At 44.0% G+C, this 127500-nt stretch overlaps 6 protein-coding genes across 15 annotated transcripts in view; 4 read left to right on the top strand and 2 right to left on the bottom strand.

Annotated features, from left to right (window-relative positions):
• dchs1b (dachsous cadherin-related 1b) overlaps positions 1 to 18850 on the top strand; it is a 96097-nt gene extending 77247 nt beyond the window's left edge. The window contains exons 5-21 of the mRNA XM_076273983.1: positions 1 to 46; positions 618 to 1679; positions 2211 to 2398; positions 2497 to 2593; positions 2909 to 3066; positions 4911 to 5760; positions 7171 to 7410; positions 8287 to 8412; positions 8531 to 8740; positions 10223 to 11089; positions 11446 to 11559; positions 11887 to 12098; positions 12286 to 12437; positions 12975 to 13105; positions 13357 to 13643; positions 14174 to 14315; positions 14537 to 18850. The exon at positions 1 to 46 is cut by the window's left edge and continues 191 nt beyond it. Of these exons, the coding sequence (XP_076130098.1) occupies positions 1 to 46; positions 618 to 1679; positions 2211 to 2398; positions 2497 to 2593; positions 2909 to 3066; positions 4911 to 5760; positions 7171 to 7410; positions 8287 to 8412; positions 8531 to 8740; positions 10223 to 11089; positions 11446 to 11559; positions 11887 to 12098; positions 12286 to 12437; positions 12975 to 13105; positions 13357 to 13643; positions 14174 to 14315; positions 14537 to 17124 (7470 nt within the window). The 3' untranslated portion in view covers positions 17125 to 18850. The remainder of the gene's footprint in view (positions 47 to 617; positions 1680 to 2210; positions 2399 to 2496; positions 2594 to 2908; positions 3067 to 4910; positions 5761 to 7170; positions 7411 to 8286; positions 8413 to 8530; positions 8741 to 10222; positions 11090 to 11445; positions 11560 to 11886; positions 12099 to 12285; positions 12438 to 12974; positions 13106 to 13356; positions 13644 to 14173; positions 14316 to 14536) is intronic.
• A 33307-nt stretch (positions 18851 to 52157) lies between these two features.
• arfip2b (ADP-ribosylation factor interacting protein 2b) lies at positions 52158 to 68370 on the top strand. 5 transcript variants are annotated; one of them, XM_076274827.1, is made up of 10 exons: positions 52158 to 52334; positions 54324 to 54446; positions 56980 to 57024; positions 58431 to 58539; positions 60392 to 60451; positions 62312 to 62427; positions 62928 to 63149; positions 64000 to 64157; positions 64395 to 64569; positions 65321 to 68370. In XM_076274827.1, exons 2-10 carry the CDS (start codon positions 54336 to 54338, stop codon positions 65474 to 65476), a joined length of 1152 nt encoding a protein of 383 aa, XP_076130942.1. In that variant the 5' UTR covers positions 52158 to 52334; positions 54324 to 54335; the 3' UTR covers positions 65477 to 68370. The 5 variants fall into 5 exon arrangements, with proteins under 5 accessions (XP_076130942.1, XP_076130940.1, XP_076130941.1 ...); XM_076274825.1 differs by lacking the exon at positions 52158 to 52334 and adding an exon at positions 54011 to 54097; XM_076274826.1 differs by lacking the exon at positions 52158 to 52334 and adding an exon at positions 54011 to 54097 and having other exon boundaries at positions 54324 to 54434.
• Positions 68371 to 69106: 736 nt separating this feature from the next.
• Positions 69107 to 74952, top strand: fhdc3 (FH2 domain containing 3). The gene is made up of 11 exons (XM_076274824.1): positions 69107 to 69639; positions 69895 to 69956; positions 70077 to 70179; positions 70344 to 70429; positions 70806 to 70906; positions 71049 to 71119; positions 71239 to 71346; positions 71442 to 71512; positions 71762 to 71879; positions 72744 to 72908; positions 73153 to 74952. Exons 1-11 carry the CDS (start codon positions 69343 to 69345, stop codon positions 73462 to 73464), a joined length of 1494 nt encoding a protein of 497 aa, XP_076130939.1. The 5' UTR covers positions 69107 to 69342; the 3' UTR covers positions 73465 to 74952.
• Positions 74953 to 75033: 81 nt separating this feature from the next.
• Positions 75034 to 106835, top strand: trim3b (tripartite motif containing 3b). Of its 4 annotated transcripts, XM_076274821.1 has the most exons (14): positions 75034 to 75238; positions 76126 to 76174; positions 95151 to 95335; positions 96323 to 96563; positions 96923 to 97074; positions 97349 to 97529; positions 97900 to 98647; positions 98991 to 99094; positions 99537 to 99704; positions 100359 to 100527; positions 101972 to 102031; positions 102493 to 102563; positions 103054 to 103194; positions 104514 to 106835. In XM_076274821.1, exons 3-14 carry the CDS (start codon positions 95199 to 95201, stop codon positions 104664 to 104666), a joined length of 2325 nt encoding a protein of 774 aa, XP_076130936.1. In that variant the 5' UTR covers positions 75034 to 75238; positions 76126 to 76174; positions 95151 to 95198; the 3' UTR covers positions 104667 to 106835. The 4 variants fall into 4 exon arrangements, with proteins under 4 accessions (XP_076130936.1, XP_076130935.1, XP_076130938.1 ...); XM_076274820.1 differs by lacking the exons at positions 75034 to 75238; positions 76126 to 76174 and adding an exon at positions 89417 to 89656; XM_076274822.1 differs by lacking the exons at positions 75034 to 75238; positions 76126 to 76174 and adding an exon at positions 90510 to 90617.
• Positions 106836 to 107056: 221 nt separating this feature from the next.
• On the bottom strand, positions 107057 to 113352 carry trim47 (tripartite motif containing 47). 2 transcript variants are annotated; one of them, XM_076274652.1, is made up of 8 exons: positions 113159 to 113352; positions 112504 to 112721; positions 112270 to 112315; positions 111444 to 111539; positions 111012 to 111236; positions 110483 to 110505; positions 110249 to 110364; positions 107057 to 109439 (listed from the first exon to the last, which is right to left on the bottom strand). In XM_076274652.1, the coding sequence occupies exons 1-8, from the start codon at positions 113345 to 113347 to the stop codon at positions 108910 to 108912; spliced, it is 1443 nt and encodes a 480-aa protein (XP_076130767.1). In that variant the 5' UTR covers positions 113348 to 113352; the 3' UTR covers positions 107057 to 108909. The 2 variants fall into 2 exon arrangements, with proteins under 2 accessions (XP_076130767.1, XP_076130766.1); XM_076274651.1 differs by having other exon boundaries at positions 110471 to 110505.
• A 4393-nt stretch (positions 113353 to 117745) lies between these two features.
• The window catches only part of frem2a (FRAS1 related extracellular matrix 2a), a 45957-nt gene continuing 36202 nt past the window's right edge, over positions 117746 to 127500 (bottom strand). The window contains exons 13-24 of one of the 2 annotated variants that reach the window (XM_076274000.1): positions 126894 to 127067; positions 125466 to 125769; positions 124943 to 125074; positions 124224 to 124555; positions 121520 to 121712; positions 121072 to 121176; positions 120419 to 120543; positions 119846 to 119980; positions 119316 to 119442; positions 118898 to 119085; positions 118584 to 118730; positions 117746 to 118255 (exon numbers count right to left, since the gene is read on the bottom strand). In XM_076274000.1, coding sequence (XP_076130115.1) covers positions 117746 to 118255; positions 118584 to 118730; positions 118898 to 119085; positions 119316 to 119442; positions 119846 to 119980; positions 120419 to 120543; positions 121072 to 121176; positions 121520 to 121712; positions 124224 to 124555; positions 124943 to 125074; positions 125466 to 125769; positions 126894 to 127067 — 2472 coding nt within the window. Of the gene's footprint in view, positions 118256 to 118583; positions 118731 to 118897; positions 119086 to 119315; positions 119443 to 119845; positions 119981 to 120418; positions 120544 to 121071; positions 121185 to 121518; positions 121713 to 124223; positions 124556 to 124942; positions 125075 to 125465; positions 125770 to 126893; positions 127068 to 127500 lie in introns of both variants that reach the window. The other variant, XM_076273999.1, reaches the window with a different exon arrangement.

Genomic DNA, 127500 nt, shown 5'->3' on the forward strand with positions numbered 1-127500 from the left:
CTCCGTGGAACTGAAGTCGGCGTGGTTCGAGCCAGCAGCAGGACCGGTGAGCCTCGGCCAAATTACACACATGCTCTCTCTCTTTTATTGTGTTTAGCCTTGTCTTCTAGGACGCACTGCACTGTATAGATTACTTCCATAGCTACTTTAGGCATAGTCACAAAATACCACCTAATCGTGGGATTAAAGTGTATACGTTGCTGTCCATCAGAGGTTCTGATATACAATGCTGAGTGTCCTTATGCAGTGTGTTCCCACCAGCCATGGGCCAGATGAACAAACAGGAACCCAGCTGTGGTTTATATCAGCACAGTTCACGTCCATGTAAAATTCCTTTCCATGACTGTTGATGTAGTCATTTTTTTAGATGTTAATAGCACTTATTCGCTGACAAGTGAATGGCTAAAAATTATTTAGGAATTACCTTGCAGGGCTTGTGAACTGATGTGCCCTTCCTTCCCTTCCTTTCTCTCCTCTTCTCTTCTCTTCTCTTCTCTTCTCTTCTCTTCTCTTCTCTTCTCTTCCCTCCTCTCCTCTCCTCTTCTCTTCTCTTCTCTTCTCTTCTCTTCTCTTCTCTTCTCTTCTCTTCTCCTCTTCTCTTCTCTTCTCTTCAACAGGTGTGTCTAAAGATATCTTCTACACCATCTCTGCCGGTGACCCCGACGGGTACTTTACGGTGGACTCGGAGACAGGCGCCCTCAGGACCAGCCTCCCTCTGGACCATGAGGCCTGCTCCTCGCTCATCCTGGAGGTGCAGGCGCGCACCGGCTCCCCTCCGGCCTTCGGCCACGCCCGCGTGCGCGTCACCATCGCCGACATCAACGACAACGCGCCCGCCTTCCTGCCCTCCTCGTCCGAGTCGCTCCTCCTCCCCGAGGCCACCAAGATGGGCGCCGTGGTGTACCGCGTCCAGGCCGAGGACCGCGACTCGGGCCCCAACGGCCAGTTGAGCTTCGACCTGGTGTCGGCCGGCGGCGGCAACGGCGGCCAGCGCGCGTTCGGCGTGGAGCGGAGCAGCGGCGAGGTGCGGCTCATCGGCGCGCTGTCGTACGAGAGCGCTCCGCGCTACGACCTGCTGGTGGTGGCCAAGGACAGCGGCGCCCCGCAGCTCAGCGCCACCTTCACGCTGGTGGTGCACGTCCAGGCGGAGAATGACCAGGGCCCCGTGTTCGACACGCTCACCTACCGCGTGGAGCTCAAGGAGGGCACGGCGCTCAACACCCGCTTCCTCCAGGTGCGCGCCCGACACAGGGAAGGCGGCAGCAACGGAGCCGCGGCCTCGGGAGGGTCAGTGGCATCGCCCCCGCTGTCCTATCACCTGCGGCCAGATGGCGACGCGGCCGGCTTTGGCATCCTGCCCGACAGCGGTTGGCTGTTCGTGAAGAGTGCGCTGGACCGGGAGGCGAAGGACATCTACCTGCTCACCGTGCTGGCCACGTCCGGCAGCGGGCACCTGAAGAAGACGGGCAGCGCCACCGTCCGGGTGTCTGTCACCGACGAGAACGACAACTCCCCCAGGCTCTCCCAGGAGCGCGTCTTCCTGGCCGTGCGAGAGAATCTTCCGGAAGGGACGGGCTTCGGGAGAGTCGCTGCCACAGACCGAGACGCTGGCCTCAACAGCCGCCTGACCTACCGCCTCCTCCACAGCGACAGACATTTCCAGATCAACTCCCAGACAGGTGAGACTACTGAGACTGACAGTGAAACGATTAGTGTTTTTTTTAATTTGCACGAAAAGAAACAGGTGGTCGATTCCTAATTAAAAAAGCTTTAATCTTTTATTTGGAAAGTCGCACAGTGCGCTCAGCAGGCCTGTTGTGATTACGAGGAGAGTATGCAGGAAAGGCCATGCTTCGCTGTGATGAAGCTCTGGCTCAAACTTCAGGCACTGGCAGGGACGCCACGTTCCTGCTGCACCCGCTGGACCGAACGAACGTGTGCGCGTGATTAAAGGACCCAATTTGTAGCAGAAATTCCCCGAAACGTGTCCGCTGTATTACTGTTACAAATATCACCCTGTCTGTTGCTTTCTCTTTCTTTCATTTTCCCACCACCCCTTTTTACCCCCCCTTCTCTCCATCATTTATTCTCTCATTCTTTTCTACTCTGACTCGGTCTAATCTTTCCTTCTCCTTGTTCCTCTCTCTCTCTCTCTCTCTCTCTCTCCATCTCTCCATCTTTCTTAATCTCAATGTGTCTCTGCCTCACAGGAGAGATCAGTACTCGCACAGAACTGGACCGAGAGCATCAGTCCAGTTACCAGGTGGTGGTGGTCGTGCAGGACGGTGGCACTCCACCACGCAGCGCTACGGGCACAGCACATATCACAGTTCTGGACGACAACGATAACGCCCCGGCATTTACCCATACACAGCCTGGTAAAGAGACACTCATTCAGGTGAGATGAGCAATGTGTCACACCTCCTGTGAGCTCATGTGTTCTGTCATTCTCTGTAGCACTGACTGTGGCTACGTTTCCATGATTCTCCACTATAGGTTCTGGAAGGTCTGCCACCTGGAACTCTACTTGGAACCATTCAAGCCAAGGACCCGGATGAGGGGGAGAACGGCACCATATTCTATTCCCTCTCAGGTTTGCCAGCATGTCTATGCCCTTAGATCCATACCACATTCATTTATTTGTTTCATATTGTGTAGCTAAACTTGTTCCTGTGTATGTCTGTCTATGTGTGTGTGTGTGTATGTGTGTGTGTGTGTTTATGTATGTATGTGTGTGTGTGTGTGTGTGTGTGTGTGTGTGTGTGTGTGTTTATGTATGTGTTTATGTATGTATGTGTGTGTATGTTTGTTTATGTGTGTGTGTGTGTGTGTGTGTGTGTGTGTGTGTGTGTGTGTGTGTGTGTGTGTGTGTGTGTGTGTGTGTGCGTGTGTTTATGTGTGTGTGTAGGTGCGAGAGCTGAGCGTTTCTCTCTGAACCCAAACACGGGGGAGCTGCGTTCGGCCTCCCCTCTGAGGCGACAAGAAAAAGCAGAGTACACACTCACCGTGTCGGCCTCTGACCGCGGATCTCCCCCGCAGAGCTCCAGCAGCACGCTACGCATACAGGTGAGTACAGCTGCACATTTACACACACACACACACACACACACACACACACACACACACACACACACACACACACACACGCATATACAGGCATACATCTGTCAGCTAAATAGCATAACCATAACCATAACCACATACAGTACACACACACTTGCACACATACACCTGTTGAACATTCCCATACATTCCCGAGATATTCTGTCACATACATGACTCTCTCATACACAGCTACCATCATGGTCATACTTACTGAAAACATATATTTGACATTTCTGAACCTTGTTCACTAAATCACTCCAGAGTTTGCGCCTCAGCACACAGGTTATTCAACCACAGCATATGGTGTGTGAGAGATGTCCCTGAATGTGATATTGAGCTCATCAAACGGCATAGTTCTAGAAACTGCCGCAGCCACATCAGAGGGGTGATATACAACACCCTCAGCTGACCTGTCAGAAAGTGAGATTTGTTCCTTTTTTGTTTGAGGAAAAAAAAGCGAGAGAGGAAAAAAATGACCGTAACTCTAGACTCTGATGTGCTTTCGGTATTATAATACACCCTCAACCTCTGTCTCGTTTTTTTTTCCGCCTCTGCTGAGGTGCAGCGTTCAAAGAGGAACAGGATGCTAATTGTAGAGCGAACAGATGCCTGCGATTTGCCTGTGCTGTGCTTGTGTGACTCTCAGATTAGTGGAGGGGGAAAAGCACCTTGGGATCAAACGCTCCCAGATGGCCTGTGATGAGGCCCAGCTGCGGCTCCCTCTGATCACGGACACGACACACACACACACACACATGCACACACACACACACATGCACACACACACACACACACACACACACACACACACACACATAGCACACCATCGCCGTTCCCTGACACAGTAGCGAGCCCAGGGGAGACTCTTCGACAACGCTAACATTTTATCATAATAACAGCGAGATTGTGTTTCATGTCGTATTTTTTGGGTGAAGCAAGGTGCCTCGTGGATGACGACGTTAAGAGATCTCTACAAGTGAAAATTGTGAATGGAAAGATGTGAATAGATGTCCATAGTTGAATATTTCACTGCGCCTTGCAACAACACCAGAGATGCTCTAGTGTGCTAATTTATGGGTCAATTAATGTAGATTAGAGAGAGTGCAGCACTCCACTTGTCCGTCTCAGAGGGTTTTATGGGGGCAGTCATGGGAAGAGGCGTGCAGGAAATGACCTCACACCGCTTTCATGTATCTGACAGTTTAATTACAGTTAAATTGGTTTAGGTTAAACAGCCCATGTATGTTGTGCTTGGGTCGTATTTGAGTTATTTGAACACATACCCCATAGCTCTGGCAGAGAAAGATGGAGAGAGAGAGAAAGAGAGAATGAGAGAGAGAGAGAAAGAAAGAAAGAGAGAGAGAGAGATACAAATCATAGTGAAACTATTCAGCTATATGTATCTAACAGATTGTTTCATAGAACTTTGGTTGACTTGTCATTTTATGGGATACTTTTTTTTATTGGTAAGTCGCTCAGTGGAAATCTGATCAACGTTATCAAGTTTCTAGTCCCAGGGTCTATCAAAAGAGATGACATGTTAGTAAATCTTTTTGTTCCCTGCCAACGGAACTTTGAACTGTTTGGTTTGTTGTCATATTTATCAGTGTGGAGTGTGTTCCTATGCTATTGTTTTCCATCTGCCTCTTGATATTGAGGCCTGTTGTTGACATGCTTCTGATGGTGTGGATAGCATCAGAGTGCATAATGGGAATTTTTTATCATCCGTATTATTTATCATCCGTTCATGTTTTATTATTATTTGTCACATCTAATCCCAACCATTGTTGTTTTTCTCTCAACAGGTTCAGAGTTCTGTCAGAGCTTCTCCCAAGCCCAACACTTTGTCTATGACAATAAACTCTGTTGAGGGTGCCAAACCTGGCTCTGTGATTGGCTCAGTGAGATCACATGACCATCGGGACGTTCCGCTTGAGGGGCAGGTGACCTACCTGGTGGTGGGGGGCACTGACGAGGACGGCACGTTCATGGTGGACCGGCTCACGGGGGACGTGTACCTGGCGCGCGAGCTGGACTACGAGAAGGGCGCCCACTACACACTCGAGATAGAGGTGGACGACTTCTCCAAGGCCTACCCCAGCACCCACATGGTGCATCTGGACATCAACGTGCAGGACAGCAACGACCACGCGCCCCACTTCCCCGAAGACCCGGTCACCATCGTCATCCCTGAGAACACGCCGGCCGGCTCGTCCATCTACACCTTCCAGGCCACCGACGCCGATGGCAGTGGCCCCAACAGCGAGGTGCGCTACTCTGTCCACCAGCGCTGGCCTGACAACCCTGACCTCCTGACCCTTGACCCCACCACCGGGGTGCTCACCCTGGGCCAGGAGCTGGACCACGAGGCCACCTCGTCTCTCTTCCTGGTGGTCCGGGCCACCGACTCCTGCCAGGACCCGAGCCAGAGGCGCTGGGGGTCAGTGACGGCGCGCATTTACGTGACGGACGAGAACGACAACGCGCCCGTCTTCAGCTCGCCCGCCGCCGTCAGCGTCATGGAGGACCAGCCGGTGGGCTTCGTGGTGCTCTACGTCATGGCCCGCGACGCTGACCAGGGCGAGAACGGACGCGTGTCCTACCGCATCCAGACGGGCAACACCGCCGGCAGATTCAGCCTCAACCCAAACACCGGTAAGAGATGGACTGACAGCAGCCACCGCCCTCAGCTCCTGCTCCTGCTAACGTCTTCATTTCCACATCTGTTTGGAGTGCTTTATTGCTTTTTTCACCTCTCCAGGCCGATTTGCTTTGCATGAAAGAGTCATTTTCATGAAAGCTTTATAGTCATGGGAGTGTGAGTTTTATTTGAGTTGGGAAGGCCCATACGTGGCGCCCCTTTGATTTGATGAATAACGTCCATTAGCGTAAAATTTCCCCATCATCAAAGAGTGCTAATATAGACCTACTTTAATGCACACCCCTGGATTGGATTGAAACGACAACGATGTTTAATCCATTTGCCAGCTGGGGAAACCTTTTTATTCCATTAATGTCAAATGGTTCATAAATGAATGCCTTTAAGCATACACGTTTTCTGTCCAGCCCACGATTGTGCGTTGAGTTTTAGGCGCTGTGACCAGTGTGGGTTATAATGGACTGATACTGACCAGAGACTGGGGTATTTTCAAGTGTTTGTCAGTGGTGGTGGTCTGGCCGGGGGCTGGTTCGGCCATTAAGCGCATAAGCAGAGCCCTCAGAGCAGGGGAGGGGGGGGGGACGGAAGCAAACCCAAACAGCGGCTGAAGTGTTTAAGGCAAAAGTGTGTCGAGTGAATTATAAATAAAAGCGAGGCCCATACGCAGATGTCTCCCATAAGCAAACAGCTCTGCATCATCACGTTGGTGCTTCTGTTTAAACTCTCAGAAACTCTCACCTCAGTTCAACCACTAACCCTCAAGAAGAGCTACAAAAAGGGTGTATTTCATGATACATTTTTTTTTGTGTTTATATCAGGTCTATTATGTAGATATCTCTTGGTAGGCTAGAAATGAGTGTGTTTACTGCCACTCTCTCAGTATGGAAAAATAGAAGTTGCAGCCAAAACACTTTTACAGCTCCCTAAAGTATGCAACTCCAAACGCTCTCACTGGTAGTGTGAACACCTTGGTTTATGTTTTGTGTGTGTGTGTGTGTGTGTGTGTGTGCGTGCGTGCATGTGCGTGTGTGTGTGTGTGTGTGTGTGTGCGCGCGCGCGTGTGTGTGTGTGTGTGTGTGTGTGTGTGTGTGTGTGTGTGTGTGTGTGTGTGTGTGTGTGCTTGTATGTGTGTGTCTGTGTACTCATTGATACACTTGTGTATTGTGTTATTGTGTGTATTGAAAATGTATTCTTGCAATGCAACTTACAGCTTCAGCTTACACCTTTTTGCAGATGTGGGAGCTGGTTTAAGTTCTTTCCTTGCATGTTTTAACCTTTTGCTTGGCTTCTGCAGATATACCACACAAAAAAAAAAAAAAAAACTTTTTATGACCACACTTTTTCTTCTCACTCCCTTCTCTCTTCCCTTGTTTTTTTTTACTTCCTTTTCTTCCCCCCCCCCCCAGGTTCTCTCTCTATCCTCAAAGCCCTGGACCGGGAAGAGCAGGAAACCTTCAACCTGACCATCGTCGCCGAGGACCACGGAACGCCCCAGCACTCCACCACGCAGGTGCTGTCCGTCCAGGTGATCGATGTGAACGACGAGGCTCCGCTGTTCGAGAAGAGCCAGTTCGAGGCCCAGATCCAGGAGAACCAGGAACCCGGAAGCACTGTCCTCATTGTCTCGGCCACGGATCGTGACCAAGGTGACCGCGGTGTTCCTAAGCAACCTATGCGATGACATTGGCCTGCACTCCCCCTGTAGCGGAGGAAACATTTCTCCTGCATTCAGTCATGTCTTGTTTAGCTGCAGACACTATCCAGATTAGACTGGAGTAAACACTATTCCCTGATTCAGTGCTGGCTTGTTTTGAGGGGGAATAATGTAACGCTGTGTTGCCACATTGTAAGACAGCAGTGTTTGTTTTTAATCAAACACTGGAAAGGGGGTGTGGGCCGCATTCTGACAGTCTGAGTCAGGAGAATATGAAACAGGACGATTATAAACTCCCTGTCCAGGACCTATTAGTGAAGTAAGGAGGTGTTGTTTGCCAAAGCCCTCTCACTTTGCACGCAATCGGGCAAACGGGTGCCAAGGACCGAGGAGAGAAAAGGGAGAGAGAATGACAGAGACAAAGAGAAAGTGCAAACGTGTGTCAAATGCTTTCTCAGCATACTGAGCTGTTAGTGAAACATATGGAGTATATTTATTTTTCTGTCTTTTCAGAAAAAACAATTCCGAGCAACACATGTTTTAGTAGTCCGTATTTAAGATTTTGGTTGACCAATGGAAAGTCTATAAAAATATATATTATCTATCTTAATGAAACACATAGTGTATTTGCAGGCGTAAGGAAAAGCTTTTCATTTAGTTAATATGAGTTTTACTTGTTTACATTCTTAATTTTTAGTTGACTTCACAAAGTCAACTTACAAATAGTTTTTCTTGAGTGATAGCATTGAACCTCAACCCTCATCTTGCAATATTATCTAAAAATAGATAATGGGTACATAAAAACAGTATCTGATATACTGGAGGTCAGCTGGAGGTCAGCACTGATAATCCATTGTGTTTTTCTCAGGAACAAATGGACATGTCACTTATGGGGGAGTGTCTGAAGAAGGGTTCACCATCAACCCAGAGACGGGCGTCATCACGGTCACCGAAGCCCTGGACAGGGAGCAACAGGACCACTACACTCTAACAGGTACAGTCACAGTAACCGTACGGCTTTGCAACTGCTGCCGACATTTTCCAATCACCGACCCACCACACTTACCTTTCCCACCCCTGCTTTGTTCTAACTGATCGTGTTGTCGCTGCAGTCTATGCTAAGGACGGCGGCATGCCGCCAAACTTCGCCAAAGCCACGGTGCACATCTCGGTGCTGGACGAGAATGACAACGCGCCGGTGTTCGGCCGGCCCCAGCACAGCCTGGAGGTGCCCGAGAACCAGGCGCCCGTGGAGCTGTGCGTCCTCCGAGCCACGGACCTGGACACAGGAGAGGGCGGAGTGCTGGAGTACCGGATCATAGGTATGGCGGTCATCTCGCTTTGATCTCCAGTGTGCACATACCATCCTTCTTACTCATATTTGAGTACATTTGGACAATGGAGTGCAGGATCATATAGGTCCAGTAGTCCCTGGCCTGAAAGCACTGGTTGTTTATAGCTGTGAGCTAATATTATTGTGAGCTAATATAGTAAAATACTATTCCATCGTTATGGGTTTATCATCTGTGTGCTCTGTCCAGTATGCTTACTCTTTGCTCACACTTTATCCCGTAGTATTTTTGGGGCAGTGGAGTACAGGATCATAGACATAGAATAGCTGTTACTGTATGAGTGCTGCTTTCCCATAGCCTTGCACTCCTACTCTACTAGAACAACTCGTGATGTACTTTCATTAGTATTCCCCAAAAGAATTTTGCTACTGTAAACCTCTAGGGTGATTTAACAATAGATGTTTTCTCCCCGCATCCTCGGTGAGAATGGCCTGGTTTCTGAAGTGGATCACAGGTATACCTCATTAGTGCACATAATCTGACATCTTGTATATGCATCAGGTGTGATTCCCTCGCAGGTGGAACTCACATGGGAACACAGGGGTCTGGCTCATGAGTTTCAGCAGAGAATGAGATACCTAAAGCTCAGTGGATTTACCTGGGAAAGACTAAAATCTTACTGTCACCAGATCTGACTCAGTGTGTATATTTGTGTGTGTGTGTGTGTAAGAGAGTGAGTGTGTGTGAAGGGTTGTGGTGAGTATGTGTGTTCATGCAGGTGTGTATGTGAGCGTGTGATCATCACAGTAACAGCAGGAGTCTGTATGCGTGTAGAATATAGACTTGCTAGCATTCATCATTCGGGAGTTTGACCTGTTTGCGGTGACATCTTCAAAGAAACACCAAAGTGTTCACCAAGGGCTTTAGATCTGACATAAGCTTACTTATTTATCTCACAAGATTCACCTGGGATAGCCTCAAAGTTCTTGTTTTTGAAGTGAAGATAAAGCTCAGTGTGTGTCTGTGGTGTTGAGTTTGAGCATGTGGTTAAGCTTGGAGTGCTCTTTGGAATAATATGCACCCTGGGTTCTATTGTGTTTTAGACCATGATAGGTCATTTTAAAAAAACAGTCACGTTTGAGTTGTGGGACTGGATGACTCGGTGCTCAGCAGCTGTATGTGAAAGGCTTTATCTGTTTATTAAGTAGTCAAAATCATTTTCAAATGACTTTATTATTATCATAACACATTCTAAACATTGACTTATATTTGCACTCAAAATGCAGCATATGACAAAGTGGCATATGATATGGTTTATCTGTAGTGCTGATGGCATTGGCTCATGTTTGCATTGAAAGCATTTTAATAAGAGTACTTTTATAGTTGTGAATGAGTTGTGAAGATATATGCACACACGTGTTCTGCTTTTATAACACTCTGAAGGGTTGTTCCAGGCCACTGAACGTCCAGTGGATGTTCACGTCGTGTCCTCTCTCTATCCCTTTTCTGCAGCTGGCGATCCTGATGGAGACTTCCAGCTGGACAGGGTGTCCGGAGCGCTGTCCACGTCCCGAGGCTTAGATCGCGAGAGCCGGGCCAGCTACACTCTGGAGGTGGCGGCCCAGGACCGCGGCACACCCCCCCTCAGCAGCGTGACCCAGGTGCAGATCTCCGTGCTGGACGTCAACGACAACAGCCCGGTGTTCCCGAGCGCTAGCCACGCGGTCGACATCTCCGAGGACGCGGCCGAGGGCTCCCTGGTGCTGGAGGTGTCCGCCTCGGATGCGGACGACGGGGAAAACGGGAAGATCATGTACTTCCTGAGTCAGGAGGCCGGCGGGGCATTTGCCATTGACCCGGACACGGGCCGCGTTACCACGGTGGCGCCGCTGGACCGCGAGCGGCGGAGCTCCTACAGCTTCCAGGTGGTCGCCGTCGACTGCTCCCCGGCCTCGCCGCGCAACGCCACCACCCAGGTGACCGTCACCGTGCTGGACGTCAACGACAACGCACCGTTCTTCATCCAGGACCCCCTCGTCCTTAACGTGTCCAGCAGGACCGTGGCAGTGCATCAGGTGGTGGCCACCATGCGCGCCGAGGACAAGGACTTCGGCGCCAACGGCTCCGTTTTCTACCGCTTCGCGAGCCCAGTGAGGGGCTTCACCATCAACTCACTGACCGGGGAGATCCGGACCACGGAGGCTCTCAGCGGTCTCACGCAGGCCCATCGCACCCTCATCGTGGAGGCCATGGACCAGGGCAGCCCGTCCCAGTCCTCCCTGGGGGTGGTCATCATCTATGTGAAGGAGCAGGACTATAGCGGTGTCCGTTTCTCCCGCACGGCCAGAGATGTGAGCCTGCTAGAGAATGCAGCCAAAGGTCAGTTACACGGTTCACTTCTCCTGTCTCCTGACAAGTCTCTTAATAGATTAGAAATCCCAATAAAACAATGACAATTACATGAAATAGTTATTGAAAGATTAATAGTGTGGATATGATGCAATAATATGATTCTTGGCAAAGTATGTCTAAATTGTGTGGGAAAATGTTTTTGCTCACCTTTCTGGAATAAGAAAAGGAAGAACCATGAACAACCAAGAACAACCATATTTTTCCTAGAAAAGTAGAAAAAAGCAGAAAAAAAGGATAAAAAATAAAAAAACAGAATTCCCCTCAGTCTGTGGGCTGCCCTAGTGCTGGAGTGAAGAGTTAACTGTGTCCCTCTCGTCCTGCAGGAACACAAGTGGCACAGGCCCAGGCCCAGTTCCCGGACGGCTCCCGCAAAGGCATCAGCTACAGCATCTTCAGCGGAAACAGACTGCAGTCTTTCAGCATCAGCGCAAACACTGGTGAGTGACGCCGCACACAGCGAGACATAGAGAGAGAGAGAGAGAGAGAGAGAGAGAGACATAGAGAGAGAGAGAGAGAGAGAGAGAGAGAGAGAGAGACATAGAGAGAGAGAGAGAGAGAGAGAGCCTCTAGGAGATTTCCTGGAAGAGGGTTTAGCATGGCACTGACAAGCAGTTTTAAATTCACAGGAGAAGCATAGTCCAAGGTGCAGATAAAGTCCACCACATCCTGTTTTTTATGTGTTCCTCTGAATTCATTGCATTATTTATTATAGATGCCTAGAGACATATCTCAGAACTGGCCATATACCTGCTTTCCCCCCGTAGGTGAGATCTGGGTTCAGAGCTCCATTGGTTTGGACTTTGAGGACACCCCAAGACTCCGCCTAGTGGTGAAGGCTGAGACTGCATCCTCCAGCTCTTTCATGGCCCTCAACCTCATTCTGCAGGACATCAATGACAACCTCCCGCGCTTCCAGCTGCAGAACTACGTGGCCTACATGCGCGAGGCACAGGGCTACGATGCCCCCATCATCCAGGTCAGGCCTCCCACAGTCAACATGGCGTCTTTCCAAATGAGTTAATGTAATGATGTGCAAACACAGTTTCCAGAGTATTTAAAAGATCTGGTTAAGATGTTTAATATCATCACATGGCTTCCCACTGTCCAATGAAAGTCCACACCTTGTAATCATGGGAGTTTGAGTTAACCGTTTTGCCTCACAGGTCTTGGCAGAGGATGTGGACCAGGGGCAGAACGGTCAGGTGACCTACTCTATCCAGTCTTCCAGCATGAGCGGCCTCTTCAAGATCGACCCTGTGACGGGCAGCATAACCACAGCGGCCATCATGGATCGCGAGATCTGGACCCAGACCAAGTGAGTGTGTGTGTGTGTGTGTGTGTGTGTGTGTGCGTGAGTGTGTGTGTGTGTGTTCCTTGTCTGGCAGTGCAGCAAAGTGAAGTCATAGCTCTTTGGGGGCTTCGTTCCCCTGCTTTGTGGAATGTACCAGTCCTCCCTCCTGCGCTGTATTTCTCTCTCTCTCTCTCTCTCTCTCTCTCTCTCTCTCTCTGTCTCTCTCTCCCCCTCTCTCTCAGTGGCGTTATCACCCTGTGTGTGATGGGCTTCGGCCCTCTCGGCTTTCCCCATGTGTTTTGATTCAGAAGTGCTCCCCTCTGCTCTCCGACTCGCGCTGGGAGTTTCATTTCCCACATATTTTGACCCGCTGGTGGTTCAAGTTTATTTTATCAGTGTGTTCTTTTTGTCCTTCCCCTGAAAATAAATTCATTCTTTCTTTTTACGCTTTTTTTTAGGGGTAGAATAAAAGGACAAAAAATTACAGCTGTAGGAGATTTAAAAAAAAACACAGTCAAGTTGATCTCAATGCTCTAACCTTGGAAGCGTTCCTTTGGACAGGCTTGTTGTTACAGCGACGGACCGGGGCAGCCCAAGGTTGACCAGTACTGCTGTCCTGACTGTGATCATCGTTGACCTCAATGACAACAGCCCCACCATCCCCCTGCCTTTGGAAGTGCGCGTGCCAGAGAGTGAGTGCCCCATACATATACTACTTCACTTATGTCCAGGACTTATTTTAGCTCAGCACAGACTTAAAACAACCGTTCACTTCTCCTGACCATAACCATTTCCATATCTCAGTGCCTTTTCAAGAGCACTCTGGTTCACACATGATAGTTATCAAGAGGTATTAAGTGTTCCCACTCCCCTGCCCCTGCTTCTCCTCACTCGTCACCCTGTCTGAGAGAGCTATCTCTGTCTGCCTCCGCCCACCCCTCAGACTCCCTGATCGGCACGGAGATAACCATGGTGACGGGGAACGACGTTGACTCGAGCCCCGCCCTGTCCTACTCCCTCCAGCTGGACGCGCCGTCACAAGGGAAGTTCGGAATCCACCGCTTCAACGGCAGAGTGTCCCTAACCGCTCCGCTCGACTTCGAGGAGAAGACGTGGTACACTCTGACCATCCAGGCCTCGGACTCTAAGCACAAGAGTGAAGCCAACCTCACCATCCTGGTGGAGGATGTGAATGATAATGTCCCCACGTTCAGCCAGGATCTCTACCAGGTGAATAACAGTTATTGGGTGGCCCGTTGAACCCACTGAATGTTAGCACATTACCTCAGCTTTAAGCCTCCCTTATTTGAAACACTTCAATGAGTCTATATATGTGTCAGACTTTTTAAAAGTAATCATATGGGATCTGTTTTTTGTTGTGTGTCACTTTACATTTATTTGCATCAGTTTGCGTTTCATTTGAATCTTTCAATTGAAAGTGTCTACTAAGGTTTATTTATTGCTCCAGAGGTTGTAGGTTTTCCAGATATTCACACCTTATTAAATTTGATGGAATTGAATTAACCTAACTGGGTAATTTGTTCTTGTATACACAAACTCACTGTAATAAATACTTTTTTATAGTCAGTCTCAACATGAATATGACTGTTGAGGTTTACCAGTGTGAGTGGAAATGACTTCACTTTTAACGAGGAGGGACTTTGGGGAGGGAGTGGAGATGAATTAGGATGAAGGCTTTTATAGGTCCTTTCCTCCTTGCTGTAAACTGTACATGACATAGACTTGTTTTCATTTCCCAGGTAACCCTGCCAGAGCATTCTCCACCTGGGAGTCCCATCGTCACCGTGACGGCCACTGACCGAGACTCAGGCGAGAATGGAAAGGTCACCTACCGAGTGATGTCATCTACAAGAGATGGCTTTTATATCAACCCTAATAATGGTGAGATGCTCAGTGCATTTTTTCTCTTTAATTCTGTGTTTAAACAAGGGTGGCATGGCAGTTCAATGCCAGGAAAAAGTTTGATAAAATACTATAAATAAATGATTTAAAGCCTGCCTGCTACCTTTATGTAACAGTAAATTGTTTATTGATATTGTCCTAATCAGTTGTGAAGTTGAAATGCGCTGATGTTTATGTCTTATGTTTATTTTTTTTCACAGGCACCCTCTTCATCAATGAAAAAGCAGAGTTTGACCCCGAGCGCCCCTCTGTGAATGTCGTCATTGAGGCTCGAGATGGAGGGACCCCATCCCTGTCCTCCATCACCACCGTGCAGGTCCAGCTGACCGACGTCAACGACAACGCCCCCATGTTCCACCAGTCGGAGTACCGGGCCACTGTGTCCGAGGACCAGCTCCCTGGAGCCACCATCTTAACGCTGGAGGCTGTGGATGGAGACCTGTCACAGGAGAATTCCGGCTTCGACTTTGCCATCGCCAGCGGCAACTCTGGGAACGCCTTTCAGATCGAGAGCAGCGTACGCTTCATCGAGGGGCACGGCTTCCAGACGGTGGGCACGCTGATACTCGCCGAGCCACTCGACTTTGAGACCACGTCGCGCTACAACCTGACCATCGTCGTGTCGGACCGCGGAGTGCCCCAGCGCAGCTCCAGCGTCCCCGCCGTCATCACCGTCAGCGACGTCAACGACAACCCGCCCGTGTTCAGCCGTGCCGAGTACGCGGTGGCGCTGAGTGAGGGCGCAGGGTCAGGCACGGAGGTTCTCCGTCTGACCGCCACCGACCCAGACTCGGCCCCGAACGCCGAGATCCAGTACAGCATCAGTTCGGGCGACGAGATGGAGCTGTTCTTCATCGACCAGTGGACGGGAGCGCTGCGTCTGCAGCGGTCACTGGACCGCGAGAGCCGGTCCTCACACGTGGTTATTGTCCAGGCGTCAGACGGCCACGGCCATTTTGCCCTAGCACCAGTCACCCTGGAAGTGAAGGACGTCAACGACAACCGGCCGTATTTTCCTATCGAGACCATGACCGCAAACATCCGGGAGAACCAGCCACCGAACTCCCCCGTCACTGTGCTCCATGCCATCGACTACGACACCGGAATCTATGGGCAGCTGAAGTACTTCATGGTGGATCGTTCCGGCTTGGGAAGGGACTCCTTCCTGATTGACCAGACCACTGGTGAAGTGAGCACTCGCACAACCTTTGACTTTGAGAAGATCAACTCCTTCAGTTTCGTAGCAGTGGCAGTAGATGCCGGCAATAACTCGGCCACGGTCACTGTACAGGTGTACGTCACAGGCGTGGACGAGTACGATCCGATGTTCACGACCACCGACTTCTCCTTTGTCATCCCAGAGGGAGCCAAGAAGGGCCAGAGCATTGGTCAAGTCCAGGCCATGGATGAAGACGGAGGGGTGGACGGCATAGTGCTCTACTCCTTCCCTAATCCCTCGCCGTACTTCGATGTAAATAAGACCTCAGGGGTGGTCTTCCTCAAGATGGACAGTTCGAGTGGGTCTGGCCGCTCAAAGAGGGAGACTCGTTTGATGACAGTAGATATAACAGCGCATGGCCCCCTGGATACTTCTCGAGTGACCACAGCTCAGCTGTCCATCGATGTGACAAACACCAACTTTGGCCTGGCGCCAGATCTCAACATCCTTCTGATATGCATTATCGCTGCCTCCCTTGGTGTTGTGGTCATTCTGGTCATCATTGCCATTGCCCTGTACGTTGTGAAGTCCAAGCGCAGGAAGAAAGGCCAGGACACCGGCAACACCACCTCAGGCACGGCCATGCAAAAGCTGGATGACTCCAAGTCTGCAGGAGGGGAGAGGATCTATCACCAAACCCTTCCCGGTTATGGAGGTGACCAGGGTGGGGCAGGTGGAGCCACCTACCCCCGCGGGGGTTCCCTGGACCCCTCCCACTCCAGTGGAAGAGGCTCAGCGGAGGCCGCCGAGGACGACGAGATCCGGATGATCAACGAGTACCCGCGCGTGGCCAGCATCACGTCCTCCATGCAGGAGCACATCTCCGCCCGAGGGCCCGACTCGGGCATCCAGCAGGACGCGGACCAGCTGTCCGACATCTCCTGTGAGCCGGGAGCCCTGGACGCCAGCCAGTGGTTCAAAGGGAAGAAACTGGGCAGTCTCAGTGGGACCCTACTCTCGGGTCAGCTGCCCGTCTACAGGGATGAGGGTGGTGGATACCTGGGTGTGGGCAGGGGGTTGAATGTCTCCCATCCGAAGGACTACACCTTCCCCGAGGATGGGAAGCCGCCAGTGGACGGCTCTCTGACCGCCATCGTGGCCAGTGACGAGGAGTTACGGGGCAGCTACAACTGGGACTATTTGCTCAACTGGTGCCCGCAGTTCCAGCCGCTGGCTAACGTCTTCACAGAGATCGCCCGGCTCAAGGACGAGAGCATACCGCCCAATAACCCTCGCAGACCCTTCCAGCCCAAGGCCAAGACTGACCCCAAGCCCCGGATAGACCCACCGCCTCTCATCACGTCCATCGCTCACCCCGGCGCCAAGTCGGTGCCGCCCAAGCCGGTGGCCATCGGCCGGACGTTCCCGCACCTGACGTCGCTACGCCGCTCGCCTATCAGCCACGAGGGCTCCATCTCCTCGGCCGCCATGTCGCCCAGCTTCTCGCCGTCGCTGTCGCCACTGGCTGCCCGCTCGCCGGCCGTGTCCCCGTTCGGGGTCACTCAGGGCCCCTCGGCCTCCATGATCAGCACCACGGACCACAGCGACGACTCCGAGATGAGGATCTGACAAACTCGCTCGGCTTCCGCCGCCGTTGCCACCACCGCTGCTGCTGCCAAAGACTTTCCCTGTAAAGAACGGCACATAAGAGCAAACCTTTCGCTCCCTAACGAGTCATTGGGAGCACTCCACAGTCACCACAGGAAGTGTCTGACGTGGACCATAGAGATTGGATGAAGAGATTACAGAGAGGGGACAATAGGGGGGCCATCTCATCCCCCTTTGTCGGCCCACATTGTGACGTAGGTCTCTGATAACTCGAGGGTTATAAAGAGTTGATACTGTTGCTGCTGTTCAATGACGATACCCTTTTATCAGACCAGCCTTAGTTTTGATGTCGGAAGATGTATGTGCCCTTTTTGAATCGCCTCGCTGGCTGGCCAGGGAGATAAGCGTGTAGTGCTCTTTTGTCAGACTGTTATTAGATTTGGGACTGAAATCCAAGGTCAGCCAAACCCTTTCTTCATGAACACTTTGTAGACTTGTACTGTTTATGTACATTTTGAAAGGGGAACGGACTTTTTTCGTATTTTGATGCTCATGAACATGTCTAATACTTTCAGTCTATCTCATTTATTTTTTTATGTTGTATGGTGTTAATTTACGGTGCCATAGCCTCCAATGAAGAGGTGTTTTTCATTACAATCTATTTACGTATATGTATATTTGTATGTATGCTAGCAGCCATAGTATGTATGATGTATTATTGTATAGTTTCTAGGATACCCGTATGGTGTGTTTGTGAATCTTTGACATCTGTGATGTGAATGAGTGAAAACTGTGCTTTGATAATTATTTATACTGAAGAGAGGGAATGTTGGGACATTTAGGCAACCAGAGTTCTGTATTATATCCAAAAAATGTCTTTTTAACTGTTTTTTTTTTTTTTTAAATATACATCTTAGCAAGCATTTTTGTAGAAAAGCTTGGACATGTAGCCTTCTAGTAAAACTCACCGAATTTTGTGTGACATTAACTTGTTGCCAATGATTACCCCCCGCCTCACTGTAATGTGACTGATTGTTGTTGTTCTTTCAGACCAGAACAAATTGATTGGTATTGCAAATGTATTTTCTCTTTTCGTATCGTAGCAGGGGCCTAGCTCTCCAATCACTCTTGTGTCTTTCAGTGAAATGCTTTCTGAACAAAAGGCCAGTGACATACTGCAATGTGATGCCAAGGCATTGTTAAGTGGTATGGCATACATGTGCTTGTGTCCTGTTTGATATGAGGCGAACCATCATTGATGTCTTGGTGGTTTTTTAATGGTTGTCCAAGCGCAATCATACATGCATGTTTGTTAGGGGTTTCTCTCCAGACATCTGCAAGTGACACGAGTGTTGAAAGTCGCAGTGTTCTGATGTTGTTTCGCTGCATTTGCTTGCACTGTTCTGAGCCAGCGGATGGAGACGACTACACCAATCAAATGTCCTGGAGTTCCCAGAGGATTGTTTGGCTACCTCTGGTGCATGCACAACACACAACACCACCACTGCCTCAAGGCAAACTGGTTCCCATTGGGTAAAAAACGTTGATGCAATGACAGACATTTGGACAGCAAATTAGCAACAACAAAAAAGAATAATTTTGACTTGAAGGATAGGACTGCATTGGACTCCATTTTGAGGCTTAATCAAGACCGCTCTCCAGATACTTGGCAGCAGAATGATGGTAGAAATAATCTGTACATATATTTAAAGGAAATAATAAATTTCTACTGATTTCTTTTGTCAAACTAGACTCTTGTGTTCTTCTCCCAAATTAAAAGCCATGGCCTTGGAATGGGAATTAAAATCCAATTAAAAGTTAAACAAAGAACAACTTCTCTGGTTCTCACTAGAGTAGTTTGGAAGGTCAGTTAAATTTGTACTTCATCACAAAGCTCTTTGCCAGAACATGTTTTTTTTTTCTAGTGTGAGCTGGAATTGGCTCTCAAGGATAATCACAGCACAGAAAACAAGGTTACAGCGGACGATCTACTGTTGGAGTGAATCCTGTTTATGAATAGGGTAGTGAAATATTTAACACATACACAAAAAATCCAGCATACTGTGTATAGGAAGTGTTTATGAGTATAAGAGCTTTTCCTAAGATGTGTCTCATAACGGATTCAAGTGGTGAAACATGCCAAGAATGCATATGATGTTGATCTAATGGATAATTATAAAATTGCGTACTCACATGGAAGGCAGGCATGTTTGCATAGCTGGCAGAGGATTTCTGCACCATTTCTTCAGTAAGAAATGGAGGAAATTTGCTTCTGTGTCCCTCTTATTCAAGTGTTTGTTAAGATCATTTTGAGCTTTTCAACTGTGTTTTAAGCCAGAAGGAAAGGCAGAAAACTTGAGACCTATATTGTCTATGCACACTGTCTAGCTAGGGTGTGTTGACCTATTTACATCAGTGGCCGTTCAAAACTCCATAATACTTCTAATGGGTGTTGTGTCCCCTCAGCATGAAAGATTTCACAGAACTGCACAATATGTACTGTATGAAGGGATCACAGGATGTCTTGTTCCACTAAATAAAGGCAGTAAACTAGTGAATGGAGAGCTGCTTCAGAGTTGACTCCTGCGTAGTGATTTCAAGCTGTATGCAGCCTATTACATTACAGTATGGCAATAATAAATGCATATTATTCACAGTAACACAAATGTGATCTTACTGCTAATGTCACAATCAGGATAAGCTGTTTTTTCATTAGGCCTGAAAAATGAAAATCTACTTGAAACCTACAATCCTACAATGTAGGACCTACATAATCACATATTTTAAAGTACACAGTCATGTACAGTATGCGGAAAATGTCAAACGCTTACCCTGATTGTGAATGATACTCATTCTGAAGTATATTTATGCATAGGCTAGATCAGGAGACTGCTAAAAGCAGCCACAGTGGATGTGTTGACTATGCACCTTATAAATTGTGCAGAAGAAAGCATGACATGACATCTTACTTTATCCCTGGTTCTCCTCCTGATCCACTGGACTGGACCCCCTGCTGCAGGGCTGATGTTGGCTTGTGCCCAGCTCCCACTGGATCAGCGCTGTGCATGTCTCACAGATTTACACCCCAGCACAGAGGTGATGAGAAGAGATTCTGGCTGTGTGTGTACTGTGGAACAAAATGTCTACCAGCGCATATCCAACCCCAACAAGGTGTTTGGATGTCACTTTGTCTGTGTTGTTCATTTTTCACTCATGCCTCATTGAATTTCAACAACATAACAAGTGTGCAACATGGTTGTTTTTTCAAACGTCTCATAACGTTTTAATAACTCATTATATTAATATTTGTATTCATAAGATAAAATATAAGGCTATTGGGTGACATTAGAAAAATTATGTTCTTTGCTTTTTGTAGTTTTTGGAAATAGGACTTTCCAATTTCTTTCACATGACACCAAATACACTCTTTCATAGAGTTTTGGAACAAAGATGTTAAGAGCTTACAAAGTTAAGAGCTTAAAGATTAACATTTATAATTAGCCAACAGAAAAAAAGGTTTGCAGGAAAAGCAATCATATTTTGTATTAGTCTCTATCTCTCCTCAAAACGTCAAAAGCTTGTGAAAGCGTATGAATTCATACACCCTGGAGCACGCCAAACCATAATTCCAATGGGCGCCTGCCATAACTGGTGCCCTATTACAACAATGACAGGAAAATTATTTTACAATTTGATACGTGTGTGTATGTGTACACAAATGCTCTCTGTCTGCTATGCAGCAGAGTTGGAAATGCAATTTGTGTTAGCGGCACGCAGCTACAGTAGCTCCCACCTCCCTATGGAGATCAATGTCTGTTGTGGGGGGTAAATGATCTGTGGTGAAGCAGCTTAAAAAATCACCAGAAATGAATCCCTGAAGTGCGAGCATGTCTGAACACACACACACACACACACACACACACACACACACACACATCACATCTTAACATTTCAGGCCCACCTATCGTCTGTCCATCTGCACAGGGTGTAGGACTGGACGCAGCAGATAGCTTACAAGGTGGTGGCTGAGCAATCCAGCAGCTGCTGAGATATGAATGGCCTACCCAAGGCAGCTGTAGGATCGGGGTTGAACTTGGTGGAATGATGCATGCCAGCAATTCTTGACCCGAACCGCCACACCCAACTCCCCCCACCCCCCCACCCCCCGCCCCTGTGTAATGTACCTTTAGTGATGGAGAGAAATGGAGAGAGATCTCCATTCATAGAAGAAAGTGTTGCATTAATCAAGCATGATAAATCATCAACATATCTGGAATAACATGCAATCAGAATTCAATGACTGCCATTGAAACAGCCTTATAGCACTGCACTTTATAGGCTATTGAAGCAGCTTCAATAAGTGGATTCATTTTCAGACCCCTCGGAAAGAGAAATATGTATCCAGCTATAGGAAAAAATGCCTCTAATTACAATGCACATCGTTAATCAAATGGTTATTCTAAATACCGGAAAGCAGGAGAACACGTCTTGGCATGTTGTTCCAGCGGTTAACTGCCAGATTGTGGAGTGGACCAAGTGGACCGTAGGGCTGCATCTGTGTTTCCACGGCAGCAGCAGGAGGAGAAGAAGGTGAGCTACTGCAGCAGCAGCTCTGGTGTTAGGCCTGAGGGGCTTCAGATGTTCTCTGCTGTCAGGGCTCGTTGTGGAGCTCTCTGACCGCTGGGCCTCATGTCAGGCACACTGCCCTCTCGCTGTCTGTGATTAGTACACCTGCTTCCCCTCAGCTTCAGCCAGTCAGGAGGGTCAGGCTTTCTGCAAGAGTATCAGCCAGGGGGAAGAAAATCCAAAAAGGAATCATCAACATCCACAATATCCTGTCTGCCCGTTTTAATCATTTATTAATAAAGAAATGTATAACTCCAAAAGGAAAGAAAAGAACCGGTGTGTGCCTACAATTTGTGGCCCAAGACAGAAGCACTAATACTTGATATGTATGGCTTGATACCTTGGGACTTGTAATTGTTTCGGCAGGTTGGACCCGTTTACTATGGAGTTAGCGCTGACCATGTGAGTAACCTTACAAGGGAAAGGTCTTTCTGCTGTGTTCGGCCATTTGTAAGTCCCCTGTGGTAGCCTAAAGTATCACAAAAAGAGTTTGTTTGCAAAAGTCAGGTGACAGCTATCCCGGTGAGGTGATCTTTACAGGTGTGCCAAAGCTGAGGTTATAACTAAAAGAACGTTCTTTGATCTGAAAACATGGGCAGAGAACATTTTTATGGGCTTATGATTTATTGCTTTGACATGTCCACACGTAGGTTTATTGCGGCTTGATTCAGAGCAACATCTACAGTAGGCTTTCAGCATGATCCAAATAGTAGGTCTGATTCCCTTCTCTCAGCAGCAAACAGATTACTTAAACCAAAATGGCCAGGTCAATTAAAACTGTTTGCAAAGGAGTGACATGTTGTCAATACAGAGGTAAAGCCTACTGTCAGCGATGCGTGTGTGATTTGAGATGCAACTCAAAACTTGCAGATGCAACTCAAAACAAAAAATGACTGATACCCTCCTGTAAATCAGTCCCTCAACTTTATTTCCCCTACTTTTCATGAATGGAATTTATTGTGAGACTCCTGACTAACTGACCCAAATACCTTTGTGTGTGTGTGTGTGTGTGTGTGTGTGTGTGTGTGTGTGTGTGTGTGTGTGTGTGTGTGTGTTCCATTACTGTGTATGTTTGGACTTGCATCCATAAAAACAAAAAATACATCTGAGAGTGACACAGTGACTGAATCAATCATTCTGTCATCCCCAACCCCCTCCCATTTTCCAGCCAGAGTCCTGACAGGCAAGTTGCGTGACTCGCAAGGGATGTGGAGAGAAAACAGTCTTCAGAAACCTGTTGGCTCACAATCGCCTACTAACTATTTTCGGTCCACTTGCACTTTTTTTTTCCTTTTTAGTTTTTTTTTCAGTTAGGGTTGAAAAATGACAGTAGAGGGGAGCCAGAGAGGTCCATTTGGGTCTGTTTCTCATTTAGAATGTCCAGCCTAACAGTGCAGCCTTACAAAGGGGCGAGGGGGGGGGGGGCTGTTAGACTGAAAGTGTTATTGTGTTAAGGTAGAAGAGACGCTCCAAAGGCTAACACCTCAAGTGTCTTTCAGTTATAGCTAAAAGCCTGCTCCATATTAGCTGACCATATTAGTTGTTTGTGTTCCTAGCATTAACAATTTATCCTTACTTTCTTTTTCTTTTTCACCATTTTGTTCCACGTTCGCGTCATAACTGGAAAGATAACGTTCTGTGTTTCTTTTCACAATTTGGGAACCTCTATTGTTTTGACCAGCCGGTCAGGAAGGGTGGTCTGGCTATTTATTTCTCCCTCTCACACCCACAGTTGGGCTACTGTAGCACTGAAACAGCCTACGTGGGCCTCAGGCTTCAGATATGGATCATTTTGACAAATGATACTGCTGCTGCTATTTTTGAGCGTATGCTATTCGCACAACTATTTGAGCAAGTCATGGGGCCACTTTTGGCAACATTTTGTGTAATTTTTATAAAATGACACAAATTTTGTAATTTAATATGGGTCTGTAATTTAAAATTTTAAGAACAGTAAAATACAATATAAAAACAGAAAATCAGAATTAATTTCTCGTGCTATTGACGTTTTTTTTTTATCCTTCTTTTTAACTTCTTAATTCTAAATCCTTTAGAATCACCAACACATCTAAATGCACCCTGTGACGGTATAAGATAGAGCAAAAAAAAGGAATTTTGTAAAATAGGCCTATTACTACTTCTAAACCTGAGAAGGTTGAACAGAGCCTTTTTTGATCCTGTAATACCACTAATGTGGCCAAAAGTAAGAATATATTTCACATGTATATTATATTACATTTAATAGCTCTATGAAGTCATTTCACCGGCACAGTTTATAGTCGACAGAATACACATGGTCACGGTTGCATGGACTGCATTTCAGTGCAGCCACACAGCCACTCCCTGCACCCACGAAGAGGATCACAATAGGCCCTCACAGAGAAGTGGTATTTGTAACTGTTGGCCGTGAGGTGGCTTTGGTCTACTGGCACGCTCCAATGGTGTCTGTGAACTCATGTGCTTTGTCAGCCCGTGTCACCTCACACCTGGAGCTGTTCGGAGAAATAAGCTGGAGTGCAACCGGCTCCATTTTGGCCCTCGGTCGTCAGAACAGGTTCCCCAAACGTTTTTTAATTTCTCTGGAAACGCTCAGGGCTCTCGGGTTCTGATTTATGTTCCGCTGCACGCTGCTGGCGAAGGGTGTGGGATGGGCGACTCCATTTTGTGCGGAGGTTCAGCACAGCACAACAAAGCACTGCCAAGACATTAAGGAGTCTGGGGTGGAAGTTAGTGAAGGGTTTTATTGGAGGCGTCAGTTTGCCACTAGAGCCGGCGAGAAGGTGCTTGGATGATACCCAGATGGACCAGGCAGAGGAAAGCTGAGTTCACATGGAGACTGGTTCCTCCAGTCTGCTTCATTCACTCTTTCCCGTCAGGAGTTGTGTATTAATTGACTCATAGTCTAACTTTTGGTGGTGAGCTACTGGAGTTGTTTAACAGATCTGTTGTCGGTTGAAACTGTCGGTTTGTAAGTGGCTGTTTTCAACAACCTGACAGTATAATGACTGATACTTCCGTTTTTTTTATTTTTTTCCCTTTATTTTTAATTGTTTTTGGGAGAACAGTTTGAAATAAATCAATATTCATCCCTTGTCGTAGTAGCATTGTCAGAGCATGATATGTCAGTGATAAAAACTGTCTGAAAAATGCTTTGTTCCACACTCAGCAAGATAAGAACACAGTGATACAGAAACGTTTCCCATCTTTTTCATCCAATTACATACCTTCAGGCATGCAAACTTATAAAAAACAAATCTAATCTCAAACTGGCTCAAATAAGAATCTGAGGGGAAAGATTTTGAATCAAGTAGAGCATTGAATGTGATAGCTACTGCTATCTGGTATCACACACACACACACACACACACACACAAACACACACACACACACACACACGCACACACACACGCACACACACACACACATACACATTCCCCAAAGCATCATTTTTCGATCTAGTGTGGCTGCCTGCTGCACACTTCTCAAGTGTACCAGCATGACAATGCCCCATGCAAAGGTCAGTGCCCTTGGCTGTCAAGCGAATGTCAAACTTTATTCACGGTAAGACTTCTCAGATAAAAATAAACAAGACTCTCTCCAGATCATGTGAGTTGTACGTGCATTCCATTCTGATTAGACGGATGCTTTTTTATTGGTTACATAGCTGGCAATCCATCAGAGTACAGCTGAGGTCATCTTGATAACAGACAGATTTGGTACCCTCAGTACAAATTGGCCTTACATAGTAGAACAACACTATCTGTTCACGGCCTGGCTGATCATGAGGCCTATGTGTGAAGCCAGTAAAAACACCAAGCCCTTTTGGTCAACACAAAAATGTTCTTTTGCAGCAAACATGTTGCTGTACACACATTCTATCTTAAAATTAAATCAGAAAATAACATCACATTTTAAAATATGAAAAAGAGAATGTTCAGTGGCAGATATACAGTATACAGCAATTTGTTTGTTGCATGCTCTTAACCGCTGAACCCATGTGCTATGTTTTAGGTCATGTCCTGACCCCTGATTATAGCGTAAGCCATCCTTACTGAGACAGTTTGCGGCAAATGTAGTCTCTGATCCGCATTTAAAATGGAAAAGAGAGCGTAGCGAATCTGGCCCATCAAGTCTACATAGAAGTTAAGTGGAACTGAGTAAGGAATTCTGTCTAGAATATTCATCATTCCATTATAAGTGATCTCTGGTTCTCATGGGGATTGTAAAAGGCTTTTTGCATCTTTCTTGTTCAGTCTGCACTGTGGATTTGGTCAAATCCAGGAAGCAATTATAGATAAATTGGAGCCATTTCAGATGCTTGAATCATATAGTGTTTGTGTTAAAGAGTAACAGGGAACACAAATCGGAACTATGCAGTCATCAGTACAATGCCTAATTATTATCATTTCAAAAGGCAATAAATTATTCCTGATAACGGCAGAGAAAAATGATGTTGTAATACAATATGCATCTCAGAAGGAAAGCATTGGGCCTGACAGGAGGAGCTTTCTGCACTTCCATAACAAGAAACTTCTCCTGCTTCATTTTTATGAAGTCTGACTTTAGCAATGCCCGGCCCTACTCTTCTCACTGAAGTCTATGGACTCCACTGAGAACCTGCCTTACATCAAATTGCCCCGGGTTTCAATATTTTTAATCATGGGTTGCGCTCCATTTCACTTTTAAAAAGTGAGCTGGGATTCAAAAACAGACCTCTCTGTGTGTCATTCATACGTCTGCCCCTGCTTGAGGGAGGCACCCCTGCGTTTGGTTTGTTGCTACAGGAGGCTGTTTCCGTTTTGCTTATTTTAGCCGCAGCGACTGTTTCAGTATGATCTATCATTCATTTGTTGCACATTTTTGGGTGAGGACGTTCCTTTGACGCTAAAATGTAAAAATACCTGCCTTATCACACACAAAAACATGGGTATTTACAGAATCCACCAAACTCCTAAAGTCTTACTTGTCTATAGTTTTAAAAAATAATACCATTACTGTATACCAAACCCTACTGATTATAACTAAAGGGTCAACCTTACATTTTTGGCAGTACTGCAGAAAAAGCAGATTACATTATCCTTAAATGAAGAGTAGACTAGCCTATAGTCTGGCTGTCATGTTGTTTTTGTACTCCTGCCTGGTTCTTTCTTTCTGCCAGACACTAGGAGAGACAAGGAGCAGCCAGAAGTGTTTGATATCAGAGAATTTCTCTTCTCAGTGAGAGGAGCAATTCTCTTTCCTGTTTCTTTTTCCTTCCCCTATTTTTTTCCCATGAGTTCAGATAGAGGCAAAGGGAAGGATTAGGGAGATGGCAAAGTGGAGATGCTGAGAATAATCCTTAAAGTGAGCAGCCCTGGATAACATGAGTGGAAAAGGGAAAAAAGAAAGGCTGGCTGGCTGGACTACTTTTTTCACCTTCAGTTCACAGTGTGGAGCAAGTGAGCGCCGTGGGCCAGCCAGGATCCGTGCAGAATTTAAGACACTCTCTCACAGTAGCCTCCCGTGATTTAATATATGTTGTCCTTTTTTTTGAGGAAGTGGCGAAAAAAGAAAGAAAAATATTCTGTAGCCTGGGGAACAATGCCTTTTAAGGAGAGACGTATATTTTCCCGCACATCAGCGCCAATGAGAAATGGTGTTGGCTGAGTGATGCTGGCAGTGGGTGCCCTCTCTCAGGGCCCAGTGATGGGGACTCGGAGCTTGGCGCGGCACTGAGGTAGGCATTTGGCAACACTAGACGGGGGCCAGACAGCACTCATCACCACCGCAGGATTTATGAAGACCCGCATCTGAGAGTGGTATAGAGGGAAGGGCCACAATGTCCATGCGGAGGGGCTGAGGCATGGAGGTATATCTGCAGGGGTAATTAAATCAAGGTGGGCAGCTGCTCCCTGCCGTCTTAGTGATGGGGGCGCTGGTGGGAGGGGGGCAAGAGTGGCATGTCCTGACTCATTAGCGTCCAGGCAGAGTACATTCACACTTTTCTGGTTTGGTTGATGAGAGCGCCCTGCTTACACTGAATGGAGAGCCTATTTCAGATCTCTGCTAAAATGGTTCCATCTGTTTTAAGGGATTTGGGATTACTTTTCCCCTCACTGAATAGCAACTATGGTGTGTTATAACACTTTTGTGTTATAATTTTGTTTCATGTATCCAATCTATAGTTGACGCCCATAACAATATTACAAATTATGGTTGAGAAAGGGTGTGTCGTTTACTATTTTTAAGAAACTTGATTAATGAAGGGTGACAAAATACTTTGCAAATTTTCAACAGCATTTAAAACACAGTGTCCTGTCACGGAATACCCTTGAGGTTAAAAACCACTTCCTCCTGGGGTCCTTTCCATGACCGATCAACTATTCCTAGCAGGATAAATCACACGTTGTAGGCTAAACCGTTGCTTACAGCCTCCGCTGGTGGAACCGGCAGAATGGTGCCATCCAGTCAACCACACGAGCACCCAGTCACATCCTCAAGTTCCACTGTGGAGGAGACGCTGCCCTGTTCAATAATTAGGCCTCAAAGCCGTGCGGAGTTGGACAGGAGTCAGAAGGAAAAAATCAGCGTCTGGCAGGCGCTGTTAGTTACTCCTTCAAACGCTGAGTCACGGCAGCTGCCGGCGCGAGGGCTGAGTCAGAGATAGAGGTAATTACTGCATCGTGCCTCGGGGGCCTTGCACATGTCACAGGGGTTCTGAGCCGCGCGCTCAAGACGAGCTGGACAAAAATAAGGCTGCTGTGGTTTGGTGCGAGACGGCGAGGCAAAGCTCAAGGCAAGGAAACCACTGTCTTTCTTACTTAACATAATTCTCTTGATCAAAGAATGCAAATCATGCTGTTGCACAAATTATTAGAAGGCCTGAATCAAATAATTTCGGCAGATGTTACTGGTCAGGGCAACTGTGACTTTGACTAATGGTGATGCTTCTTTGAAGCGATTTCCTTTATGATTGCTAAGCTAACCCATATGAAAAAATACTATAGTTTACTAATTAAATTTGCTGCCAGGGCTAGTCTAGCAACTCTCCGTTGGCTTGTGAGCTCGAAAAATTAAACTTCTATCAGGCCAATCAAATCGTGTATAGAGTCGTTAGGCGGGCTTAACATAATGATTCATGGCGGAGTTGCAACGGTTTGGCTTGAATCCCCTGCTACTTGAAAACGAAGAAGATGGATGTTGCTGTTGGCGAACAGTGTGACACGAGTTAAGCTTTTTTTAAGTTGGCAAAAGTTTGAACTAGCCAACTAGCTCCGCTGGTGGGAAAACGCATAGGACTCGTAGCGCTGTCCTATTGCGTGCAGAAGGAATTTGAAAGACAACCGATCCCGCCCCTCGGACTGAGCGCTGCGAACGGTGAGTGCCCATGCTCGTCAGGCTAACCCTTATATTTTACTATATTAAATACTGTATTATTTTTGAGCCGTAGCCTATAGTTTTACTGAAGTATACTACTGTACACTATTTTAGGCTTTTAGGTTATAGTGTAGGCTAGTATTTACTACTGCTATTTACAATAACCTAGTAGTAGCCTGGGTACGTCAGGCTACAGTAGGCTATACTGTAGTACTTTTTTTTTTTATATGGGATGGGTATGGTGCATATTCTGTTTTTACTTTAATGGAAAGTGTTCATGTGAAACCTTTTAATAGAACATGTTTTTAATGAGTGTTATGCTAGTCTGTATAGGTCTCATGTGAGACCTATTTTTCACAACTTACTTTATAGCTTAAGTGAGCAATTCACCTTTGGTCTGTGGTTATGCTATGAATAATGGAGCATTTACAAAAAAAGTCGCTATAGCCTCAACACTACAGTCAAAATACATATAAAGTTATATGATTATAAATGTGCCAGCAGAGTGGCATCATTTCTGCAGGAGCTGTGATTCATGTATTTCCCAGAAGTTAAGTTACAAACTAAGATCAGACTACATTGCCCTGACAAAGTGCATTACAACCATCCCAACCCCCTTTGCCACAAAAAAGCAAAAAAACTGCACAAATGGAGCACCGACTGTCAAAAAGGAGAACACCGCTGTATAATTCAATGTTCGGCATCTTGGAAATATGTCTAAAATATTAGCTCAAAGCTGTATTTTTCAAACTATATATTCACCGGTTTATGGCCGCACTCATCTCCTCTTTCTCTCTCTCTCTCTCTCTCTCTCTCGAAACATTTCTAAGCCGAGACATTGGCAGAAATCAGGCTTGTTGTATTATTGGCCATTGGAGAGTGGAGTTATAAATCCCATGCAACATTAACCATAGTCTGCAGCCCTGCTCCAGTGAGCCCATGGATGTAGTCTACAATAAATGGATTTCCAATCTTAAATACAGCCTCAGCTAGGAAGCTGCTGTATTCCTCCACTTATTCCATTCCATTCCATTATATTATATTGTGATGATATGTAATAAATAATTGTAATATGTAGAGGGAATTGCTTGGCGATAGTGATTCTTCACACAAGGAAAGTTCCAGCAGAATGTTAAAAATCAAACAAAACGAGCACTATAGCTCGACAAAGACTAGGTAGCACAACAGGATGGAACATAAATTCTAGGGGAAAATGCTCTGGTTGGGGCAAATAACCCTCTTGTATAAATCAAGCTATTCTATATGCTATTCTATGTAATACTGTATGTGAGACTTAGTTGATGTTGTTCAAATAAAGACATGGAGAACTATTGAGATTGACAGGATGAGTGAAGGTCTATAGGGAAGCTTCTGTCATCTTTGAGCTTGTTGCAGGGTAAGTGGCCCAGCCGAATGTGAAATAGGTTTTCACTCAAAACAAACACGTTAATCGTTCAGCTCCAGTCACGGATGACAACACTGTCACCACTAATAAGCAGGGACCTGGTAATTAAGGGATCAAGTGTAATGAGCTGTGAGAGATCTAGACAGATGTGTTTGTGTGTGTGTGTGTCCCTAGGCCTCTGCTATGTCAGAGAGCATCAGACAAGAACAGGTTCAACCCCTCAGCTCACCCCCATCCCAGTGCTGCAAGCGGAGGTTTATGTTTAGTTACAGGAAAGCACACACATTTATAATAATGGCAGAGTTTCTCCCACTCTCAATGTCTCCCAGTCCCCTTTTTTCCTCCCCTTGTCATTGCAATATTTTACTTAGGGTGAATAAATCCCACAGGAGACAGCTCTCCTCTCCTCACTCGTCTTGGACGTTTTCTTTTTTTAACATTTACTTTCCAAAAAACGCACACCAAACCGGCTCTTGGGCTCTCTGTGTGAGGGTAATAGGTTCATGGCAAAAGGGCTGTTGAATGAGAAGTGACATCAGCGACCACAGAAAAAGTGAGCAACTATGAATCGTGGAGATGTTGAGACTGGGCAGAATCAGACCAATCACACACATGACAGAGGATGTTTGTCAGTGCCCCTATGACACTTACAATGGGTGAAATGGAAGACGCTTTTATTTGAGCGTGAATAAAGTATTATCGAGTTGTATGCAATGATGATTTTAGTGTGCATACAGTAAATGGCAACATAATTGTACAAGCACATAGGCCTACTAATGTTCTTTTTTTTTAATTGTTAAGACTTTTCAGAACTTTTTAATTGTTAAGACTAAAGTTAAATGATGTTAATAAACTGTATTGCTACTGATATACAACAAAGGTAATGGAATGTAGGATGGAGATCTGCAGGCACACGGGCTGACAAATATAAAAGTAGTGCTGTAGGCCTACAGCCAAGTGGGATAATCACATGGATGGGAAGGAAACTGACAATAATTTTGCCATTAACAACATCAAGGGTTTTACTTTGTTTATATGAATGAAAAAGATTGGTTTTAAATTCCTAATAGAGAAATACAGAGCTAATACTCAGTAAAGGCTATAAAATAGTAGTCTGGCATGACAGGACCTGGCTTTCAAAGATTTGGACTATGGTGGGGGTCATATGAGATTCAAATCATCTCAGCATTTACTGATGTGGTCGTTTTGTTTAACACAATGCAATAAAACACACAAAACCCCAACCATAATAGGTTTTCAGTGCATGTTCAGAATTCTACGATATGATATACACTTTTTCTGTCACATTAGCAGTTTCGTGGCAGGCAGTAGTGTCATTTGTCACATCCTCTTCATTTTTCATTGATTGGGTAAAGCAGTTCATCTTTTTTTGTAGTTTAAAGAGGTGTTACTGTAGATAGCTCACAATGACAATTTTCTCAAATGCATTAAAAAACATCTAGTGCTAGCATTAGAATGAGATTGCCAGCTTCTAGCAGTATCTACGTTGCCAATATATGTGTTTGCAATGAAAGTCTGAAAGTTTGCAATAATACGACCTCACCCACACTTCAGTACTGCATGACAGACAGAGAATGCTGGCATTCATATCAGAAAGGTCCGCAGTTCTTTAAAAGCTGAATATCAGTTGAAATGAAACAACTGTCAGTGTGTGACTAGCTCTTGGCTGAGGATGGGTGTTTTCACACTTGAGTCTCAGTCCAGGCCCACCCCTAATCTCCCTCCTCCCCTAGGTGAGTTCCAGTTTGAGGGAAAATAATATGGTTCGTGGTTGAGTAAAAAAAAACCCAGGCAACCAAAATACCATGACATGTGGCATGGCACTCATTTGAATACAAAATACTTTTACATAACCCAGCAGGAAGAGGAGAGGAGGGAAAACTTAGACTCCAGAGTGTAAGTGTGAGAAATGAATGAGGAGAAATGTTTGCTCAGTCGTGTAGCAAGAGATTTTTGACTTTGCTTATGCTCATTGACATTTTTCTTGGACTTGGCATGGTAACCTAACCTTAAAACGTGCACTTCACATAGTTATGCATTATGTTTAATATACAAACTGAAGGGGTAGGATTATGAGACTGAAATCATCAGTTGTCACAGGAACATTTCTTAAGGCACGGAGTAATGTTTATTCATGGCTCTCTACACCTGGCAAGACAATGCCCCTACATCATGTTCCAATCGATCGATTTTCTTTACATAAAAAGGTAGCTTAGGGCCTCATGAGCACCTTAATCTGCCCCTGATCAAGGCCCAGGCTATTAGTCATCAGGCCATGATGCTGTTCTTTTCACTAGGCTATCTGAAAACAATCTTTTCTGTTTAAACAATCCACGGTTGCTCGCATGTCTATGAGAAACGCAGTCCCGTATCATTTCTTCAGCCAAGTCCAATGAACCGACTGTTGTTCTGGAGAAAGAGTGCATTAAAGCTCTGATTAATCATCTATCTGGATTGCAAAGGAATTATGATGTTTAGCCCCACTACCAGGAAATGGGTGGCAAACTGCCAGCCCCACACTGCTGTTTCTTGCATTCATTTTCACAGTTCTCCTAAATTTAGAGAGCAAAATGTATACAAACTTGTGCTGTATGGATTTCAGTGATGCTATTATTGTTTGGGGTTCAGGACTAGGGCAAACAGGCTCCATATTCTCTATGGCAGCGAAGTAAACTGTTGGGAAGCCACGACCTTTATCTTTGTATGTGCTCTGAGAAGAACTGGTCTTTAAGTGGATTCCCCGCCACACATTCACACACACTTTTACAACTGTTATTGTTCTGTTCTGTGTCTTTGTCTGTTGACAGGGAGAATTGTGGGATTCATAAAACAATAGAAACTTTTTCATCATTTGTCTTAGTCATATGAGCTGAATCAAAAAAATATTGTACTCCTGACAGGGATTACACATTATTTATATTGAAAGCCATTAGCTCCTACCAGAGTCTATTATAGCCCAAACATGAGTTATGTTTTCGTATAATTCTAAAGAGGGAGGTTATTATTAACATTGTTACCATTCCATGTCATCGTCATAGTTTCAGTGATACACATGAAACAGCCACTGCACAATAGAGCAGTATGCTACACCATTCAGATTTCATCTTTTCGTGGTGTTTATTAAATGACGAAATGATAATAAAACATAGAATAGTAAATCACTGAGGGTTGAGGCCCTTTGTTGTTATGAATAATCAATATTGACATTAAAGTGATTTTGCAGAAAAGGTAAACAATTCCGCCTTCCATGACCCTTGACCTGCTGATGTCAGAGAGCACAGTGATGATGGCGGGTGAAGAAGAAGCCCCCTAGTGCCCGGCGGGAGGGAGGATGAGGCAATTAGTCTCTGTCTCTGTGTCACTGAGCCAGACCCCCAAGCAATCTGTCAGAGGCGGCTCTGTTTGCATACGCAGACAGCCAGTGCTGATTGCATCTTTGTTTACCATCCGTTATAAGTACAACTGCGTATTTCCTTACTGTCCACGGGCAACGAGTGGTTTCTCCGCATGCCTCTGCATTACTTCTGATTGACTCCCCGGGGAGCCATTTTTTTCTCCCCTCCGCACATCTCTGCCAGGAGATGAACAATTGAGCGACATCCTATCTGCTCAAACACTGGCCACAGTGAATTAATTTCATGTCAATCCTACACGGCCCACCGCTGTTCTGCACGCCGCCTTTTCAGCTGAGAATAAACGTTCCCTCTCCCATGTGCTTGTATATACAGCAACACTGAAGCGTTTCCAGGAGAGGGCAGATAAGGCGAAACTTGAGCCAGTCCTGTGAGTAAAGTTTTTTTTTTTGTTGGTTGTTAGCGCAAATCTACTGCAAGGCACTGCTGGAATGCTAATGACAGATGACCTCGGCCACATCCATCCAATATATGGAAATCTGTTCTTTCTCTATCACCATCCTTTCTATATTTAACCCTGAACTCCATTGTTGAAATCCGTCATACCTGGCCAGGGCCCTGTGTGTGTGTAAATACTAACTGCATTACATCTGCATTACTCCGTGTCATGTTTAGCCCTGGCGAGGAGGAGGCAATGGGGCTCCGTGCTGCTCTGACCTTAGTGCTCTTACAACGGCCCGAGAGCAAGGTACCGCGAAAATCGTGTTTTCGCTCCAAAAAACTGGGCCGTGGAGATCTGGACCGGACCCAAAGAACCGAGAGCAGCGCAAACAAGAGCAAAACGCTTCAAGTGGAAACTATTCCAGGCTGAGGCCCCATCTGCTTTCGCTTTGGAGGCTGATTCCACACCTAAATAAGGATCCCTCCTGAACAGTTTTATAGCCCTGCTTCCCTTGTTCTGCGCATATAATATTTGGGGAGGTTTTATTTTGCTGTGTGGCTGTGTGAGGAAACTCAGATGTGGGTGTGTGTGGTGTGTTGTACTACTTCTACACGTCACATTACTCAGACTGACCCAGCACTGAGAAATACCAGAGCATCTGACCACTCAGGTAGAACGGTCATACTTGTAAGTTTTATTGTTGCACAGATTTGTTTAAATGACTCTCTCTCTCTCTTCCCTCTCTCTTTGTCCCTCTCACTCACCCATTCATTTCCTGGTTTACTGCAGATAATGAATAACCATTTAAGAATATTCTGCTCTTCTAGTGGGGCAGGATATTGGATGCCATGCATCTCCTTGATGTTAAAAACCCATAATGTGTGCTTAATAATAGTGAATCTTCGGGAAGATCCTTTGGTTATACTTCGATCATTTTACTCCAGAAAACCATACCCATTTTTATGAAAAATCCCTCAAATCTAATAATATGTCAATCTGGAATTGATTTGTCTGTTAGGTCACTTGGTCTTTTTTAGTGTTTACATTTCCCAGTGCCTGCGAGTGTATTTTGGCATGCAGTGTGCCTCCGCTGTCCTTTATGTTCCGAGACTGTACTCCCACTGCTGAAAAGTCCAACTGGTGGGACAACAGTGGCTATCCATGGCCCTGCCGAAGCAAAGATGAGAAAAGGAGACACAGGCAGCAGATGGCAAAGGAGGTGGCCAAAATCAGCAAAACATGTCTTTTTCCTCCACACACTGTGTGGAAATGTGCTTCCTAGTATTCTTGGTGTATTCTTCTGTGAGCACGCCAGTGGTAATCCATCCCCTTCGCTCTGTAGATTTAATTAACTTGCATTCCATTTGTATTTCACACTGTGACTTATTACGGAGGTGACCGCTGCAGTCTTGATCACCATGTGGTGCGTTCGCTGTACAGTTGTTATGAGTGCCTCCGACTGGGTAATGTCCTGTGTGACACAGGTTTACATGCTCTGCAGTGTTGTGTACTTGATCCCACCAGGCTGCAGCTGAAGCACGCACTTGTGCTATGTGTGTTTATTATTTCCACATAAAACACAAAGCAAGCCGCATCAATGTGATGAGATCGAGGTCCAGGGGGGTTTGTTGGTGAAATATGTGATTCTATTTAGTGTCACTTGTTATCAGGGATTGGAGGAAAAAATCATAACACAAGCACACATGTGCAACAAAAAGCTGTATTCTCACAGTATTCTCTATGTGGCTATATTGCAGATGGTGACGTTACTGACGTGTAGCTGAGCATGTGCAAAACATGACTGATGTGTCATTGATAATAGATATTGAGTGAATGAGAATGATTTATTACTACTGATAAAATGTCTAATGGGTTTTGACAGGTCTCATATGGGGGTGGGGGGGGGTGGCGATGTGTGAGGCCCCCCTTACTCTCCTAAGTCCCAATATACTATCCTGAAAATGAAGAGTAAATCCATTGCAAATCTTTCACAGTCCCTCAGGGATAACACAATAAGAGACAAAGTACCTCGGCCATGAATAAGGGATCAGGCTCGGACCACTCCTCCTCTCTTTCTTTTGAAAATTATGTTGCTCCCCCACAGACCCCTGGCTAGCCCCCACCTCTTGCACCCCCACCTCTTGGTTCCAGAGGGTCTCTCCACAAAGCAGAGGATGATTTATTTGGCCATCGACTTATTTATTTGTCTGTGTGGCACCTCTGGAGAGATGGATTCCCCTCTCAAGAGAGTCGATCAGTGACGGATCGGATGGCTCCAGACGGCAGTGGTCTGTGTGTGTGTGTGTGTGTGGTGTTTGTGCATCCATGTGTGTGTGTGTGTGTGTGAGAGAGAGGAAGACTGCTGTGGTGGTGGTAGCTTGAGGTTCAGAGGTCAGGGGAGATGATTTAGGAAGAGAGAACAGAAAGGTTGCATGCAGGGGGACAATTCACCAACTCACACAATTCCTAATAGGGTTCTAAAACATGAAAGGTTTATTATGGAGTGGTTGACTTAATAGAATTGGGAAATGGTTAGACTGCTGTTTTCTGAAGTTTGAATGGCTTACCAATATGCAAAACAGGTTGAGTTTTTAGTTCCATACTACATTTGATTGCCCATTTTCTTAGACCTTGAGAGTTAAATATGTTATTGCAATACAAAAATGTTCATAAACAGTGTTTAGAAAAATAGTGCTATTATTATACGTGTGATACCAGAATATTACAAATTATCCCTGAATAGCCAATGTAGCCCAAAGTCACGATGTCTGAGAATACACATTAGTGAAAGGGGCTTTGGGCTGAGCCTTGGGTTTGTTTTAAGTCAGGCATAATTTCAAATCATAATTTTTGAATTAGGAAACCAAACATGTCCTTTTGGTTCTCACAGGAGTATAACGAACAGCCTGAACTTTTGGACATCCCCTCAAATCTCCCTCCTGAGTCATTTCATGCTTTCTCTCCTTCAGCTTGAACTCGTATACAGTTGCAGAACCTTCCTTTCTTTTTTTGCTATAGCTTATGCATCACATCTTTTGATGCCCCATAAACCAGATTGGTAGTAAAATGGGGGAGAGCTAAGAAAGAATAAATAGATATGGTCAGAAAAGTAGGGAAGGAGAAATGACAGGGCCTTGTTCAGCTTGCCATAGGTGGCAGTAAATCTGTTAGAAAACTTCCAAGTAGATCTGATACGGGCCCTCAAGTGCATTGCAGTGATGGGTTAAACACCTGCAAAGACTCGCTGGCTGTACCTCAGTGAATAGACGATGCTAGCAAAAACACTTCAGCAGGGCTGAAAGAAAACATCCTCTTCCCTCATATCTGAAAGAAAACTTGGAAGTGGGGGATATCTCACTTACTGGAAGGCCCTCGTCTAGCTGATGACCAGAAGAAATGAGTAATACATTGTTCATGATATACAGGACACTTTGCTGGCATCTTCTGATGAACAGACCGTGTGTTTACTATTAAAACGGTGGCAGTGTAAGGAGAAGCTCAATCCCACGTTAGCCAATCAGAATCCCGAAATTAGCAACAACAGAAACAAATCACTTCCTATTTCTCTTTTGAATGATATTTGCCAATGCAAACAGGCCTAAAGCGTTTGCACAAACGTAAAAATGTGTACCACCTTAATAGCATCCATAATCAGTAGCCAAACAAACTGTAAACATAGGGCACTCACATGACGTTAAGCATTTTCTGGCGCGTAATGTGACGTTTGAGAACCTAAAACCCCGTTTCTCCCAGTTGACACGACAACACATAACCGGCGTTATCATAAATCTCCACTTTGGCCGGAGTTTTTAGAAATAATCGTTTTCTGTGACAAAAACGGGGTTTTCGTGTAAATGAGAGGCCAAACCGCAGGGAAATATCTCCGTCTTCCCTTCGTGTAAACGGGGCCTGAATGGCACTCTTATAGACTGTGAGTCAGTGGGATGAGTAGATCTCTGCTCTCTACGCTTCAAACACTCTGAAATGTGTGCAGTAGGGCTTTTATTGGAGAGTGAAACTCTAATCCATGAGAAACGTTTAAGCGAGAGGGCATCACTTTAAGTCTACTTCAGTTTTCTCCCTTGAATGTGTCACTAGGCGAGCATGGTGGAGCGGTAAGCATGTAGGATGACCCTCTCCTGAGAAGAGCCGGTGGAACAGAGGATGTGGCTACTTGTCTTGCTCAGACGCTTGCTTTACTCATCTTCGCTGAGTATCCCCCACGTTGAGCAGAACAACATCCCCTCACCCGCGTTTGCTGGAGGGAGGGAAACGCATGGCGTGCAACTCCAATATGCTTTGGTGTGAGAGCTGAACAGCAGACAGACATGGAGCCCAATGAAAGACCTTATAAGGCCACACTCATCATGATTATGTATTGGCTTCAATGTGTGGCTCTATGAGAGGGGCGCAGTGCTTGTTTTAGACACACACAAAAAACCCTCGTGCTGAATCTCACAGTGCTTTATGGAGCGAGGGCAAGAATTTCATGGCAGTTTGTGCAAACTCTGTGAGTCACTATAGGACCTTGGGCAGTTAATCATTTACGAATCAGGCATAAACCCGATTCCCTGCTTAGCATACAGTACACCCAGACCAGCACAGTGACATGGAGTGGAATGGAATCAGTGTGGTGTGGGATGAAAAAAGACCCCCTATTCTCTGGCATGAAGTTAGAGAAATATCAAGATTTGTTATATTGTTTGTTTTGTTTTGATTTCAGTTTGGTCATTCACTCGGCTTTTGTTTTGCCAAACAAAACACTGATGTGAAACATTAATAATAGAGAGCCAGAGGGATAAGCATGAGGCTTTTGTTTCGCTCGGGCCAGATCCTCTTTTCCCATCACGTCTCGGAGAACAAGACCAGCCGGGCCACACTGCACGGAGAACATTCCAGAAGGCCAGGTGTTTTACCTCTGGTCGGGCCGCCCTGGGCTTCTCACTCTCTGCATGCCGGTGTAACAAGAGTTCAGGGACAAAAGCTGTGAAAAAGCCACAGAGCGTTAAAAGCGGAGAGGTGCGAGCCACGCTCAGGCCAGCGGTGGAACCAGAGACGGCGTGAGCAACCTGCTCTGCAGCTCCTGAGAAAAAGCAGGTGGGTGAAATCATAAACGACCCCCCACACACACACACACACACACACACTGTACAACCCCCCCCTCACACACACACACACACATACTCCAAACCACACTTGGCCCGTTAAAGTATCACTGCTGAATAATGGAGGCGACGCATGCCAGCGCCCCACACAGTTGATCAGAACCCGCAATGCCCCAGCTGGTGGGTGCCGGCCGGACAGAGGGGCTGGACCGCCTCCAGCGGGAGTCTGATGGCCCGCACCACCAAAGATGTAACAGGACCCGGAGCAGCAGCCAAACCGATGTCTAAAAATGCAACGGCAAGCAAACGCAAGCCTAAGTAAATGCAGACGGGTGGAATGCAGGCTGAGCTCAAAACGCATTGCTAGAGCGCAGCTACCCAATACAATCAACTCTCTTAAGTCTAACACACCAGCCACTTACATGTATGCATAGAGGGATTTGTCTGCACACAGATCCATGCAAACAACTACATGTGACCACATACACGTGTGCGCAAAAACACACTCATGCATTGCATACACACTCCTCTCCTCTCTTTCCTCAAGTGTCCCTTTTGGGGGGTCAGAGGTCAAGCATTTGCATTTATTTATCTGCTTATCTTTTGCAAAGCAGTTCCGGATCAGATGACATCGGGGGAGAGAGGCCTGCTGAACTTATTTGTTTTTTCTTGCTCTTTTTATTTGGAGGGAGAGGCTTGTCGTTTTAAGAGGGACTAGGGGAGTGTTTGCTCACTCTCCTAATGACTTGGTGGAGGAAGACCATCCATCTTTCTCTCCGCGCGTTTCGGGAGGGAGGGAACCCCATGAGGTGACCGATCAGGTTGACTTGAGCTGTTTGTGCAGGCAGAAGGAGAGAAATGGCGCAGCAATACACATCACATTTAGCATGTTCACTAGAGCAGACCTTTGGCAACACTGCATGGCACAGGGGTCAGATCAATCAGGAACTACTAACAAAATAGTTTGATATTTTGAAAAATGAAATGATATGATCAAGATCAAGTGTTTAAACACATTGTACTGAGACAATATTTGGTTGTTTTACTTTTTTAAGTAAAAAAAACATTTCACAAGAAAGGTAGGCATGTATAGTGTTTCATTTACGTGATTTGCGTTAGGGATTTAATAACCGAGATGTGCCCTATAACTCAGTATATTTAATCAATTTTAAGCTTCACTTTAACCTTTACTTGGGCTTCATTTTTACTATCTGTGACTAAACCTAAAGAGTAGGAGCTTGTGTTGTGCTGGAAGTTTGGCCAATGCCAATATTAAATTTCAGCAGTCAGCTTTATGAGTCGCTTGTGTGCTATTCTAATATTGTTTGATGTAAACTGTTGAAAGAACAACAGCCATTTAAAAAGGAACACACTATGAGTTACATTCATCGCATCATTTGGAAGAAAATGTGTCAGTATGTTTCTTAATTGAACTGACATGGGATGAGTCTACAGGCCAGGATTTTAACATTCACACAGTGATTCTTTCCCTTACTTCTGAAAGAGTGAGAAAAGACCATATAAAATCCCAGCATCTTACATTCATCCTGAACTTTAAAATATTCCATGCACATCTCAAGATAAGACATTATAAGACATTCTTTTTTTGTTAAATTATGCAAAATCCTTCCGTTACTTCATACATTATAATCCCCAGAACTTCTGAGATCTACTTGTAAGCTGTCGGAGAGAAGAACATGATTTTTATGGTAACCAATGCAAGTTTGGTTGAAAGCATCCTACTTTTTTTAGTTATAGAGTGTAAAAATACATGTCATTTAAATTATTACTAACAATAGAAAAGTTTAACATTAGAATTTCTTTGGAAAGGACTTCCAGGAAAGGATTTTCATCTCTCTCTTTCTCTCTCTCTCTCTCACCCACACACACACTCGCCTTTTCTCTCTCACACACACACACACTCTTTCTCTCTTTCACACACACACTCTCTTTCTCTCTTTCACACACACACACCCTCTTGCTTCCTCTCTTTCTCTCTCTCTTCCTCTCTCACTCTGAGTATGCGTCTGTGTGCCCGCACATGGGAGAAATTGTGTTTGAGTTTTCTTGGTGGAGAGAAGCAGCAAATGTGTTGAAAACAAACAGCCAGTAAGTAGAGTATAGAGTAGCTCACTGCTGTGCTGCATGTGTACTCGCTCGGCCGGCCTCTGACGTGAGACCTTGACAAAACAGCCCTCGCACCCTGGTGGGCCAGCGGTTCACAGGGAGGGAGAGCCACGGCGAGGTTACCCCATAGGGGATATGAACTCATCCAAATCTGTGACGGATTAATGGCTTTTGTTAAGAGGTGAAGGAGATCTGTTCTTCATTTGGTGCTCTGTAAGTAAGTACACTGTTACTTACATTTTGGGGCCGTTTTTATTTTTATTTTTTATTTGTTCCACATTTGGCCCGGGCCACATAAGAAAGTGAAATCAAACGTGCTTCTTCAGAGTTGAACTGTCACAAAATTAAAGTCAGAACCGTCAACAAGCAAAAGCTTTTCCCCCCACTGGCTCTCCAGCCGGTTGAAAATCTGGTATCCTACTTGCACATGGGTCATTTCTGTAGGCCGAAGCCTGGAGCTGGTGTTGGACGGTGAAGCCTGCCACATGAAGACGGAATGGGCAGCAGGGCCCCTGGGAAGCTGGCCTGGATCAGTCAGCAGCCGCCCGCGCTTTATCACGCATGTGTCGCCAGAGAGCCATTAGAGCGGGTGGGGGCATGGTGTGGGGAGCGGAGGCCATTGCAGCTGCTTCTGGATTTTTCTGAAGATGGTAAGAGTGTGTGCGTGCGTGCGCGTGTGTGTGTGCGTGTGCATGTGTGTGTGGTGGGGGTGTGGTCAATGAGCATTTTGCAGAATCTGGCCAGTGGCATCGATATCCTGATGGAAGACAACACAGATCATCCATAAGATGAGAGGACAGTGTTACTATATGTGCAGCACACAGTACCAAATGACTAAGGACCCTGAAGGACTTATTTGGGTCATCGTCACTATAGTTGTTGCATATGCAGAACTTGCAGATCATGATATGGAAGATCTTTTAACGTATACGCTCACGCTCAGCCTGGAATGTACAACAGAATCCCAAATAGGCTACTGTCTGAATTTACATTATTTTCCATAAATATTTTAGCTTTTCTACAACACAATTTAGAGCAAAAGTCAGCATCTAATAATCCTCAAATGAATGTCCATGTTATGTGGTCATATGAGGAAGATATAAACACACCAGAAGGCTTTGCATGCAGTTCTGTGGTCCAGTTCAGGTCACCCCACGGAACTGTAGAAAAAAAAGCTGTCGCAGCACAACACTGCCAACCATGTTGTCATTCATATTTTCCCTTGCATTATAGGGGTTTGATGTGTCTGATGTTATATAAATTGTGTCATTAGGAACAATGACTTTTAAACAGCTGCTAAAAAATCAAACCGTCATGGCATTTTGCATTGTCTGAGGGACAAGTAAAATACAACAAACACATGACTGAGATTCTCAGTAGATGCATCCCTGCAGTGAATTATTCTCAGAGGCTAAATTCAATAACTGGATTGTTCAGAGCAGTCCTATATTGCCAATCCAAGCTCATTCAGTGAACAAACAAACAGCTGCAACAGTTCTACTGACTCACACGACTTGGTCAGTTCTCCTTAAGTGACTTTCTCTTCAAGGCACACACCAACAGCTGTATCATGTCAACTTCATGCCCATGTAAATGCTGTGGAAATGGTGGCGTTTTGGGGCACAAATGTGAATGATTCAGTAATGTGTTGCCCAGCAGACGTGCTGAGGTTGGATGCCAGTGGAGTGCTTGGTAGTTTGTGGGTGTCAGTTTGTGGGTGTCTGGGGTTTTTGGAATCTGGCGCATCATTTCACACAACATACAGACAGTTACATTTAGAGGGCAGTTGATATAATTTACAGCTGCATTGCACATTTATCAATTATTTTTGACACCATGGTAAAAAAAAGTATGAAACTGCAAACAATTGATGTACTTGGAGCATTTCACTTAATATCATGATGTTAGCGAATTTCACTGAATTTGAATCTCATTTCACCACATTCCTGACAAACACAGCCAATCGCCAGAGACGTTCTAATGAGGAGACACATCACTCAAAAATTCCTCCACAGAAATGCATGGGGCTATTTGTAACACAGTTGTCTACATATCCCGCCCCTTCCGCGGGAAAAAAATTTGACATGTGAATACATTGTGCCAATCATGTGGTGTGCAGTTGTGAATTCATCATGCCAAACATGTGTTATGATTTTGCCACTGGAGCATTGGTGTCGTGAAGCCTTGCGCACGCACATTTCTGCTGAAATAGATGCCTAATAAGTGCCCAAAAAGCGTTACAATATGGCCGCCGAGTGGAGGGACTTGCCTAAAATGACTTTGCTATTGCACCACAGGTGACCTCTGAGTGTTATACTGTATTAAATGCATAAACAGTCCACACCACAGTGCAAGTCCTTCTTTCTCAATGTGTTATTTTACTCAGTACACTATAAACCAGAGGTGTGGACTCGAGTCACATGACTTGGACTCGAGTCAGACTCGACTCACGATTTTCATGACTTCAGACTCGACTTGACAAAATTAGAAATGACTTGTAACTCGACTTGCACTTCCATGCTATTGACTCGAGACTCGACTCTGACTTTGCCCCTTTGACTTGTAATGACTTGACTTGCGGCATGGGTAAAATTTAAACTATTTTCTGCCCATACCAACTTCAGCAGCCTCAAGTTCATCGTTAACGTTACACCTGCATTACAACGTTATTTTGCATGGAGGTCTCTTATCTATTGTGAGAAGGGATGAACATCACTGAACATGCTACCATTTGTCGTCTGACTTGGATCATGTGATATTGTGATGGATCCTCTGATCCCTTTGATGTGGTTCGATGGGTTCGATATAGCCTAAACAATTTAATTTGCTCCACGGAGCTAACCGAAACAATCAATAAATCATCATCAATGACTGATGGCATTTCAAGCTTACACCCATATCAGCGTTGTGTTTTGCAACATAAATATCAAGCTTTCATTTGCGGTTTTCTATCGCTCATTTGCACGTCAGTGGGGGCCTTATTCTGTACTGGAGCATGTGCTTGCTGCTGAGAAGGTCTCACGCACAGAGGTTAGAAGGAGGATGGCTTTGCATTTTCTACCAAAATACTTTAAAGGTGTGTATTTTTGTAGTTTAAAAATACTGCCAAATATTCTTGGTAAAACCAATAGCAGAGGTGAACAAAGTAGCCTACACAATTCCTTTACTTAAGTGAAAGTACAGATACACCTTGTCAAATATTACTCCAATACAAGTGAAAGTTGCAAAGTCAAAATGCTAATTGAGTTGAAGTACAGAACTATACTGTTTTTAAAAATATAAAAAAATCAAAAGCACAACCATTTTTCCTTTTTAATGTAATATTTTTTATACACAATAATAAGATGTAAATCCTTTGGATGGTCACTAGGTCGTCACTAGCACTGTGTATTCATTCACATGAGTGCATTCACACTGATAATTTTGACAACAAAGTGCGCTGCAAGTAGGCTACACAGATGGTGCACTCATAATGGTAAACAAGTTGAGCGTGGAGCGCTGGACACTCTTCACCCTCAATGATCGCATGACCATGATGAAGGACACTTTGTTTAATTACTAATGGTCTAAAAAAATAGCCTGCATCGGTCCTCTTTCTTCAAATCCCCATGCGGCACTGTTATTATAGTAGGCCTATTGGTATAACAAATGACTAGACATTTTTATATTGTAAAAAAGGGGCGGGGGCATTTACGTTGAGTTGTGAAGACCAATACTCTACATAGCCTACATAACATGTGTTGCTGGCTGCACTGCATTCTAAGCCATTCTAACATTTTGAATGACAAAACAGCTATGGGGTGTGTAACAGAATGGCTTAGAATGCAGTGCAGCCAGCAACATATTTGGGGACATTGAGTACAATGCTCCAGGCATCTTGGAGGAAAATGCACTGTAGGCCTAGTTCTTGACTTGTTAGGGACCAGTTGGGGCATGTTTCATGTCTCTGTTGCTGAGATAGTTTCGATAGGTCAAAAGGTCAGAATCGCCAAGCATCTTGTAGGGGCTGTTTTTAAAGAGAAGCCTAGAGATTGTCTGTGCTGTGGCGAGTGAGACAAGGTAGGCTATGTGTTGCGTATCTCTGCACCCAAGTAGCAGTGCTTCGCCCCAATATACTGTAGTCTCAAGTCAACATATCTGCCTAAATCGCCTCGTCTTCTTAATCTGCATGGCCAGTTGTAGCCTACTCGTTGTGAATACCAGGCCACAATTAGGGATTTTTTTATTGGCTCACTTTTACTAACAATGCAACGAGAGATTCCATTCACTAAGCTATAAGACAATGCATGTAAGGAGACAAAAATGCTTTTGCTCACTTATCTAACTCTAGGGGAGACAGTGAATAGGCTAACCCAATTCCACACCACCAGGGGCGTAGATTTGCGTGGGGACCGAAGGACGTGTCCCCACCAATGTCAAATTACGACTGAAATGTCCCCACCAATATTCAGGTTGAAATGGGGGAAAAAGCGCTCACATGCGCTACACAAAGAGTTAAATCATTTCTCACTTCAGTGCTGCGGATCATCGCGTACAGATCTTGTAATGTGCAGTAGCCTATAAGGGTAAATCGCGCCGATTTGAAGTTACCTATAATAACTACCAGTGAGCCGCAGTCTCCTGCGCCGCATGCAGCGCTTCATCTTTACTTCACTACAAGCATGAAGCGCGTCCAAATTCACCCATTCTTCTCTGTTGAACTCCTCGAGAAGTAGGCTACTCATCACACATGTGTCACATGAAAGAGCCTTTTCTCAGCTTTTAAACGGTGCTAGCTAGCTACTGTTTGCTGTAATAAACAGTTCGCGAGAAAAATAACTTCAAGAGATTTAATAATTATTCTCTGCGCCCATCTCCACATCCATTCGTGGGTAGTGTCCCCACCAAAGCTCAGACCAAACCTACGCCCTTGCACACCACATACATATTGCATACACATACATATTCCATACCACATACATATCGCACGTTCGACTTATCGAACTCTGGGAAACACGGTGAATGAGCTAAAGTCCCAAAAAGTCGGTGTGTTCCTTTAAAGTTGCTTCATTAGCATGCAAGTCGGGACATAGTAGGCTATTACATAGTGAACTCATTAGAATCAAAAATCCTGTAGGCTACTCTTACTTTTCCTCAGTAAGAGAACAAAGGATAGCCTACTTTGTTTGTCTTTGGCCTTGTGCTTATATACGGAGCCCCTAAGGACGTGAGCAAAAAAAAATCAAAAGTTTAGTTTCATGTGCTCACGCGAAACTTTCATTTGCTCACTCGAAACTTTCATGTGCGCACGTGAAACGTTCGTGTGCGCACGCAAAACCTTTTCACATGAAACTTTCATGTGCGCACGTGAAACTTTCATGTGCGCACATGAAAGTTTCACGTGAGCACATGAAACTAAACTTTAGATTTTATTTTGCTCATGTCTTCTTAGGGGCTCCATACTTATAAGTGTTTTAAAACACTTCAATATGTCAAGTATGATATATTGATAAGAATGATATATAGAAAGCATGATTGATGACATATTAATATGCAGTAATAAGATAGTGACTTGTTTAGGACTCGAAAAAATAAGGACTTGGACTCGACTTGGCCTTGGTAATACTTGACTTGGACTTGCTTGGGACATCTCTGTCTTGACTTGGGACTTGACATGGACTTCAGCGTTAAGACTTGAGACTTACTTGTGACTTGCCAAACAGTGACTTTGTCCCACCTCTGCTATAAACCAACTCTTTCCTTTGGAATATTAAGTGGATGTGTGTATGAGTTCAAGTAGGTGGGATACAATAAATCAACAGGTTAAGAAACTAGATGCCCAAATTAAGTTCCTATGTTTCCTAGGAAAAGGTGAGTGTATTTTTCTGGAATTCTAAGGACTAATATTTAAATTGATTTGACTTTTTGCACTTTGATTGTTGTTTGTCTAATGATTATCTATATAGAAGACAAAATGTGCTAAGGACATTTATCTTTTATTTCAGGGCACTACACAAGCTCACATGAAACTCGAGAATCATTTAATAGCTTAGATTGTGTGAAGATTGTGTTGGAGCTATGCATCTTGGACTTGCTTAGTAGACAAGTTGGTTTTGGACTTTAGCCCCATCAAGTGGTTAAGCTGAAGCCTATTGCAAAATAAATGCATATTACATTAATTTTGAAAGCTTATTATTTTAATGGCTAAAAGATCATTCTTTGTTTGTATCATTCTTAAGAAAAACAAAAGGATGCTTTCATACTGAATGCCCATGTTCTTTCAAATGTGGTTTGAATATGCCCGACACAGTGTGGGTGTGTGGCCAATTCCTAATGTGCGTGACAGTGTTTTACAAGTGTGTATGAGTCGTTTGAGGGAAAGGGCCTCCGCATGCAACACAATGTTAGGGGATGATTCCCTTTATGAACCACTGTGAATTATGTAGTAAAAAACAACTGCATTATAAACTCTTGGAAGTACACTACTAAGAAGACTTCTGTACAAACCTTGGTCATGGTGAGGAGTATATGTTATTTAAACAGCCTCTCCTCTCTCTGACAACCTTTTTATCCTCACCCCCAACAACCTCATAAAACATGGACAATGATGTCCCTTGAATCCTTGCTTGTTTTGGAAGAACCTCCTATTTTGAGACATATTTGTTTTTCTTTTCGTGCCTCTATTGTAGATGGGATGAATTCTGATGAGTTCCACACAGTGACAGCAAAGAAGGACAAGTGGGAGGGACACTGATCAATAATAAACAATATTTTTATACAGCTTTATGTGTCATGTCTTCTGAGAGTGAGAGTGGAGGTCAGAGAGAGAGAGAGAGAGAGAGATCTACTACATAGTTCTTCTTTTATAAGAATTCAGGCTTGCTTACATGCATGCATGCTTGACCATAAAAGCATGTTAAACAATGACCGGAACGTGTAGTAATTTGTTTGAATGAAAACACTTCAATAACGGAATAAATTATGCAGTCAGTAATATATTACATACATCATATATTAAAATATTGCCAGTATATCATGACTACCTATGTTTACATTTGAAAAGGGTTCAACAGGGGACTACATCCTATCATTGTGCTGCTGTGTTTTTGCTTAAGCTTCAGAATGTCTGATAGGCAAAGCTGAGTTCCTGTTATGCCAGTCACCCTCATTAATGCTGCTGTACTGCATGTCTGAGAAAGCCAACACGTCTTCACGTGCTGATGGGCCAACTGGCATGAGGGAGGGGTGGGCCTCCTATTAGTTCTTTGACAAAAGGATCTTGCCAGAGAGTCTGGCTTTATTATAGGTGAAAAGGGCAAAATAAGCAAAGGAAGGGCACTGCAGGATGTGATGTAATATTTTAGCACTTACTGTAAAGGCATTATTCGGTAATTTTCTTTCTTAAAAGATTTCATTGTAAGCATTAAAGCAACACTAGTGGTCTTTTTTTCTAATCCATTTTAATGATATGGTCATGTGATGGCTGTCATCAGCCATCCAGGCAGGACTATTTAGTTCTGTGGAAAGGACACCTTGTGAAAATGTAAGAAAAAGCTTAGTTAGCATCTTGAGATCAATGCCAAATGGATTGTTGGTGGTGTCTGCAAGGCTTTTGTATGCCTTTTAATAGTGTCAAAACTCCTCACAGCTGCTTTAAAGCAACTCGATGAATTAATTCATATTTACACCCTTTGACATTAATATTCTACGCATTAGTGCTAAGACGGTACACAGTTTGTTAAAAAAAACAAAAACAAAGAGCACCCATTCAACAATTTCAGTGCAATATCAAGCATTCCGGGCACACACTGATAATGTCAGAGACTTCATTTTCCCTAATACACATTAGTGTAGAGTTTGAAGTTGTTATTTTAAGGTAAAAGACCTGCACTGTGTTGCTTTAAAATGTGTTTGACTCCTGCTTCACATACTGCAGTCATCTTAACCTGACAGGACAGAGTATTTAGTGATGCACTAGTAGCACTTTCTTGATAATAAATAAAAAACATAAACGGTATATTATAATAGCACTATCATACAATAGCACTAGTGGGAAAACATACTGTATACTGCATACGCATGCTATTTGAGAGCAAGTTAGATACAAATATAAGATAGATAGTATAAGAAGTTCCCACAGCCTTTCAAATTAAATTTTTATTTTTGGTGATTTTTGGCGTCTATGAAGCTGAGCAGTAAAGATCTAGCCAGTTTGATGGAGTGACGCATGCAGTTGAACATCTTGTTGGCATGAAAGTGTTTTTTACTTTTACTCTTATGAAATCCTTGTGGTGTTTTTGGACCTTCCATTGACTGACGTGACTAAAACTGAATCACTCCAGCCAAACAGAATCATCATGTTGTTATAAGTCCAAAAAGCACCCATCAGGGTAGAAATGTATAGAATAAATTGCTTCATTAGAGTCAATGCATACTTTGCATTAAAGGATGGAATAACGTAAGGACACAATCATTTAAATCTAGAATGATCTGCACAGAAATGGAGAGAAGGCCAAGACTTCTGGGGAAGGCGTGCAAGCTGGACCTACTGCCTTTGACTCTAACAGTGAGTCAGTTGGTGAGATTGTACCCACTCGTGAGAAAAGGAATAACTCATTTGTGAGGGTCTACACACTGTGCGGTAAACTGTTCTTTTGTGGTTAGTGAATAATGTTGACGTCAAAGAAACTAAGTTGTTTTTCTCACTCACTTTCCTCTCCAACCAAATATAAAAACAAATGTCCATTGCTCAGTTTTGCAGACCTTGCACTTTTGTCAGATGACCAGGTTCTTACTCAGACATAAACACAGGGTGGGGACAGTCTGAAGCCCTACCTTAAGTGGACATTACAAAATTAAGTGTGTTTGAAGATTGTACATGGTTAACAACTGTTTATGTGGTGATGGTACAGGGTAGGTACTGGTTATGAGTTAAGCACCTCCGGACTTCTTTGTGAAGCGGCCGGAAGTGTCCCACTGACCGACTCCAGGCTGGTTGGCACCATGCTGTCTATGACTTTGATGATGAGGATAATGGTGGTTGTGTGGTGGTGTCTGTGTAAGTGTGTGTGTGTGTGTGTGCGTGCATGCATGCGTGTGTGTGTGTGTGTGTGAGCAAGCAAGAGAGAGAGTTGGTGTAAGCCATTGATTATAAGATGTTTACATGATCATATACAAAGGTGCTTTATATGACTGCATTTAATTTACCCTTTCCCATCCAGGAAATGAAAGCTAGCCTATTTTATGGTGAACATGCTGCACCTGGCGAGTGAACAAATAACCTCACTAGAATGTTTGCCTTATGTGTTGCCTGTAAGCACTTTTTAACCATTAACAATTTTGTTTTCAATCCAACAATAAAGCATAAATCTTTGTGTTTCTTACTTCTTTATGCTATTCTACTGCGTTTAAGGCCACATTCATAAGTGATAGCCTATGTGTATATAACCTGTGAGAGTTGCCCGATTTGTCACAGCATTGAAAGACATTTGCCAGGTATTAAGTTGCCTTTTCCAAGTCTTTAAGTGGGCTACAGTAAAACATCTGCCATGTCTTACGTGTCTGTTTTCATTTAAAGCTAAGTCATTTTTACAGTAAATGGGAGACTGAGATAGGAATACCTTAGTCACCTGTACCGAGTCATCTTCCTCACAGGTTGTGTATAACTTCTCTGACGAGATGGAATGGTAAAGTTTATTGAAAAGCCTATATTTAGGTCTAATGGAAAATACAAAACATCAGATCACGATGTTTTAATATGGCAATGATGATAATCTGGTTTAATTATGCCTGAAATTTCAAATCCTTATCCTTGCCAGGTCAGGTGACAGTTCTTTTCGTAGTCCCTTTAAGGAGATTGCTTTTCCTCCGATTGGCCTGTCAGTAACGGAAAAACACTTCGCTGTAGTCGAATTTGGAATAGGCCTATTTGAAGCCAGATCGAGGTGTACTTGCTACATGTCTCCTTTTTGGCATTATACTGCCACGCCCTGGTGGAAAATGGAACAGCATGTTTAGTCTATACCTCTAGTTGTGTCTGAAATGAACCTAAATTATCTCCTACTACTAGCCTACTATCTATTTACCTTCTACATCTTGAATCCTTTGCAATTATTCTATGTAGACTACTTACAAAATAAAGGACGATATTTTTATCAGATGATAAAACAATACCATGTGAAACATGAAAGGTTTCTACATTTGACTGACTGTGACTTTCTACTTCAAAGTCATACAAAATGAATATTGAGAAACAATAGGCCTTAATAGAAAGGTTTTTTAAACATAGGTCATATGCCAACTAAACATTTGCACAACTGAAAAGAGCCAGGCTGTATTTTATACAGTATAGGCTACGATCCACCACCAAGCTTGCACAATTGGCTACTATTAATCTTCTCTAAATAGATCTTGGCTACAGATCTCATCAGCCTGTATCAAATTCTAATGGATGCACGGCCAGAGAATGTCTCTGGTCACTGGTTGGACCAATGATTTTAACATGATTTTAGATTTTACATGTAGCCTGCTGCAAACTACGTTTGCACTGTGTCCTACAAGGACCGCTGTCGTAATTTCCGGCTAGTTTAGGGATGTTGGATTCATCATGTTTGGAAGGGCCAGTAGTGGACGATATTTGAACATGCGTCGAGCTAGTTAGCTCACATTAGCACCAGTTAACAACCCATGAATGCAGTCTTTTTTATGACCCTGCATGTTAGTTCTATTTTCATTAATACTGTTAGCTTGCGTATGAACAGCAAAACAGTGAAAGTTATTTCACTAGACAGCTTATCTGCAAGGGGATTCTATTACAGGTAAGGCAACCCTTAGAATTTTCCACCTGCCTCCTCATCCATCCGTAGCTGTGTAAAAAAGAAGGGCTCATATTTTTCTTGTCTAATATCGTCTTAGCTGCCGTTAAATACTGTGACATTATGCCATGGTAGGCAGGCTGACTGAAACTGTAAACATAACAGTCTACACTGATACATCTGGAAATAAAAAAAAAGGCCAGTTTGGTGAGCCAACATTTAAATATTGCAGTCGCTAAAGTAGAGAGCTAGCAAGTAAGCAATGTTGGACGTTAGCTAACGTTACTTCAATCTGGCTATGCAACGTTGCCAGAGACATTCGCAAATAGTTGGCACAAATCTAGATCTATGGGAAATTTCCGATAGAGAAAGGGGATATTCTCGGTCCTTCTAACGCTCAATGTACAGTAAGTTAGCGTCACCCTCAGACGATTCATTTAAATGCACATCAGCCGTAGCTGCTATTTTAATAACGATATGTTAAGCGTTTTGTTTGACATACCGGTATTAATCTATTATTTTTTAATGTTCTGTCAATGTCAATTTAGTGTGGGGCAAAGGAGTTAACGTTAGGTTAATACCACTTTGGGTCGTGCAGACTCCAGATTCCTATGGCTCCCACCTGTGATGCACCTGTCAGACGCTTACTGTGTTTGGTGGTCTAGTAGTGAGGTAACGTTAACGTTAGTGATAGCTAAGTTAGCTTGTTGATAGGGTATCCTATTTATCTCGTTTCTGTAATAGTTCTAAATAAAACGGCAACGTTTGGCCTGGCTAACGTTATGGAAATCCCTAGTTTATGAAATGCATGACTGTAAATTATGCAATTAATGTTGTAGCCTAAGCCTACATTGCATTTCTGTCAAAACAAAGTTTGCCATTGGATCAACGATTATATCTCTACATTTTCTGATTTGGATGAGGATGTTTCGGATTTTGTGTTATTATTTGTGCCAGTCTTAATTGCTAGCCATATGTCGAAATTCTACTACTAATTCTACTACTACTAAGACCAGATACTCGCTGGAAACCTGTTCTAAAGCTGCAGCACCTGGTAGTTTATATTAGGCGACATTGGCCATTTGTGGGATTTGGAATTTTAGAATCTAACGTTACTGAAGGTCGAAAGAAAGGTGTCACGTGATTGGTCACAGCTTTACAATGCCCTGCTGTCTGGCCTATTTGTTTCTGGAAGCAAACAAAAATAAGCTGTAACCAGTGGTTCATTTGAAGGTCTGCTGTATTTTCCCATTTGTTGTTAGAACTTCAGATTCAGTCAGGCTTAAAGTAGCGCAGTCCACTTTAAAACTTCAAATGGTTGAAACAATCTTCAAAAGGAGGACGACGACATTCAGATTCTTGGGGGTTGCACCTGCTACCTTCATGTATCTGTCTGTCAGCAGAATGTGATGAAGCAAGTGGCATATGGCTGTTAGTGCGTCCCTCCTCAATGCCATTCAAACCTCTGTGATACCTTCAGGCTATGTGCTAGACTCAAAACAAGTTCGGTTCTCATGGGAGGCGCATGCATTCGCATCATTTTCAGGTCTATTCCATATAATAACACTCATTGTCAGCTCATGTTTGTTTAATGAAACTGGCAGTCAAATCACAAGACTTATGCCTTGTGGTGAAGGGTTTGTCCACCGCAGACATTAATTCTGCCTTGGAGGTTGTTAGTTGGAGAAAGGACAGCTTGTCGTTCTTTGCCTTGAATTCCTATAGCTGTGTGGAGAGCTTGCACAAGAATGCACTCTATTTTTATGGTATGGCTAGATTCTTTTTGAGAGATAGCATTTATTAGACTTTCCTTGCTGACAAAGTTCAGCATTTGGCTGAAGTAGAAAATTAAAATAGTTGGCCTCTATTTCCTTTCAGATAAAAAAAAAACTCTCCCACCCCCAACAGACTTTTCAATGTTAGTTAATGAGTGGGGACTACAGGTCACTGCTGTAATGCAAAAGCTGTTTTCTATGTTGTCTCTCTTCACAGCAAAGCTCCAGCATGGCAGACAGCATTATGAGCAGGGCTGCCACCATGGAGATTCCCATTAACAGCAACGGGGACTCCAGGACCATCCGCGAGGATGACGGTCTGGAACAGGTGGGTTCAAGGGTAGGCACCTGTTGTGTTTGCAGTGCACCGCTGGGTTATTGATTTAGCAAGACACAGACAAAGGGAAAAAAAGCAACTTCAGATGACAATGTTAGAAGAGGTTCAATTTTAATAAAGTTTTACTATGGTTTTGTTTCATCGGACTCAGTGAAATGAAGGATAGCTTTTTCTCTGAATTTGTCCATAGTACGTGCTGAACAGTGAGAAGTGGTACAACTCTGTTATAGCCTAGAGCATGTCTTACAATATACGGAACAGACATGCTTTACCTCTTATCAAAGCCTTGTAGCCTCCAAGGTTAGTGTAGAATTTCCAGTTGCACAATATGGTCCTGATAGGGGACTTGATGTGAGACTGTGACTGTGCGCATGACGTGGCCTTTAGTCTCTCCAGGGCTCCGTCAGTGGAAGTATAGGCTAATTAGAAACAGTTAGCCTACAAGTTATTTCTGTTGAAGTTGATTAAAACTGGTGAAGCTGGTATCTGTAACCAGGTGAAGCTCATTCATTATCCAATTAAGTACCATATTCCATGCTCATCGGCTGTAAGAAAAGTCAGCAGGTGTTTTTTTTTTTTTTGCCCATTGCTGTTGACTTAGAACTGGTTAAAAATTGGTGAAACTTCAGCAATAAAAGGTTGTAAGCACAGAGGTGACTGCTAGTGTTGTTGGATTTGCAAACAAACTAAAGAGGTGAGCTGGCATTAAGGCAAGACACACCTGTGTAGACACAACTGTGGTAGATCCGGGATAAAATAAGGAAAGCAAATAGAGGGCTGTTTGCCAGAATGTGTCATTCTTACGCAGCTAACGTTTGTGAATGGAAATTAACATTTTGGCAGGTTCTCACCTTCTAACAATTGAATTTCAGATATTTGATAGTTTTGTAACTGTGTCACACATTGTCTCGAGTCATTTGTTTATCAATGATCAAAGCACACGAGTTACCATTAACCTTATCTCGTGTTTTGGTTTAGACTGCCAAGAGACTTTAATCTCCTGAAAATGTAGGCTAGTGTTGCTATTCTTCATCAGTTTATATCTATTTTCTTGTATGTCTGGGTTTGTTAAATGTGTGTTTCAGTACCAGACCATCCTCAGCGGCAGAGACCATTTAGATGTGAATAAGGGCCTGTTTACATTTGTTTTTAGAAAACATTTTGAGTGATCCGATTGCAAGTGGTCAGTGTTGGTAAAAATATTGTATACCAAAGTGAGACACGAGAAGAAGATACAGACTTTAATTTGGCTATACAGGAAGTGCATTGTGCACACACGAAGTACAATGCACTTCAGAATATGCGTCTCTGACTTGACACAGAATTATTTCAGTGTTTAATTACACAACAGATCATGGCAAAGGATACAGAGTCAAGAGACATCCAGGCTACCCTAATCAATGACACAAATGGTGTTTGACGCAAAACAAGCAGAAGTGATATCAACCCAGGCGTCTTGTTATCCATGTTTGGGAAAACAGTACAGATATCATACAGGGTCATGAAGTAGGAGCATACTTTAGAGTCAAAGTGACCTACTAATAAGAAATGTAGAACAATAAACCACATATTGGAATATTGATCGTGATGCAGAACATTAAACCACATATTGGAATATTGGACATAATGTTCTATTCCGCTTTCTCTCTTCAGTTAAAACATATTGTTGTATTCAAGGTGTACCACCAAAGATGTTGCTGACCACCTGTATTTAGATTACGTAATTACCAACGTCACATTCATTAGAACTCCCATTGTCTGGGACACATCAGAATGCAGCGTTTACACTACAAAAGATACGTGGTGAACTGCATCTCGGAACACCTCGGTAAGTGGTTTGAGTGATCGGATCACAATGCATCTTAGCGATTGTTTACACCTGTATTTGGAGCTGACCACTTGTGATCAGATCACCGAAGACATGGTTTAAAGACCAATGTAAACGGTGTCTAAGTCAAAACACTGAGCTGTGGGCCTGTATATGGGGCAGCCTGGGGTTGACTCGATGCCCCCCATGTTTTTTCACTAAGCCTGTATCAGCCAACTTGCCAGGCAATCTGGCACTCTGTGAAAGACTAGACCTATTAGTTCTGAAATCTAACACAAATGCATATTCCATAAATGTTTTCCTGTGATAGGGAAAGCGGAGAGTTCATTGACCTCGTCATTTTGATTAGTCTTATCTCATAGTAATATAGGCTGTAGTAAAGTATGACGGTTGATAGCATAACTTGGAGTCTACTTGTAATGGGCTGGTGGGCACTCAAGTCAGTCATTTAGCTACAAATAGTACAGGTTGTTGTTAATACCCATTTTGAAAGCAAGCAACTGAGGCCGAGACACTGAAAGATTTGATGTTATCATTCAATTTTGGTTCAGTGCTTTTACATCATTGTAATTGTTCCATTTATTTCAGTTTGGATTGTGTCCTTTTTCTGTTCTATATGTGTGTGATGTGCTATTATAATTTTCCTTTCTTTTTTCTTTCCTTTTTTGGGCTTGTCCCTGTGCCTCACATTCCCTCACATTCACACAGGCTGCAAAGGCTCAGTGGAGCTTAGATGAGAAGGCAGACTCAAGGGTGAGCAGGGTCGCGGGATGGGGTGTGTGTGTGTGTGTGTGTGTGTGTGTGTGTGTGTGTGTGTGTGTATGTGTGTGTGTGTTGTTTGTGTTTTGTCTTCAATGTTTTTAACAGTTTGTATTGGGGAACTGACTGGTTTCATGTATCTCTAACCCAGGAATAGTGACCTAGATGTGGGTGGATTGTGGGTTGTATGTTTCTAATCTAGACAGAGTGAATGTTTCAAACCTTCATGTCCGTGTCTGTGTGACAGTAATTAGTTTCAATTTATTAATTTAATTTGCTTGACAGCCACTTGCGTGCTTCAATATAATAACCTGTCAGGCTTGTCCTTTTTTATCCTCCAGAAGCTCATGTTGCAGGGTTTGACTTGTTTTTGTTTGTTTTATTGTTTCCTATGTGCAAATGTAAACCTATATTAACTGCTTTTATGGTTTCTAGCTTCTAACAGATTCATGCAAGAAAGATTTGTGTCTCTACATTTGTGTCTTTTTGTCATCTCAACAGCAAATGTTCATGGGGTCACCCTAATATAGATAGACTTGCCAGTGCTCTTTTTACTCTCAAAAAAATTTGTTTACATACTTCTGGTAGGACCGGGGGACATAATGGGAGTGGTGGGTTTGGTCAGTCCAGCATCACATAGCAGGGTCGGAGTAATCTGATCAGACAGGTTCCTGTGTGTAACCACTGCCATTTGTTTTGGAATGTGGTGGGCTAGAGGCTACTGTATACTGATAAGGCTCTTAATTGTATTAATTGACAAGGACCTTACACTTTCTTAACTGTTTTAAGATTGACTTTGAAAGATTTTAAATTGAGCTAAATTTCCCATTCTGGCTTCAATTCATATTTCAGTGTACTAAAGATTTCAGAACTCTTGGTGATGTTTGCACTAATATTAGCCTAGTTATCCTGTTGACATTGTAAACCAGTTGACCTAGAATGTGTGACATTGCTCCTGTAGAAAGCATAGATAAGCATACCTAACCATAACATCTGAATAAAGATGAGCTTAACTTGGGCAAATTTGGGTAGAATCAATTACTGTATGTGAGAACTTTCACAGAGCTCACATGTACTTTATTGTTCAGTATCTGTCGAAGCCACATATTCATACATCATTGCGATTTCAAAGTGGTTTCACTGATTTTAATAAAAAAAAGAAAAAAACTTTTACTAATTCCACTGCGGAAGCCTAGTCTAATGAAAATCTGTGCGTCTACGCTGCTGGTCTGTGTACTGTGTATTTCCATGTTGTTCCATCTGTCTGCCTCCCTCTGCCTCTACTTCTTTCCACTTTCACTCATTTATGTGCACTCTCCTCATCTCTCTCGTGTGTGTGTGTGTGTGTGTGTGTGTGTGTGTGTGTGTGTGTGTGTGTGTGTGTGTGTGTACGTACACAGGATCTGCAGCAGGTAATGGTATCTGGGCCTAATCTGAACGAGACCAGCATCGTATCGGGTGGCTACGGAGGCACGGCCGAGGGCATCATCCCCACCAGCTCTATCAAAGGTACGTCACCACTCCCACTGCCCCCCTCGTTTCCACTCTCGCGCCCCATTACGGTGCTCTGTGTCGGGGACAAGATGAAGCTGGACAGCGCCGCATCGGAAAAGCTGTCTGCTGTCCACTAAAAATAACACATCAGCCTTTGTTCACTCTTCACGCGTCTCTTTACATTTTCTGCGAAATCAGCCAACTCCTTTTTAAGAAAGGCATTTTTTTATATGGGGAGTGCCACAGTTTGCAGGCTGTGTGTGTGTGTGTGTGTGTGTGTGTGTGTGTGTGTGTGTGTGTGTGCGCCTAATCCACTTCTCCACACACTTCCCCAGTCCGGCGTCTTTGTTAACAGAGTGAGAATTTGCTCGACAGAAGCACTTTTTTTCTGTGCTGGTGGCATTTGTCTGGGAAGGCCATGAGATGGCTGTTTGAGTGTGTGATAAAATAGAGATTACTTTCAGGCACATTCTCTCTCTCTCTCTCTCTCTCTCTCTCTCTCTCTCTCTCTCTCTCTCTCTCTTCTTCTCTCTTCTTCTCTCTTTCTTTCTTACTTTGTTTCTTTCTCTCTTGCTCCCCTTTTTTCTTTCTTTCTTTATCTCCCTCACTCTTTCTTTCTCTCGCTCGCTGTCTTTCTCTCCCTCTCTCTCTCTTTCTCCATCTCTGTCTATCTCCTCTCTCTCCATTTCTTGCTCCCTTGTCAGGCAACTGTAGCAAATGTTTATGGGGAGATTTGCATAATTGTATGCTTCAGTGGTTTTAGTGGCATTTTTCTGCTATGCCGTTTCCCACGTTTTTTCCCCCCTTCTCTTTCCCATTTGAGGGAGTGCAGGAGATGGGTGGGGAGAGGTGGATTAGAGTGTGTACAGAGTGCATGGGAGAGGTCTGTTGAATGGGGCTGCGTGGGACATTAGTCACAGCCAGTGCTTCTCATCTTTAGCATACTGTACCATAGCTGGACACAAACATGCTATTGTCGAGACCAACCCTGGGTCCAGTACAACTACTGCCATCCTTATACCAGAAGACTTTGCAAAGATTTTTGAAAGACTACAGTCTCAGACCCTCTCACATCTAAAGACAAGCCATCGAGTATTTAAGTCACAGACTAGTCACAGACTATGATTTTAATCAGTTTCTGCAGCATTGTTTCATGTGTGACATCCCTAACAACCCAACTATAGAGTTGTTCTGTCACATGGAATAGCCAACTAAAAATGTATAAGAAACGAAATTACAAATAATCATATAGGCTACTGCTGTCGCCTACTTTGCCCCTTCCTGTTTGGAGCGAGGTCACTATTGGTTTTTATATTGTTCACGTCACTATTTGCATGAGCCACAACTAAAAGACTTGCAATAATATCAAACATGTTTGATATTGTCGTAACGCCAAGACTAGAAAAAAACTGACTTGAAATGACTTAAAACTGCTAAGATTGGCACCTTACACTAAACAATCTAGTTGACGGGAGCACGCCGCAACTCCAGTAGAATTGCCATGATTTCATTCCGACTTTGGAAATTTAGTCGCTGACTGTGAAATTGCTTGAAAATTGTACGGTGTAAGGCCGGCATAAAAGAGACAGTGCTTCAGAGATGTTGTAAAATACTTCTAAATGTACTTTGTTTGGTAGCATTCTGTTCCGTAGGATTTGTTTTTCAACTGGACTCTTTTCTTATCTTGCTCCGTTTAGAGGACAAGGAGATACCCTGTAGCATGTCAGCATGGGCAGACTGTTTTACCTTAGTGTTCATATTATCGCACCATTAACTCTAGTGTGTGATCCGTGGCAGTTTGACCGCCAGGTCTGAGAAAACCTAACAGTGCAGAGGTCTGCCTGCTCACTCTCTTCCCCTCCACCAGGGCCAGCTATCCGCTTCAATGCTGACTTTCTCCCCCGGCGCATTCCTGCCCCAGGACAAGGTGGCCTCTGTGTTTCTGCGTAACTCATAATCATGTGTACTCTCCCCCTCGCGCTTCTCATTGTGACTTGAGGCCTCCTGAAGCCTCTGGCGATGGGGCGCTGAGTCTTTCTGCTTCACTGGTTTGTTGGTGGTGGTTATTCTAATTTCATCATATTGGCTTATAGGTGGGACAGGGTGCTTGGTGGTCTTAGCCACATGTTTAGGGGTCTCCAAGCTGCCGTCTTCTAGGAATTCATCTGCTTCAGGTTCCTGCTCTTAAAGTGTTTGGCTGACATGGCATGCAAACGCCAAATAGTAGCCTATAGTACTGCCAAATCTCAAATCAACACTCAAACAGGTGTAGCGCACCTGGGTTTACTGCGTAGAAAACAGTGGGCTTTCTCTGCTTGTCCATACGTTGTCCTCTTGGCTAGCTCTCTGGCACTGGTGTACATGTGCTTTAACACTGAAGAAGTCTACATATGGTGTTTGGGTCTTTTTTCGCAAATTGCTTGATGTTCTAAAGCTTGCATATGTGGAGTGGAAGCAGCACTTTGCCCATTTACATGCCTCTACATTCAAAGTACAAATCTGCACAAGAATTTCAACCTTAGGAAAACTGGTAAAAATGTGATTTTCCACATAGATCTGTGTTTTCTCAAGGTCAGCGAGTACTGTTGGTACGAAAAAAAAGATTTCTATTTCTCTTTGTACCGACTGTACTTGGTTACCTTGAGAAACACAGATCTACTTCTAATTTTTCTTTAAATGTGTAAATCTGTGTCATCGTCATTGTGTGTTCTCATCAGTGTCCTGTCATCTGTGTGTATTGATATCAGTGTTTTTCCATGTTCTAACTCTTCTTACCACTTTCTTTTCTTCCTCCTCTCGACCCATTCCCCCACTCCATTCTCATTCTTTCATCCATCCCTTACTCTTCCCTTCACCTGTTGTCACCGATGTCATCCTGTCATTCTTTTTCTCTTCAACTGGACAATGGTTCATTGTCGATATGAATGGGCATCAAAAACCCTTGCCATCCAAACCCTTGCCCCACCCCCCAACCCTCATTTACAATACCTATTAAACCCACGCATCGTCCTTGTCCATCACACCTTGAGCCCGCCCCTTCCCCCTCCAGACCTGCGTTTGAAGGCCAGGGGTGTTAACATTGTTCCGAGTCAGTCTGCAGCCAGCCGAATAGCCAGCCAATCAGAGGACATCTCAGGTATCCCCCCCACAAGGACCCTGGACACTCCCCCCTTCATTCCACTCCACAGCTGCATTCTCATTCGCTGTCTCTGTCTGTCAGTCATCCATGGTTTCTTTCACTCTCTTATGGTAGTAGTTACTAACAATATTCTGGGCTCTGTTGCTCTTAATCATGGCCTTTGGATTAACTTCATATGGGTTTGGGTCATAGGTTTGCTGTGAATATGGCATTCTCTTTGAGTGTTTGTGTGTGTGTTAGAATGTATCATTGTGTGTGTGTGTGTGTGTGTGTGTGTGTGTGTGTGTGTGTGTGTGTGTGTGTGTGTGTGTGTGTGTGTGTGTGTGCGTGTGTGTGTGTGTGTGTGTTAGAATGTATCATTGTGTGTGTGTGTGTGTGTTAGAATGTATCATTGTGTGTGTGTGTGTGTGTGTGTGTGTGTGTGTGTGTGTGTGTGTGTGTGGTAGAATGTATCATTGTGTGTGTGTGTGTGTGTGTGTGTGTGTGTGTGTGTGTGTGTGTGTGTGTATTAGAATGTATCATTGTGTGTGTGTGTGTGCGTGTGTGTGTGTGTGTGTATTAGGGGAGAAGAGTGTAGTGGTAAAGATGAACATAATGAGTAATATGAAGTGCAAGATTGTAAATAGACGTGTAATCCCTGCCCATTAGGATCCAACATGCATCACAGTGGAAGCAACCAATCAGGCATGGCCGAGGAGGCCACAAGAGGCATCGCCGTGGAGAAGTTCGACATCATGAAGAAGTGGGGCCTAAACACCTACAAGGTATACAGCAGTTGTTGCAATGAATAAGTCATTAAGCATTAGTAAGCATTTACTGATCTGTCACAGTTTACTCTGGTTTATTTGTATTTGTACTTATTTGTAGATAATTCAACAACTTTGGGAAAGCTATCTGCTAATTTAATACCATTAGCAAGATTCTAAGCACAAATATAAGTTAGTTCATGCATGATGTGCTTTGCTCATTGCGAGACCACTGTTTAAATTAGGCTCCTATCTGATATTTATATTCCATGATTGATAAATTATTTATGCTCGAAACATTATAAGTAATGTAAGGGGTAACTGCTGCTGAGATTTCCTGATATATGGAATTAATGGACTAGTTTCATACACCAAGTCCATTAATTCTATATATCAGGACACCTCAAACTAAGGCTGTTATCCAGCTTATCTCTGCATTTATAGCACACAAAGAAAACATGGGGATTAGTATCTGTTGACAGTTGTTTGATACGAGTACTGCATACGTTCCTCTGCAGTGCACAAAGCAGCTGATCTCGGAGCGGTTTGGACGCGGCTCCAGAACGGTGGACTTGGAGCTGGAGGCTCAGATCGAGGTTCTTCGGGACACCAAGCGGAAGTACGAGAACGTTCTTCGTCTGGCGAGAGCGCTCACCAACCACTTCTACAGCATGGTGCAGACCCAGCATGCCCTTGGAGACACCTTCGCGGACCTGAGCCAGAAGTCACCAGAACTACGGGTCAGTTTCATCAGACTTCAGTCTTCTTTATAATACAGTGATGACGCTAGGGATTGAGAATTAGTGTTGTGTCTGCGATTAGTTGTATTTGTGTATTTGTGTTGTTTTTTGTAGTAGACTGCTGTGTCATCAATAATTAAAATGTTTTTTTAATCTTGATAATCGATGATGGGCGATGACCATAATGGGAGCCTTAAAGCAACACCAAAGAGTTTTTTTGTACATTAAAATAATGTTTCCAAAATAGTTTTAGCGGTTTATCAACTCGTAACAGAGTGAACGGCACTTCTGCATTCCCTTAGCGACCCTCTATCGGTTATAACCACACTATGTAAGTTTTCCAGATCAGGTAGCGGATCTGTAGTTCAGTGGAATGAGGCATAAGAAACTACAAATTTGACTTGCTTCTGATGTTGCAATACATCATACTTTCATAAAATCATGCAACATACTCTAGCTTGTTATTTGCAGAGCCGGTACTGGATAAACAAATAGTGTGCATGCGAAGAAAAGTGCTTTGTATAAGTAAGTATAAGTATATATATATACTTTTTTGAGCAAGTGCTCAAGTGAGTCACTTCAGCCATGGTTGTGGGCATGGGAGAGCAGTGCTCAACCACTTCCCCCCGTCCACATTTTTCCTACTGGTCGGGGATCGAACAGGCAACCCTTTGGTTACAAGCCCGAAGCCCTAACCAGTAGGCACCGGCTGCCCTTTGGTGTTGCTTTAAAGCTTTTGATACAAATGCAAATGAACAGGTGGTTTACATACATGACCTGAAGGGATGCCATAGAAAATCCTAAATGTTTTAAATTGGATTTCTTTTTTTGTGTTGTTGTTCACAAACAGGACGAGTTTGGTTACAATGCAGAGACACAGAAGTTGCTGTGCAAGAATGGAGAGACACTCTTGGGCGCCATTAACTTCTTTGTGTCCAGCATCAACACATTGGTGAACAAGACAATGGCAGACACTCTTTGGACCATCAAGCTGTATGAAAATGCCAGGTACGCCAGAGAAGAAGGGTTTCATGGGCCTTATGAAAGACAAATGAAGTGATTTTTGTTGTTATTTTTATTGCCTGCAGACAAAGTTGGCTAATTCAAACACAGCTCTACTAAAACTGTACAGGACACTTTAATAAATAATCATTTGCTTCATTTAACATGTTAGACCTTACCACTTGCCTGTTGGAGATCTGCTTAATAATGTGTGGGTGCCTATGTCTTTGTGTGTGCACGTAGACTAGAATATGATGCGTATCGGGCAGACCTTGAGGAGCTGAACCTGGGCCCGCGTGATGCCGTCACCATGGCGAGGATCGAGGGCGCTCAGGAGGAGTACCAGGCTCAGAAGGACAAATACGAGCGTCTCCGTAGCGATGTGACCATCAAGCTCAAGTTCCTAGAAGAGAACAAGGTACATGAAACCCAGCAGCAAGCACTTGTTTGAAACGGCGTGTACATCTAGACAGTCAGTGAACTCTACTCAACATTCGTCAGCCTGAACTTTGCACTAACTACACTACCTGTTATCCGCAAAAGTCGCAAAGTTGAATGAGTCCATTACGATAACTCGCATTCCATGTTGACTGCTTTCGGTTAATATTCACAAAGTCAAATTCAGTGCAAAAAGAAATACAGTATATTTGCATTGTATAGAACCTTTCAGCTACATAAACAAACGAGCGTAACTAAGGCATATCCGGTGGCACAAAAAGCAACATTGAGCTAATAATGACTCGGGGATAAACAAAAAATATTTTAAAAAAGTTTACATTTTCTAGAGTACTATGCTAAAGTCCGATACATTTTCATGACAACTTATCTGCATTGATTTTGAATGTTTATATCGGAAACCTTCTAGGAACCGATTGAAAGGGTCTACAGGAAGAGACTGCAACTGCAACTATATTCATGTTTTTCAAGCAGAAATTCCTCCAATAGAAAATTCAGAATTCAACCTGCAATGCTTGCAACCTCATAGATGCACTCAATGTTGCTAAGTAGTCAGTCCATAAGTGGAAATAGATGTAATACTCACAACAACTCCAATGCAAGGCAATGGTATTTCCATCCAGCCCCAAGGTGCTCATGTGCGATGTGGTGTGCTCTCTCCTGTATGTGTGTGTGTGTGTGTGTGTGTGTGGTGTGCCTGTGCGTGCGTGCAGGTGAAGGTGATGCACAAGCAGCTGCTCCTCTTTCACAACGCCATCTCGGCCTACTTTGCTGGCAACCAGCAGCAGCTGGAACAGACCCTCAAGCAGTTCAACATCAAGCTCAAGCCTCCCGGTGACGACAAACCCTCTTGGCTGGAGGAGCAGTGAGCCGAGCCTTATGGACCGGCCGACTGACCGACCACACACACACACACACACACACACACACACACACACACACACACACACACACAAACCCTGTTAACTCAACTTTGACCCGGGACCAAGACAGCCCGTTTTCCCTCTCCTTCTCCCTCCTCTTCCTCCTCCTCATCCTTTATCTTCAGTTCCTGAATTTGGTTCAGTCACTGATTTAAAAAAAAGAAGCCCCACACTCCACTTGCATACAGATGTTTCTTTTTTGGAGAGAACGCCTGAAGAAAACCGATACATCCAGAACACAGAACTCGTTCCACACAATCCTCTCTTACTGTATTTCAATCATCACAAACCTTATAGCCACCAAAGCCCAAATCCTTAAAAACGGACTAATATCCACCTGTGGACCAGTGGATATGTTTACTGCTTTCATTTTTGAATTACAAGCCTGTTGTTGTCAGTGTGATTGTGATGATAGACTTATGAAGGACATGGTTTATCTGAGGATTATTCAGATATTTAGCTGAAAGGGGTCCGTGATTTTTGGGCTTGTGTTTACTAGTGTATGTGTTTTGTTGTTCAGAAACCCTTTGGAAATGGAGCTTGGGAAGATGTACTGTATGAAGCAGGCACACTACATGTGGTGTGACTGATGCTGATGGATGATGAATATTTCCCAAACCACCTGACCCGCATACTAAAATGCCCCCGTGGGTAATTTTTTCGAAATGGTGAAGACTCTTCAGAATGCATCTTCAGTAACCGGTCGTTCAGCTTCAGAGAAAGGTCACGAAAGAAGCATTTATGTCTATGTTGGTCTTGGAAAAAAAACGTCTGGTGGAGGTCTTATTCTGACGTCCAGCATCCATTAGTCCAGTGCCTGCTCCCTCCAACCAAGCCTTGGAAGTGGAGACTATTCATGTACAGTATTCCTGAAGTGTCAGTGGTCACTGCAAAAATTGATCATGTCGGTAAATCAGTAATGTCCTGATTGCATCCCAGTCGTTTAGCTTCATGTTAGTTGCTAGTTGCCACACAACTGCACGGCTCTTGTTTTGGCACTCGTCAGATAGTGGCGTAAAAAGTTGTGAAATACGTTTTGGCATCTAAGAATGGGTCAGGGCTCAAGTTAAGTTCAGTGATTTTTTTTTTTTAACAACAGACCATTGCTGTTTGCAAATTAAGTCTTGTTGGACCTTGGGTGGAACACTGCTTAGTTTTTTCTTGTATGCTCATGTTTATATGTCTGCACTCCCTTATTGAAACTGATAGGTGGACATGTAACAACAAGTCTTATACTATTGTTTGTTTGTTTGTGTGTGTCCATAACAGATAACTCCATTGTCCAGTGAAGAATAATTGCCAAAATCCTTATAAGCATGAATGAATTTATCTCTATTAGAAAACTAAACCGGAAATGTAACTTAATTTTCACTTTAGCAAAGCCTCACTTTTGCCAGCTTGGGAAAAGACTGCACACATGTATGGTATTGTTTACTTCCCTGTTCTCCGATCTGCAATGTGATTTTTAGTTTTTAAACTCAAAAAGCAGATAAGAGGCAAACAACATAACACCTTTGCACTGGGAAGACAGTGGCTTGTTTTTGTTGCAAACTTTATCTGATATCTCCAGATTATATTCTGTATTTGTTGTAATTTGTCTTGAGTAAGAACTATGAATCAATGCTGATATAGACTTTATGCAAAATCAACATGCACATAGAATAATGCTTGCTAGTTGCTACAAATTTCTAACTGGCGCACACCATGCTAAACACTCGTTTGGAATGCTAGCGCCTTTTTTAACTACAAAAAACCTACTCACATTATTAATACATAATCATTGACACTTTGACCCTAATAGCTGCAAAGAAAACTGCTGAAATCTCTCGTTTTAGTAGAGGTATTTGAGAACGCGGTCGCTCTTGAAAACATGTAATTGTTCTTGAAACAACACTATAGGAGGCTCATGAGCTTGCCATGAAGCAATACAAAGGACATGTCTCTGATAATCTAATCATGTACTCTGGTCCGCTTGTTACTCTGCTCAATGTGTGCATGTCATGGCACATCCTCCATATCTGTCATCTGTTCTCAGACCAGCTCTGCATTCATATGTGAGCAGGCTCGTGTAATGTGATGCTTCCTGAATATGCAGACTGTCTTTGGTCAGCGTAAGACATGACTGTGGTTATTTTGTAAACCCCTCCCCTCCAAATATGTCCTTGTGCAGTCCTACCACTTTGACATGTACACTGTTTGTCAGTGACTTGATATAACCTAGACGCTGGGCATAGGACCGATACATTGACATTGACAGAACTATATTTAACAAAGAAAGCTTACATTTTTACAGAATGTTTTTATTTTTCCTATAAATGTTATGGCATGTGGCGTACAGACAGGATCATGCAGTACTGTAGAATTATGTCTGCAATGAATGTCATAGACATTACTGATACTGTATCTTAAATGGTCTCAAACTCTGATGGAACTGAACCTTGAAGTGCTAAAGGTTTTTTTTGTACTATTAACTCCAATCTGACCTTATGCTCCTGGTGTTCCTTGCCTCTTTGTACAATTCCGACCCCGTAAAGTTGATTGTTTTCATACATCAGTGTGTGTCCTTTTAACCACTAGTGAAGACCATGAAAAGAGTTCTGATGTAGTCATAGGCGGCAGCTGATGGAAGGATTTCTAAACATATATTATTTGTGTACAATCAGTTGTTAACAGCTGCTCTGTGATTTTTTTCTAGTGTATGATTGTATATATGGATATTTAAGATGACAAGACGTGAACTGGATTTCTGTAAAGATTGCCTTTATCTCTCAGTTTGACCAAACCTCTGGAACATGGAAACTCTCAAACCCACAAGATGAAATAAAATGTTTCCAAAATGATTTCATTTTCAGTGATGTTGTCTTTATCTGAATTAGACACACCTTGTTCCAAGAAACAGTAGGAGTTTGAAGAGATACAAGAAACAATGCAATTTTAAGAATATCGATTGCAAAGGCAGGGGTGTGTTAGAAATTGAAATGTCAGACTTATCTATGGTAATTACAAGAGTTGTCCACAAGAGGGCATTTGCCCATGTAAAAAAAAAAAAAAAAATCCAAAAGTGATTTATGTTGAGTTTCCTCACTTGCTGATTATTTTGCTGGTGTTTTCACATGAAAAAAATATTCTTATATATTGTTATTGTTGGCTGCCTTTATTTGCATATGCATTGATCTTTTTGGCATTGACCTGAAGTCAGACAAATATATGCTGTAGTTTTGTTATCTTTTTTTTTATCTTTGTTTTTTAAAATGTCAATGCAGGTTTGCACCTGCCCAATATGTTGATATTTAGGCTCCAAATGGTCTAAAAGTTGTCTTCAGACAAACTTGATAAATGATGATAAACCTGTTGGACAGGAGATTCCTGCTGTTTCCTCTTGACTTTTTTGGCAGTTTCAGTAGAGACAATATGAATAAATAGTGAATAGATGTCTGAGCCATATGTTTGCCTTTCATTTGCATATGACCGATAACTGTACTGCGCTTGTGTACAAAAAGATGTCACACAGGATTATATCTTCATGTGCTTGGTATTCACCATAGTTATTACACCTCTCTACAGGCTACCTGTTGCCACAGAGTCCTTTATCTCCTCAGCAGGCTGCACTTATACAGCCAGTGCACATTCAAATACATCAGTAAAGCTGCATCTGTACAGCACAAGCCATGAGCCAATGGAAACTAGGGAGAGTCTCAGTTACACTGGAGAGCTTCTGGCTGTTGATATGTACCTTGACGTCTTATTTTTCTTGTTGACCTTTTTTCTACTACTAGTCTGCCTCAGCTAAGGATCGCCATCCCGTGTAGACAATGGAGACACCTTCTACTTCAGTTGTTTCCCCTCCACCACCTCCACCCATGGACGCTTTCTCCAGGTGTGTACAGAAACGAGCGATCATGAGAAAGTTCAACTGGGACACCATCCCCTGCGAGAGGGTCCTGGGCAAGCGCAATCTGTGGACCATGCAGGCCTCGCTGGGCGACTTTGAGCTGGACACCGAGAGGATCAAGGAACTCTTCTGCAACAAGGACAACAGGCAGCCCATGAAGACTGTGCCGAGACCATGCAAGCGTGACTTTTGTCCATCTGAGCAGGGTATTCAGAAGGTACGTAACCTAATACCATTTCTGAGATGATTATATCAGGCATTGGGAGGAACATTTGAGTGAATATTTGATGAAGGGAAAGTGTGGTAGACACAGTAGTTCCTTTCAAGGCATCTTATTAGTGGTCATTTGATAGCCACCATACCACATTTGAGCGCTTGTAATACCTCTTTGATCTGTGTCATACTATAGACGTGGTCATGTGCTAGCTAGACCACCTGTAATGCATGTTTTCATGTCTTTTCTCTGAAACAGATCTCACTACTCAGTTCAAAGAAGAGTATGAACATCGCTATTGTGCTGAAACAGTTTAAAAGGTATGGGAGAGTCTCTCAGATTATTTGAGTGACCTCCATCTGTTTATCCATCAGGGGTCAAAACAAAGCCTGCTGACCTTCACAGCAAAAGCTCACTTAACCTTGTGACTTTCTCCTCAGGCCAGTCTACAGGCTGGTTCGAGATATCAGGGAGGGCAATGCCACAACCTTTAAAGGTGGAACACTCAAAAATCTATGTAAGCTGCTCCCAGCTAAAGAAGAGGTAACCACACAAATAAGTCTCTCCATTTAGTCTTTTCATTTAGAAAATATAAGACACTACCACCCCCACTATAACACATCTACAGCATAGAACCCTCAACGCGTGAATCAGGATAAATATATATTTTGTTTGTTTGTTTTGTTGTTTTGCATTGACTACTGAAGGTAAAGAAGCTGCTGGCCTTTGAAGGGACCTTAAGTCATTTAACAGAAGCTGATCAGTTCATGGTGAGACTGATTAAACTGCCAGGGTGAGTTTTTGCCCTTTATGCTCAACATTAATGATCGGAGGACTTTCCTGTCTTGCTCCTCTTAGACACCTGCCTGCACATCATATTTACCACATAAGCCAGCTTCACCACAACCAACTGGCCCAATCAGCGCTACTTTATGTTTACTAAACACACCTTGTTTAGTAAATACAAGGCATTAGAGTATATTGTAAATATACTGTGACTTTGATCTGGAATGGCTGTTATGGATGACATATGCAGTGCAGAAGTCTCCCAGGACAAGAATAAAGAAATCCTGTTCTGCAGACACAACATGTAGGGCTCATCTCCAGTGATCTTTGACCTCCAACCCATCTCTTTCTCTCTATCCCACTCAATATGTCTGTGTGTGAAGCTATGAGGAGAGGATACAAAGTCTTGTCCTTTTGGAGGAGTTCTTCCCAATCATGGATGACCTAAGAAGGTTGATTGCTGTTATGACCGCTGCAGCCAAAGGTGGCATTACATTCCATAATCACTAAAACATGCTATGGGATCCCACATTCTCCTTGTGCCTAGTCACACATGTTGTATTATGCTTTGGCATCTGTCTATAGCTTTACCAAAAAACATGCTGGTGGTTGTATTTCTTCGACAGAGCTACTGGAGTCTGACGATCTCCAATCCATCATCCGCCTGGTGCTTAAGGTTGGGAATTACATGAATGAGGTAAGTGTTGAGCACTGCAATGACCCACTTTATCACCTGGTGTAACAGTACCTCCAGTGTGTCATGCCCCTGTGGTCAAAGACATAAGAGCATGGCCGTTCTGCATTTGTCGCACTCAGGGTTGTTATACAGGCAGCGCCATTGGCTTCAAGATGGGCTCGCTGCTTCGGCTTGCTGACACAAAGGCAAATAAGCCAGGGATAACCCTCATGCATTATGTGGCAACGGTATGAGCTCAGCATCTCTGTCAGTGAGCTTCTGAAATCCAATAGCCAGATGTCTATGCTTTTTTCTGATTGTTTTTTGTGATTGTGAACAACAGCAAGCTCAAGATGTAGACCCCTCTCTACTCAATTTTCCAAGGCGACTTAAATACATAAGGGCGGCTGCAAGGTAATCCCTAAACAGACAAAAAACAGCTTTGATGTTAGGTCAACAGGTGGTATGTTCATGTTCATTCCATATGTATTTCATCATCTACAAACCAATTCAATATATTTGCTTGCTTAAACCGGAACCTTTTCTGTCTTATTTTGACCGATCTGTGATATGCATATTACACATGCATATGTATGCTACGCAGGCATGCACAAGACATGTTGCTAACTCAGGTGATGTTTATGTGGACATTCCTCTTTTTAGGATTTGCACTCAAGAAGTTCGTGATGATTTGCAGAAGGAGATTGGCAGGGTAGCAAGTGTTAAAGAGGATTCCTCCAAGCATGATGACCTCAACAGCCAAATGGAGCGTTTTCTTAAGGTGAAATACTCTAAACAGCTAATGTGAAGGTAGCCAGACTCTTAAGACTCTCCATCCAAGATTTCCTAGATAGTCCCTCACATTCAGATATGTTTATGTAATAATTTTGCATGTCGGTTGTGACCCGAAATTTACTCTCATTTGTCACTGGGATTATGAACTGGAAAAGAACCCTGAAGAGTCAGACATGGCTCTGATAGACTAGATTTCTGCCTCCTCTGCCAGTGAGCTCAGCTCGGGAGTGGTTAAGGCTGTACATCTTTGCTGTAGAGGGGGCTTTGCCAAAGATAATGAATCTTCTTCCATTTCAATAGACATTCTGTGGAAGAAGGCATGGAAAACTGGAAGACATAGATCTGTCTTGTGTGTTATGGCTTCTCTCTCTCTGTACTTGGGTTAGGATGTGAAATGAGATCCTAGCTGCTCACTTTCAACATCATTTGGGGCAGTGTTCATTAGCTAGGATAGTCCAAATGAAATAAATTGGAAGATTTCCAGAGTAAGCATAAGTGTAGTATGAAGTGTTCACAGGTTTTACTTTTCACCTTGTATGTACACCTCAGTGGGGTAATCCACTGGCCTGTTTTACAAAGGCCTGTTTTACACTTGAGGTGCAAAATAGGTCCACATGTAATCAAACCTTTATCTGATCATCAGGATTTCCTCAATTACATGCTCAAGCCTCAATTCAAATGTGTACAACAGTCGACTGGTTGTGTGACAGCTTGTTTCAAATACCAGTGGTTAAAGGGAACCTTTTTCTGGGAAACGAGTGTAGACCAATCTAAATTTGATCAAATTTGATCTTTGGCAGTGAAAATAAACGTGTTAGATATACTTACCTGCAACTCTGTTGGCATATAGAGGGCAGACCTGATTCTGGAAAGTGTGGATATCTCATGGAAAGAGTTCCAGGACACCAAGAGCTCTCTGGCGGAGTACCTGTGTGAAGACCCCGCTTCCTTCAAACTGGAGGAGTGCTGCTCCATCTTCAAGTCCTTCAGTGAAAAATTTGACCAAGCTGTTGCAGTAAGACTTCTCTCATCTGTCTCCACAGGTCAAAAGTAGTGTATAAACTCTTCTAATTCACATTTTGAAACTAACTCACAAGGACTATAGGAACCATCAATGATAAGTCTTAGGACATCTTAAGAACACTTCTTAGAACGCTTATTAGGAATACTTCTCAGAACACTTACCACTTTAGTGAGGCTGATGTCATGAGATGCTAGCTGCAGATATGTTTGGTCTCACTTGGCTCCTTCTGCTCCAGGAGAACCAGCAGCGCCGGGAGGCAGAGAGGAGGCGCGAGCGACGACAGAGCCTGAGACCGGGCTCCAGCGCCGACATTACGGCCTCCTCCTCCAGAGGGGTCTCCCCTCAGACAGACAGCGACATGGAGAGGGCCCTCGCCAGTCTGCTCGTTGCGGAAGGAGGCACCCCGAGGAGGAGGAGTCGTCTCTGTCAGTCCACAAGCAACCTCTCTGAGGTCAGGCGAGCCATTGAGAATTATGGACAGAGGGACAATACTTTCCAAATTGGGCCCCACATCCGCAATCGCTCCAACACCACCAGTAGACCATGATAGACCTCTGCATGGCCCCCCAGCCCCTCCAAGCAGGGGTCTTCTGTACCCCTCCTGACAGCGGGTCTGTCTGATGAAGAGGAACACAAGGACCATGACTTTGGGACTGAGGCCTCACGCTGCGTCTTTAGTAGGAAGGGAGATACAATACGTAACCAGCAGAGGAGATAAGTGACAGAAAAGCAAGACCGTTTCTACTAAAGCTGAACTGTCTTTGCCGTTTGAAAGCCTATTTGAAAAAGGACATTGTGGGATACAGATGTATGATCCATAACTGAAATGTCAACAGCATGGCCTAGCTGACGTAAATAGGAAACTTCCAAAGAGATAAGGAGCAGTAGCAGCACCTGCAAGCAGTTTAGTGAGTCCTCCGCGACCCGTGACTCAATGATGTTGCTGGTCCGGTGCCATGGCTATGTCTAGTGAAGACATGGCAGTACAACACAGGACACAGCACATGAATAGGCCTACACAATCTGTGTGAAGACATGGCAAAACAACACAGGACACAGCACATGAATAGGCCTACACAATCTGTGTGAAGATAGAGCTGATATGTGTGCAGATGTGCTGCCGTGTCCACTACACAAGGGGAATATTGCCTCCTCCAGTCTTCATTTCCCCCGAATCCCCACCATCCTCACCCTTACTCTGCAGTCCTTCATCTTGATTACTGTTTTTTAATGTTTAAAAAGAGACACGTCCTGACTTGAGTCTACATGTCCTATTTATGATGCCGTCCTCCTCAACATTTTAAAATAAATTGGGGCCCGTTGTATTAGATTCAAGGTTGATTAAAATAAGTTTTACTGTGCTACATCTTAAAGATGCCATCTTAGAGTGTCTTCAACCAAGCCATATACTGTTCTAGCCAATCAGCACGCTTCAGGAGCATGGAAGGGATGGGTGAAATTTGATTGGAAGTGAACCTAAAAATGTCAACAATCTTGCCAGAATCATGGACCATACCTCTAAGTCTCTATTAAATCTATACTGTAATGCTACTGAACATTGTATACTGTTTTTGTATATTGTTTATTGTCTTTATGGTCTACTTGGTATACATGAGAGCTTCAAAAATAAGACCTTCCTATGTCCATCTTAAGGGAAAGGTTAAATGTAATCAGGGTGTACTCAGTCTTTCCATTGGGTTTTCCATTGTCATTCTCTTCGAGTGGCTTGGCTTTGGACTGACAGCGGTTGGATTTTGCTTGGTTACCTGGTAAATGGTGTTTGTTTACACCATGATCTCACTTGGCTGGTGACACTGTGAAATAATACCCTCTAAACCCAGCAGCTTTGGACAGACTGTTCTTTCATGCAGGCCTGGAAGACTGGAGCTTTAGAGGTCATCTCAACTTAAGATCAGAAAATATTCCACTAAAATCCACTGGAAAGAAATATATCAGATAAGCCTAAAGAAGTAAACATGTGTTTTCTGAATTCTTAATTCTATCTGAATTAAATTACTTTTGCAGGATTTGAAAATGGTATGTTTTATTATCGTAGTCTACCTTAGCTTAGGCTATGTGAAAGTGTGCTCATTAGAGTGAATCATTTTGAAGAAAAAAAAAACTTGATGACCTCTTCACAAAGCTGCTAGGGGGTGTCATCCACACAGTCACATGAACAGTAGGCTACCTCAAAGAATCCTTTCAACTCGAGAGAGAAAGAGAGAGAGAGAGAGAGATCAGACGCGTTGGTTTGTTGGCAGAGCCGATGTCCGACAGTTAATTTGCAAAGTTGCAGAGCAGCAGGTTGGTGTTGATTTGCGGTAAGTCTTACGCATTGTTTTCTATTGTCATACACTCCTAAATGTAATCATGGATTCTTTCCACCTTCATGCTGGTAGCGAAAATGTAGTAGCGTAGTACCTCGGATATACTTTCAAGATTAGGCTATCAGCGGATATTCATAGGTTATGCTTGAATAACAATGAGCATTTCCTTTCTTTTCATAATTTGTCGCTTTGAAATAGTTTCAAGAGGTTACCTCTTTGTCAGTTGTATCATTGGCATTGGAAACAATTTTTTTATCGTAAGTAGAAGTAAAACGGGCTGGTTTCGTATGATTACACTCCAATTAGTGGTATAACATTGACGTTATTTTGTTGTCGCTTAATTTGCTTTGACATAATAGATCTGCCTTTTGACGTTTGCCAAACCTACCAGTAGGTGGAGCCCTTACTGAATGCAGTCAAGGCAATGACCGTCATTGAGTCAAGGAATAAGTTTATTTGGCTTTAGATTCGATTCCAGTAGCTGCATTTTGAATTCGTCAGTTTCTTTTTATCTAACTTTTTCTGGACTAACTTATAGTTCATGAAATGTGGACCAAAACATGAGTCTGCAGGGTCAGTGCGTCCAAGCCAAGGAATGCTAGGCTCAGTGTTCTCAATGGCAGTTTACCAAGCAGTATTTCACTGATGAATGAAGTAACAGAAAGGGATTCCTGCTCCATGGAAACTCATTGCCATGCACGTCTCATAATTTTTAATGCTGTCAAACTCTCTTAAGTACTTGACATGGAGACCCTGATGGAGGATAAAGGAAAATATTGTCTCACTTTTAGTGTCTCTCATTGTGTGTGTGGGAGGGAGACAGAGAGAGAATGACTGTTTGGTATAGTTTGGTGTGCAATGATGATGTTTCTCCCCTTCAGTGGTCACAACCATCATTGACTGTAAACACTCAGCGATCAACATGGCCGGGTAAGTTGGAAAATAGATTAATCACGTTTCTTTTGCTTGAATGGTTTTAGCTCAAATTCTTATTCAAAAATCTCAATAAACAGAGAGAGAGAGAGCAAAAACATATGGAGTAGGCCAGAGGAGTCAAGACAGGAGTCATTAATGTGTGTGTGTGTGTGTGTGTGTGTGTGTGTGTGTGTGTGTGTGTGTGTGTGGAAAGAACTGCCAATGCTCTGCTGACGGAGATCCTATCCAGCTCTTTCAGTTTACTCTGAACCCGTGGCCAGCTATATTCATGCCCCCACACTTACTTTATTTAATTCAGAAATGAAGGAAATATTGGATATAAACATCCAATATTTCCCTCATTTCTGAATTAAATAAATCTCTTAAAGTCGGTGAATGGTGCCATGATTTCCCCCCTCAAAATCCAAAAGAAATAGTGTCATTCAGGTGTAAGTGTGTGTGTTGAAATTAGAGAGCATGATTGTGAGGAAGATGTGGAATACATGAATAAGGTTTTGTACTTTGTGAAGTTTAATTCTGCGTGCACTTCCCCTCAGATGTTTTACAAATTCAACTTTTGAAAGGTGACCTAATTTCTCTCACTCTCTAAGCACAATAGCCTTTTTGATTTAATATAGATCTCCCTCTGCATGACCCTGCTGACCCTCTTGCTCTCCAATATTGGCAGAGTCGGTTCTATGTATCAACAAAATATGATTGATCCACTGTGCATTTTTGGTGTCTCACACAGAAAAACGTGAATTTTCATAAATTCAGAGAGTGAAAGATTCAGCTGGTTTACTTTGAGAAAATAAAGAGAAATGAGTTGTCACAGGCAAACCCAGGGTGCTGGTTGTGTTGACGTGAAACGTGACAACCGCTGACTGGTGCTCTCTATTGCTGGTTGCGATAGAGGACAGAGAGGAAGATGAGGAAGAGGAGGGAGGAGGGGGGATTAGGGGGGTTGTGTGCTGCCATCTGGGTTCTGCTGCACTGGATGGTGTCTCCATGGCAACACCATTTTCCCGCCATCGAATCCCAGGGCTCGTCCGTGCCTCGCCCACATCTTCTCCGTGCCGCGTCATATCGGTAGAGTGGGTGGTGGGGGGGCATTTCTGACATGTCTGAGGGTTTAGGTTCCATCACTCATATCATGTGTGGGTTTGTTAAGATGGGAATGGAGGAGACAGAGGGAGAGGAAGCCTCTTTTGCCCTCCAAGGGGTGGAGCCTCGCTCTTCCCATTGATGAGGTCACACTGCTTCCGATTGCCTCATTGCATGCTCAATTAGCACGATTGAGTTTTTAGCTCAACTCAACACGCACACACAGACACACACATATCAGTGTGTGTGTGTGTGTGTGTGTGTGTTTCACTTATCTACTCAAACAACGCCGCCCCCCCCTTCCCCCTCCTGATTCTCAGACTGACACCCGGCCACTACTGTTATATCAGATAGTGTTCAGCAATCTATAAGATGACATTCAGTCTTAGGGGGCAGCTCATTCCTTTTGAATCAATCAGTATGTAGTATGTAACCGATTTAAACAAAGATACAACTTATTGAGACTCCTTCCTTCTAAACTGATTATGCTATGCAAGCATGCAACGTAATACTGTGATCTTGAAGAAAAGGATGGGTTGGTCAGATAAATCGTCCTCCTCTTTTTGTTAATGTCCAAGGGAATAGCAGAAAACACAGTGTGTGTGTGTGTGTGTGTGTGTGTGTGTGTGTGTGTGTGTGTGTGTGTGTGTGTGTGTGTGTGTGTGTGTGTGTGTGTGTGTGTGTGTGTGTGTGTGAGAGAGAGAGGAAGAGGGAGGGAGGGAAGGAAGGAGAGAAAGTTACAGAGACAGCACATTCTTAATAGAAAAAGTAGTAATTGCAGATAGAAAATTCCTCCCTCTGGGCCCAGTCAGTTGAGCCATGCAGCATGCTCTCTGCTGCCATTTTACATTTGATCTGCACCTTGCCTGCAGCCTTAGATATGCCCGCCCCGCCCACTCTGCCTCAGCCAATGCGCTGCAGGAAGCCCTCCTCCCTCCCTGCCCCTCTCGTTCCCACACATCCATACATGTAATCTACAGCACGCTCAAATGCACACACACACACACACACACACACACACACACCGCTCTGACTCTCCACTGGCTCTGTCTCTCTCTCTCTCTCTCTCTCTCTCGGTCTCTCTCTGTCTTGCTCGTCTGTTTTTCTCTCCCTCCCTGAGGATTTCTCTCTTCAGCCTGTCTGTGTTGTTGTTTGGCTCTTCACTGGGCTGTGGATGTAAGCGCTGTGAGGATGGCCAGAGACTGGAGTAGCGGGTGGCACTGACGCTGACGCTGCTGCCGCCACAAGTCGCTCTGCTCCGCTCCGCGCCGCTCTCTCCTTCTCTTCTCCTCCTCCTCTCTTGCTCTTCCAGCTCTCAGCGACAACTCACGTGAGTACCGTGCCAGGGGGGCCCCCTCTCACATTCCTCCTCCACCTCCACCTCCTTCTCTTCCTCCTCCTCTGACTCTGTGCTGTTGGTTGGTGCAGCACCTCCGTGCGTCTTTTCTCCCATCGCGGTCTCTGCCCTCCACTCCGCTCTGTGCATGCCGGTGTACGTGCTGTCCCTGCTGCTGCTGGCCTGAACTGGACTGGGAATGACCAAGGATGACTAATTGACTGCAGTGTGTCTGATGTCTTACTTGACAGCTCCATGTATATGAGAGATAGTGACACACACAGACACACAGGGAAAGAGAGAGAGGGAATGAGTGATGGAAAGAGAGAGATCTAGAGAAGAAAGGAGTTGACCTATGTCTCTGCTTTGCCTCACTGCTGCTATCATAAAAAGACAGGCTGATAGGAGGAAATCAAGATTGAGAAACGTTGTGCTGTCATTCTGTCACTCTGTCACAGTTATCTGTCCGGTGCTATCTCATGCATGCCCAAGTGTGGCAGACACTCTTTGACCTGGTCTACCTGTCTGGTTTACTGTCATCAGATATGTGTGTGTGTGTGTGTGTGTGTGTGTGTGTCAGACACATTCTGCTTTCATCTGTATTCTTAGTGGATTTCTTCCCGTGGGTGTGTGGGTGTGTCAGGCTGAGCTGGCGTCATTTTGTCCGCCCTGTCGAGGATTCCCACACCTGCCAGGCTCAGCTGCGCATATGCTCAGCTAATTCCCCCATTTGGTGAAAAGTTCAATGTTGATGAAGGCTTGTGTAATAGGAGCCACTGACCTGTGATAGAGTACCTGGACTTCAGGGGGAGAGAAGCGGTCTTTCAAGAAGGCTTAATGAACAGCAAGGCTTGACTGTGTCCAGACAGACATCACCCTCTCTCTACCTAACCTTCCCTGGTCTGGTTATCCTTGTTGCACTGGTAGACATCTTGTGGCTGTTTACATGAGAGAATCACGTGTTGTATTAAATATGTAGCTGTGTAATACACATCTGCCATGTCAAATGTGTCATTACATTATCAGGACAATACTGAACTGTATCACATTCCTGCGTGCATCTCTTTCCACATGTCTCTACTCTAGCATCGTGGAGGTAGCCACATCCTCGTCATCATGGGTGTTAATCTGAGGGGATATTCTTTATGTACACAAAACTTTTAAGAAAGCACACCATTAAGATCAACAAAGTTTGGGGCTATGTTCAAGTGACAAGATGGCAGTGCAGTGAAGAGTCTGGTTGTAGGGGGGTTGTTGTTGGTCAGCATGGCAACAAAGAATGCTGGAGCTGGAATATCCATTTGGAATGAATGGAATGTGACGGAGAAGGGAGAAGCTAAGGAGTGCAAGTGGCTTACCTCGTAGCACCATATAGAAATGAATGACTTTGAACACACATTCAAATCTTAAATCTGGAGGGGAATTGTAGTAATGTGCCCTTGAGTAATAACTAAATCAGCACCTTCCAAGATGTGGCAGAACTTTACAACTGCCTGGTATGTTACAGTGGAGACCAGATGTAATGAGATGTTGAATGTGTGCAACATGGATTTGTAGCTATGGGTTATTTTTAAAATCCAATGATGATGTGATGTCTGCAGTCTCTCTCTCTCTCTGCACTGGGGAAAGGGCTTCCATTAGCCATAAATCCTTACACAGTTTTGGCCCTAACTTCCATGTTAAATGTTTCCATGTTTTGCCTGAACAATAAAAGTTACAGCCATGTCTCTAATGCATTATCAAAGACTACATTACCATAAAATAAAAAAAACATTGCACAATATGGCAGCAATCTACAATACATTTTTAGAATTAATTTCATAACTGCATCGACTGCCTGAAGGACCGTGAGAAATCACTTCAACACAGTCCTGTGATTGAGCGAAATACGTTTTTTTTGCATGACGTATGCAGAGTAATCCCTGAGTTATGACTACATTATGTTACGTTGCACGAGCCGTTATCCACGCAGTGCATGCTGGCGCCGCCTCATTATGCCCTGTACGTTTAGCTCCATTGGAGGATTAAAAGAGATCAGTGTCATAATAAGGCTGTTATCACACAACTGCCACACGGAGAAAGGCTAACGCTCGACATGTTTGACTCTTGTCCAGGGTCTTTTGTTTCAAGCTCACAGCAATGGCATGGGGATGTATTGTGTGACCACTAAGAGACTTTTATTCCGAGGGATATTTAATGACAAGGAGCTATCAGTGGGGGACAGGTAGCTATGGCATGCGTTGGCAGCATTTCTAATGGAATTGTTGGCACATAATGGAGATGAACTGGCCGACACATGGGCATAGGATTTCACTTCCTTTGGCAAGACGTAGCGTCATTATATTCATATTATACACCTCCCACCTCTTTCTTCAGCAGGGCAGCCATTCAGCTACATTTGATCCAATTTGGAAAGCCTCCAATGAATATCTGACTATGTGTAAGATATTTTGTGTAAATCAAAAATTGCCTGGAAAATGTCATTAGCTTTCTGGTCTACAGGCCACAAAAACACTATTTTGATACAATTTTATACAGAGGTTATGTAAAAGATAAATCTATTGAGAACCAGACATCATAGTGACTAGAGGTTGTCAAGTGATTTTTTTGTTTTATTTGGAGAGGAGTTCTGCAGTTGCATAGCCTAAAGCAAGACATTGCTTGTTATAGAAATCACCATGGTGAGTCATTTAATTTTCCTGATATTAATTTCTATTTTTGAACCTATTTTCAATAAAAACCAGCAGCCTCTCTTGGCCGTGTGGTTTTTCATGCCCTGAGGACTGCTACAGGATAGAGATTTTATGCCCACTCAGTTTTTTTTCTATTTGTGACAAATGAAGCCAATTACCTGTGCACAGTCATAAAATCGTCCTTATGAGAAGTGCAACAGCGCAATCTACTCTAAAACCCATGTGTCTGGAAAATATAGTCTGACAAGTACACTCAGTTTGTGTGTCTAGGTGGTACCCTTGAAGAAAAGGTCACTGCACTGAGGGAATTAAGCTTAAATGAAACATGCTGAACTCCCAGTTCCATTTGCAAAGGTTTGTTTTTTTATCAGATGCAGTGAGATAGGTGTATCTGGCCAAAAATAGCTTCCTTGTTTGTGTGTGTGTATAGAGATGTCTTTGGTGAGCTGTGTGAGTGTGTGGTGGAGTTTACTCTGATGTGTTCATACAAGCGTAGCGTAGCATGACACGTTCCTCAGCTCTCCTCCCCAGCTGCCAACGTTTACGTCCATCTTATGTCACGACTGAAAGCTGTCATCAAGGCCAATGCACCATGCTGCTCCATAGGCACTGTTGGGACTGAGTAACATCACCTTCGCCACATGAAAGGACACATGACACGACCGAATCCAGCTTTGTCTGAAAACGGTCCAGCTATCCATGAACATAATGCACTGATGTAGATAACTAGATGATGATTCATCTGTTGTAGGTTATCAATCGTCTTTTAGTTATTGTGCAAAAACCAATTTGATCTATCTCAATTATGACCATTAGTTTCTTTGATTATCTGAGTCCTCTTCTATAATAAAGCCCCCTTGTTATTGTAAAAAAACAAAATGTAAAATGTAAAACCCCTCTGGTCTTGGCCATACGTGAAGCCCGTGCGTGAGTGTGGGGGCTGCGTGGAGTGGACGGTCTCCATCTCCATCTCCGAGTGGCCAGGTGAGGTGGCAGTGCAGCGCTCTGCTGCAGTCTCTGCATTAATGATCCCCTGGCTTGGCCGGGCCAGCACAGACGCAGAGACCCACAGCACACCACACTACAGTTCAGCCTGCTCAATCAGAGCTAGTGTGCTGCTATCAATACCAACACTAATGTAGTTATTTATAGGCCTACAAACATGTGTATTGCCACACTGAAGTGTGTGTCTGTGTGTGTGTGTGTGTGTTTGTGTGTAGACTCTAGCTCAGTGCAGTTGTCACCATTCTTACCTCTAGCTCGCTCCCAGACTGCAACATAGAAGGACACGGACAACAAGGTTCAGGTTTAAACTAAATTATAATTTATTGGGATAAAGCAAAATAGTAATGTTACCAAACTGAGTACTGGCGTGCATGTATGTGTGTGTGTGTGAATGAGTGTGTGTGAATGTGAGAGTGTCATGTTAAATGAGTAGGTGGGAGACAAAGAAAGAGATCAGAAATAAGAATAAAGTGCCAGTAGAAGGGAGAATCTAAGTGGGTGCCTGCAAGAGAATGGAAAAGTGCCCCGTGGGAAAGAGGAGAGCCCCTTACATGTGTAATGCAGGTGTAGTGTATACTGGCTCACCTGATGAACCTAACCAGGCCCCACCTATCCGTGCACTGACAGGAAGAAGCCTGAAAGGGGCACAGAGGTTGTAACAGCCATCAAAATTAAGAACGTTTATTTTGAATCAGAAGAGATTTATATGTGCACTGATCAACTTTAAATAATATCATAAGTGTATGAGAAAACATGAGTAATGCAAGACATATTCTCTGTGAAAGACTGAATGTACAGCTGTAACCAAACTGAATCCTTGCTTCTCAAGTCCACTACGCAGAACAGCTGAGAGCAACCGTTCAGGCCTGCAAGTGAAGTCCCTGTCTTGTATACCTTAGTCCCAGATGTCATCCCTTCAGAGGGTGATGGTGGTGTTGACGGACAGTAGGATAAGTGGGATGTCAGACAACTGAGCTCTGCTCTGTTATCCTGTGTTCTTCTGATGCGCCTCTAGCTTTCAATCAGTGACCATCCGCATCTTATTTCAATCTAATGACAGACGGGGAAGAGGGTTAATTGCACTTTTTATCTAATGCCAAGCCATCATGCGGGAAGTCTTGGATCTTGTATTGAAGAAAGGGACAGGTCTTTCTATACAATTTAACTCTACCTACTGCCTCTGTGGATGGTTTGAAAGTATAGTTGTGAATAAAACCTCCCTTTGTTTTGGATTATGTAATAAGTTACTGTCTGCGTACCTCAAGGATCCATAAAGCACCTCCTGTTTTCCCCGGGACTTTTATGTTGCGTACTGTTTTTGCAAGCAACTAAACACAGCCCCCTTGCCTCAGCACCATCCTCAAAGAAAGAGGACGTGGCTGAATTATTCATGGTGCAGGGAAGGGAACACACACACACACACACATTGTGGGAAATGTGGCTCCGCAAATTGCCAGTAGCTGCATCCTCAGTAAGCGCATCCATCTGTGCTTTTAAACATCCTCCCAACATGCACTACCTTTGCGCAAAGGAGCCCAGGGACACCATTTTTTTCAGGTCACAACAGCTGCTGGGGGCATCTGTTTGGCCGTTGTGTGTGTGTGTGTGTGTGTTTGCATTTGTGTGGTCACGGTCACAGTGTTGTCCACAGGCCCTGGTGCGGACATCAGCATGGCAAACTCTGCCGACCCTGAGCTCTGACTGTTTATGTTTATGTGGGGTCACCCCCTCTGGAGCTTCTCTGCCCCCCCCCCCACCACCCACCCCACCCCACCCCTCAGCCTCCACCATCCAACAGTTATTTAAAGGCTCAGATTATTTCTGGTCCATCTCATCTACCCTGCAGAGCATGCACTTCCTCCAGGAATATTCCCAGCACAGAGGGAGAGAGAGAGGGATAGAGAGACAGAGGGAGAGAGAGAGAGAGAGATGGGCACGATGAGCTTAAGTGAGGGACACGCGGATCTGCCACGCTTTGCACACAGTGAAGACTAGGCCCAATTACACACACACACACACACACACACACACACGCATGTCCATGGTCCATGGCCCTATAGCAGGACACAATGCCACGTGCATCTCCCACGTTTGTGGCATGCAGGAGATCAAGGATGAAGGTCTTCAGTCAGATACACCAGGGCATAAATGATGGAATTATGCTGCAACACACATATCCAAATAACACACAGGCATTATTCCAGTGTACTTATTCAGAGGTGTGAATTGAGTGCATTATTTTCAGAAAGGGTTTCAGAAAGTCCTTCGGCAATCTTTCCTACTGAGGTTGGCTATTTCGAGAGGAAATGAGCCCAGACTAATAATTCACTGTTGAAACTCAATCATGACACCTACGTCTGAAATCACTGTGACAAACAGATTTTAAATGAGGAAGAGGAATATATTCCCTTTTGTGTATCTTACCTCAAATGTCTGGATGTGTTTTTTGAACCCAAATGCTTAGATGTGAGTTTTATAACCCCAAATGCCTGGATGTGAGTTTTATAACCCCAAATGCCAGGATGTGAGTTTGAATCTGAAATGTGAGCTCCACTCAGGCTTGATTTCCACGCTGGATGATGCGGATCTCTTCCCAGCTGGCTCATAAGCCCCAGGGCCTCTTCATGTCCTTCCCTCTGACCTACTCCTTCACCTCAGTCTGTTCCATGCCACTGCACTGGGGCTCAGTCCAGGAGCCTAATTATCACAGTGGGCTGAAGCGAGGAGGACTCAGAGAGCCAGAGTGGACACACAGGACAGTAGAAAATGGGATGGCTTAGGGCCGATTCATAGTCAACGCGATACCATGACGTGTGTACTTGCGTAGCAAAAATGTGTCGTCCAATTTTTTGTAATGTGACGCAATGACGTTAGTCACACCATGCATTTCCGATGGGGGCTCATTGTCCGCATAACTTGACGTAGACTATGAAAGGCACTTAAAAATGTGCATGAGCCATGCGTTGTCAACTGCGTTCATGTAGGCATAGCTTCGTGCCGCTTTGTAACACTTGCGACTAGACTATGACTCAGGCCTTCGCTCTGTTCTCCTCTGTTCTCCTTTCCACTGGGCCCATCCTCCACTGTAGTGTCTCCTAATAGAGATACGCACTAGCGCCCCTTCCCTCACCCACCCCCCACAGCATGTTACTCTCTCTGTTGAGTCACACTTCCTGCGGAGACAACCTGAACCCTCACTCAGATTGTAGTGACACAGTGTTACATAATAGCACAGAGAGAGAGAGAGAGGGAAGAGGGGGTGGGGGATGAGAGCCCCCCCACCACCCAGGCAAGTCTTGCTCAGCCAGGAAGCAGTCAGTTGACACTCTGAGATGAACTATTGCATGGACAGCACTTGCTGTCACATGACCAGTGTTGGTAGTCCATGTGCCTAGAGGTCTCCAGTGAGGGAGGGGTCAGGAAAAGGGAGGATGGGGTGTGGGGTGCGTGGTGGGGTTGGGGGTGCTATCATGGAATAGTGCTGATGCAATTGTTTTCCTTTTATATCTGAGCAGTTGAGTTGCAGCGACTCAGTTCATCAAACTGATTCTGACCTTGCTTGCTGTCCTCAGCGTTTGATCAGGACTACTGTAATTAGTATTACATCAGATGTATTTTAACATGTCAAGTTCTTGGACACTAATCCTGACTAATGATTGTGAATTTCGCTTGAACATCAAGGCAGACGCTCTCTTCTGTGCCAGAAGTACTCAACTTAAGCCCTCCTTACACTGAAAGACTGCAAAGATTTGGAAAAAATTTTTGAAAGACAGTCTTAGACCCTCAGTCTCAGACCCTCTCACATCAAAAAGTCACAGACTAGTCAAAGAATATGCAACGACTAGGGATCTTGCAGGGTCACTGATTACAAGACTGCAACTAGATTCCTTTAAATTATTTCCCATCGTCTACTCGATATTAACAGGAACTCAAACGATAGCCAACGAATATCAAAGTCATATTTTCGTGTTTGCAGCATTGTTTAATGTGTGACATCCCTAACCGATATAGAGTTGTTCTGTCACGTGGAATAGCCGACTAATAATTTATAAGAAATGAAATAGCAAATTATCATATTCAAGGGTTTCATCAGGTGTATAAAATCAAGCACCTATAGATTATAAATGCAGACTGCATGGTGCTTGATTAATGCACCTGTGGCAAGGGACCTGATAAAACCCATGAATAGGTTACAGCCTACTTTGCCCCTTCCTGTTTGGTGTTGGAGCAAGGTCACTATTGGTTTTTACATTGTTCACGTCACTATTTAGTAGCCAACTGTGAAATCACACGAAAATCGTACAATGTAAGGCCAGCTTTAGACTTTGAAAAGTATTTGAGGTAGTCAGATGAAACTGACTGCTGTTCTTGGCGGGTCCAATTCAGTGAATAAATGGAATGATCAGGTTCTGCATGCCACATGTTGATTTAAACAGACCCATGAACTCCAACATTACTCATGCCATATTAATGCAGAAACATAATGGGCATGGCTTATGAGTGTGTCTGCAGAGAGAAGTGCAATCAAAGCACATGCCAGTCCAGTTGTGTTGTGTTGCACATGTGCAAACTGCTCTTGGTTATATGTGCATGAGGGCTAAATGCACATGTGCAAACTGCTCTATATGTGCATGTGGGCTAAATGCACATGTGCAAACTGCTCTATATGTGCATGTGGGCTAAATGCACATGTGCAAACTGCTCTATATGTGCATGTGGGCTAAAGGCACATGAGTTTGCACAAAGTGACCTAGAGCCCAGCACAGTGAACTTCCCGAAAGGCCATGTCTGTACTCTCTGCCTGCGCAGTAATTACAATATAGATTAAGGAGTGTGGATGGACACATGGCTTCTGGAGGTGGAATGTGGAAAGGGCAGAGGGAGTGTTTTGAATACCTTTGCATTAGTGAGTGCATATGATATATGGGCTGGTCTCTCATACATGGATTAAGCCTAGTCCTAGACTAAAAGCTTTTTCAATGGTATTCTCTATTGAAGTGTGTGTGTGTGTGTGTGTGTGTGTGTGTGTGTGTGTGTGTGTGAGTGTGAGAGAGAGAGAGAGAGAGATAGTGCAATGACTCAAACAGAAGCAGCTGACTCCACTGGCTGTCAGGGCAGCAGAACATCAAACTAGCCTGGGAGATGCTGGTTATGCAAGGCACTCTCATTAACGACAGCAGCTACCTCTTTCAGGGAACAAACCAACAACCTCCGGCCGTCCGCATGGTTGTGTGCTCTGCATCAGATGTATCTTGTTCTCAATGATTTAATGAAATCTGCCTGGTTTTGATGGCTGTTCCTCCTGTGTGTGTGTGTGTGTCTGTGTGTGTGTGTGTGTGTGTGTGCGTGTGTGTGTGTGTGTGTGTGTGTGTGTGTGTGTGCGAGCTGTGAGGGGAGGGAGGCGGATGGCATTTGGAGGGAGGAGGTTTGATCAGTAGATTTGGGAAAGGTGTGTGGGCGGCAATCTGACTGCTGGATGTCAGCAAAGTCAATCCCCAGAGATTAACTGTAGATTGATGTTTTCTTCTAATCCTTGTGGAAACACTGGCTTAAAAAAGACACCCCCCCAAAAAAAAACAAATCTTCTGTGTTTATTTACTAACATGTCTATTTAGTTTTATGTCTGACCAGTGCTGGCCTTGGAGCTTGCAGCCCTGACTTAATTAATTTACATTAATAAATATACAATTTGAAATTTCCATGCTTAATACCCATTAAATTCAATCTCTCTCCGTTGAAATGCAGACAGAGTTATGCAATGTGGATCTTCAAAGGAAAAGTGGTAAAATCTTAATGTGTTGACAGCTTGTTAGTTCAGTGGTGAGAGCTCTGCTCTTGGAGCGCAGCCCAAATGGACTTGAGATATGATAAACAGACGCTCATGATCATAACAACCCATATTAATTTAAAGCAACTTTGTTCACGCTGCAGCAATCACCTCTTTAGGAACATTTTTGTAATTGTTAGTCATATATTCAGAGATCTGTTGTGTTTCCATACTGTGGTGCCTCTGAAGATTCTGAAGATTGATTGAATTCTCAGGTACAATGTCAGTGTGAGGTACCTACTGCGGTTAAAAGGATTCAGTAAGGTTATCCATGAATGACCGCTGCCCATAGTGATCATGAGTGTGTGTGTGTGTGTGTGTGTGGTGAATGTATGTATTATGTAGTGAAGATGTATACAGCGCAAATAGATATTCTTCCTGTGTTAGTGTGGTGTATCTTAGCCCCTGAGATGGCACTTGTACATTATGATATGGCTTTGAGGAATTCTCAACTATGAAGTGTTGATTCTTTTCCTATAACTGCACAGATTGATTGTTTGTTTTAAGGCCTGACTGTAATGTGCCAGTGATTGACTGTATGGCTTCCAGAAAGACATGCGAGCTACATGTAGGCTCCCGGAAATTTCACAATATTAAGTGTGTCATCCCAATGTAAGATTTAGTGTGAGGGGAAATCTTCAGTTTAAATATTTGCTTGTGGGTAAAATACCCCTTAGACTAGTGGAGGTATGAACGTCAGTTTGGCAATGTGAAAGATCTTGTAGTTGTTCTAATGCCCAGTGGTGTACAGGCTTTAGTTCAGTGGTGTACAGGTTTTAGTCTTTGATTACATGTACAATGGACGTCAAATTTTTAATTAATGGCCTTTGGATTCTGCCGGGTTTTTGAAAATATAGGCCAACTATTTCCGTTCTGCTTTGTGTTTGATATGTTGCAAGTCTCATGAGTAATCTTTCTCTCTCTCTTTCTCTCCCTCTCTCTCTCTGTCTCCCCCTCTCCCTCCACCCTATTTGTTACCATGAATTGCTGGCCTCTGAGGCAATCCATGCTTTCAGCTGGTTACAAAACCAGCCAATCATCACAGGACTGGTTGTTTAGAGAGGGGAGGGGCTTGGAGCTCTGCATTAAATCTCTGGCTTGGCAGAGCGGCTGCGGGGGGAGTAAGCATGGAGACTGGGCGTGGCTTAGAGTCAGCCTCCCTCCCTCCCTCCCCTGACATCACGTCTCAGCTTTCCTCCCTGCAAGCGTGTTTCCACTGTGTAGTATGTGTTTGTGTGCTGAGGCTTAGATTCACAGAGAGAGAGATAGAGAGAGAGAGAGAGAGAGAGAGAGAGAGAGAGAGAGAGAGAGAGGCACTGAAGGAGGGGAGGGGGCAGTTGGGGGGGGCTGAGCTCCGGGGTCGTGGACAGTGAGCGAGGGGGATTCTGCTGCAGATGCTGGGCCCAGTGCTGTGCTGTGCTGTGCTGTGCCAAAGGGATCTCTACATGGAAAAACAACAATGGAGCCTGCTTGAGAGCTTGCTTCTCAGCCACTCTCTCACACGCACACACACACGCACAGCCTCCGTATGAGTAAGTCAACTTTCTCTCTCTCTCTCTCTCTCTCTCTCTCTCTCTCTCTCTCTCTCTCTCTCTCTCTCTCTCTTTTTCTCTCCCTCTCTCTGTGTCTGTGTTTGAGTGTGTGAGACTGTGAGACAGAGAGAGAGAGTGTATGTATGAAGGAGCAATAGATTCTGTTGTGCTTTGCTGTCATATTTGACTTGGGCTAGAAATGAGACTGTGTGTGTGTGTGTGTGTGTCTCTGTGTCTGTGTGTGTGTGTGTGTGTGTGTGTGTGTGTGTGTGTGTGTGTGTGTGTGTGTGTGTGTGTGTGTGTGTGTGTGTGCGCGTGCGTGCACGAGAGAGAGAGATACTGTTGTGCTGTCAGCTGGGTGTTATGTGAGTGTGTTAGAGTTTGTGTGTGTGTGGAGAGGAATGCCATCGCTGTAACTTCTCTGCTCTCACTCCTGTTCTGAGCGACAGGGATTTCCTGCTGTCTCTCTCTCTCACTCTCTCTCTCTCCCTCCCTCCCTCTCCCCTCTTGTGTCTACTGTACCTTTGACATGTGTACGGATACCTGTTTGCCCTCAGAGCTGTCTGTAATTCATGGACTGTCAGGAGAGATCAGACGCTAAAGGGGAACCGTGAGAGGAGTGTTTCAGCAAGACCACGTCAAGCCTTCCTCTTTTTTCCCTAAACCCCCCCCTCCCACACACACACACACACACACACACACACACGCCTCCTGACTCGTCTCTGAACCAGTCAGGAGATTGGTGTTGCGGCTGACTGCACGTGCCAAGCTCACGCCGACCAGCAGGCAACTGTCAGGTCTTTTTTAGTTTCAAAGGGCTTAAAATAGTGCCCAGAGTGTGGGTGAAAATCAAAGGACCGCAAAGAATCTTGAGAAAACAGACACAGTCTTGTCTGCTTTGGATCTTGGTGTCCATTCACAAGAGAGGATTATAGACCAACACAAAGAGAGAAGACGGCTTGTGAGTGCGAAGCCCTTTGACACATACAGTTCTACATAATTTGCTTAATATTAATTAATGTAATTAATAACCAGCAAACGTTGTGTTTAGCTCTGTCTGGTTGTGTTCAGCTCTATCTGAATGTGTTGCAGCTCTGGAAAGCTGTAACGTATGTAACGTATTCTATAATTAGGGATGTAAATGGATTGTGTTTACAAACACAAGCACACGCAGTATGTGGAGCCGCTTGGCAGCAGCAGCAGCAGTGGTGGCCCTGAATGGGCTGAGTGATGTTGCTTTTCTAAAGACAATGAGTCAGTGTTTGGACGCGGTGAGGCTCTGGCGGCTATGTGGGTCATGGCCCCGAAGGGCTGTGACACGGCCAGTACGCGCCCTCTCCCCCACTCGTGCTCCCGGGGACGCTAGGTGACCCGGCCTGCACTGCTCTGTGATGGCACTACAACCAGCAGGTAGAGTCACCTGCGGTTTGTTTTTACTGATTATTTCATGGGGGTGTGTGCACTTACCTGATGGAGGAGTAGTTGGAGTACGTGTGGAAATGTGTGTGTGTGTGTGTGTGTGTGTGTGTGTGTGTGTGTGTGTGTGTGTGTGTGTGTTTTCAGAAGCAGTTACCGGCACTTCTTCAGTTTCTGCTTTAGGTGTATTTCTGATTCTCTGATTGTGTTATCACTGCTGCTTGAAGTAAATTAGAAAGTTGATTGTTTCAGTTTTTTTTTACATTTCAGCCTTAATGGACTTTGTAATGGAAGGAAGACATTTTGTTTATAGGAGCCACAATCTTGAACCTGCTGTTGGAAACTGTACCACAACGCTAAGAGCTATCCCAGAAGGACTGTGCTCTTAATTTAGCCTGCATGCATCATCACATTAGAGAGAGAGAGAGAGAGAGAGAGAGAGAGAGAGAGAGGGATGGGATGAGATGAGATGGTGGAGAGATATTACCATATGAGGTGCTCCATCCTCTCCCATTGAGACATCCATCTGACTGACTCACTGCATTGCACTCATGAGGCAGAACCAGTCCAATCAGCTTCCAAACTCACAGTCACTCAACCACAATAGCAAACAGAGCCAAAAACAGAGCAAAAAAACAGCAGTAAACAGCAGTTGACATAACAGCAGTTGACATAACAGCCCAGACGTTCCATGTCAAAACACTTAGCCCGTCGAGCGCCCGGCCGGGCCAGCGGGAGCACAGGGGTCAGCACGACAGGGCTAGCGGTGGCGGCAGCCAGGGAGACGTGGATTTAGGGCTTGGCTTGAGCGGGCTGCTGTGACAGATGTGCAGACGGCGTCATTCGTGTTTCTCTGTATAAATAATAAATCTGCCCGTGACCCACTGAGTGGAGTTCCTGCTGCTGCTGCTAACTGCTGCTCCGTAATGACGCAAGCGGCAGCTCGTCCCTGCACATCTCTCACCACCAGTGTTGGGAGTAATGCATTAAAAAAGCAATGTAATTACAGTAATGCATTGCTTTTTGCTGTAATGCAGTAATGTAAGGCATTACCAATACAATTTCAGTAATATTTTACTCGGTACAATTCTCAGTAACTGAAGTTACTTTGCTTTTTAATCCAAAATTGAGAAATGCTCAATTGGCACCAGAGAAGATTATCCAAGAATTAAAAAGTCATCTATGCTGGTCCTGGAATTTGATTGCCTTGTTTAGATGACTGTAGAAAGGGAATTTGAGTTATCTCTGCATGGTTAGGCTATACTTCTCATTTCAAGCAGTAAGAATAACAAAAATGTTGCTTTTACAGACAAAGATTGTAGCCATTATTCTCAAACTATTTGCATTAAGTTTACACCACTGTAAGTGGAATGATAGGCAACCAGCAATGATGAGAACCATTTAAAGTCAACATACAATTTCACTATGGCTATATTTTACTATATTAAGTTGTGAGTGACCTTTGGCCTTTGGGGCCTACATTGTCCCATGAGCCATAACTGCAACCATTATATTGTTCTTTTGTTAGCCTTAAGCCTAGCTCAGTCATTATGTCATACCACATCACCTCCTGCCGTGTAATGAGCTGCATTGAACACATGAAGATCTATTGAGAACACCAAATCCATATTTCCTGTTATTTTGGTGAAAGTAATGTAAACCTAGTATAATGCCTTACAAATCAAAGACAGTAATATTGTAATGTAACAAATTACTTTGAGATGACAGTAACAAGTAATAAATAATGCATTATGCTTTTGAAGTAACTTGCCCAACACTGCTCACCACCAGCTGATGAGCCACGGCTAAACCTCACTCACTCTCACTATCTGCTCATCTGTCTATACACGCAATAGCTGCTGCTACATCTAATGGATACTCAAGCTGAACAGTTTTATATGGCGTGTGTTTGCGTGTGGACGTTTTGTTGTGACGGTTTCTGTGGTAGTGCGTGCGTGCATGGTGTGAAGTGTAACCTGCTCATTGTCAATAATAGATGAGAATGAGCAGTATGAAAAGCATGACAGGGAAGCTGACATTTCTGCTGATATTATCTTAGTGTGTGAGCTGTAGGATGGAAATGTAGTGTGCAATATAGTGCTGTACATCCTGTGCGTGCACATTTGCCTAAAGGGGAGCCCGTGGGCCTTTATGCTGACTTTGTGACTTGTGTGTTTGTATACTTTGTCATGCTTGTTTTTCGTGGTGCTCTGCCATGGTCCTTCCCCCATGACTATGAAGTCAAATTAGATCTGACCTCTTCTTAGCTCAGGTGACAGCGACTCTGGCTCTCGGCCCTTGGCAGTATTAAATGATCCAGTTGTCAAAGTTTGGAGGAGGGAAGGGACAAGACTGCGTCCAGGCCCAAGCTAAATTAGATTAAGTCTGTGATTTATGGAGTGTGTGTGTGTGTGTGCAGGGGTTAAAATGTGGGGGGAGGAACGCAGTTCTGCCACCTCAGATAAATTAATAATAAATATGTTCTTTCATACCAACGATATAGTGCGATGATATTGGTAAAATAAATAGTGAGTTATGAGGTGACCAAGAAGCTATCAATTCTTGTTCAAAAAGTATTGCTACACCACAATACTCAATATGTTGTTGGATGGGTGTGTGTGTGTGTGTGTGAGTGTGTGTGTGTGTGTGTGTATGTGTGTGTGTGTTTATTTGAAACAGAGCCAGGGGCATAGAGAAATATTCACGTCTTAAAAACACCAAAGGGAGGCCACACTCCTAGCTGAATTGACGCTCGTTACTGAATCTCAGATCTGGGATTGCGAGCTCTAATCCCCGACATTTGAATTTGGCTTTGTTTTCCCATCTCCTGCTGGGTGCTCGTAGAGACCACATGAGACGCTAGGGAGCTCTGCATGAGAGAGAGAAAGAGAGATGCTTTGTTCCCCCCTTATCCCACTACTCAATGGGCTTTCCACCACGGAGAGACGGCCGGCATTATTACTTTACAATGTTTCGAACAAACTTTCACGGAATCCTTTGTGTTCACCGAGGCATTAATCAAAAGTAGGTGAGCTCCGATTACATGCACGGCCCTGGTGCGTCCCTGAAGAACAGTGCATCTCATTGTGCTCTGCAAGAGCCTGTTTCTCACTGCAAGGGCCTGTTTCTTACAGCAAGGGCCTGTTTCTCACCTCTAGGGCTTGTTTCTCACTGCAAGGTGACGTTTGGTGTGAAGTGTTTACTATTTAGGAGAGCAACATCCTGCAGATCGAAACATCCTCTGTGCTGCGTACAGTCTCCTGCTGACCTAGAGTGCCTTTGTCTTGCAAACTACATTTACATTTACATGTATTCATTTCATTTTAGCAGATGCTTTTATCCAAAGCGACTCACAGAAAGAAAGTAACATTCAAGCCACAGCGCAGAGGAGACCTTAGCTAGCAATTACTACTGCATCAGTCAGTACTATTAGATAATATTAGATTAGATAAGAGCGCAGCCATTATAAGTACTAGGTAAAGTGCGGTAGTAGGAGAAAGTGGTAGAAGAAGGAGGTAAAGAAGGAAAGAGAGGAAGAGACAAAGTTTTGTGGAGACCTCAGGAGACCTCAATTCCCACCCTGTGTTCAGAACATCCCCTCATTCACTACAGGGTGCACTAGATAACCACCATACAGTTATTCACTACAGGGTGCACTAGATAACCACCATACAGTTATTCACTATGAATTGCACTGGCTAGTGAATTATTCACTATGCTCTATGGGAGTGAATGAGTGGAGGTTTCAGAAGCAGGGCCACTCTTCAGGGCAACTCATCAGTTCTATGAATAGAGCATCTTTATGAGGAATGAGTATGAAATAGCAGATTTTTTAGTGTAAAATCAATGCGAGCACAAAACAGCGCTCATTCCTCATAAAGATGCTGTCTCATGACACTGGTCTGCATTAACCACCGGAACACCCGAGTGTAGTTCCACTTGTTTATCGACTAGCTGCAGACGAGGGTGGATTTATCTGCTTGGTTCTTTGTGAAATCAATTGCACTATGTCCCTGTGTGTGTGGTTTGATCATGTGATGGTGTCTGAGTCTGACCATGTCCCTCTCGTCTTGTCCAGGTTAAGTGGCGGCCAGGGCTCTGGCTCACCCCCTGAGTGTCCGCGGTCATGGCCAAGCGCGAGAGCAGCTGCAGCAGCCCAGCAGTGGTGCGGCAGATAGACAAGCAGTTCCTGGTTTGCAGCATCTGCCTGGACCACTACCACAATCCCAAAGTCCTGCCCTGCCTGCACACGTTCTGCGAGAGGTGAGGCTCCTTGGAAACTCTGCTCCTCTGTTGTGTCAATTTTGATTTGACGATCTCGATCTTTTCTGTCTCTGCCTGCCTGTCAACTGTCTTACTACCATACTACCTTCTGTCTCTGTCTTACTACCATACTACCTTCTGTCTACCTTACTACCATACTACCTTCTGTCTACCTTACTACCATACTACCTTCTGTCTTACTACCATACTACCTCTGTCTCTGCCTGCATAAAACTATCATTTAGAGAGAGTGTATTTGTAAAGTAACGCTTTCAGTCAGAACATGTCAGTCCAGCCCTTGCCACCGTGCCCTGTCCATCTCGCATCTCCCCCTGCCCCACACACAACTGTTTAAATCAGCTGTGCTCAGGTAATCAGTAGAGCCATTGATGAGATCAGTCAGATATGCAGAGCAGGCTCAGTTGGTAGGCTTGCTGATCAGAGGAGAGGAGGGGGGCAGGAACAGTATCGAAACCCCCTCATCTTAGCTGTTAGTTGTAGAAGTTACTGTAGTTGTTGTTGTCGTTGTTGTCGTTGTTGTCATCTGGGAGGCAAATGGAAAAAAGATGATTACTGACATCTCAGAGCACAGATCTCCTTTCATACTGTACTGTACTGTAGGTCAATGGCACTGGCACCTGGCAGACTTGCCAGGCTAACTGTGCCATGGGGAGAATTCTGCAAGCCCATTTTCACAGAGCTAGAAGTCCACTGCCTGCCAGCAGGCGATCTGTGTCCTGTGTCGTCACTGTCCTGTGACGACACCCTCTCTCCAGAGTCACACTGCTTGGCACACTGCCACCTTTCATATCATCACAGCTCCAGAAAAGAAGTCAATATCTTAACTTTCATCTCCCTTTGCTCTTTGTGTCTTCCCCCTACTTTTTCTTTCTCTGTTTCTCCCCTTTTCTATTTTCCCTCCCTCTCTCCTGGTCTCTCTCTCTCTCTCTCTCTCTCTCTCTCCCGTTCTTTCTCTCCCTCCTCTAGGTGTTTACAGAACTACATTCCTCCCCAGTCGCTGACCCTGTCATGTCCCGTGTGTCGGCAGACCTCCATCCTACCTGAGAAGGGCGTGGCCGCCCTCCAGAACAACTTCTTCATCACCAACCTGATGGAGGTGCTCCAGCGGAACCCCGAGTCCTCGCCGCCCGAGGCCTGCAGCGTGCTGGAGTCGGTCAGCGCCGCCGTCGCCGGGAAGCCCCTCTCCTGCCCCAATCACGAGGGCAAGGTAAGCCTCTTTGGGCCGGGCACCTTAGATCTGGTGCAGGCTGCCTAGGAGGCCGTGCAGTTGATGTGCATGTTGGGGCATAAGGATAAGGCATGGCTGCAAAAGGCCCCAGTATATTCTGTGCATAGCTCTGAATTACGAAGGTACAGATACACAGGGAAACCTTTTGAGCAATGCTGGTAGGCAAATCTTTCTCATTGATATAGAGCATATCTGGAGATCTTCTAATCATCAACTTTTTACAAGCGTTTAGACAGAACACAAGGAACTGGTCATGTAGTTGCCTGGTAACAATGCTCAAAAAGTTACCCCATGCATCATCACCTGGGCTCTAACTTGCTCACTACCGCCCTCTGTAGGTGATGGAGTTTTACTGCGAGTCGTGTGAGACGGCCATGTGTTTGGACTGCACGGAGGGAGAGCACAGGGATCATGTGACTGTTCCCTTAAGAGATGTCCTGGAGCAGCACAAAGCAGCTCTGAAGACCCAGCTGGACACCATTGGAAACCGGTAAAAAGCACAGCTTCGCACAGAGGAGACCCAGTTACACCACTGATTTAGATATCAGACTACATGCAGCTGTTAGTCATGCACAGCATCTTTATTGGATATAATTCAGTATAAGCTAAGATAAGTTAGTATATGTTAAGATAAGATAGATAAGTTAAGTATCTATCTCTCTATCTATCTATCTATCTATCTAAAATGGCTCAGCAGATGACAGGTATAGGCTCTTAAGTAGACTTGATGAAAGAGTGTGAACTTGTATTCCTCTCTCTGTCAGGCTTCCTCAGCTCACGGCAGCCATTGAGCTTGTGAGTGAGATCTCCAAGCAGCTGACCGAGAGGAAGAACGAAGCAGTGACCGAGATCAACGCCACGTTCGAGGAGCTGGAGCGAGCGCTGCAGCAACGCAAGAGTGCCCTCATCACAGACCTGGAGAACATCTGCAATGCCAAGCAGAAGGTACAGCAGCTGTACATTGGCTGCGTTCAGTTCCCTATGTGTGCGAGGTACACACATCTTTAGGCCAGATAATATCTCTCACAGCAGCCTGCTCTGATCACGCTGTGCTGAGTAATGACAGACAGGGTGGCTATTGTTGAAATCTGATGCGATTTGTGTTCAACTTTGTTGTCCTCTCTCTGTCTCACTCTCTCTCCCTATTCATCTGTCAATGTCTGTGTTGGTCTTTGTCTTTCTCGCTCTCTCTGTTTCTCTCTCTCTCTCTCCCCTGCCCTCCCCCCTCTCCTTCTCTCTGTCTCTCTCTCTCTCTATCTCTCTCTCTCTCTCCCCCCTCTCTCTCTCCTTCTCTCTCTCTCTCTCTGTGCTCCAGGTGTTGCAGGCTCAGCTCTCGTCACTGCTCCAGGGGAAGGAGCACATCCAGAGCAGCTGCAGCTTCACGGAGCAGGCTCTGTCTCACGGCAGCGCCACCGAGGTCCTGCTGGTCCAGAAGCAGATGAGCGAGCGCGTGGCCGCCCTGGCGCGCCACGACTTCCCCGAGCGGCCGCACCAGAACGCCCACCTGGCCTGCGTGGTGGAGACGGAGGGCCTCCGCCGCTCCATCCAGAACCTGGGCGTGCTGCTGACCACCGCCGCCGTGGGCCACACGAGCGTGGCCACGGGCGAGGGCCTGCGTCACGCCGTGGTCGGCCAGCCGGCCGCCGTCACCGTCACCACCAAGGACAAGGACGGCGAGCTGGTGCGCTCGGGCAACGCCGCGCTGAGGGCCGAGATCACCACGGCGGGGCCGGAGGGCGGCGGCGGCGTGCGGGCGGCCGAGCCCGAGGTGACGGACAACAAGAATGGCACGTACGAGGTGGGCTACACGCTGCGCAGCGAGGGCGAGTTCGCCTTCGCGCTCACGCTCTACGGCCAGCCGGTGCGCGGGAGCCCGTTCCGGCTACGCGCGGTCAAGCTGTCGGACGTGCCGGCGTCCCCGGAGGACGTGAAGAGGAGGGTGAAGTCGCCCAGCGGCAGCACCGGCCACATCAGGCAGAAGGCCGTCCGGAGGCCCTCCAGCATGTACAGCACCACCAAGAAGAAGGAGAACCCCATCGAGGACGAGCTCATCTACAGAGTGGGTAAGAACAGGAGCAGACTCTCTACAAGAGCTCAACTCAACACCTCAACTCAACACCTCTCAAGAGCTCAACTCAACACCTCCACATTGTGTCTTTTTTAGTTGATTTTTTTGGGCTTTTCCAGCCTTTTGGATAGGACAGTAAAATATGAGGAAATGCGGTAGAGAGACATGGGGTGTGGGTTTGGTCAGTGACTACAGGCTGGAATCAAGCCTTTGGCTTTATTTGTTATCGTATCAATTTGGTATTTGTATAGACAGCTTCAAGGCTATGTATCAATGAGTTCATTTATTGCTATGTCTGCTGTTTTTGAGAACATTGTGTGTGTGTTCATTTTACACAGGCTCACGAGGTCGAGAGAAGGGAGAGTTCACTAATCTGCAAGGCATTTCAGCCTCCAGCAATGGAAGGGTTGTGGTGGCCGACAGCAACAACCAGTGCATTCAGGTAAGCCTGCAATCCCACTCGTTAGCGCCGTTTGATTGACAATGCTTCCACTGCTCTTCAAAACCACTCTGATCTTGTACTTTTACATTGTGACGCTGAAGTGAGTACAAAATCAAATCATGTGCAATGTCAGATAAGACTGGACAATGCTTCTTTCATCTGACCATTTCCTGTTCACACAACAAGCAATCAAAATAATTGTGTTTGTAATCTCTATCTTGAGATAGTGGGATTAAAACAACACAAAGTCATCTTTGTCAAAGAGGGGGAGGGTAGCAGATCAAAATCTGGTTCAACATTCAAACCATGCCCCACTAAATTCACTGTGCTAATGTGATTTTCTCAAAGCTCTGCAGCCACTGTCCAGGCCTCACTGTGTCTGTTTTATCCTGTTTTATTCTGAACGCTTGCGCTCTGTTTTCCCCATGGGCTATTCATACAGGTGTTTACAAACGATGGGCAGTTCAAGATGAGGTTTGGGGTCAGAGGTCGTTCCCCAGGGCAACTGCAGCGGCCCACAGGTGTCACAGTGGACATGAATGGGGACATCATAGTGGCAGACTATGACAATAGGTGGATCAGCATCTTCTCACCTGACGGAAAGTTTAAGGTGAATATTACTAAACATCTGTTAGCAAACACTATTATTAACATCCAACATAGTTCCTCTTGCAACTATGTCCCTTGTTTGCAAGTGTCCAACCCCAGTCATTTCATCCAAAATGTTGGTCTTTTCACCATAATGTTGATCATCCTAAGTATGATGACAACAATAAAAATTATGATTATGGTAATGATTAGTAATGTATGCTTCAGAACACAATTTATCTATTGCGATTGGTGCCAACTTTCCTTATGTACCTCCAACCTTTGCATATAGTGACATCTGGTGGTATGGACACTGTTATTTTTCTGTTCCCCTGAAGCTGTTGGAAGCTGAAGCTGTTGAAAATATACTGTTCTGTTCTGTACTGTGGATCTCTTTGATTTTTCAACATTTCCTCAGCTATGAGGTCATATGGGAGGCTATACATGGGAATGCACACACATCATTTATTTTCTTCATTCTTCTTTCTGATTAAAGCACAGTGTGATTCATAGATAGATAGACTGCAGTTAACACACGGGTGCGGTCAACATGGTTTTGTTGCATAAAGCACCGTCATGTGATTTATATGTGATGTGGCTAATACACAGGAAATTACTGTACAGCTTTTGCAGCATACTCTAAGCAAATGCTGTCCTTTGGTTCTTTTCTGTCCAGAATAAGATTGGCTCTGGTCGTCTCATGGGCCCCAAAGGAGTGGCTGTGGATCGCAACGGTCACATCATAGCCGTGGACAACAAAGCCTGCTGTGTATTCATCTTCCAGTCCAATGGGAAGCTCGTCACAAAATTCGGAGCAAGAGGAACCACTGACAGGCAGTTTGCAGGTACAGGACTTGAGGCGACGCACCCTTTCAATCATACAATATAGAGATAATGGCTACTCGTGGAGACTCGTGGAGGCTACTCGTGGAGACGAGGAACTCACAGAGAACAGACTGGCACAGCTAAATAATTTGATGGTGTGTCAATGCTCTTTCTGTTCTTATAAAAAAAGTAAATAAAAATTCAATTCTTGATTAAAACTAAAGGTGCCTCAACCAAGAGGAAATATTATAGAGCGAGTGAAGCTTTGGAATCTTTGTTCAAGAGTCTTGGTCCAACCATATGCTCTCTCTAACTGGACTGGTTAGCACTTTTAATGGCCTACTTCATTCACAGATGTGTGCTAGAGTGTCTGGTGGTTATGACCTTGAATGTGACTTCCCTGTTAAAAGAATAAGCTGGTAAAATATTGAGAAGTAGGAACGCACATCTGTAAAATCATCTTTGAAAAGGCAGCTCTATGTCTATTGCTTGGCTTGTTTTTCTGAAAGGCGCTTCAAACTACTTTGTAAAGATCCGAGCTACTCATACCTACACAGTAATGGAGTGTAATGCAAAAGAGATGCCAATATGTTTTGTATTCATGTTTATATCATGCTTAACAAAACAAATAAACTGTAGACATACAAAAGATTATTTATTCTTAGAACATGATTACCATATGGACTGAAAGGTCAGGTTGAAGGATAATCTCTCAACAGCCATGTGAATAGTAAATAACTCATCCTCTTAAGAAGTTCAACTTTGAAAATGGCCAGATTTACTAGTGCTTTGCTTCCAGCCTTTTAAATAGGAAATATGCTTTCATTTATTTGCTATTTCCCAACATCTTGGTTATATTTCCACCAGTAGAAAAGTCTGATTATAGTCATAGGCTATCACTATTATGTTCTTTCATGTCCACTGCTTGGTTCAAAGCTAGCTGTCACTCCCTGTGTCTCTGTCTTGTCTTGCTATCCTTTGGGGCTTCCTCGCATTGGAATGTGACATTCAAAACCTCTGGTTATTTTAGGGCCTTGGTTTCTTTCATGGTTTGTGTTGGGGTGAAAGGTTTTGTTCTCTGCATAGGAATGTGTGTGTGTATGTGTGTGCATTTGCCTACAGTATGTATGTGTGTGTGTACTGTACTGTATGTGTGTGTGTGTGTGTGTGTGTACTGTAGTGTGTGTGTGTGTGTGTGTGTGTGTGTGTGTGTGCATGTATGTGTGTGCATGTATATGTGTGCATGTATATGTGTGTGTGTGTGTGTGTGTGTGTATGTGCGTGTATGTGTACACTATGTGTGTATGTGTATGTGTGTGGATACTTTAATATGTGTACCCATGACTCCTGTTCACAGTCTGTACTCCTGGCTGAGAGAAGTGTGCCTCACTGTGTTCGCTCAGTAGCCTCACGACACACTTCTCACCTCACACTTCTTGTTTGTCTCTTCCCATTCCCTTTTAGAAAAAAGTAGTGCAAACTTTGCACTGGAGCAAAAGCTTAGTAAATCTGGTGCAGCCTTCAGTAAGTATGAAGTACTGTATGTCCCGTTCTAGCGTGACGTGAAGTGCTCTTCCTAACCTCTCATCCCTCTAATTGTCTTGTGTTGAAAAAAGAAAATCACAAAAATCATGAGTGCTGTGGAACCCCTACAAAGAGGAGATACAGATGTTGAAACACAAGCATATTCTTTTGTGATTTTTGTGGAAATAACAAACTCATCTGCCTGTTATATCTAAACATTTAAACACAATATCATCAGGTAATGCGAAAGAAAGACAAATTGTAATCAACATGCAACATTTCTGGTGTTGCAACACATGCAAATAACTGTGGTGCCAATAACAGTGTTGGTCATACTAACCTTACCTGACCTCGGCAACTCCAAATGATTTTCACAAAGGGTCTGTTGGGTCCCATTTCCTGTTAAGGTCATGTGACGTCCAAGTTCATCCTCCTCTCTACTCCTCTTTGTGTCCACACAGGCCCCCACTTTGTTGCTGTGAATAACAAGAATGAAATCCTGGTGACAGATTTCCACAATCACTCTGTGAAGGTACACAGCATTTTTCTTTCTTAATTATTATTATTACCTATGAGCTGAAGACAAGTCTGTACAACCAACATGCAAAACATGCTTGAACAACCAGTAGTCCTTTCATCAAATGCTTTCAGCTTTCAGTTGTCCTCCTTGGTCATTCTAAAGGCACAGTGGCAGAAGTGAGGGAGTTGTCTTAATATCCTGAGGCAATCTTAACAGCCCAAACATGGTGCATGTTTTAGCCAAGTCTCCAGTCTCCCTGTTTCTGTAGGCACTAGACCCACATCAGTATGCTCTCACCAGTTTGGACCTTTTCTTTCTGATCCATTGTTATTCCCATACAACGAATATATGGTGACTGACTACACTACTATTTGTGTGTATGTGACGGTGTAAGATTATTATTAGTAAGATTATTATTAGATCATCAAATCGAGAGTTAAATACTCCTTGCTTTGAGAGGTCACTATTTTATTTTATGTACATCTTGAACCTGTGTCCTCAGGTGTACAATGCTGATGGGGAGTTCCTCTTTAAATTTGGTTCCCATGGCGAAGGGAATGGCCAGTTTAACGCTCCCACAGGTGTGGCGGTGGATGCCAATGGAAACATCATTGTCGCAGACTGGGGAAACAGCAGGATACAGGTATGTTATGTCATGCATGGGTTACTACTACTATTGCTACAACTACCACCACCACCAACACCACTACTACTACTACCACTACTACCACTACTACTACTACTACCACTACTACTACTAATACCACTACCACTACTACTACTACCACTACTACTACCACCACTACTACTACTACTACTACTACTACCACTACTACCACTACTACTACTAATACCACTACCACTACTACCACTACTACCACTACTACTACTACTACCACTACTACTACTACCACTAGGGTGACCAGACGTCCCGAAAAATTCAGTACAGTCCCGATATCCAAGCAGTTGTCCCGAATCCCAAATCCTGCCCTAATTGTCCCGAAAATTAGAGCAAAGTCTAAAAAGCAGACTCTCGAGTAGTTATTGTCTGATAGAACACACACACACACACACACACACACACACACACACACACACACACACACACACACAACAACTATAGACCGTACAATAAGGTAGAGACAGCTGAGCAGTAGGCTACGTAGGCGGCAAGGCACGAATTTTGAAAACACGTATTGCTATTTATCATTCATGAAAGTGAGTGAGGAGAGTGCACGCGCAAGCAGCTACCAGGAGATTTGATTCGATGTTGCTGATGTTGAAGCGCATTTCATAATGACATTTGAGTTGATAATTGAATTCTTTTTTATTTCTAATTTCGAGTTCTCTTGATACTGTCACACAGTTCAGTTTCTGAATAAAAATAATTAACAATTTTTGTTATTCAAGCAGCCACGAGGAGATTTGATTCGATGTTGCTGATGTTGAAGCGCATTTCATAATGACACTTGATGTAATTATTATTTCAAATTTCGAGTTCACATGATACTGACAGTCAGACAGTTCAATTTTGTAATACAAATAATTAATCATTTTGGTGAAAAATAATTAATCATTTTTACTACTACTACCACTACTACTACTACTACTACCACCACTACTACTACTACTACCACTACTACTACTAATACTAATTTTGAAGTTCATGTTAACCCCCCCCGCACCTCATCCCGAATTTTACCCATTCTCATCTGGTCACCCTAACTACCACTACTACTACTAATACCACTACCACTACTACCACTACTACTACTACTACTACTACTACTACTACTACTACTACTACTACTACTACTACCACCACCACCACTACTACTACTACTACTACTTATAATATGTATAATGACCAAAACAGCAGTTATTTTGCTATGCTCCAAAGCCTCCAAATGTGTGTACTGTTAATTTCGATAAATAAAGCCTGTTCTTTTGGGTGCCCCACAGGTGTTTGACAGCTCAGGGTCGTTCCTCTCCTACATCAACACCAGCGCCGACCCCCTGTACGGTCCCCAGGGCCTGGCTCTGACGTCGGACGGCCACGTGGTGGTGGCCGACTCTGGGAACCACTGCTTCAAAGTCTACCGCTACCTGCAGTAGGGTGGTGGGCCCCTGCAGTAATAGGGCCCCTCCACTACAGACAGCACGGCAGGCAACAGGCAGGCCGGACACCTCACAGGGCGCTGGAGTCTCTCTCTCCTCTGCTTTCTCAGTTACAGTGTTTTGCCCACTCCATGAAGCCACTTAGATCTCCTGCATCTGCAATGAGGACTGGAGGGACACAACTACAGATTTTATCAAGTTACAGCATGTGCACTTTCATTGACTTATTGATGGAGACAACAACAGGAAGTATACATTTGTCATGGTGGATTGGATTGCAATGTCATCATTATGTCACATATACAAGGCAATCTTACCAACAAAAGCACAGATGTGGTTTGGAAAAAAATAACATGTTATACAGAGTGCAAAATGTCCTCACTGAGGGTTTTGTGACACCCCTAACATGGCAGACTGCACCCTGTGAGTAGCTATGTTAGTGCAGCATACATACCAAACTGTTCTCTTTATCAGTTCATGTCCTGCTCCTTGGGAAATCCAAAGGGCCTTTTATCATATCCTATAAGTACAACAGTAATTGTGTAATTGATGTGTATTTGTATCTAAATGCATATAGAAATATATCTGTACATATGCATAGGTGTGTATATGTATATAAACATATAAATGTACCCGACACAGTCACAGAGCTACTTGAAGGTCCTCGCCACTGGTCTATAATAAAACACACTCTTTCACCAGAGAGATTGTTTTTTATTGTAGGCCAATGGTCCTCTCTTTACATGCATATCCTACCCCCACAGGGTCTGACCTGATGAAGAGGTCAGATCAGATCAGCCGTGTCAGTGTTTAGGGCAGCTGCGTGTGTAAATATGTGCTAGTTTGGACTTAGGACTGACCATGTCCTGGGTGAAGTACTGTACACTGAAGACACACTCTATAGCACAACATGATGCACATTCAGGCTCTGTGCTGTTTTTGAAACATATACATCAGAAAACAGCCAAAAAAGAAAAAAAAACTTTTTCTTTCTTCCTTTTCTACATGTTCTCTTCTATAAATTATTTTTCTAATCCCTCTATTTGAAATTGTTTCCTCTCTGCCAAACATCATATCCATATGTTGATGGCATATGACAGATTACATGCCCAGCCTATAAGAACTGTTTGCTTTAATGTGTCAAGAAAACATTGCCAAATGTTGTCATAGGTTGGTTGGTTGTAACTGAAAATATACAAACATGATTATCGCTAAGTAAATGTATGTTTGTCTCTCTGTATATATTTTCACCATATATATATATATATATATATATATTATATATAAAACGTATGTTGATTCAGTAATTAACAGTGTGGCAGAAAAAAAAACACCAGCAATGTGCCAGTATTGTTCAATTGTTATTATGATAATTATTTATTTTTAACATATCCCACAGTCGTTTTCACAGAGCCTCCTTGTTCTGATATGATTCAATGCACGCTTACCACTGGTTTTGCCCAGGTACTTGTTTGTAAATGGACCTTTATCTGGAAACAAACAAATAAATAAATAAATACACACAATTTAACAGATACACACTGCATTATGTTCTTGTACAAAAAGCTGCTGGTAGACTAGTGGTAATACAAAGGCTAACTGCAGTATATACACATATATCCATGCAGGTGGTCCTCTCTTCTTTGCATGTTGATTATGATTTAACCAGCTGTTTGGCTGCAAGTTGTAAACCCTTTGTGAAACTAGCTACCCCATTAGACCAGGGGAGTAGACTACAAAGCGAGATTTGTGGGGTGTTGAGCCCAAAACCAGAAATGTTTTACAATTTGACAGAGGTGTTCCTGGTGGACTTCATTACTTTGAATTTTCTTTTCTGAAAAAAAACCTTTGCCTCTGCTTTCTCGTTTTCTAGTATACTCCTAAGGTGCTCCTATATGGCATCATTAACTGCTGGGTGCTGTGTTTATCAGTAGCTGTATATGCTCCAATAACCTCTCTTACCCAGAGTGTTGATTTGTTTTTCTATTTGTACAAAGCATGATAGTGATTGGTCTGGGAAAACACATGTCATAATTTAACATAGAATCAAGTCTGTCAATATGAGGTTGTGTATAGCACACAGAAACTCACTTGCGTGTTCAACTTCCTTTGGCTGATTACCATTGTGTGTAAGAGATTGTTCATATTAAACACTTGACAAACCCATGCTGGTTACTGTTGTGTCTGATTTGTGTTGTCATAACTGCCAGGGATTGTGGAACAACAATATAATCTACCACATAAAAGGGAAAATAGTTTACTTGTGTGCAGAATATTGAAGCAACCCTACACAGCTCTCTTACAGTACCCAAAGTTATGTTTTATCACATATAGTCACCATACATTTCTCCAGTTAAATTTTATTTTTTAAATCATAAAATTGCCGTTATGGTTCATTACATATTGTATTTATACTAAAGCATAATTCTCATACACAAGTTAAAATGTTCACAGTTCAGATGTGCAACCCCCACCCTACCCCACCCCTTCAGCAACATTTCACAATGGCATAACATGTCCAATACACCTTGTGGCAGGGCACTTACAACACAAAAAAACAGCCATAAAACATAATCTGGAGGAAAGGCTTAGAAAACATACAATATGAAAAGAAGCACATTTAAAGGGAACTAGTGTGCCAGACCCGGTCACTTGATGGGAGGGGTTAAGAAAACATGGCCGTTTTGACAATGTGAATATGAGCATAAAACATGACTTCCATGAAACAGAGTCAAAGGCTTGTGGTCCCACAAAACACACACACACACACACACACACAGGTGAAACTAGAGGTGCACCAATGGTGCGCTGTTCCTCTCCTTTGCAAGGAAAAGTTCCTTTATTAGACTGCACATTGGTACTGGCAACTCCCTTTGATTTTGTGAAAACAAAGCATGGATATTTTAGTGATGGTACAATTTTGCATGTCTGTGGATAAACAAGCTTGGGAAGCTTTGGACTGGATATGGCAATTACAGGTTTTCATTCCTTTATGTGTACAGGTTGTTTTATTTTTGCACGCATTTTCCCCTCTCTGTTGGACAAGGTTGGGAATAACCATAGTAACACTGCCATCCAATCATTAACCCAAAATAAATACTCCTGGGATAAGTTTCCTTTTCATAGTTATTGCTACTAAATTTTAGTGTCTTGAAATGTATAGTCTTCCAAGGAACAGTTTAACAAATAGCTTTATACATGATAAATGGATTTGCTGTACATTGTGTACTTTCAGATGCCACTCATCTGTGTGGCCTTCCCTAGAAACTCTTTCATATCTGTAATTGAGGTCTGCAAAGTCTATCTATCATATACATATAATCACGGTTGCTATTACAATAGCTACTAATCTTAGAAGATTCAGGAAATGACACCCAAATCAAAAAAAACTTTGATAAACATGAGATAGCTCATTAGAATTTGGACACACACACACACACACGTGCACGCACACGCCAACGCACACGCCTTGGAACTTGGAGTAGGAAAAGGCTTATTATAAATAGTATTGGTGCACATCATAAACGCCTTGTATCCTAAAATCATCAATCATTAAGTAACTAAAAGATTATTCCAGTGCCTGCACTTACAAATGTTTGTTTCTTCATGTAAATAAAGTCTACACAAAACTGAAAAGTAATGAAGAGGAAAAAATACAGTTCATGAAATTATAAAACTGTAACCAGGAAAATAAAACTATGAGTAACATGAAATTAAAAGAATTGAAATAAGCTAATATTTAAATTGTGGCAAATAGTGTGCACAACCAATTATTTACAATAACATTTCAATGGCAAATGAATATAATTACAGGAAAATATAAATGTAAGGGGTAGCTGATTTATTTGAAATTAACTCTTTAAAGTAACAAAAACACTGAAGTCAAAAGCTGACTTGCAGTACATCTACCTGATTGTGGTTGTAGGGCTACATGGATTCTCCAACTCCAACTCAAATAAAAACACTTAGTCCGAAGACCATTGATATCGTGGCATTCTGGGAATCCAAAGCACTAGAAAGCAACTGCATCGCAGCCCAGAAAAATCTGCACATCCTAAGAGTTAAACACAGGGCAGCTGTTGGTCACAACTCTCCTCATATGTAAAATACGGAGACACACTAGGTACATCCTGGAGGAGTTGTGCTTGCCTCCGCTACCTGCGTTTGCGGCTCTGTTAAGCATTTTTAAAAACCCTAAACGTTGTTGGCCAGCAGACTCCACCACCCCCCCCCCCCCCCCTCAGTAGTAGTGGCAGATCTGGAGCCGGCTGCCGGGGTCATTCTTCCCTGGGCTAAAGAAAGGGGACACGGGCTCGTCAAAGTAGGCGTTGAACGCGTAGATGCGCTTCATGGTGACGGCGTCGTAGAAGGCCACGCGGCCGCGGTCATAGTCCAGGAAGACGCCCACGCGCGGCGAGTTCCAGTAGTCGGCCACGGGGATGCGGGCGTCCTCCTCGTTGGCGTACAGCCGGTCCTGCAGGCACAGGCTCCAGTAGCCGGCGGACGGCGAGAGGTTGACAAAGCCTTTGCGGTTGCTGTACTCGGTGGTGACGCCCAGGTACCAGACGCCCTTGTCGCGCACGTCCACCTCCCAGTAGTGCTGACCGCTGGAGTACTGCGCCGTGGCCAGCACGCCGAAGAAGCGCGTGAAGCGCTGCGGCACGTCGGCCTCCTGCGAGCGCGTGCGGCCCTCCTCCACCTTGGTGTCGAAGTCGCTGATGGCCAGGCAGGGGTGCGCCGTGTCCAGGTCCAGCGTGAGATTCTGAGGCACTGCGAGAAAAAAGAGAGAGTGAAATAGAGAGACAGAGAGAGAGAGAGAGAGAGAGAGAGAGAGTGAGAGACAGAGATAGAGAGAATGAAAGAGAGAGAGAAAGAGAGATACAGATAGACAAAACAATAGAGATAAACAAGGATAGAGGAAAAAAAACAAGAGAATGAAGAGATACAGTTTTATATAGATAGATAGAGAACGAGAGAGAGAGCAAGAGAGAAAGAAAGAAAGAAAGAAAGAAAGAAAGAAAGAAAGAGCGAGAGAGAGAGAGAGTGAGTGCATATTGTAGATGACTAATGCAGTTCTCTGCCAAAAGTGGCACGGCAGGGCTGGTGGCTGTGTGTTGTGAGGGAGGGGAAGCAAAGCTGGATCACTTGGAGATGAGTAAGATGTAGTATTTAGTGTCGAGGGATGATGTAGGCGTTCTAGAAAGCACACTGTGGACAATGTCCCACTGAACTGCTGCTCTACATTGACTCACTGGACAGAAAGTGGACACACAGGCCTCAACATATGATCAGCTAAAGCTCCAGAGATACTGGTACTCCGAATACTGTGTCGCATGACATGAGCTCCAAGACACAAACTGCCAGTGGTACACTCAGATCAATACCATCTGGACACATCCTGACCACTGTTTACATCCAATAGGGGGATGGTGGAATAAAGCCTTTGGCTCCCATAGACTAAATGTGTGACTATCTCAATATACTAACAGTCTATTTTCAGCATCACTGACGTGCCTTACTTGATACTTGATTGTATGCAGGGTGAGTAGTGGAAGCTCAGTGGGATGCTGCACACTCACTTGTATGTAAGACATGCATCATCTTCTTCCACATGATGAGCTGGAATGGTCCTGTGAACTCGGTCCAGTCTGGGGGACAGTTGGTGGCCGTCACAGAGCTACTTCCTTGAAATGGACTATGGGGGGGGGGGGGAAAGGGTTTTAGAGGATCTTCAGTCAGGCCACACAACCAAGCACAAAAGGGCACACTTAATGACTCTGTGAAGGGAGCAAGTTCAGTACCATTGAACCCACCTGGTATACAACTTCCGAATGGCCTGTGGAGACATAGACAGAAAAAAAGGATTATTATGATTTTGAACTCCAAAATAACAACATTGTACATGACAACCTGAGGAATATACTATGAAGCAAGGTTACTGGCTAGGTAACTTCAGGAGTAACTGCTGATGTCCAAAAGAATGCTTAACTGCACATATTGCTTCTGAAGTGACATTGTTTTGAGATCAGCGGTTACTCCCAAAGTTACCTGGGTAAGCCAGTAACCTCGCTTCGTAGTATACTCCTCTGGCTAAACTAAACAAAAATACAAAGAGAGGAATGAGGAGATAGAGTTTTATATAGATAGATAGATAGATAGAGAGAGAGTGAGAGAGAGCAAGAGAGAGTGATAGAGAGTGAGAGACAGAAAACAAGAGAGAGAACGAACGAACGAAAGAAAGAAAGAAAGAAAGAAAGAAAGAAAGAAAGAAAGAAAGAAAGAAAGAGGAAGAAAGAAACATCACCAATGTGACCACAACCAAGTTAAGTGCTGTAGCCCGACCTCAAAGTTGGCGGAGTCGCTGAGCTGGTTCTGGATGTCTGTGATGGCCTTGTCCACCGACACCTCCTCGCTGCTCACCAGCTTGAGGTTGTCGTCGAGCAAAGCCACAGTGGCCACCTCCTCTGCCTGCAGACTCTCCAGGAGATCGTCCTTCTCGTCCAGGAGGAACTGTACCATCGCTCCCACGTCCTCCTCAATCTTCTCCTTCAACGCCTGCTTCTTCATCTGCATCAGGAAGGGGAGGTTTTCAAGTGTGCCTCAGAAAATTAGATTCACACAGAATTTACAGCATCTGCTAGATTAAAGTGCATCAATGATGTAAATGTCCTCTGGAACGTATTGCAAGACAAATACTGCAAAACAACTTCTCAAAGTGTGACACAGAAGCATATTTCTTGAGTAGACATAACATGTCCTTTGTTTGCAGACTACCTTGGCATCATTCTTGGCCTGCTCGTCAATGGCCTTCACTCTTGAACACATCGACTTCTGCCAGTTCAGCTTGATAAGCCTCATCCTCAACTCACTCTGCACACAGAGGACACACCACAGCACGTCACACAATAGGGTTGTCTGCAGCCATTTCACAATAGGAAATACAAAGCAGTCTCTATAATCTGTATTTAACAGATAACTAGTTGTGAGACAGATTAGATCACATGGCGAGTGCTTGTGACACTGCTCGCTGGTGACCTACCCTCACGTACTGAACACACATACGTACATACACACACACACACACACACACACACACACACACACACACACACACACACACACACACACACACACACACTACAAACATGTTTGACTCTCAAAGGTCTGATTACTAGCATCCAAGACAAACCTAAAGAATGTATCTAAGCTTAATAATAGGGAGGTGGATGTGCACGTATTACATGACTGTTACACTGAAACAGCTACAGCATAGGAAGGACTGGATGCCAAGGCTATTAATTGAATTCCAAGGGGACAAGCCCTGATTCATAGTACGCCTTCACTGCTAATCATCTTGGAAAAAAAGAACTATGTAAATGACTACATACAACTGTAATACAAGGAAGTGAAAGTGTAACATTTCAACACAGCAAAGGTTGTATTTATTTTGATTCTGGTCACCTGAAGGATGCTAGTCAGCTTAGTGAACAGTATGACAAGTCAGAAGAAGACTCATTCCTTAGGATTTGGTGAAATAAAATCAGAAAAAAGTCAGAAAACTTTAAGTTACTGAATGAAACAAACTAAACTGTGATCCCACCTTCATGTCTTCAATGACTTCTGGTAAAGGCGCCACTTCATGGTGTCTGAAAAAAAACGAATAGAAAAAAAGAAGATAAGTAGCCATGTTAAACAATTATGTAACTTTTTTTGGTTTGCAAATTAGCTACACTTACAACATAACCAGAAATGAAAACTAGCCTGTATAAGAATTCAGGACTCGGTCCATCTCTCTACGACTGGTGACAAAGCTTGACAAGATTGCTGTGCTTACCTATGTGCCCTCGACTCCCTGCACACAACGCAGATGGGTTTACTATCGCTGTGACAATACAACTTCAGTTCCTCGTTATGTCTCTCACATTTCCCATCCATTTTTATGGACTTTGATGGGGCAGCTGGCTTGACTGTCTTCAGACAGTCAAATTCACTTAATTTGTCGACCAAATTCTTGACCAGGTAATTCTTGGTAAAGCTCATCTTACCAAATACCTACAGATAGAAAACAAAACACAGAGATGGCGTTAGAATCACATTCAATTCCATCCAGATGTTACCGAGAATGGCAACAACTAGCGCCGACAACAAAACCTTTTGTTGACTTCACGATTGGAAATGTTTACTTGCCCTTTCCCCATCAAGCTAACAATGCATCAACTTCCAAATTGCTGCAGGAACACTTCAGCACTACCGTTAGATTGCTTGCAATAAGAGAGCTTTGTCTGGCCACTGTGTTCGACAGCTCTTTTATCATGACAGCACACAAGAAACTTAAAGAAGAAGTGGTTGTTCTTAAGCATTAGTGAACACGAAATGTCATGTATTAACTTTAACTACCATTTCATCCTATAGCAACATGTAGCTAGCTGGCTAGCTGTTACTAACAGCAGGCAGCAAAATAACAGCCTCAGCCACATACAGTAGCCTACCATTCTGCACTCCGGGCATTGATAACCAATATCATCGCCACCGTTTTCTTCCCAGTGCATAAGGATGCACACACGGCAGAAATTGTGACCGCATTTCAAAATCACTGGGTCGTTGAAATAGTCCAGGCAGATGGCACAGACCAATTCCTTCTGCAGCTCCCCTCTGTTTTTCTCAGCTGCAGTAGCCATGTTCACTCGTCAACGCAAGGTTGGGGAATGCGGGAAGAAAGCGGATATACCAACAGGCAACAGCGTCAGCGAATAGGATTGTGGGACCTTTGGTCCAGGGTTCTGGTGCGATTTTGTGCTGATTGTAACTGAACCACTGACCTAGTCAAAACAATGTTAAAAACAAAATGATCACGTCTTCACCATACAGTATGTTTAGGTCTTACACAAGTAGAAATAGCCAAGACCTGTGATGAAATAAGTATAAGTGATGATAAAAAAAAAAACCAAATTCTAACCACTAGAGGGCGCAAACTGTTTTTGTTCCATTGTTTTTCTTGATTATTGAGGTACTTGTGATTATTCCCTGGTAGTCCTTGAGCCAGACTCCCCAATTTTGATCAATCGGTACCATTCGTCGGAATAGGTATCATAGTTATTTTTGACAAGGTATACCACCCTAGAATTAGAAAATATATGACATTGTATTTTATTCACCCTGTTTATGTATGTCTATAATTGTAGGAGGACATTTTAACCTTTCAGATCTGTGTTCAAGAAAACCATGTATCCATGTAACCATTTTCTGTATATTTTACTCATGTGTTCTTTTACTTTTGATTGTGAGCAAGTTATTCATAGAAGTGTATAAATTAACAGAAATTGGGATGATGAGAGATGTTTATCATTTGTGACATTCTTTCTTAAGGTTATTGGGCCTGCTGGTTTGAGAGGGGGCCCTGAGATGGAGCTGCCATCTTCACTAAGGAGGTTGGCGCCTTCATGTACAGTATGTTAGGTCAAAGTTTGGGTAAATATCATTGTTGTCAAGGGATACATCCTTGTATACAATGTTGGACGAGTTTGGGTGATGTGGTCAGTGAATATTTGACATGTCACAAGGGAAGATGTAAGCTTCGACAAGTCCTATAAGAAGTGTGCCTTTTATCTGTATCTTTAGACTGCGCTTGTTAGGGACACGGCGTAAGTCTCTGGTACTGTGAATAAAGCTCTCTGAGATTTCTGACTGACTGCTGACTGTCTGAGAAATGTTTTGAACAATTCAGAATTATGGCACGACACTATGCAGGGATAGCCTATGGACATAGGCTTGTAATTCTGTGTGTGAATGCACTTTTAACAAGTGCATTATCAATCACATAAGCAAATAGAGTCATGCGTTTGCTAAATCAAGCATTTTGCGTATTGCATATGTTTGAGAAAATGTAAATTCAGCAAAAAAGGTTCACATTTCACAATAAACCTTAGTGGTTTTGCCTGAGTGGGAAAATGCCCAGTAATAAGACAACACTTTAGCTGTTAAATGTCTACTTGGGTTGTTACGTAATGGCTACACTTAGAAATTTAGACATTACAAGGATTATCTCAGTTATTTTTGTGTTACTTTTGTCCATGATGTCTGAGGTCAAACCTCAGTTTGACTTGTTGCTCTCATGCTCGCTAGGATGCTTGTGTGTTTCAGCATTGTAAATAAAGCTTTGTACTCACATTGCATCTTTGTAAGTCATATTGTAAGTCATATTGCACCTTTTGGACTGACTATTATTTACGAGAAATCATGAGAAAACACCTTCCTGCCTCATTCAGCTCTCTGACTTCTGAAGCAATTAAATTGGTTACAAAAGGTAGAAAGACCCACTGCACTGTCTATAAAGGACATTAAGTTTTGAAAGTGTTAAAACCACTGCCCATTTCTGAAATCTCTCTGAAGACCCTCATGTTTAGGAAACAATTTGATTACTACTGTAGCAATAGACACATAATATCTGCAAAAAAATCAATTACCTCTCTTGTCGCTATAAAATGAGAAAAATGCTATGTTTGCCAGTTATATGTTTGCCGTAACCACACACATAATTGTGAAATCACCATAAAGCCCAGGATATCCTCTTGAGAGTGTACATATCAAATAGATGGCATAAATGGTGCTTGACTTACAGGTCTTAGACTCATGTCCCCCACAGCAGACAAAAATGAATTGCTGGTCTTAAGAGGTTAGTGGTGAATAGGCTAAAAATCTTAACTAATGAATATCGTCTGTTGAATGACCAGCCAGAAAATGGACCTGACAGTGCTGCCAGGAAACCCTGGGCCCCTTAAGAATGAAACTAATGTGTGTAATTGTATGCCATGTTTTGCTTGAATAAATAACTATTTGAAATATAAGGAACAACAAAAGATAATGAAAGAAATAAAGTCTTTACCTCTTGGAATCCACTTTAACCAGTAATATCAAAAATTAAGGTGTGATGAAAGTAGGCTATACTTGCTATGAAAGTATATTGTGTTCTTGCTATGAAAGTATTCATGCTATAAAAATGAACATGCTTATAATTATGACTATAATTATGCATATAATCATGCTTGGAAAAGAATAATACTTGAGTAAAATGTGTGATATAAATGTCACTCGAAACATAATCATGTTTGAGTAAAAATGGATGGAGAAAATGCTCATGTAACCAAAAGCTTCAATGGAAACTGTGTAAACCAAATGCTTGTGTAAACAGTTGTGACTAGAACGCTTGACAGCAGTTATGTATGATTTACTCATAAAACTTGCAACGCTTGACAGCAACTATGGATGAGGTACTTAGAAAACTTGTAGGAGAATGTTACCCAGAAATCAGGTGCATTGTTAAACCCATGAGAACGTCCTGTTAGGGGTCCTCACACGGTCAAACCACAAAAGACTGTCTCCCTGAGAGAAAGAAACAATAAACCTGCCAATCAGAAATAAGCATATAGTAACATATCATATAGATAAGGTGCAAAACATATAAAAAGCAGAGAGATATCTCTCTCTCTCTTTGGGTCTCTGACAGTGTTGCAAAGGGTGTTGGTTTTACTGTGACTTGTTGACTGAGGTGTTTTTAGCCATAAGAAATAAACGTGTTATTGTTTAAAAACCTTCAATTAAGTGAATGATATGCGAATGTTTCATAGCCGGTAAGAAATTTACGTTTTATTATTTGTTTATTAGACATTTATTTTCTAACTCTATGCCTCGCATGTTGTGATGTGTGTGAGTGTGTACTGGGGAATACCTCAATCCATCACAGAATCCATCACATTACAGTCATCACAGAACAACACTCAATTTACACTGGAAAAAAGCACAATTTTATTAAATCATTTAAAAGAGCGTGTATGGGTGTGCTTCAGTGGTCTGTTACAAAAATGCATCATTGGAAGAATCCGATACCTGACCATTTCCCGACTCAAACACACAATATTTATCTATAAATAGATGTGCATACATAAACATATTTTAAACATACATTAAATTCAGGTAAACCAGGTGCAGACCATAAAAAAAATACACTGGTCAGTAAAAAGAACAATAAAATAAAATCTGTCAAAATAGGAATACAAGGTACATCTTTGTGTTTTCAGACTGCATTGCATAGCAAGCTTAAATGTGATTGTAAGTGTTTATTTTCTCACATGGTTTACATTGCGTCCAATGGCACAAACACTGTCTACGGATAAAAGTCAGACTTTTTAATAGTTTTATTTGAAATATAGCCATTAATACATTCCAGTGTGATTGTGCTTGAAACTCTTCCAGCTACCCCAATGTACAATCAAAAAGTCTGACAAATCTGATAACAGTATCTGCACCTTAAATTAAAATACATTTCTGCACATCCAGAAACTGCAATCTTTTCACTTGATGTTCTGTGGAAAAACAACATAGTCATGTCATAGTGTCCTCTAGGGAAGAAAGGGAAGAATCAAACATCACATGTGATGGAGGTAATGTGGAACAAGTGTAATATGTAAATTCACAAATGTCACTGTGACACACAAATGACTACAGAAATTTACACTGTAGCCTAAGTAGACTCTGCAATGTCATGCTTGGGATATGAAACACCTAGACATCCAGTTTTATTCCATTTACAAGTAGACATTTAGAAAGTTGTGATGAGTTTATTTGAAATCATTCTGAATATTAAATAAAATTTAAAAGAATCTACTCTTCAAGGACACACAACTCACACATACATTAACAATGATGTTTTAGGAAACAAGGGGAACAGTTTTAATGTACTGTGGTGGTCACTTTCTAGAGCCTAAAAAAATCAATGGTCTTGAAAAGCTCTTTCACAGATAATACTTTCAGATATAATTGTTATCCTTTTAAAATCCATGTGCATATTATCACAAAGACATGCCACCATCATTCATATCGACCAAAAAGTCTTTTATATAATGAAACAGTTGTTTACATATTTTTCTTGGACTGGTAGTTTTCTGATCTCAAAGGGATGACTGTTTGAGAGGCACTTGCAAAAAGAACAGGGATGACAAGAATATCACAAAGGTGGCACACACACTCTCTCACACACACACATAAAAAAGACTGTATTTCCCAGTGTCCTACTTTGTCCATCAAACCTCTGAACTGTTAGCGCTGTCATAGGACTTGTCTGTCACCATCACCGGCTGCATGCTGCCCGAGGGCTTGGCCACCTTCTTGGCCCCGTTGTGACGGGAGCGCAGCACCAGCACCAGGATGACCGCCAGCAGCACGGTGAGCAGGAGACCCACCAGGGCGCCGGCCACCGTCACCGCGTCCTCCTCCCCGCGCCTGCTGCTCTGTTCCCGTGGCAGCACGCCGTCCGCCAGTGGCTCTCCCGCTGAGCCTGCCCGCCGGCGGCTGCGGTCCAGGGCGATGTGCATGATGTTGGTTCCCCGGTTGCTGCCTGAGCCGATGTTCTCGGCCAGAGCGGGCACCTCGCCAGGGGCGGCCCTGCGGGAGCGCGAGGGCAGAGCGGGCAGGTTGTCGCCCGACACCACCGAGTGGTACTCGAGACTCCTCTTGCCGATGCCGCGGTTGGCGTTCTCCTTGGAGCGCACGGTGTAGATGGTGTGGATGTACCACTCCCTCCCGGCTGCCACCTAGAAAGATACAGGGCAGCAAAGTCAACATATTTGGAAATTCTTACTAAATGTTTAATGGAGCATGAAATTATGGTAAAACAAGGTATTTATTTCAGATTAACAGCTGCCTTTATATTTCCCAGTTATCAGGCACCATTTGCTTTGTGAGTGTATATCAGTCAAGTTATTAAATTTAAGTATTATATTGTTTTGTATGTCGCTTTGGACAAAAGCGTCTGCCAAATCCCATAACCATAACCATAACCATAACCATAACCATAACCATAACCATCAGTCAACAGAAGTCTGACGGTGGGAGGCATATTTAGTGCAGTTAAAGTCAGACCTGGAACATGGCGTCCGAGTCCAGCCTGAAGCCATCGGAGCCTGGTTGTTTGACTAAAGACAGGGCTGACGGGTCATCCACTGCCAGGAGGGCATTGAAGGGGACATCTCCGAACGACTTGGCCTGAGTCTCCGGCTGAGCTTTATCCTGAAGTGGACCAGAAGGCATCACGCATAGTCAGACATCACACCATAAATTAAAACAAAACAAAACAACATATATCAACACAACTGAAGGACCATACTGTGTGTGTGTGTGTGTGTGTGTGTGTGTGTGGTGAGGGGGGGGGGGGGGGGGGGGGGGTAAGTACTTACAATGATCTTGAACCTGTAGAGGAGCGATGGGGAGTCTGCCAGGCAGCCAAACTCAGACTTGCTGGGGTTGAACTTGGGCACGTAGCCGTCAGCTCCCGTGCACAAGAACACTTTCTCAATGCTGCAGTGGAATGAGTCTCCCAGGTTCTGCACAGGGTCAACCATGACTCGTCCATAAATCATCTCACCTGAATGAAGAGAATACGTAAACAAACTAAACAAAAGGGTAGCTGGTCTGTGTGTATAAACTGTTTGGAAGAAACCTTCATTTCTTTTACGGCTAAATAACACCAGCATACAGAAGTCTATGATACAAAATGTCTTCAAACGTTCATATGCAACATCACCCGTGCTGCACATGGATGCAGTGTGTGCATAAAGGATTTCAAAACTTTTCTGAAGGCTTCTGTTGACGTACCCTCTGAGAAGGCGGCGTCGCTCTCCTGTCCGAAGCCCATGGAACCGTCGGACAGCCAGAGGTCCCTCTTGGACAGCAGGAGCATCTGCGTGTTCAGACTGAACTCCACAGCTACGGGGTCACTCACCTGCAGACCAGCAAAAAACAAAATCAGACAAAGGTCTAATCGGGCTCTGTATCAAATGCATTCATGATTATGCTTCTATATGCCTGCAGTAACCACTCACACTCCTAAGAGTTCATGTGTAATTGCACTTTGCAGGTCTACTGAAACCAAACTGGGCTATGGGTTTCCATTATTGCAAATCTCATTCTGAGTAACCTAACCTCATTGGAAAACTATTGGGCACTAAACCCTGTGTTTTGCTTACTGGAAAAGCACTTCAAAAGAGTTGGGAAGCCCTGAATGTTTCTGGACAGCGGCCCTGGATTATGTGAGGGATTATAACTTCTGGAAGGCCAGGAATGTTGGGCAGGGCCCGGGGTGACGTGTAGTGTCAGGCCCCCGAAGATTTTCTCCCGTTAGTTACCTGCTGGAAGCGAATGTCCATGTCAAAGGTGATGGGCTCCCTGGGGTTACAGACAGGAGGGACAGAATACTCCACATTCATGGCAGCCGTACAGGGGATCAGCTTCACAGTGTATGTGCCCGAGTAGTCGCGCACCTGAAAAACATCACATTACCATAAGCACATGTCTACAAGATCAATAGCTAAAGCCAGATACAATTATCTATTAATTACAATAATAGAATCCATAGACCACAATGTCATGTTAATATAAACAGACATAGAGCTTTGGTAGTTAACAGAGATTTTGGAAAATGTCTCATGATAAGATCTTAAAATGTTCCATATGATATGCATAGCAATATCTATCTATCTATGCTAATGTGCTGTAGAAAATGTTTAATATGAGCCTGCTATTGTGATTGATGTTGTCTGCAGGACTGCAAAGTAGGTCTCTGAACTGACGAGCAACAGTCTAGACCTCTGAGCTACAGAGCTAGCACTCGATGACAACAGAATGCAAATTCAAGCACTTGAATAAGCCCTGGCTGTCATCACAACTCATTTCTGTTGTAGGATGTGAGAGAAACTTACAGCAAAGTCAGACATAAAGTTCCACTGCTGCACTGGCTGGTGGTATGTGGGCTCGGTCCGCACCAGTGAAAGGTTAAAGGTCAGGCCTGGGTGGCCTATACTCATGACCATAGATCTGCTGGATGCTGAGTGAAAAGACAGGTGCAGAATCGGAAATCAATAGCAAATTCATGAAAATATGACATTAAGGGGGGGAGGGCAGTCATGTCCCAATCCCACCCTATCTCTCTCTCTCTCTCACTCACTCTCTCTATCTCTCTCTCTCTCTCTCTCTCTCTCTCTCTCTCTCTCTCCCCCACTGACTTCCTCTCTATCTTCTTAAAAATATAATATAAATGTTCTTGAACAATGGAGATGAGAGTACAAATATAAAAGGTGGTTGAAGTGTTCTACATACCCCTCTTTTCCTCTCTCTTGTAACGCCCTTTGCCCCCTTTAACCGACAATAAAACAATATTATTATGTACACTTAAAAAAATTTAAAATGGCAAATGAAACACTGATGACTGCATGTATAACACTTCCAGGGTGCTAAAAACATAATGACCAGACATTGCTAAACCAAAAGGATATTTATGAATATTTATGTGCTGCCTGTATTATGTAATGTAATGTATGTGATGTAACGTATGCAAGCCCACTGTAGGCTTCACCTGGGTAGGACTCTACGAACAGGCCCCTGAAGCGGGCCTCGGTGCGGAAGTTGACCACCAGGCGGCCCTGTTCATTGATCCTCATGCTGGTGGGATACAGGGCACCTAGAGATAGACACAGAAGGACACAATGTTCAAATGTTCGTATCTCATTGAGACCATCATTGTGATTTCAAGACACAGCAACTTTATCAAAACAACTCAGTTGCCCTTATTCTGTGCTTTTTATGAACATTTGAAAATATCAAAATATTTCCAGCATATCATTAAGCAATAAGCCCCGAGAGGCCGTAGGTTACACTGATTTTACAACAGCTACGGGCCGTTGTTACAGTAGGCACTTCGCACTAGCGTCCCATATTTCCCATATACAAACCAGCAGTACTATGTTGTCCACTCTATCCCAGCCTCTCTCCTCTCCTCTCTTCTCTTCTCCTTCTCTCCTCACCTTGCAGCTCTGCCTGTGGTGGACTCCCGATGCCGTCCTGCCACAGGATGGCCGTGTCGTAGGTGAAGGTGAGCCGCAGCTCGGACTGCAGGTCAAAGTGCTGCCAGCCGCCGATGCCCACAGGCGAGTGGAACACGTAGGAGACGTGGAGGGGCACGCGCAGCGTCACGTAGGACTGCACCAGGTTCAGCACCTGCACAACACACACACACACACACACACACACACACACACACACACACACACACACACCCACACACACACACACACACACACACACCCACACACACACACACACACACACACACACACACACACACACACACACACAGAGACACACACACACACACACACACACACACACACACACACACACACAGACACACACACACACACACACACACACACACACATGCACACACACAGAGACACACACATCAGTGGGTGAGTGGGCATTCAGTCACCAGGCGACTCACTAATGCAACAGAGTTGCATGTCACACTGTTACCTGGTCATAAACTCCACTTATTACAATTCAGCCGAAAACGGGTCACAGCATGTGGAAATAGTTTACAGCCTCATTTTTTCCAACAGGGTGTAATTATTTGGAGGCAAAACATGCACTTTGCATACATTCCAGCACCATATGGATTTCATAGTTGCTGTTTGGATATATCTCTGGCCTCTGGCAATTCCTCATACTAACAGACCACTCTGTCATGGCCAAACACCTGGTGCGGTGAGATATGGAGTACCACAATGCACAGAATGGTTGCACACCTGTTCCCATCTAATGACTCCAGGCAGTGAGCAATGTCAGTGTACTATTGAAACTTACATGTACTTCATAAATAGCATTTTTTGAATGATTGCAAACATCCAAAGAAATTTGTAAAACACTTTTAGCAAATGTAAGACAGGTGTCACTTGCGCTCAAGCCTTATCGGTCACAGTCCAGGACTAAAGAGTCAGAAAGACTGGCTGGGCCACTTCAGAGAGACTACACCCAGGGATGACCGGAGCACTCAGAGAACTTTTAAACTTTTTTTATTCAGGTGCACAAACGACTGACGTTTCGACACACTGCGTCTTCCTCAGAGTCCTCACAGTGCGTTGAAACGTCAGTCGTTTGTGCACCTGAATAAAACAAGTTTAAAAGTTCTCTGAGTGCTCCGGTCATCCCTGGGTGTAGTCTCTCTGAAGTGGCCCAGCCAGTCTTTCTGACTTTTAGCAAATGTGTCAGTTCCAATTGGTTGCTTTCCAAAATGCCACTAGAGGTCTCTGTTCATCTGTGTTATTCTGGTAATGGCTGTCAACCCTGAGGTGACTATTTGTCAAGTGTTTGCCTTGAGAAATATGATTAGCTGTCTTCAGCGATTCCCTTTTAACATCTCCGTTAAATATTCAGCAATGTCACACAGTGAATTAACACGTCTCAAAAAACACAAGCACATTGCCAAACAGTGTGATGCAAACTTACAACCAGACACCAATAACACTCTATCACCTAAAACCAGAGCTTTGCCTAAAACAACCCTCAGCAGAATGAAAGGTGTGAACTTGAATTAATCCCCTCTGAAAAACAAAATAATATATATATATAAACAAGAAAACACTGCCTTCTGGGAATCTTTTTCGAGTTGTTTTTGTCGGAGGTATCACAAAAGTAGCGGCTGTGCAGAGTGAGTGTGTCTGGAAGAGACGGCCCCCTGCCAGTTGGGTGCCCTCGCTGACAGAGTCTCCCCAGCCCAGTGACACTGATCTGCCCTAATGAACCCACCATGGGCCACTAAGCACACCACATCCCCACTGATCATATCCCATTTCGCATTTAACAACCAAAGGTCTGGAGGGACAATTAGACATGACCTCTACGCAAGAGATGACAAGGGAGTGTATGTGTGTGTGTGTGTGTGTGTATGTGTGTTTGTAGTGAATGAGAGAACATAAAAGACAGAGAGCGAAAAAGGGGGGGGGGGGCGGGGGTCGAACAAGAGCAGACAGCGACAGAGTAAAGAAAGGATCTGCGGGGCATCCAGAGGAATGAGGTGATGTCTGCCACAACAACAGAAGCAACAGCAACCCTGATCCCCACAGCACCTGCCGGCACGAGGCACTGTTTACAAAGGACTCTGTGCTCATAATACACCTCTATGATCTGCACCGAAACAGTCCGCTGACTAGAAGTGAACCATAAAGTGGGACAGGGGATGGGAGAGGCGAAGTGTAATATTCATGAGCTTGTGTGTCGTCAGAGGTGCTTTGAAACCCAGGAGACACTAGACAACACCATCTGCATAATCATCGTGTTTATGAAAATCTGTCAGCACTTATTTATAAACATCTAGAGTGGATATCTTGCAAGTTGAAGAAATGATCATATGGGAGAGGCTGACTGGAAAACCTATTAATAATTGACTGATTATGAGCTATCGAAATGCTGAAGGATCTGAAGCCTACAAATAGATCATTTTGGATGGAAATGTGGCATTGGGCATTGATCAGTGGGAGAGGCTTCTGTTAGGATGCTATGTGGAGTTCAAATCGTTCAAAGATGACCTAGAAATATCCACAGAATGTTCAGAAACAAGCAGTATACAGTAACGTAGTTTTAGCTTTCATTTCAAACTATTAAATCATCCAGATATCTTAACCATGGCATTGCTGGCAGCCCAATTCATGGGCACCTTCACCTGACACTCACCTGTCCGTCGGTACCGATGGAGCCTCCACAGTCGGTGAGCAGTTCGGACATGTCGTAGTAGCTGACGAACTCCCACAGGCAGGCCTCCAGGTTGAGGTTGCGGTAGAAGCGCAGCGCACCGGCGCCCCGCAGGGCGGAGCTGTACTGGTAGGGCGAGGTCTCGCCGATGCTCTCGGGGTTGCGCGTGTCCTCGGTGATGAAGCCGTAGCGCGTGCTCACCTCGTTGTAGTCCAGCAGGTTGGAGCAGCGGTGGTTGCCCACGCGCGTGCCGTCGGGACTGAGGGTCAGCTCGAAGTTGGACAGAGCGCGCGTCGAGATGACAGGCAACATACCTGATGCAGAACGAGAGAGAAAGGGAGATGGAGAAAGAGAGGGGGAGGAGAAAAAGAAAGAAAGAAAGAAAGAAAAAAGAAACAAATGAGAAAGATTTAAAGAAAAAGGAAAACAATGAAAGAAAAGAAAAGGGTGAGGTGGGGAAAATGGAAAGAAAGAAAGAAAGAAAAAAGAAAAAGAAAGACAAAAGAAGAGAGAGGATAAGTGAGAGAGAGAGATAAAGGAAACGAAGAGAAAGAGAGGAAATGTTGGGAAGGATTTATAAGCAGAATTGAGTAAAAGGCAGCAGCAATTTTCAGGGGATTAGTTTCAAATGTCTTGGCTTTAGGTCTTGCGTTTTTGTCATGCTGCCAAACAGCTGGAGGAGGGGATGTCCTCGTTCTCACCATCGATGTGGGGCATGGTGACAGTCAACTTGATCAGGTTGGCGTGCTCGGGATCATCTGCGCCCGTGTAGCGTAGCTTGGCAGAGAACGGCTCGGCGCCCACCGTGCCCACTTTACGAGGCTGGCACATGCCTGTGGTGGAAAAAAAACCAAGATAGGGCATCAGTTAAATGATGTGCAGAGGATATGATTGGATTAAAGATGCATGTTCTGGACATGTTCTGGACGATTTCTTACAGAGATGGGGGGAATGGCAGTCAATTAATTACTGTGGTGTCACTCCACAGTTGTAAGTCGCTTTGAATAAATGTGTCAGATAAATGGTGTGTCTCGGAGAAAAGCGGAATACTTCAACTTTAACACCTCAATGTGTTTGGTTGTATTTTGCATTGATGATCTATGGTCACAGTGGCAGTCACAGCATGAGTCAGAATGTGCTAGAATTTTCCATCTTCCAGTGGCATGTTCAAAGAGAGAGAGAGAGAGAGTGTGTGTGTGTGTGTGTGTGTGTGTGCCTCCTCACCCTCCTCGCGGCTGATGCTGATGATGGGGCTGCTGAGCTCCAGGCCCTCGTCTCCGTTGGCGTTGACGGCGCGAGCCGCGCACTGCACCCGCGAGCCGGCCTGGAAGTAGACCGAGTCCAGCGTGATCATCTTGGACGAGGTGAAGAACGTGTCGAAGTCGGCCTCGCGCATGGGGCTGGTCACGCCGTCCGGCCCAGCGGGGGCGCTGATGAGCCAGCGGTAGCGCGTCAGCGTGTCGTTGATGTTCTCACTCACGCAGATGGAGCCCGTTTTTTCATAGTCGGAGAACCGCGGGTTACAAGCCTGCAGGAGAGTGAGAGGAGGTGAGAGGAAAAAGACAGCGATGTTTAGAAGTGTGAAACATGATTTTAAAATAGACAGAGGGAAGTGCTAAAGCAAATAGCAAAATGTAAAAGGTTGATATCACTTTGTCTATCTATCTTTGTCTTGCTCTCTAGTGGGGGTGAATACAGCAGAATACTGTATTTACCAATCTAGCCCACTTTTACAGCATATAGGTATTATAGTCATTCATTCAACCTTTATTTACTCTCGGAGGGTCATTGAGGGAAGCCCTCATTTTCAATGAAGCCGAGATAACAGAAACAATGAAGTAACAAGATGTAAAAAGAGAGAGAAAAAAAGTATAGGTATAGGCCTATAAATAAAATAAAACAAAGTAAAATAAATAAATAATAAGATAGCATACATTACATTATAGAGGAGGAAGGGGAAAAATCCATAAAATGTACAATCCAAAGCGCTCCACACACAAGACATTGACACATAAAGACAAACAATGCTGGACGGAGGTGCCAGACAGAGCGGCGTAATCGCCAGCGTACCTGTGACATCACACCAAGACATAGGCTACACAAATAAACAGACAGACCAGTAGACAGAGACAGTAAAGCAAGCCTGTCTTTACAAAAACAGTAAGGCTTACAGAACAAGACCAGACATAAAACAAACAGACTCAGCGCTCATGCAGACAAAGATAAAGACAAACAGAAAACACTCAGTAAGTCCACAGGCAGGTGATAGTGCTTCACCAGCAGTTTAGTCCACAAGTCCCCTTTCGGCCCCGCTGAGCAGATCAGCCAGCAGATGAGGGGGCGGTCAACACATTGGCTCATGTCTACTGTTGAACTATTTATATATTTGAATATTTTTTTAGAAAAGCCTTTGCTCTAGTCAAATTGGCTTCATCTAAGATGTTTTTCTCCCAATTAAGGAGTGTCTCTAGGTACCTGTAGACTAGATGCAAATAAGACCCATTAGACCCAAGTATGTTGCACAGTGAGCAACATACTTTTGCACCAGTATCATAACGTTTCTCTTTCTTTACTCAGAATCAGTGCTCTGCGACAGCTCCAGTCATCGTGACAGACAGGTGTTTGGGTGCGGAGCGGCTTTGATCAGCGTACCGTGACACAGACGACAGGGTAGCCAGCAGGGGGTTGGAGGTTCTCCTTGGACCCGACGTCTCTCTTGGTTCTGACGCCGTCGTAGTGCAGCAGGGACACGACGCGCGGGAGCGACGGGAAGGTGACGTCCGCCATGCTGTTTGTCTCCTCGATGTAGACGATGGCCTTGGTCATCTGTCGAACAAAACACACCGGGGAGTCCAGTCAGTGCCAAACATCACACAGGCGAGTTGGACAGATTGATGCTGGGTTGCGCATGCTACAAGGTTCAGTGGAGCCCGAAGTTATCTGAGTTCAGTTCATATGCAAAATGTCAACATGATTTAAACAGTAAGCCAGCAAATTCCCCACAGTTTGTACTTTTTGGAAATAAACTTCGATTGTGGGTTATGTAAACTTTATAGCATGCTGAATAAATAATAACGCTTGGAGGTCGCAGGAATAATAAATGCTCTACTGATGTGAGAATCTATTGTTCTAAGTAAGTAGTTGTTCTACTGTAGGCGTGTGGCGCGTCTATAAAAAGCTGATCATTAGTAAGAACAAGAGGAGCATCTCAAGGGCAGAGAGTGTAGCAGACGAGCTGAAACTCTCCGATACGAAACAA

Source organism: Alosa pseudoharengus, unplaced genomic scaffold (genome assembly GCF_046254945.1).
Source record: "Alosa pseudoharengus isolate Yale_2024_CS ecotype anadromous, Long Island Sound unplaced genomic scaffold, YU_APseudo_1.1 YU_APseudo_1.1_scf_8, whole genome shotgun sequence".
Taxonomy (NCBI): domain Eukaryota; kingdom Metazoa; phylum Chordata; class Actinopteri; order Clupeiformes; family Clupeidae; genus Alosa; species Alosa pseudoharengus.

What these genes read in the sequence shown, in the direction of transcription:
- arfip2b (XM_076274825.1), top strand. An exon ending in ATGAGAAGGCAGACTCAAGG is followed by an intron (nt 57,025 to 58,430) that starts GTGAGCAGGGTC and finishes GTACGTACACAG; the next exon opens with GATCTGCAGCAGGTAATGGT. An exon ending in GGGGCCTAAACACCTACAAG is followed by an intron (nt 62,428 to 62,927) that starts GTATACAGCAGT and finishes GTTCCTCTGCAG; the next exon opens with TGCACAAAGCAGCTGATCTC.
- fhdc3 (XM_076274824.1), top strand. Translation starts at nt 69,343, where the DNA reads ATGGAGACACCTTCTACTTCAGTTGTTTCCCCTCCACCACCTCCACCC. An exon ending in AGACTGATTAAACTGCCAGG is followed by an intron (nt 70,430 to 70,805) that starts GTGAGTTTTTGC and finishes CTGTGTGTGAAG; the next exon opens with CTATGAGGAGAGGATACAAA. An exon ending in AATTTGACCAAGCTGTTGCA is followed by an intron (nt 72,909 to 73,152) that starts GTAAGACTTCTC and finishes CTTCTGCTCCAG; the next exon opens with GAGAACCAGCAGCGCCGGGA.
- trim3b (XM_076274821.1), top strand. Translation starts at nt 95,199, where the DNA reads ATGGCCAAGCGCGAGAGCAGCTGCAGCAGCCCAGCAGTGGTGCGGCAG. An exon ending in CTGCACACGTTCTGCGAGAG is followed by an intron (nt 95,336 to 96,322) that starts GTGAGGCTCCTT and finishes TCCCTCCTCTAG; the next exon opens with GTGTTTACAGAACTACATTC. An exon ending in CGAGCTCATCTACAGAGTGG is followed by an intron (nt 98,648 to 98,990) that starts GTAAGAACAGGA and finishes CATTTTACACAG; the next exon opens with GCTCACGAGGTCGAGAGAAG.
- trim47 (XM_076274651.1), bottom strand. Translation starts at nt 113,347, where the DNA reads ATGGCTACTGCAGCTGAGAAAAACAGAGGGGAGCTGCAGAAGGAATTG. An exon ending in GCGACTCCGCCAACTTTGAG is followed by an intron (nt 110,506 to 111,011) that starts GTCGGGCTACAG and finishes ATGTCTCCACAG; the next exon opens with GCCATTCGGAAGTTGTATAC. An exon ending in GATGCATGTCTTACATACAA is followed by an intron (nt 109,440 to 110,248) that starts GTGAGTGTGCAG and finishes TTTTTCTCGCAG; the next exon opens with TGCCTCAGAATCTCACGCTG.